This window comes from Atractosteus spatula, chromosome 3, assembly GCF_055471065.1.
Source record: "Atractosteus spatula isolate fAtrSpa1 chromosome 3, fAtrSpa1.hap1, whole genome shotgun sequence".
NCBI classification, from domain to species: Eukaryota; Metazoa; Chordata; class Actinopteri; order Semionotiformes; family Lepisosteidae; genus Atractosteus; species Atractosteus spatula.
Window position 1 is genome coordinate 23062776 of NC_142708.1, and position 141244 is coordinate 23204019.

The 141244-nt window shown below is 35.8% G+C and overlaps 3 protein-coding genes across 4 annotated transcripts; 2 read left to right on the top strand and 1 right to left on the bottom strand.

Annotated features, from left to right (window-relative positions):
• Window positions 1-47864: 47864 nt before the first annotated feature.
• On the top strand, window positions 47865-106217 carry srfbp1 (serum response factor binding protein 1). 2 transcript variants are annotated; one of them, XM_088910920.1, is made up of 8 exons: window positions 47865-48021; window positions 68903-68991; window positions 71425-71497; window positions 91506-91577; window positions 98967-99048; window positions 99601-100375; window positions 101642-101679; window positions 105722-106217. In XM_088910920.1, exons 1-8 carry the CDS (start codon window positions 47992-47994, stop codon window positions 105907-105909), a joined length of 1347 nt encoding a protein of 448 aa, XP_088767046.1. In that variant the 5' UTR covers window positions 47865-47991; the 3' UTR covers window positions 105910-106217. The 2 variants fall into 2 exon arrangements, with proteins under 2 accessions (XP_088767046.1, XP_088767047.1); XM_088910921.1 differs by having other exon boundaries at window positions 105725-106217.
• Window positions 106218-106544: 327 nt separating this feature from the next.
• On the bottom strand, window positions 106545-118625 carry LOC148837571 (protein-lysine 6-oxidase). The gene is made up of 7 exons (XM_088910922.1): window positions 117657-118625; window positions 117373-117481; window positions 116556-116693; window positions 113479-113635; window positions 112751-112846; window positions 112464-112579; window positions 106545-108453 (listed from the first exon to the last, which is right to left on the bottom strand). Exons 1-7 carry the CDS (start codon window positions 118363-118365, stop codon window positions 108447-108449), a joined length of 1332 nt encoding a protein of 443 aa, XP_088767048.1. The 5' UTR covers window positions 118366-118625; the 3' UTR covers window positions 106545-108446.
• An 8199-nt stretch (window positions 118626-126824) lies between these two features.
• On the top strand, window positions 126825-133561 carry LOC148837572 (zinc finger protein 474-like). The gene is made up of 3 exons (XM_088911350.1): window positions 126825-127859; window positions 130611-130791; window positions 131384-133561. Exons 1-3 carry the CDS (start codon window positions 126825-126827, stop codon window positions 131527-131529), a joined length of 1362 nt encoding a protein of 453 aa, XP_088767476.1. The 3' UTR covers window positions 131530-133561.
• The last annotated feature ends 7683 nt before the right edge of the window (window positions 133562-141244 follow it).

Consider the following 141244-nt stretch of genomic DNA (forward strand, 5'->3'; position numbering starts at 1 on the left):
ATATTTGTATATTGACACACAACACGTTCTGCAGTAATTTACAGGACGTTCTTCTCTCATTTGAAGAGAACCACATGCCTCACTCCTGTTACTATAAGATCTCTACGAGTAGAGATGATACATGAGTCTGTTTTCCTGGGACCAGGATAACCATGGCCAACTAATAACAAGTTTTATCGCCAGAGACACTAACACAATTGTGTATGGTCAATTGGATAATAATGGTTATAGCTGGATGGTGACTTGACCCAAGCTCATAGTATTGATTTCTGGATCATCCTGCTCTTGGAAACTTAGCACCTTGAAAAACTGATATAATTTGTGCATGCAAAAAAATCTATTTTAGATTAAGTTAAAGGTATGACCCATACTTTTGTGCCAACAGAAATCGCACTTTGAATTGTTTTATAAACAGACATGCATGTAAGTGACTGAAACACCATGTAATCAACAGTGCAATGCTTAAAAGTAAAAAAAAGAGCTTGTTCATGTGACTGTGATGGGGAACAAAAGGAATGTAAAGGTTATTTATGCCTCTTTACAATCTTTAAGATTCACTTGAAGTCATCCCTTGACGCTAGAAGTTGAACTATGTACTGTATGTTGTGAATGTACTATCATTATTGGGTTCAAATTAACACTGATGAAACCAGTCAGATGTCACTGTGAAGACAGGAAAACAGAACATTTGGCTCATCTTTTATTTTGTATTCAGACCATGAAAAAGTTAAGAAAAAAATTCTAAATATTAATCCTCAGAACTTTCATAGTCTGAGGTAGGAGACTGGAGCAATTTTCAACATCACAAGCAAACATTGGCAAAATAGAACATGTTCCTTTTCTAGTCACATTTAGTTTCCATCACTAGTTTTTCCACCTTCTTTAGGCAGGAACAGTATTCTATTTCCCTGTCATGTTAGACTCAGAGCTTTCTATTTCAAGACTAACAGTATGTCTTATGTCTTATTTTTTACACATTCTATATCCTTGTTAAGAAATCAAATGAAAATCAAAGGTATTGTTATCACCAATCAAGCTGCCTGCGTCTGGATATGCTCTTGCAATTTAAAAAGTAATGTTATTGTATTTTTTTTAATGACAGACCTGAAGTAATTTTATACCTGAAGATTACAGTATGTAACAAATGGTCTGTGATTAATATGGGTAATTTGGATTACTGTGGACTTTCAGTGGGGCCCCTCTCTGTGGTCTCAGCCACATTGTAGCCTATTGTTACTTGTGTGCTAGAATGCAAGAAAAGAAAAGTTATTTGATTAGGAGCATCTCTCAGGAAAGTGACACAACCAAGGACAGTGCTTCCTATGATGGATGCCTACTTCTGGTTTCTAGACGTCTAACAGAGAATCATAGCATCAAGTCGATGGTCTTAAAGTCAGGTCAATCATCCAAAATATAACCAACCAGTCAGGGACCTGTAGGGCACGATGACTCTACCTGGTGACCTCTTGGCCAATCATCAACCATATTTTCCCCAGTTAAAAAGCATTGCACATCTCTCCTAAATTGTTTCTCTTTGCTGAACCATGTTGTCCTGCTGACAACGACACCATGTGACTGCAACTATTGTTTCCTAATGCTGTGGGACTTAGACGTTTTACCTGAAGTGCTGCATTAGGAGAGATAGCCTGCAAGTAACAGAACTCTCACCAAGGTCTAGCCTACAGCAAGTAACTGTGGATGTGTATAACTCGGGATTCAACATGATCAATCTCGAGAATGCTATTAGTAACCCTTACACTTGTACATACTCCTTACACTCATACAGTGCTTTTTTGGAGACTTCACTCAAAGCACTATAAAGGTATACACCCACATGGATGATGTGACGGTGGCCAAAGTCCACTTGCCACACATCAGCTATCAGTGGGAAAGAAAAGAGAGTAATGAAGCCAATTCATAGATAAGGATTAATTAGGAGGCCATGATTGATAAAAGCCAAAGGGAAATTTGCCCAGGACACCCCTACTATTTTTGAGGAATGCCCTTGAATTTTTAATGATGAGTCAGAACCTCATTTTTATATGTTACGACCCCAAGTGTCTAGGGGAAAAGGGGTGTAACATTTAGGATAATTCTTTTGGAAGCAGGGGGGTTTTGGTGAGGGACTAGGAAGCGTGATAAGAAGGGTAAGGAACTAGAGTGGTGCCAAAGGAAAGAAAATAACAAACAAAATGGAGCTGGCTAGGACAGTGAGGGAAAGCTAATCTGACTACAAAAGAAAACCCGAAACACACGGTCTTCGGCGTCTTCAACACGGTCTAGCTAACCTGCACTGACTACCCAAAACCATACAAGACAAATGGCACTCACCCGTACTAAACTAGTGTACTAATACAAAATCAACTTAGTGTGTAAGTGTACCCAACAACCTAAACTAACCTTATATACAAAAGTTCACACAAAAACACAAGTGAACCAGGAAGACAAATAAGGGAAAACAAGAGTAATCAACAGGAGCAGGGTACAAAAGAACACAAAAGTTGAACATGTAACACTGGGGCAAGGTAATGGCAAAACAAGGATGAACACACAAACAAACGAAAGTACAAAGAAACTAACGTAAAACCAACAAAACAACAAAGCCGAAGCTATACGCAAATACACACACACAAAGCAAAAAAACCAACAAACGAAGCTGAAGCAATAACCAGAAGCGAAGCGAAGTGAAGCAATAACCAAACGGGACCGAAGTCAAATGAAAGGCCTCTCCTTGCTGAAAACCTCCAGGTTATATGCTGAATAAGATGTGTTCTGATTGGCTGAGGGCTAATTGATGATGACATCAACTGAAAGTGTGGTGTAATGGTGGGCCAATGGGGAAGGGAGAACAATCAAGGGTCAGCAGTGTGGACATCACAGAAAAAACACACACAGAACACACACTGGGACGTAACATTATATCTCATCCGAAACACAGCAACTTCGTTACAGTATAGGGTCCCCTGGGGCCGACCACAGGATGAGTGCTCCCTGCTGGTCCCACTAGCACCTCTTCCAGCAGCACCATAGTTTTTCCACTCTGATTCTACTTTAGCAGCATGAGAACTGTAATAGGTCTGAAGCACTCATTTCATTTTGTAGAAGGAACAAATCCAGAAAATTTGCACGTGAATGAACCAAAGGTGTCTGTCCATTGTAAAGTTGACACTCTACACCAAGGGTCTCCAACCTTTTTTCCCTGAGGGCCACATTTGCTTCGGAAGAAAGGTCGGAGGGCCAGACAGTGGGAGGGGAGATAGACAAGTAGATTTTATGATGGAGGAATACGTAATAAACAACACAATTTTAACTTACAATAAATTTAATGAAAACCCTTATGTCCCTTATATATTGTAATATTCAAATGAACAAATAGAATTAAAAGAAATATTCACTTACTGTACATGTGTACAAATTTAATGCGATATTTGGATTTGCTTCTGTGACAGAATGTCCTCAAATTCTGGTTCAAACTTTGTCACCCCCAGAATCTAAATCTGCTTAAGGGTGCTCATGTGATGAGTGATGTTAGATATTTAGATTTTACATATTTCATCTTTGAAAATGTTTGTTCACACAAATATGTGGAGGCAAAGACAGAAAACATTCCACGAACAAATTTTCTAATGTTCTTAAAACTCCCTTCAGGCACTGAATTCCAGAAGTTTAACAAATTATTTTCTCTAAACAGATCCCTATACAAGTCATTGACAGCAAGGTCAATTACTTCGAGCTGCAACTCAGGCTGAAGATCTTCAACTTCACTTTTTAAAGGATTTTGAAACAATCTTATGTTCTCTGAGATACTGTCAAAATCTTTAAAACGGTCCTGAAATTGCTGCTTCAAATGTGAAATCACGTTTACAGCGAACGGAATTGGAAAAGGTTTGGTGGATTCATTTCTATACTTTTCACAAGTTGAACATTTTGGTCACAAAATGAACAAAATTGGTAGCTGCCACCTGTTTTTCAAAAATAACAATTTTTTGTCCGAAGGATTTTATACGTGAAAACAAATCTCAAATGATAGAATTTTCACCCTGAAGTTTCACATTCAATTCACTTATATGTGCAGTCAAAGAGGGTGTTAATAACTAACCTGGACCACTGACTCCCCTACCACCCCACCCCCCACACTATCGAAGCTAGATGTGTGGAAATCACTAAGTAGAGTGAACACACAGAAAGCTGCTGGACCTGATGGTATCCCTGGCCTGGTACTCAGAACATGTGCCTGGCAGATAGCTGATGTCTGTACCGACATCTTCAACCTGTCCTTGGCCCAGGCCACTGTACCTAGCTGCTTCAAGACAACCACCATCGTGCCAGTACCGAAAAAATCAGCCCCCACATGCCTAAACGACTACCGCCCTATTGCACTCACCCCCATCATAATGAAGTGCTTTGAAAAACTACTTATTCCGCACATTAAAGCCAGCATTCCAAAAACACTGGATCCTCTACAGTTTGCCTATCGCACAAACCGCTCCACAGAGGATGCAATCTCCATAGCTTTACACACCACACTAACCCACCTGGATAAAAGGAACACCTATACAAGAATGCTGTTCATTGACTTCAGCTCAGCATTTAACACCATCATACCCATAAAACTTTCTACCAAACTCAGGGCTCTAGGTTTAGATACAACCCTCTGCAGCTGGATCCTAGACTTCCTCACCAGCAGACCCCAGACTGTCAGGATTGGCAACCTCATCTCCAACACACTCACCCTTAACACCGGTGCCCCTCAAGGCTGTGTGCACAGCCCACTGCTTTACTCCATGTTCACCCACGACTGTACTGCTAAGTTCAGCACAAACACCATCACCAAGTATGCTGACGATACCACAGTCGTGGGCTTGATCACTGACAACGACGAGACTGCCTGCAGGGAGGAGATAAAACAACTCGCAGACTGGTGCCGAACCAACAACCTATGTCTCAACATCAGCAAAACCAAAGAGCTGATTGTTGACTTCAGAAGACAAGGAAAAGTTCACTCCCCCATCTACATAGAAGGGTCTGCAGTGGAGATGGTGAATAACTTCAAATTCCTAGGCGTTCACATCTCTAAGGACCTTACATGGACACTGAACACCTCCAGTCTCACCAAGAAGGCACAACAGCGGCTGTACTTCCTGAGAAGGCTGAAGAAAATACACCTACACCCACTGATCCTCACCAATTTCTACAGATGTACGGTGGAGAGCACACTGACCAGCTGCATCACAGTCTGGTATGGCAACTGCACTGCATCCGACCGTAAGGCACTACAGCGGGTAGTCAAAACTGCCCAACACATCATCGGCAGTGCCTTACCCTCCATCCAGGAAATCTACAACACCAGGAGTCTGAAAAAAGCCACCAAAATTATGTCTGACCCCACTCACCCTGGTCATAACTTGTTTGTTCCCCTACCATCTGGCAGAAGGTTCCGGTCACTCCAGTCACACACAACTAGACTCCAAAATAGCTTCTTCCCCAGAGCTGTCAAGTTGGTGACGCCCCCACTCCCTTCCACCTTATTATGATCTCTCCTAACATCCTCCTGTACCCACAACCACTGTACTCCTACACCACCACACACACATGTAAGCCAAAATTGTACTGTCCCCTCGATAGCCCAGTAAAATTGTAACAGGCATAATAATATTTAATATTTATTAATTAACCATACTACTTTTAACCATACTATCCTTTTTTTTTTTTTTTGCACTGTTCCAAGAATTACCTTGCACTGTTTTTGTCCTGTTAAATTTTCTCTGTTTGCGGAATTTTGCACAGTTTTCGATTACATGTTATTTATGTTATGTTATTACATGTTGTTACTGTTATTGCTATTGTGTAACTGTCTATTGTCTCATCTTCTGTCCTATTTATATACTGCACCTGAGTGACTAATGAGAAACACTTTTCATTATACTATGCACCTGTGTAAGTTTAATGACAATAAAGTTGAATTGAATTGAATTGAATTAATATTAGGTCATGAAAATATCGATTTCTGTGTATAATTAAAAAAATCTCTTTTGCACTTTAGCTTTGCTGATCCAGCGAACCTCACAGTGGTATGGAACATCCGGATATTCACTCTCAATTAAAGATAGCAAGTTTTTAAACTGACATGATTAAAGGAGGACGATTGTATAAAATTCACAACTACAGATGCAGCCATTCAAAATGCGCGGGCGATACCGCATTATTTTGCGGTGAGCTTTACGCAGTCTACCGCGAGTTACCGGTAAATACCGCTAGTTACCGTAAATTCTCCTATAATACCGCAAGCAAAATTATAGTATCTGGAATTTCCGCAAGGTGGAGCTAATAAAGCTCAACCTCTCATGTTTGAGCTGTCGCCATCAAAGTCTTTAACGAAGATATTAGGAATAGTATTAATAATGAATGACCTTGGACAAGCTGTAAACTCAAAGTATTGCCCTGGTCCACATTATTTTTTTCATTGACCGTCTTTGTAAAAGTAACACCACAGCATTTCACAATCACGCATTTGTTTCCAATCATGCAAAGTACAGTAATTTTTGAGAATCGATTCACCATGCCTTTCACAAGCTCATAAAAGAGATTGATTTAGGAACATAAACATATTACCGTATGCAAACTGTACTGTATACAGTATGTATATGTATATTTAATGTCTTAACTGTGCCCGTTTAAGTATTGAATATTTATATGGAATTTTACCACTGAAGGGAAATATTAGTACCTGAGCATAAAAAGAATAGGAGCATACTGTAACACGTGTGAAGGCCATAAACGATATTAATTTTGGAACTTAAACATACAGTATATGGCTGGTCTCGGTACTTTAAAGAAAAAATACACACCAGTATTCCATTTCTCCCTAAACATTTTAAGCATCAAAGTCTTTAACTAACGTGATACCGGAGTCAACAAGCATACTTTTAGAATTTGATTAAAAGGGAATATAATATGGAATCGCGTATCTAAAGAAATTAATAACGATATAATTATATTCATGTTGCAAAAAAACTGCAACGGACATAAAAACTCCCTTGCTTTTAACAGAGCGTTCCATAATTTCTAACTACGAAAATTATTTAAACTGCGACACTTATCATTCAACCAGAGCTCGAAATATCACAAGGATCCTTTAGAGCACAGCAAAGACTGTATTAAAAGAATCGCGTATCTTAAGAAATTAATAAGATATAATTATATTCGTGTACTGCGACAGGGCTGTGTAGGGCTGTTTCACCTCTCTCTTCATGTGACTCTATTCAAAAGCCATTTAGCAAAGAGGGGATGAGAAGAGTGACAAACTAGTATACTTTAGATCTTTTTTTCTGAACCGGGGAAAATCTGATCATGTTTCTCTATAACAATAATAAAAAACATTGCCACACCCGGACTGTTAAACCAACGCATTAGCACGTCAAAGCCCATCGAGGAGCCGGGCGCAATAATTGTTTTGTCCCTTGATTTACTGATCTGCATTAATTACAGAAATCGAGTTCCTGCTCTTTGCAGACGACCTGGTCCTGCTGTCGCCCACAGAACAGAGGCTGCGGCAGAACCTGGCACTGCTGAAGCAGCACTGTCAAACCTGGGCGCTGACAGTCAATCTGGACAAGACCAGAGTTATGGTTTTCCAGAAAAAAAGCCAGACCTCCCTTAGTCTTCCTAAAATTGTTGGATTATGAGTGAATAAAAGCATCTTATTAAAAACACGTTTGCGTTTGTTTGGGAGCTATATTATGTATTTTTCATATGTAAGATATAATGATGTGTTCCCGCTTACACATCGCACGACTTTAAAAGCTAGAAAAACAGGTTTCGATTCACATTATCTGGCGAGCCTTGTTTTGTCAAAGGACGGCACAAAAAAAACAGACAATACACGGGGGGGGAGGGCAAGCGAGAGAGAGAGTTTTTTACCCTCTGTCAAAAAAACCCAAATCACCCGGGGCAGAGACTCTGGGGGGATCATTGTGTGGTATAGAACGGAGCTCAGTCAATCCAAACAAGTTCAGTAGTAAAGAGAGAAAAGTCAACAATTGATTTAAGGACGATCTGTCAAAGTGCAATGAAATACAATACTGTTGTTGTTGCTGTTATTGTTGTTTTTATCCTGTAAAGCATTTTGAGAAGCCACCTTTAAAGGCGATATATAAAAGCGCTGATTCTTATGAAATGTGTTCCGCCAGGGATTCAAAAAAACTGCAACGGACATAAAAACTCCCTTGCTTTTAACAGAGCGTTTCATAATTTCCAACTACGAAATTTATTTAAACTGCGACACTTATCATTCAACCAGAGCTCGAAATATCACAAGGATTCTCTAGAGCACAGCAAAGACTGTATTAAAAGTATACTAGTGACAAACTAGTATACTTTAGATCTTTTTTTCTGAACCGGGGAAAATCTGATCATGTTTCTCTATAACAATAATAAAAAACATTATTTTACATATCACCTATATGTGATATCACCTTAAGGACAGCACATACAAGGGTTAATTGCACAATGGACCGCGCAAAGAAATTTAAAATAGGCAGGAGTGGATCGCAGAAGGCATAATCAGCAAATTAGGAAAACAAAGAACAGGACAGGTGAGACGTTTATCCAGAGAGCGTGATCAGAAAAAGGAACAGCTGTTACGCCCAGGTTTTACGCTCTCTCTCTGCTGAATGAATAAAAGCATTTTATTAAAAACGCATTTGCGTTTGTCTGCGTATTTACTTTGTAATCTGTGGTTTACATCTACTGTATTGCTTTGAGATGCCACTTTTAAAGGTGATATGTAAAATAAAGTTTTTTATTATTGTTATAGAGAAACATGATCAGATTTTCCCTGGTTCAGAAAAAAGACGATTAAAATCTGTAATCTTTCCACTTGTATGTCATCGGAAAATACAAGAAGTTTCTGCTTTGTGTCAGGATGGTATCAAAAAGTAATCTAAGTGGTGAGAAAGCTGTGCTCCTCAAAGCACTTTACAGGATAAAAACAATAACAACAATAGTGTTAAGCTGGGCAAACGATTTTTTTATAGAAATAGAAAATGAGATATAATGATGTGTTCCGGCTAAGACATTAACGAGTACAACCCCCCTCTCTGCGGGAGTGCTGGCTGTGACGAATTAAACCGGTTTCACAGGTATTTTCAAAGTAGAAGGGGGCGAGATTTCCAGCGAAAGACACCTCCCCCCTCCAAAGCCAAGGAAGTACAGTACTTACTAGTTAAGAAAGCTAGGCTCCTCAATGAAATCGCTTTAACATGCTAATGCGTTGGTGTAACAGTCCAGGCGTGGCAAGCTTCTAATGTCAACTCGACTCGATTGGAAGACAATGAACATATTCTAGCCCTAAATGAATTAATAGCAAACATGGTTTACATAAAAGACATTTTTCCAAGAAAGTTTATAATAATACGATCTATAGTTGAAATCTGAGCCTAAATAAAAAGAAAAAGCATTTTCAGAGAGCAATCACGCTGTGTTTATGTAGAAAAAGTGATTAGGTTTATGAGCAATCTAATTACTTATTCGTTTAAAATGCTATATAAAATAAAGTTTATTATTAATTTGCTGGACAGAGCGGTGAACATTATTATGGATAAGACAAAGATAACGATCCTGATCAGTTTAGAAATCTGTGTACGCTGTAAGGTTTTTACTTCTTAAACTTTTAAAATACACGTTTCGAATAGAAAGAAATCATCTTCCTGGTACAGTATGTATAGCAAACCAGCACGTCTTTTTTCTCCAATCAGAGGGGTTAGACGCTTGGTTAAAAGCAAAGGAGATTGTCTGTTATAGTGGACATAAAAACAAGAGTTCGCTGGCATTATATCCTAGAAGACACAGACCGGCGCCAGACCGGGAGAATGCCCGCAGAGTAAAAGAAAATGCCTGATGAACTAGGGATTGGACAGTTTCCAAGTGCTTGTACAATCGATGGAAATGTTCAAATAAATGTGCAAAAGAAATAAACAAAATAATCATTTATTTCTTTATCATATTGGCTAGCTAATGTCCTCTCTTTGCTAGTTAGTGGCTGTGTTTCTGCGTTGGGTAGCAATGGGTGACTGTTCTCAGGCGGAAGATGTAAACAGCTTAATTTTCGTGTTAAATAATTTTTTTAAATTAAAATTCATTCTATACAGCAATCGCATATTTGGATACCGTTTCATAAAACTTTCATGCTTAAAATGTTTAGGGAGAAATGAAAGACTGATAATGGAATGGAATGGAATGAATGATAAGTGTCGCAGTTTAAATAATTTTCGTAGTTAGAAATGATGAAACACTCTGTTACAAGCAAGGGAGTTTTTATGTCCGTTGCAGTAAAAGAAAATGCCTAACAAAGTAGGGCTTCGACAGATTCCAAGTGCATTTTTGCAATTTACGTTGCATTGTCCATTGTGCTGCTGTAATACAGTTTAAAATAATTCAAAGTCTAAACTGTATCAGCTTTATTTATGGGTTGCAATTTAGAAAAAGTCAAAAACCGCACTCAAAATGCAATTTAGAGCTTTCTGGCAAGAGGAGACACCCAAATTAATAATGTAACATGCCACTGTTTGTACATGAACAAAGTTATACTGCTATTTCCTTAGATACGCAATTAAAAAAAATAAAAAAAATTTTGAATCCCCGGCGGAACACATTCCAAAAGAATCAGCGCTTTTATATATCGCCTTTAAAGGTGGCTTCTCAAAACGCTTTACAGGATAAAAACAACAACAACAATATTGTATTTCATTGCACTTTGAAAACCAAGTAATAACTTAACTATATGTGCAAACGTTTTATGATATGTCGCTGTTGTGAATGTCTGTGGAGTGTATCTTATTTGCCTGTCTGTCCTGGCTCTCTCGCTCGCCCTTCCCCCCTCTCTCCCTCAATTCAATTCAATTCAATTCAAGGTGCTTTATTAGCATGACAGATGGGTACAATCAGTGTTGGGTATTTACTTTGCTTTGAGATTCCACTTTTAAAGGTGATATATAAAATCAAGGCTTTAACTTGCTTTAACTCCGCAAGTCTGAGTTCTCGTGTCTGTCCTATCCGAACCCGAAAGTATACAATATGTATCTTTATAGCAGGTGGTGTACAACTTTTTAGCATAGATTACACTTTTATAAAATGTATTTAAAAAATAAAAACGATTACAATCTAATCTTTCCACGTTTGATACCAAGATCCCAAGAAAAAAAAATCTAAACGGGGAGAAAGTTATGCTGAAAGTTTATTAAGATACTTAGAAGACAAAGATATCAATTTATGTTGCATTTGTCTGATTGTGAATCAAAAAACACATATATTTAAACACGCGTTTATGATTTAAATCAAAACGTGATTTAAATCAATATCATATCATGTTGTGATATTTAGAAATATAAATTTGTTTGGTGCGAGTGAGGTTTTATTTAATCTCTGACCAAGGGAAACATTTCATTTTTTCAAAGAAATGTTTGTTAAAAAAAAGTCATGGTTCCACAGTGGGATTCAATCACAGACCATGTGAGGTGGGAGTCAGGAACCTAATAAATATTCAATACTAAAACGGGCACAGTAAAGACGTTTACTGTAAATCTTTCTACGACAGACCAACGGACCACGAGTGCCCCTGTCGGTCAACCAATCACATACCGCGGTACCGCACGTCATCGTGCGTCACAATGCGCGACGCCGTAGCCAATTACCTCCGGTACGTGTCTGTACCGTGCACTTTGAATGACTGCATCTGTATATCCATTACTTCAGATAATTGTAATTTTTTACCGCACAAAGCCTGCTGATGAATGATACGGTGCAAAATATTGGGTTTTTCTTCTGTGCGACGAGCAACTGAATTAGCTGACAGACTTATTAGCATGAACAAAGTATTTTTTTCTGGACATACAGTAGTTCATCAGCAGCCTTCATAATGTAAGTTTTTTATATACTGCCCATCAGTAAATGGTTTCCCTGCCTTAGCTATGACATGGACAATTTTGAAACTCGGCCTTAGAATGGATTCTGATTGTTGTGATCGCTTTGTGAATATTTCATGCTGATAAATTAAGTTTTTCTTCAGTGTTTCTACTTTATCTGAACACATTTTTCCAGTCAAGTCTGAGTACTTCTGTATTTCGTATTGGAATGCCTTCGGATATTATACTCCTTGAAAACAGTGACGCTTTCTCTGCATATTAAGAACAACGCTTTGTTATTGCTTTCAATCACGAAATATTTTTCAGTCCACTAAAACATGGGGCACTCTTCATCAACTTTCTCCTCTTAGCTCCTGACATTTCGATGTAAAATAAATAATCAAACAATGCAAGAAAACCCAAGAACAACAAACAAGTGAACCTGAGGTAAAGGCTATTTGACTTCTTTAACACTTGCGCGTAAGCTTGCAGTGGTGGTGCTGTCCTCTGTTCTCGGGCCGGATACAAATACTTTATGGGCCGGATGTGGCCCGTGGGCCATAGGTTGGAGACCTTTGCTTTACACCCTCCACACACCAGTTAACCATTAAAGAAGTTTCTCACTTGCATGGTATTTCTCTATATGTGTTCAGAAAAATTATAAAAAACTTTGAACAGAAACAGCCAGACGTATAATATAAATTATATACTTTTTCTCCAAAGTTTTGAGATACTGTATCTCTTGCAGGAAATGCCCAGCTATCTAAGTTGGGGAAACCAGAAGGAAAATAGGAGACCGGTTAAGAGAACGTGTTAGGGCTGTGAAGATTAAAGATTTCTCCAAGCCCATAGTTTCTCATTTCACCTCAGACTGCCAGGATCACAATGATCTTTTCATCTGCGTTCTCAAAAAAGGGTTTCTTAACTCCCATAGCAGAAAGACATCAGAAACAAAAATTATCCTGAAACTTGGTTCATACCTTCCCCCTTCTCTCAGTGACAGACTTGTTTTTGTGTAATCTTCTCTATTCACATGCAGGTTTCGACTACACCCCTCTCTTCACCTCTCTCCACTTCGCACCACCTGAGTGGCCTCTCTGACTCTCACCTGTATCTGCCTCCTCCACTCTTTTGTTCTCCTATGCTATTTAATCTTTGCTGTCTGCCCTGTCTTTCTCACACCCGAAGAAGGCTCCACAGCCGAAACGTGTTTTTTTTCTTCTCTTTTCAGCATGGAATAAACCTATTACTTTTTTCTTTGCAGCCTACGCATGCTGACGCAGCTAACCACCTGAACTGATTATATATTTTACTTTATTTTTTTCATCATAGGTGTATCTAATGTTTCTATCTCACACACTGATGATCAATTTTCTTTGTGAATTGTGCAGATTAATTAAGATGCTAACTTGTTTTTAACATTTTATGCATATATTTCTTATTTGTTAATGGGCTCTTGTTGTGTTCAATGTATTGTGTATTGTGTTATGTCTTTTACCTGCCTGCAAAGCAAATTTCCCCTCTGGTAAATAAAGGAAGTTAAGTAAAGCGAAAGTGTCCATTCCCAATAGACTTCAAAGACGACCACAATGCTGTAGGACATCAGGTGCAGTATATTTTTGCTTGCATGACTTTCCTTTTTTATATGGTTAAGACTCCTACTGTAAATCATCCATGAGAACAAAAAATGTTGTCAAATACCGTACTTGGCATGGCTGTATACATCTGGATTCTCCACTGTATCTCACACTATAATATTTTGTAAAAGCAATCCAAATATGTAAATATGGAACCTGACAAACTTGTTTTTCCAATAAACCTGTTTTTAATGTTATGTTATTGCATTTTTCTTTAATATAAGAATGTGAAAATGATTTGACTTACATGGTGTTTGTATTGTCTTTAGCTACACACGTATACAGGTATATTGGATAAACATTTGGCTTTCACCTATTTTATGTTTTATTAATAGGTGATGTTTAGAGGTCACATAATAGAAATAACAGGTTATAATAGTTTTGATAGGGTGGGTTGCACGGTTGTGGAGTGGATAGCATTGCTGCCTTTCAATATTGGGCCCATAGATTCAATTCCTGGGGTGCTATCTACACAGAGTTTTTATTTATTTATGCATTGACGTGCATTTCCTCCTTGGTTCTCCCCTCAGCATTGAAAGACATGCTGCTAGGTTATTTGCTTCTAGGAAGAGTGTCCTAGAAGTGTCCTGGTGTAAGTGTGTGAGAGCTTGTGTCTTAGAGTGCCCTTAGGGTGCCCTGTGATGGACTGGCATCTCATCCAGGGTGTACTGCACCTTGAGCCCATTGCATGCCAGGATAGATTCTGGCTCCCTACGGCCCCATTTTGAATAAAGTGGTTAGAAAACGGATGGATGGATGTTTTAGCAAATAGTGTTTCACCACAATTCATAGGAGCACTGAGTGCTTCATGCGATATTCAGTGCCTATGAAAACCTTTTATATCCCTCACCTGGCTTGTGTCTGTCCACGACTCTGTTCCTTAGTAGTTGTGGTAACTCCTTTGTCTTCTTATGGCTTTGTATGCAATGTCCAATGATGGGAGATCAAACAGACAGGTGTATTTAACTTTACAAAGACAGGTGTGTTCAATCTGTGCACTTTAATTTCACACAGGTGGATTCCAATAAACGTAAGGTGCAAATTCTGAAGGTAACTGGTTAAGGAAGAGCTTAATAAGGAGTGGTAATGTTAAGGGGTTGAATGATTTTCCAGTGACAATTATAGATTAATAGAACCCTAAAGGGTTTTATTTTTAGCTCCATACGTTTAAACACATTGATATTGTAGAGGATGATGTATGGATCAAAAGGGAAAAATATGCAAGTCTGTTGAGTTTTCCAGTTCCAACACATTGAAATATGCCAAAATAAAAGGGTTAATACTTTCTACACCCATTGAATATATACTATATACAGTGCAGCATGGATATTTCAGAATATGGACAATTCACTTAGTTTTTGAACACAGATATATTCTAAAAATGTAATTGCAGTACTGTCACAGTGTCTTTTTCCTAAGGTAGTCTAAATAATGTCAGTATTGAAACAATGATTGTAAAAGTGTAAAGATTAAAATATTTTTAGGTCGTACTTCAATCATGTATTTTCAGTACATTTTCCAATCAAATTAAAGTACCACATCAGATCATTAAGTCTGTCAGACAGCCTGCATTCACTGTGAACTGAAAAGATAATTGTTTTTTACTCTGACAATGCAAAACCATTTCTTCTGTTCATTATTTGCATATTCATTCTTTTGTTAAACTGTATTGATCACAAGCTATAAAGCCAGAATGCAAATTTTCACTTCAACTTCTAAACTCCTTGAATCAGGTTCCCAATTTAATGTGATATATGTTCTTGTGCAGGAACATGAACAGCAAATTATGCTTGGTTTTTAAAATCAAATGTAGTCATTTTTTGGCTGCAATAATTTTTTCAAAACTTCAAAGCCTAGAAATAACTAGATTTCATCTTATTTATTGGTCCTTATTTCCTTCTGTGCCAAGCTATTATAGTTATGACTAACTATAGGCATAGTGGCTTCAAATTAGTATAATTTGAAAAAAAAATAGTCTGGGATACTCTAAAATCACACCACCAAACTGCATTTGTATTGGCAGAGCTAATAGAGTTTTCAGTTTAGAGATCATTTTTACTCTGCCATTTATAGTCTAAAATTACAAAGACATCTTGCTCAGAGCAAAGGATAAGAGAAGGGTATTGAACTATTACAGTCACAAATGATCATTCTTATGGAATAAAAACTGACAGAAAGCCTTTCTGTGGTTGTCTTCTTCAAAGGTTACCAACATCTTCTGCCACATCAAGACAAGACATGTGGGATTGTTTTGTTGGTTGCTTCCATCTAATCATATGTCAGCATTTAATAGTTTAGAGATTTTTCTTCTTTTCAGTTTTTATTTCCTAAGATATCTTCCACAAAATTGTGATTAATTAAGTGCAGCTGACATTGCTTCTGGAAGGCATAGTGTTACAACATTGCTAACTGTTCTTCTCATGTTCACATGGGTTTCCCATGAACGCTCAAGTTTCATCACACAGTCACAAACACACACTGGTAAGTTAATTCTGTACAATCCGACCCTGGCATGTGTGTCCTGCTTACACCCGTTGCTTTCTGGGATAGGCTTGCCACAACCATGTATTAGATAAATCAGTAGAAAAATGGATGGGTGGTTGGATGGACTTTGGTCCTAACATATCTAGTCAATTCTTCTTTAACATGGTTAAAGTGCAGGCATATGACTGATTTAGATTGTCTGATAGATGCTATTCAGTCTCTGTAAGTTTTTCTTCTAAACCTGAATTACTTGTTTCTGTTGGACCACTGCCCAACTAAATACTTAATATTCAACATGTATATACTGCAATTAGTTGGTTATACTAATGTAGCGGCGAGGCTTATTAATAAGAAAGAATTAAGTGTTTCTGAGCTTTCCCAAATTAGGCCCCATCTCACCCTCCATCTCTGTGGTGCAGCCACAGAGAAAGAATTCATGCAGGCTGATTTAAGATGTTTTCTTTTGATAAGAAGCAAGCTCCCAGACGGGGATGCAATTAGTTAAGCCTGGCTATCATGATCAATGGTCATCCATTGGCGCCTATCAGTCTAGGGAGTGCCGAATGGACATCTGGACTGCATTCCTAAGTGTCAAGAGTAAGTGACTCATATCTCACCTTGATCAACCAATCAGGGACTGGTAGGGCTGAGTAACCCACGTGGGACTCTGATGCCCATGGAACTTTCAGCCAATCAACAAGCTGAAGTTCCTCCAGGTAAAAACAGGCAACACAAAGATTCAGTAAGATTCTGGTGAGGATTCTGTGGACTGTTCTAAAGGGAATTCAAAGGAGAATTTCAGGGCAGGACGGCCCAGGAGCAGAAGGCTCCCAAGGGCAGGACATTCTCGCAGTGCGCCTCCTGACCATCCTGAGACTCAGCCCGGACAACCACGGAACGGCCAGTGTGTCCGAGTGCCAGAACTTTCCTTTGTTCTAAGAGTCTAGAGTGGAGGTTGCCAGAGAATAACCAGAGGATCCACCCGAGGTTAGCACCAGCAGCAGGCCTCGTGAACAGGTCAGAACTGTGGACAGCTGAATCACTATTCAGAACTGGCTCTTCATCAGAAACGAACCGGTCCTCTTCCTGACTTGCTGGGACTCACAGTCATCTTTTCTCCTGTGCACAAACTTTGCTAGTTAAAGCCAACACTAACTAGCCGGTCAGTGAGCATCAGCAGCGCACCGTCGCAAGCCGCACAGCACAGCCTGGCACACAGCCAGAGAGCGCGGATTGGACAGCAACAGCCTGCAACTGTTTCTTTGTGCCCGCAGGAGATCTGAATCCCCAGAGATTGGATGAGTATTCAACTTCAATGCATTACAGCTCGAGAATTCAATTGTTATCCCAACCAGTTGATATCAATTTAATTCCTAAGAGTTATGTACTTGTTTTGAGTATCTAATGTAGAAGTTATAACCAAGTTCATTTACGAAACGGTCTAAATGAATGATATACTGAACGTATGTCCTCTTGATATATGTAACTCTTTGTAACTGAATGAATATATATCTTTTGTATTCTGATAACCCTCTCGATAAGATCTGTTAGGTTTATATGCATATTCTATGTATTAATAAATGTATCCTCGTGTATTAGTACCTGTGTGTGTGCGTTGTTTGAGTTATGTCGCATGGTTGGATTCTAAAGCCATCGCAAGAATCAATTTTGTGATTTACTGCTACAATTAATAATTGTCCCAGTAAATGCCCAAACCCTACAGAACTGGTGCCTTCAGAGAGCCACTACATTATATTTTGGCTATGGCAACGTTACATTTATGGTGTCCCTGAGTGGCTATGATTACATATTTGGCGTCCCTGAACGGCTATGAAACATTACACTAATAAGAATGTAATACTAATTTACATTGTTATGGTGATGATCCTCAGCATTAAAATCTGATTTATAATTTGCATTTCATCATGTAGTTAAATTCCAATAAATCTGAAGTTCTGTTACTGAGATGCAGCAAACAATCTAGTTTCTTTCTTCCCTGCATTTAAACCCCAAGAGACCAAATATATAATATAGGCCTGAACGTACTGTTACGGGAGCCGGATCAGCCTCCTGTAGAGTGTTCAATAAAGACCCTATGCGTGACGGTTTAATCCGGAAAAGGCTGGAGACGGACATCAGGGATAGACACATGAGGGTTTATTTCGTGAGAACATTGAGCGGCGACAGTCTGTGATCCAGTGCACGGGAAATAAATCAAGGCAACCAAGTCCAAGGGACATCCAGGGGGGTAGTTCAGGAACAGTCTGAGAGATCCAGGATCCGAGAGGTCGATCCAGGATGAAGACAATTGAAATCCCCGGGAAGGGGAAACAATAACAGGAACACAAATAGGATAAAACCTTGACGGGACCAGACACTCCGAGCCCCGGCCTCAGAGGTCAGGACGTCAGGGAGAAGGCCTATGCCCACAGACTAGCTCCAGGCCTGGTGGTAGGCGGGCTTTCAGACGTCCGTCTTCCAAAGCTGAGCCAGGAACTGCGGAGACGCTAGGATGTTAAACCAAAATACAAACAAGACACACCGGGAAATAATAGAGCCTAATCGATAACAGAAAACAAAGTAATGATATTCCACAGTCCAACCCTGTGGGTATATTTTGTATTTAAATAAAAAAATAATATTTCATTGTTTGACATCAATCTAATTTCAATGTGTTTTCTTTACAAAATATGCAAAATATAATGAGTTAAACAGGCTATGTTTTGCAATAACAAAAACAATAATACCATCAGACATGACTAGAAGTTCAATAGACATAAATGCAGAAATTCTGCTCTGTAAAAGCCTGTAAGCCATATGCTTCTGAACTCATGGCCATTTTTGACAAGCTGTCATGCACAGATTAGTAAAATCTGGATTGCCTTCAGCAAAGCGCATGTGACTTTTCATGTTAGTTTAAACAACAACGGTTTTCTTTGATGACACTAATTGTATAGTCCTTCAGATAGTAATTTTGCTTAAATTAAATGATATTTTATTTTAAAGTGACACAGTCTTAGAAAACATGTTTTGTTTGTTTACACATTTATTAGCATATCCAGGGATGTTTTTGAATAAGGCTATAGCTGAGGTGCTGATTTTCTAGACAGTCAAATAATAAATATATGGAGTATATTGGAGGTTGTTAGTTAAGTCGGTGCTATTTGCAGCATGTACAGTACATGTTCACAAATTTGGCTTGTGGTACTCATTCAGACAGTATTAACCTTATTAAAAATAAGTGTTTTTTGCTTTGCTTATAATGAGAGGATTTTAAGTTTGTTTCATAAAATATCATATCATGTTAAAAATATTCCAAATCACGAGAGCACAGTATGAAATAAGAGAAGTCAATGTAATATTGACAAACATAACCAATGTAAACATGTCTTAAGGCATTATTTAATAATAGAAAGGGCCTCAGCCATTCTGATCTCAAATTGAATGGTGTTCCATAATTAGGGTGCATACAGAAAAGGCCCCTATCTGTCAGTTGCTACTTGATAGCTTTTAAGATTAGAGAAATGTAGGTCATATAATTTTGCAAATTGAATACTGGTAAATCTATTGATACCTACATCTATGAATATCACACTTATTGTTAATGAGGTACTACCTTGGAAAGACATGTAACTCACAGCAATGATGTTAATGATTGTAGTTTACTTGATATATACTCACAATTATTTGTAAATTAATTCCATACCAGAACACAATATTCTGACAAAGAGGCATTTGATGTTTAATTTTTTATATCAGTAATACAAATGTGAATATTTTTAGCTTGTTAAAAAAGCCACAAAAATAATAATTATAGTGTATATGGAATCACAAGTAATGTACAGTATATATTATATACATGATACTATGTGTTTTTAATTAACTTATTCTTTTAAAGCTATAATGATCAAATGGAACACTGTTAGAGTATACTGTACAATATGTGAAGGAGGTTGAATGCCAGAAAATCTACTGAGAGGAATCAGTAAATTTCACCTTTTAGAAATATTTAGCCCCCGAAGTTAGTTATATTTGGAAGTGCCCTAATAAGCAATTGCTCCTGTTAGTATTTCAGAATATTTGCAAAATTTGCACAATGGAATGGTGTAATTTTGTCCATTCATTGAGGTAAAATTTCTCCAGTTCTGACATATTATTTGGGGATTATTGATGAACTGCAGTCATCAAGCCTCACATTCAATTTTCTATTTTTCTATGGTATTCAGGTCAAGACTGGACCATTTAAGGACATTCATTCTTTGACATTCACTTGACTTTGATATAAACAGCACATTTTCCATTCATACCAAATTATGCTGGCAACAAACCGAAGAACAGGACTAAGTGAGTAGTCTTCTCAAGAATCCTAAAACCAGGCAAAGGTGGACAATTTTAAATATTAATCTGTCAACACATGGATGAGGAAAAAGGGTTGATCTTGCTTGGCCACTGGAAACCCTTCCAAGGCATAAGCCATTTGAACAGACAGGATAAATGACATCTGAACGGAATTGGTGCAAGTTGTCCTGATAAAAAGATTGAGAAAGAATTCTTGCAAGATGCATAATAAATAAAGAAAAAAGGAAAATACCATAGGGAAAAACAACCAGAACAAAGATCTGTTTAATTAAGTGTTCATAACTGAATGCTTTAAGTATTAGAAACAAAATACATGAGATAGAAGCAGCCATATAAGTGGGTTTCATGTGATTAGCATACATGTCTCTGTATGGAAACATGAGTCTCCATGAAAAATCGAGAGGAATTTAAAATTAGTGACTACATATTATCTGCAAAGAGAAATACATGGGGAGGCTGCACTGTATTGCACTATACAAACAGAATGTTACGGTTTAGAATCTTAGTCTAGAACTTAGCATAAACTACAAATAAATTAAAGGTAAGTAGTAAAAAATCATTCTAAAGGAATACAGTCTATGAAATAAAACACCAAATGCAGATAGCATTTGTGGATACTTTATAATGAAATGAAAAATGTTTATACAAAAGAAGAAATAGTATTTATAAGAGTCTTCAACTTTTCCCATATATAAACAGAAAATGTAGGAACGCTAGCAGCTGGAGAAAAAATGGTACAAGCGATTAATGGATATTTTGTTACCCAGTTTTCCTGAACACATACAGTACAGTACTGAGAAACTGTTTTTATTGATCTTGTATTTTCACATGATCAAGATAAACGGAGGTAAACTGAACTGAAAGAGTCATTAGAGAATAAATCATAGTATGTTTTGCTTTCAAAGTATACTTTGAAAATGTACAGTTTGAGTCCAAATTACATTTGCAGTTTCAGGAAAGTACAGTAAGAAGGAATGGGAGAGATCTTAAGAGTAAAAAAAGAGATACAATAGATATGGAATCAGTGGAGAATGGATAAATGCCAACTGTTTAAATAGATTCTACATGACATACAGTACAAAACAATTTATCTCAAGAATGAGTCAATCAAATGCACAACACAGAACTCAGATAGGTCACTAAATCAATAAGAACAAATAAATGGGAAGAGAAAGTACTTTATAAAATGATTACAAATCCAGTACAGGGGAACAATGAATTGTACGCAAAAGTGAAAAAAGATATTAGGAAGACCTAGCAATAAATGAAAATGAATGTTATAATGAAGTACATTTTTGTTCAACACTGCAACAGCAAAACAAAATTATTTTTCACTTAGTTCATAGCTAAATACACTAAGACAGCTCATAGATAGTTTTTAAATTGCAATACAAAAGGTAAAACATAATTAGTAAACATTTTTTTTATGATATGCCAGCAGCCATATCACCCTGCAACTCCCAACTGGCAACCCACTGAAGGATGGGTGACCAGGTGTGAACCTAGTCAGTACCTGGATGGAAGACCTCCTGGGAAAAACTAAAGTTGCTGCTGGAAGAGGTGTTAGTGGGGCCAGCAGGGGGCACTCACCCTACAGTCTCTGTGGGTCCTAATGCCCCAGTATAGTGACGGGGACACTATACTGTAAAAAGGCGCCGTCCTTCGGATGAGATGTAAAACCAAGGTCCTGACTCTCTGTTGTCATTAAAAATCCCAGGGCGTTTCTCAAAAAGTGTAGGGGTGTAACCCCAGTGTCATGGCCAAATTTCCCATTGGCCCTTACCAATCATGACCTCCGAATAATCCCCATCTATGAATTGGCTTCATTACTCTGCTCTCCTCCCCACTAATAGCTGATGTGCAGTGAGCGTTCTGGTGCACTATGGCTGCCATTGCATCATCCAGATGGGGCTGCACATTTGGTGGTTGTGGAGGGGAGTCCCCATTACCAGTAAAGTGCTTTTTTAAGCAATTATTATTCTAAACATTTATTTTTTGGAATTACATCGAGGAATTTATGTTGTACTATGGTTGAGATCTGTTACTACATTATGTGATATGAGTTCCTGCTGAGTGCAATTATGCTAGGTATTCACTTTATATAATAAATAAACAGAGAGTTTATGTACTATATAAAGGTCATATATGTTGTGGGATGTACTGTATGAAACTATTAAAATGCTATTTAGAATTGTAGGAGATACAGCCAGAAGCCATCACACAAGACCTCATATTAATGTTTCCCAATCCTGTTCCTGGAGTTCCCCTCTGTCCTAGTTTTCATTCCTACCAAGCTTTGTTAAGGTTGTAGTAGTTCAGGTGGGTAGCTGCATCAGCATACGTAGGCTGCAAAGGAACAAGTAATAGGTTTGTTAGCTCAGCATGGAATAAACCTATTACTTGTTCCTTTGTTAAGGTTGGCTCATCAAGCTCTTTGTTTATGTGTGTTTTGTAAACAATGTCAGTTCTTTAGTTGTAGAATGAAGATTGAGGTCGGAAATTAATATGAAGCCTGTGCCAGATGCTGGCTTTCAGTTATAGGCATAGTTTTATTATTCTCAGGTTTATTACCTCTCTGGTTTATTATATTAATGACTCTGATGTAATTTAGCACTATAATGGTTGGAACATTCTACACAAAAATATTTATTATGAGATTGTTTGACAGCGTCATACCCACCAGTGTCTGCTCATCATTAATTGACAATATGTTATTTAGAAAGATATAGGAGAGTAACAATTTTAAAACAGGTTCTCACATATCTCTGCTTGTTGTATTTCTGGAAATGACATTCATAATTAGATAATCTGTCAAACAAAGTCCAGACTGCAGAACATAGTTAAAAATCAATCAGTTGTTTCAATTAAGTGTTCAATTGATAGTTAAACAAGCTTAATTGATTAGGATGTCAGTTGGAATAAAAACAGAACAAATATAGGGGTTGATTTTATTTTGATTGTAAAGTTTTTACAGATAATTCTAGTGTTAATCAGTAGGTAAACAGCATTGATCTAGAAATCTTGCCAAAGTGTCAAGGACCCACTGTAGCCAGGAAAAGTATTGTAGCATTCTAAATACACTTAATACTTTTGACTAAAAAAGAACACAATACTATGAAAATAGAGTAGTTTAAACAGTTTTATTTTATTTCTGCCAAGATTTTTAGTCATTTTAAATTTGCTCTAAGTGCTTAAAACATATTTTTAATTTGAGAAGGTACTGTATATATAATCTTTACTAACCCCATAATGTGCACTGGACAGGCACAAAAGCCATTATGCCTACAAGACTCATGTAACTGTCATTCATAAGTGGAAAATGATTAAAAAAATACAAAAGCAACAGATACAAACTTAAATACAAGACAGCCTGTCATGTTTTAATATTGCCAAACATGCAGTTGGATGGGAGTGTAGTTGCTACTTAATCTTCCAGTCCAAATCTGCATGTTATTCAACAGCCTTGAGTGTGTCTTTAGTACTCACAAAGACAAATCTGGTATACTGTTCTGTAGTAAGATAAGACTGTGAAGGCTCAAAATGTATGAATATCCCTCTTCAACCCTTAAATGGTCTAAGATTCTTACTGCTTTTATTATTTACCTGAGATTAATTATAAACAATGTTAGTAACAAAACCCTAATCCTGACCAAAGTTTTAATTATACCTCAGTCTCTAGGGTCTGTAGTATATGTAATATGTTTCTGTTTATAATATCACTAAAACATGCTAATAGATTATTAAGAGATTATATAAGAGATAACTAAACTAAAATATTAGAAAGATAAGAAGTTGAGTTTCAAAATACCTACACAAAACAGTGTTTCCAAAACTGATTGGTTGTATTTCAAATAAATGGAGAAGAATGTTTTCTGTGAAAAGCATTTTTGACTTGAATACAGTTTACATATATAATCAGTAACCATTGTATACAATGGATAAAGAAAGGACCTTGTCATGGAAATATACCTATCAAGGAAGCCACAAGAGAGAGTTCTCACCTGAGTAAGGTCTTTATTTCAATATTGCAATATTGGGAGCCCTGCTGTCACTCTGCAGAGTGCATCAGAGACTCAACTTGCTACTGGCAGTACAGGTTTTTATAAAGATGTTGTATGCAGTGGAAAAATACAGCACTTAGTCCTCAACTAATACTTAAGCTTTCCTTAGGACCAGTAAGATTACAACATAGAAATGAAAGAAGAAGCGCCACTACATATTGTGCAAAGTTTAGCAATTGCACTTGGCTAATTTGGTAATCTAGACAGTTATGTCCTTTCTTGACAAACTGTCTTCTTACAACCTGCACGCAGCACAGCAGTTACATCATTGTCATATATTTCTCTAAAGCTCTTTAACATTTTAAGAATCAATTTACCCATTAGATTTCCATTTCAACCTTAAAATCCGTTAATAAAAATTTGTAATTAAATGGTTCCATAAGTATTTTAAAAAGTTCCCAGCTGATGAACTTTGCAAAAGATGCAGTTTTGAATGCAAATCTACATTTTCAAGCTTCACTCTTTACCTCCGTAGTACTAATGCAAAATTAACTAAATGCCCACAGTATTATAAACTACTCGAAACAATCCAGTAATGAAGGACTCCAGTTTCTCAATAGTGAGGCATATTTCTCCCCTTGATAACTCTTAGTGTAAAAAGTTATATTATGTAATGCAATAGATTTTCCCAGATTAAAAATAGACAATTAGAATTAGAAAATTGTTCTTTAAAAGGACACCAAGATCTCCACTGTAAACCCAAATGCAATCTGGTATACCGGATTCACAATGGAATACTTGCAATCATCAAAAGTTCAGATTTACAGGCAAGATTAAATTAAAAATAACAAAGGGATACAAATTGATCCTAATTATCCAGATATGTGCATACAGCAGGTTAACTGGCATCTCAGAATTGTCCCCAATATGTGTGTATGAATGCATGTATGTGTGTTTGTGGATTTATCCTGCCTTGCATCCTATTGTCTACTGGCTTAGGCTTCTTCTCACCAAGAAGGTGACAAAGCAGGTATTGAAAATGGATGTAAATATACTGTACTGTATATAGATCATACTGTAACGACCGCGGAGTTCGGTATGGAATGGAGCAGATGTAGGATTCAGGAAAAGGGGTTGAACAACACATTTATTATCCAGAACCGGGGAAAGGTACACACACAGGGACAGGGATTACAGCGCTGCACCTACACTAATACAGACACAGGAGGGAAGAGGCCTCCTCACAGCCTCCACCCTCTTATATGAAGTCCGGTGCCCCCAAGTCCCGCCCCACAGGCACTGTTCCCAGCCCACCCTGCGTGCACATGGCCAAAGGGGGCGGAGCAGCCATTAAGCGCACCAGGTAGGCACTGCAATACCATAATCAGGGCCAAGTTACTAGTCTAGTATAGCACTTCAGCCTTGCACAATTGGTTCTCCCTAAATATCCCCCATGATTCAACCGGTGAAGTAATTTCTCAATTCTCTATCTGATGTGCTGTGTAGTGGGCCTGCCGGTGCACAAGAATAGGTGTCACCCAGCTAGGTGCTGCACTTTAGTGGTGAATGAAGGGATTTGTTATGTATTTCAAATTCGGAAAATTACTGACAGTTGTGTGATTGGACAATTGCAGGATCAGCATTAAAACAAAGTCATGGAGACTTAAATGGAAATTAACAAGAAGTGAATTTCAGAATGGAAAATAGGAAGCACCCCTTTACAAAAGTGTAGGGATAAGTTATCCAAAAAGATTAAAAATGGTACATATGAAGTAGTTAAAAATTTCATTGAAAATCACTTAAGATACTTCTTCATTTTATAAAGTAGCTTCCTGACCAAGGTGTTGAACTGTTTACTGACCTTCTACCTGTTACCTTTAGCACAATCTCGCAATCTTTGTTCTCCCCACCTTCTAAAAAGGGGGAGGGGTTCTTTCTGTCTCTCTACCTCACGCATGGTTAACAGATGCTATGGTCTCTCTGCATTCTATCTCCCTCCATGATTATCACATCTATTTGTAGTCCAAAGGGCAATAAACCCTAGGGCCTGCAAGGCTAGTCTCCTGCTTCCTCCTTCTGCACCTGCCTACACTGCTAGAAAAGAGGAAAAATCCCTGCACAACATTATACAGTAGCTGTGATTTGTAAAGTGTTCAGTTATGAAAGAGTTAATTCAAGAGCGATCAGATGCATTATTAGACCAAGCTGGCAGTTCTATTAAAAGGGACTTTTATGCTGACTTTCATTCTTTCTGTAATGGGTGCCTGCATAGAAGTGTGAACACAAGGAATGTCACTTTTTTAGGCACTTTTTGCAGAGTTTTAAACCTCAGAATACTGAAAGATCTTTGTGCTGTCAGATTAACTGATTTACTATCAAGCAAACAGAACAAAACCGGCTTAATGGTCCCTTCTTCTAAGCAAACTTTCTTCTGACAATACCATTAAAATCCCTGTCTACACCTTAATGGTATTTTTAATAATGTAATATATTCATGCAGTTTTTAGCTGATATACAGTATTAGTTTAACACATTGTTCAAATATTCAATCAAATTGATTTTAGAAAGAGATCTCTAATGAGAAATACTAATAAAATATTAAGCAATCAAGATGGAATATTGATAGTATATGTAGATTCTTTTCAATGTGATTTTGTAGCTTTTTGTGCTTTTTTCCTTTTACTATATAACACTATAAAGGAAAAAAAAAGTATTCTTAAGTGATCCCTTAAATTACATAAAATCTAATGGTTCATTAGAAATATAATACTTTGCCCTTATGAAAAGTGCCATGGGATCATGGAACCTGTCACGGTCCAGAGACCAGCTCCCTCTACCACGTTAATAAAGTTTATTGTATAACCCTGGAGGAGGGGTTAGCTCGTGGACTCTCAGAGGTTTCCTGACAGTTAAATGAGGTTTTTCCTCCCCCCTGTGCTGTGCAGCTTATTGTTTATGTGGTAATATCTCGGTCGACATCCTACTCCTAGAGGGCGCTCCACTTCATTCCTGTTCCTAGTTCCATGTGATTATTCATGTTCTTCCGGTGTGTCTTGTTTCCGTTTCCTATTTAGTGCCTGTGTCTCCGGCATTCCTCGCTCAGCATTAGGGTATGGATGTTGCGAGGCCCGCCTAGCACCAGGTCACCCTTCATCCATGTCCTGAGGGCATAGGCCTCATTCCCAACATCGCCTAACCCATGAGCCTGGAGCAAACCTCTGTGTTTGTCCCGTTTTTGCTACACATAGGGTCTCTTATGCTCTTAGTTTATTTTCTCATCCAGAAAGAGACACAGCTTATAGCAGAGCATATCGTGTCATCAGAGTGGGGCTCGGGTTTGAAAACCCTTGTCCACAGGAAAGAGTGGTACCTATTTGTCTACAAACACAAAAACATAATAGCAACCTGACTTTCCTTAGAAGTCTCTGGTCCCATTATAAGCCAGGTCCAATCTTGCTTGTCTTCTGGTACCTGACAAGATCAGACTACAACTAGGTAATGTTGTTGTCATTTAATTCAATGGGTAACAGGGTTGAACATTTATAGATTGTAAAAGAACAATAATATTGTGCTATATTGTAATGTTGTGTTCATCTTAAATGCAGCACACTTACAACCTACTTAAGGAAGAAAAATAACTATTACACAGAAACAATTCTAGTTGGCTGGGTGGCAGAAAATGGCATTGGTGTCTTGGTTCCTATTAATACACTGTGTTTGCCTTTGTTTAAAGATTGCAGACTGCTGTTAAGAAATTATCCTCAATACTACTAAATGAGAGGTGTTATAGTAATTTAGAGAAAAAAATCCCTCTCAAAGGGCTCAAATATTTTTTTCAATGTTCACAGAAGCAAAAACATTAGTATGCATGATACCGATGTATGTATTTTGCCTTGCTCCGCTTAAATAGTGCTACTGCAATGATGTTTTGTCATGTACGTGCAGGCAGAGAACTGCAGGGGACACAGCAGGACCAGTAAATGAATAAACTAGCTTTTTCCTGCACTCTATTTCTAGAATGACATGGGCAAAGCTTTTCATGCCCTGACATTTATTTCTCTGTAGTTAATAATACATGCTGATGAATGGTCTGCTGAAGTTTAGCAATGGGAAAACCTTGTCTTTGACTGAACAGAAACATGACAAGGCCAGTGCTCATTAGAAGTAGCCTCATATCACAGTGGCAGGCCAATGAGGCACACAGTAATTATTTATTTCCCACAACTGCAATAGAACAGTACTGATGTAAACACATACAGAACTTCCTTTAACTATAAGTAGCAATCACAACTCATTACAGTTGGTTGAAAGAGTTTGTAAAAGCGCATTTAAGTAATATCTTATAGCAGATCTGTCAGTTCTATGTTATAATTTAAACTGATACATGTTTTATTCTGCACTAAATTACAGATTTTGTTTGCTTGACATCTGAATATATGATGATCTTCATAACTAAATCATGCTATATCCTTTACTACACTGAAGCTATAATTCACTAAAATAGACACTTATTTATAATAAATATTGTATTATAATACAATATTTATTTATATCATTTATTGTTTATTTTTAAGACATGCTGTCAGGTACAACAATTAATTTGTCTCTGCAGTCAGACAGTCAGGCATTTTCTAACTGCTTTACATAATTACAGGATCACACAGACACAAACACCCTCACACTTACACCAAGGGCATTTTTTTCTGGAACCCAATTAGTCCAGTATGTCTCTGGACTGTGGGAAAATACCAGCGGAAACCCACAAAAATTCAGAAGGACATACAAACTCCACACAGAGAGCACCCCCAGGAATCGAACCCAGGGCCCCAGCGCCACTAGGGCCCAATGTGTCTCCACCATGTAGTGAAAAACGTATATGCTGATGTAACAGTTAACCTATAATTCATACCTATCTGCTAGTATTGGCCATCAGAATTCATAGCAAGAGTCAGACCACAGAGTTTAATTTAATGTTCCTTATTAGGCACACTTTCATGTGAAAAACCAGGAATACATTCACACCACAGGGTACAGCCTACACTCAGGCACAGCATGTACAGGAAGAAAGCACATAACACAGTAAGATCATCACAGTCAGGGTGGCAAAAAAGAAAGACTGGAAGAAAACAGTCACAGGGGGTAACTAGGTACAAACCAGCTTAAATCCAGCACAGCTATTCACAGTATTGTTCATGTTTACATTCTTTTCCCCCATCATTTTTATAGGCCTGTTCTGTAGTGTAGAGTCAAGGATAGAGTTAGCATAACATTAGACTTCAAGATCCCTTAAATTTAAACTTCAATTACAGTATTATCCTGTTTTCCTATTTATTACCTAAATATTACCTGTTTTAACTACAGTAGGATTGATACTCCAGTTTGAGTGGCATTTTGGTCTTCTTTTTTAAATATTTTTGTGAGCTTAGGTTTGGAGAAAATATAGTAATAAACTTATCAATAACCTGAAGTGAAAATCAAGCCCATGTACATACAGTATTTAAAGCTAGGACTAAACTGTACCTAAAGTTCTTAATTGTAAATCTTAATTTAAAATTTATCAAGGGTCATTGATAATATTTAAATATACATAATTGCATAATGTAAATAAAGTTATTGCTTTAACTAGAATGATTAATTATATTATATATGTTGAGGTACTATAAACACCACTCAAATGTTTTAATGTCATTTTAATGGTCTCTTGCAAAACAATGTTGTAAATAATAACATCTAGATGAAAGCAGTTTACACACATGAGTAGTCATTGATCCAGGAATGAAAGTTCTGCCAAAATGAGTCAAATAAGAACATCATTTGTCGGCCCAAGCTACAGTAGTGGTGTTTACTTTGAACAAGCAAACAAAAATCAAGCTATAATACTTTTTTGCTCTTTCTTGTATTTTGTCATCTTCTGTAAACTAGGAACACTCTTAAGAATAACACTCAACAGTGTTATACAAGGACAGGAGGCTAGAGAGGTATAAAATACTTAACCATGTTATCACAAATTCATTGAAAAAACTTCCATGCTCTACTCATTCAGTACATTGCTTTTCTGTCTCTAAGTTGCTGTCACATTCCTGACACTTGCAGCACCTCATTTACAATTTAAGCTGTAATCTGTCATCTTCTTATGTATTGTGGACAAAAGTCTGATTCCCATGCCAAAAGTCTTTCAGGTCCCTGATGTTAGTTCATTCATGTACCTTTTCAATTTCCTTGACCTTTAAGATAACGAGAATACAGTTGTTTATATTGACCCACATAATGTCAATCATTTCTGGTTTTTAGGTACAACATCCATGTGCTGTGTTCTCATGTACACAGAGCTGAGTCTGCATTTTTACAATGTTAATAGTGATTAACCCAAACTACTGAAGCTATGTTTGTAGACTCTTAGTACTTTATGTCTGATGTCAAACCGTGTATCAGGAAGTTGCTACATGGTGGGCAGAAAGGGAGTCCATTGCAAAGGTACATGCATACCCACTGACCCCACAGGGTCAGTTTATAGGCACCAATTAACCAACAGGGTATCCAGACATGCAGTGAAAATCCATGGGAACACAGTGAAAACATGCAAATCCCACACTGATAGTCCTAAAGGAAGTTAAAAATGATTAAATTCAGCAATATTTTGTAACAGCAGATAACTTGAACAGGTAAATGAAGTTCAATCAGGTCAGAAATGAGTAATTAGAGAAAAAAAGGGGCAGCACCTGTCTCTCTTTTCCTCTTTTCTCCCCTCTGTCTTCTCTACCTCTGTGAATAGCACATGCTGCTGTAATAAAAAGGGCAATAAACTTTCCTCATATGCCAGAATGACAGGCTCCTAATCTCCCTTCTTCCAGTGCCTGCTAAAATCAGGAAAACAGGGTCCATGCCTAAGCATGGAACTGGGGACCGAGGAATGGCTGGATTTGCCATGGGAAAGCAACTACAGAATATTAGGAGCAAGCTTACCCTTGTCTGCAAGAGACAGCAGATTTTCTCAGTCAGGTATGGTCAAGCACTCATGGCTAGCAGGGCTAGCAGACTCAGGAGCCTTTTTCTCAAATGTGGAGATCCTAACTGGCTGTCATCCATCCCCAGACCTGGACCAACAGGAAGACTCCACACTGCAAAAGAGAAGTCTACACTTTTACAACACAGATATAATTGGTAAGAAGGATGAGTGGGTACTGCAGTCCTGTCTGAATTGAAAACAGTGACAAGATATTGAAAGTGTGAAACAGCAAAACCAAAATAATAAGATCTGCTACCTCTGCTATTGAAATAATAAAAATAATTAATGATTGACACCTTAACCAACAAATGTGTTAAAAAAAGAATGCAGTTCCTAAGGGGCTCATTTAGCCAAGGTACTTGTTCCAGGCATTGATCTTGTGTCCTCTAGATTGACCACACTTTCTTGCTTCTGTCTCTCATGGCTTCTTTTTCTCTTCTCTAGAGATGCTCCCTAGGATCTAGGGTAGTGGGGTAGAGCTCCATCTCTGGTCACCTTTCAGGGACCTTTCACATCTCATCTTTAGATAAGACACCTGTTATTCCCTTACCCTGTCTATTGCAATCCATACTATATATCAGTGGTTCTCAAACTATGGTACGCGTACCACTTCTGGTATGCGGAGCGCCGCCAGGTGGTACGCCATATGACCCTGGAAATTTATTGTGTGGACTGAAAAATTGGGACGGATTTTCATATTTTCTATTTTAATAAAATTAGTTTGTGTCGAATACACAGCCTACGTACTACGTACTACTGAAACCTGAGAGGACACAACAGCTACTATGTAATTTTATACCATTGTATAGGAGTGCGTGCTACAAACGTAAGTGACCAATTGTATTTAAAAAAAGTTATCTCCAGCAAATAGGAAGGTAGGAGAATGTGCATGATTTTGGAACAATGCCAATGTTGTAAGCACAGGAATGCATAGAAATGTGTGCTACAAACGCTGGCAATCTTGTGAGCACAGGAAAGTGTGATAGATAACAGAAAATATTTAAGGACTGTTCTAGGTTAATTTGAAAAAAATACACGGGGCGTCTCTGTGTTTCCCTCCCATGCGCATGAAATAAAAACTTCTAACTTCTGAAATGGAAACAGGGAAAAATACAAGCTTGCAGATTGCTAAAACAGGTAAGCCCCACACAACTTGTGAAGAACTTTGTTTACCATTGGCAAAAGAGCTGACACGTATTATGTGTAGAGAAAAAGCAGCTAAACAGCTCGACCTGCTGACCCCTCTGAAAGACACAGTCATTCATAGAATTATTGATATGGCAGTTGATGTTAAAAGTACATCGTTAGAGCACGTTAAGATGAGCAGATGCTTTTCACTGCAATTAGATGAGTTTGTAGATCCCGTTGATTTGGCCAGTTTGCTCATTTACATTAGATACGAGTTTGAGGGTACGTCCCATGAGGACTTTCTGTTCTGTAAGCCGCTACCAACAGGAACTACAGGAGAGCACATATTTCAGCTTCTGAATGAATATATCGAAGAGAATGGCATTGACTGGATAGAACGCATCGGAGTTTGTACAGATGGTGCTAGAGCAATGACAAGCCGACACAGCGGTGTAGTTGTACAAATTAGAGAGGTTGCTCCAGATATGAAGTGGACACACTGCAGCATCTGCCGCGAGGTCTTGGCCATCAAGAAAATGCCAGAGGATTTAAAATCTGTTAGACTTTGTTGTGAATTGTATCAAGGCTCGAACAATGAATTCACATCTGCTTTGCTCGACTAAACAGGCTCACCCCTTTCACTGAAATGGCGTTCATGTTGGTCATTGAGATTTTCTGGGGTTCCTATGAGAAGATGATTTTGTAGGTGGTACTTGGATGCTTTGGTTTGATCAGGGGTGGTACTTGGTCCAAAACATTTGAGAAAAACTGCTATATATCATCAGTAGTGATTGATATCTACTACTATGTCTTGTTATCTTTCCTGATTTTGCCTCCAGGCTGTTGGCGGACACCTAAGGGGAGCTCCTGTTGAATCTGTGTAAGCTCCAGGGCCAGAGCGAGCCACAACGCTCTGGAGTAATACCCAATTCTTTCCCTGCAAATGAGTGAAAACCCCAGATAGAAATGTACTGAAGCATGTGGCAATTATTTTTATTTAAAGAAACATCTCGGTCCTCAACTGATACAGTATAAAAGAAAATGCATTTAATGGTGCTAACTTGTTCATGTCCACTTCTATTCACTTCTCACGTTCAACTTCTGCTCAACGAAAACAATACATGGACTAACATTGAACTCGATTTCCCACAATGCTCCATTCTCTTAAAGAAAAAGGCCCCACATTCAACAGTTAACCCTTCAGCACTGATTATGTCTATTGCTTTCCTTTTCATGTGATCAACTTACTGTATTTTGTTATTCAGCTGAGATATTACTCTGGTTACTCCGTGCTGCATTTGTTAAATAATGTTTTAATATTACATTACGTTAGTTAATAACATTTAGTATATCACTCTACAAGTTGTACTATATGACTTAGCTACAGATGACTACAAATATGTTATATCTTATTCTACAATTTGTGCTACTTTTATTCACGTGCCCTTAGGAAACAACTACTAAATAAATACAAAAAATGACTTTTAGACATTTTTGAGAATTAAACAGCTACAGGTAATTTTCAAATAAAGATTTGTCTTTATTTAATGTGGTTCATAAGAGCAATTTAAACATCACTTCTAAATATCTATTTTATTTTAATTTTAGACTATTCTTGATTTCAACATGAAACATGATTTCACTTCACATACCACAGCCATTTGGATGTCTAAATATGAAATGCATTACTGCGCTCAATCCAAGACTCTCTTTTGTTGATGTTGTTGGTCAAGTCTCCGTCTGGCATTTGCCTTTAGAATTTAGTTCAGTTACTGATTTTTTTCTATTTTACTGTAAAATTAGTTTTTTTTACTTACCATTATTCATGATTATAAGCAGAAAATACAGAAAAAAATGAAAACTAAAGGGAAAGAATTTCCTAACTGCATAATGAGTAATGAGAATGAGTAAAAATTCTTATTTAAAAATGAAATTTTCATATAAAGTGGTATTTTGGTGTTTCTTCTGGCCTTTTTATTAAAAATGTAATGACGTCTTCATACACTGCAATATTTTGTTAAATGTCTTTTCTGTTTTGATGTCTAAGATAATTCAAATACGTACAGTAAGTTAAGAATTAAACTTAGAACCTATAATTAACCACACAGATGTTCAGAATTTCAAAATTAAAATATTTTTTTCTAATTGGTAATTATGTATCTTAATTTTAATTAAGTAAATTATAATGTGGAAAAATATTTAATTCCTCTATAAATAGGATTCATAGACGTGGGTAATTTTACTCATTATATTTTTCCTCTGTCTTTGAGGAGAAAACTCTTCTGTTTCTATTTTTGTTCAGACAACAAGCTGGGAGATTTCCCTTTATTTTCTGGAAATATTTCCTCATTAGATGCAACATATGATTCTACAATTCATCACGTGATAAAGACTGTTTTGGACAAGATGGAAAGAGCAGTGTTGATCGCTGTGCTTGGAAGACAAACTGATGTACATCTTCCGAAAGGTCTCATTTGCATATTGCACACTAATATTGCCAGAAAATGGTCTTGAAATGAAAACAACAGAACTCTGATCAACATCAGAGAAAATTAATGGCATTTTCCAATTCAGTCCAAAAGTAACCTTTAATGTACTAGTACTTCTATAGAGACTGAAAAGATCAGTAGATTATAGAACTGAATTGATTAAAAATGTTCTTCTTAATATGGGGCAGTGTTAAAAAATATAAAAGGAAATGTGGCTATACAATATCTTTTTTCTAAAAAGGGGATTACATGCCTGGATCTAACTTCAGTTAATTGTGCCTGGTCCCAAGGAAATTCTCAGAAAACAAGGAATTTCATAAAAATTGTTAATATTGCAATTTGCTGTTAAACTATTGAGGTGTGTACCACTGAAACATTTTATGATCATTCTAATTAAACTAACTTGCAAAAAACTGGTGTAAATGATTGCATCTAGATGGAGGCAGTGTACATGAAAAGTAATACTGTAGTTGATGTACAGTATGGAGATCTATGGATATTGCAATTTTTTTAACCTGTGTGCGATATGTGTTTTCTGGTGTCCAGGTATTTGACTCATGCACCAAATGAAAAACTATAGTTCAATGTGAACTATAGTTCAATATTTGAACTATAGTTCAAATATGTACAATATCAAATATATATTGTACATATTTGTCTTTATCCCCTCATATCAGAGGTAGTACTCAAAATACTGCATACTGTATAATAATGAGATACCAACACAGCCTATTAGCTCCAGAGAGAGACATAATATTGTATTTAAATGCATTAATTATTGCGGGAAATGTATTGTCCCGATATATTAATATATTGCAGTATACATGCAATAATATTGGCCCGTTAAAAAGTACCATTTTCATTAGCAAAACAATAGCCACACTACCCTTTGTGCAAAATAATAAAGGAACACATATAATGTAATCTTTGGTATACATCAAGTATAACACCCTGTCATTGTGCATTCCTGTGAACCTACAGTATGATTTCTCTGCTTTTGAAGAAGCGTTGAAAAGATACTCAGTGTTGTTTGCTGTGTGTGGTATTTGTGAAGAAAACTAATCTTAGCAGAGGTGTCCTCAACAAAGTGTTTCACTTGCAATGGAATTCCATTTAAATGCCCTTAATTAAATGCCTTTACTCTCTATGAGCTTACTGGAGATTGTTGGCCTTATGCATTGCATGCATTAGTCTTTCGCATGCAACACCATTCAGTGTTACTTTTATGATATAACACAGATGTATCTTATATTAAAAAAACATTAATGTATCCTTGATTGTTGCATTATCTCCTCACAGTAGGGGACACTGGGGTCAGTGCTGAAAGGAATTAAAGGCTTATGGAAAGCCATATTATCTGCATACTTTGGAATCCCCTTCAGCTTTAAACAGTTGTCTCCCATTATAGCCAACTTACACATTGGCTTAACATTAGAAAAGACAATGTTTTAGCCACTACATTGCCTTGATTGCAGTCCACAAACTGTAAGTTTTATGGCATACTGTTACACTGGTGCATATTCGGTGGAATTTTTTAGTTTAATGGACCTTGTGCAGAGTTTGAGGAGGTAATGAAGATTTGCAAACAAAACCAGAAAGGGGTATCCAAAAGCCATAAACCAGGAAGCCAAAGCCAGTGTGTATGCAGCAATTACGAGCCAAGAGGCGTAGTCTAGAAAGCCAAGTCAGGAAGTCAGAGCCGGAGTCAAAAAAACAGGAAAACACTTAGAACGCAGGTGGAAGTTGAGCTCACCAGGATAATCCTAATACTGAGCGAACAGTGCTGCGTGGAGCAGGACTAAGTAGCTCTGTGAAGGGAGGTGTGTAAAGGAGAAGGGAATTGGATTGGGCATCTAATTAGATACTAAATAAGCCTTCCCCTCCGAGCTGAGGCAGAGGCTCAAGGGCAGAGTAAGTCCTGATGACGTGAAGCTGATCTCTTAACACATACAGTAACATTAGGAACAGTTTCAGCTGACTATAGTTTCATTTTTTTTTAATGTTGTGCTCTTTTATAATGTATTATTGCTATACATTGCTATACATGCTATACATATTGCCGTGGAGCACCTGAAGAAGGCTCCACGGCCGAAACATTGTGTTTTCTTTCTTCTTTTTTTTTAAGCATGGAATAAACTGATTACTTGTTCCTTGGTTTATCTTAGTTAATTCAATTCTGGGTGAATGATTAAGTGTCAATCAACATGCTAGGAAGACAGATGTAACAGGTAGGTACAACAAAAGAAGACAAAAGACAAAAGAGAGAAAAGGTGAGAGCTCCGTGTTCCAGATTGCCCAGAAAGGTCAGATTGGTGCTAAGTATTTGAACTTCTTAAGAGAGATGGCTATTCAGTTGTTTTTAGGGAACTCTGATTTCCTATGTAAAGAAACCTTCCATTAAACTACCATCTCCTTGTTACTGGGTGCATTTTTAGAATAAGGAGATAGGTTCCCATTCAATTGGTGACATCCGGGTTAACAGAGAGTGTTATTTAACTGCAGCTTGTATTCTAAGTTAAGTTAAGTTAAGTTAGCTTATCTCTTCTTCTGTCTTTGTGGGCATTATATACAGTAATAGTCAAATATTTGGTAGCTGTCTGGGTGATTAGGATGTTAGGCCTCTTGGACGCCTTATTTGCAAGTTTATAAATAGCATAAGTTATGTGTTGTATGTTTAGTTTAGTGTGTGTATTGTAATTGAAATTGTAATTGTAATTGTAAATAAATATTTAACCCAGTGTGTCTGATATCACTCTTTTCACCTAAGCTGTGCCAGAGAACAAAGAGCTCATATGCCTCTTACTACACCAACTGCTCAGGTATAATTTATAAGGAACTGTAAAAACCATTTACAATTTGGAGGTTGTTATTATTGATTTTATTATTGATTTATCCACTCAGTCAATTTCTGATTTTCTCCATTTTTGTAAGCCCCTATTTGTAATGATATATCAACATCCAAGGAGGGTCAGCCCCCACTTTGGATGAAAAAAATAAATGTTGAAGACTGTCACAGACAATGAGGTCTCAGCTGTCAATAACAAGTGTAACAAAGTTCTGAGCTAACACCACCTCATGCAACCATAGACCTGTTAGACAAGAAAATGTGCCTCAGTAAAAGGACACCTTATTTGCAAGCACACTCACAATAAGGAAACACAACAGAGAACATTAATGTCTTTAAAAAAGTGTTGGTGTTTCATCTGATCAGATAAACTTTTCTATTCATTGTACCAACAAGACACTACCCCACACTATGGAAGAGTCTGTAAAGTCATCCAAGGCATGGTATGGTGAGGGGCAGAGCTTCTCATTGAGGAACTATGTTATTAAGGGCCTGCCGCTGTCGACAATCAGTGATTTGACAAGTGGCAGTTGTGGGTGGTCTTACAGCGGTTTTACACATAGGAATCACTTGTCTGCCTCCTGAGAGACTGACAAAAGAGAACAGGTAGGGCAGAGAAAGAAAGCAGGAGAGTGTTTCTCATAGAAATATGCTGCAAGGCTGGTTGTTGTTGTGTGAGTGCTGAGATCTGGCAGATTTGGTACTGTGAGAAGGCTTGTTAAAGCAGCTAGGTATTCAGTAGGGCTTGCCACTGTGTGCGTTGTAAACAGCCACTGATTCAATAAAGCTGACTGCTGCAGGTGTAGTTGTTTGACATGGAAAAATAACAAGCAAATCAGGCTGAAGGTCAGCCCCTGTAAGGGACTGGAGTTAGAGTGACATTACTGGAGGGAACTGGAAGTTTAAGAAAGCTTGTTCTGGAGGTCTGCCTAAAGAACAGAGCTATGCAAGCTGTAATCTGCTGAGCTGTGTGCCATGCCCATATGATTGCAAGCTACACCTTTGTTTTACACTGCTTGTGTTTATTATGTGAGTTTTAGTGTTGTCTCTCATTCCTAGATTGGTGTAAGGAACACTGATAGCTGCTCGTTAATTCAGCCTGGTGGCACAAGGCAAAGGCGTTCACGGGTGCCAGGAGGAGGTACTGACCACAGAGTATGGCTAATATAGAGTATGGTCCAAAACCGACTAAGGTTGATGCAGACAGAATGTCAAAGGGCAGACTGACTGAGCACAGAGTGCGCTGGCAGCCACTACGGCTGATACCCAGTACAGTGCGAGTCTGGTACAATGTTGAGGAGCAGACTGGCTAAGTATCAGGAGTGCCAGTAGCTGCTATATTTGTGTCTGTGAATGCACAGCGGCACTGCAGAGCCAGGGGATGTCTTTGAATATTTTTTAAAAGTGTGATGCAGGCTGATGGTGCAGGATGCTGGCTTCAGGAGGTGCATGCCGACACAAAGTTGGAGGGCAGCCTGGTGTAACCTCATTTAGGCCAGTAGCTGTTTAGGCAGTATTTGAAACAAGAACAACGTCAATCCACCACAGAGCCAAGTGCTCTAAGAGAAAAGTGGCTGCTGAGGTAGGAGAATTCTACTGTGGAGCCGGCAATGTTAATTTCGTCAACAAAATTTATGAGAAAAAATGTTTGTCACTAACTGTAATTAACTGTTAATTGAACTGTAATTAATTTTAGTCGATGATAACAAAACATTCACAAAATCCAGATTTTACCATTTGTATATTAAGTAATTACTAGTTTTATGTCTTGGCGAGGACTTAATGTGCACACTTTATAATAGGACTGCCAGAGTGAAATAAAATGTTTTGTTCCTATATTATTTTTAAAAAAGATTGTAATACAGTTTTTAGTTTTCTGTTTTGTGACTGTTGTAGTATTTGCTCAAAATAACACACTCCATTATATGATACAGTATGTCTACAGTGCGTGCTTTAGGCATAAATGTATTCCTTGAAATTTAACATGGTGCTCATCTAGTTAACACATTCTGAACTCAGCCTACCCGTATAAAGTATGGGGATTTCTATACACCATATACAGTATATTCTATATTATAGAATATATACTATACAATATTCTGTATACTGTTCATTACTAACTTTAGATCTTGATCTTCTCTAGATCTTAGCAATATGCACTACATAGTGAAATCATAGTGAAACCATTAATGAACATTTTATGACATTCATTTTGAGGCTGTCAAAAATAAATAAGCAATTCAACACACTGAAAATATTTTATGCCATTTTGCTTTTCTTACCAATTCAATGTACTGTATGCAGTATCCCATTATCATTTTAAAATATTTTGTCAGCTTGCATGATCTAATTATGCAAGTGTAAATTTATATGGTGGAATATTAATGTAAACTAAATGCAAAACAAAACCAAAGCCTTGTTTTTGCAAAGTAAACATGAATATAGAATAAGAGTTCTTCAAGTGACTTCATAGTGTAAATTGTTACAAATAGACCACCGCTTATTAAAAAGGCAATAATGGAGAGATGATCTAGGGAAAAGCCAAGTCTTCCTGAGCAAGACAACATACAGAAATATGGCTAACAGAGCATTCCAGAGACAGGAAAGACAGAACAGAGGAAGGTACAGCACTAGAAATCAAAAATGGATTCAGGCACAGGAATTTAACCTAGATTAAACCTTAACACACTATATACTTATTGTATGTTAAGCTACAAAAAAATGAAAAGGCACAGTATTAGGTGAGTGCTACAGACCACCACATCAACCCATCCATTTTTTGCCACGTTATCCTTATCCCAGCAAGCAACGGGAACAAAGCAGGATACACCATGGAAGGGACACCAGGCCATCACTGGGCACAGACAGATACAAAAATGCACACACTCACACCAGGGCCACAGACACAAGAGGAGAACCCAGAGGAAACCCATGCAAACAAGGGAGAATATACAAACTCCATGCAGAGAGCACAGTAGGAATTGCATTCAGGGCCTCAGCGTTGCGACAGAAATGCTAATCACTGCGCCACTGTGCCTTCCCCAGACAACCATGTTTAGATATTAATTATAATTCAACTATAACTAGTTGAATCAATTATAATAAAATGAATAATATAAGATTAAAAGGAAAAATGGGTTTCATGACAGACCTCAAATTTCCTTAAGCAGACAGGGACAACCAAAGGGAAAGAAAGGGAATAAATGTTAATAGACACTTGCTTGAACAAATATTTATTTATTGTGACAATGCAAACACTACACTACACACAACATAAACATACAACACACAATTTTCCTATGTACAGAATGTACAAACAAGGCATCTCAGAGGCCTAACGTCCTAACCACCCAGAACAATCCCAGACTCTTACCAAGTATTCAACTCTTAATATCAGCAAAGACCAAAATAAGAGATAAAATGCCTTCTAAATTAAATAGAATACAACCTATTAAATCTCTATTAAAACCCGAATGCCATAAAACAAATTGCAATGTATTTCCCTATTCTAAAATTAAAACTCACAGGAGAGGGATCCTTCACTCAGGAAATCCAAGTTTTGTAAAAACTACAGAATAGCAAGCTCTCTTAGCAAGGTTCAAATATTTAGCTCCAAACAGGTCTTTTTGGGCAATATCGATAGAGTACCTCTAGCCTGGCACACACTTTATGTTCTGTCCTCTTGTCTCCCTCTCTCCCTTACGGTCTGCTTTTTTTCTTTTCTTTGTCTTTATCTGATCTTATATAGTGTCTTTCTGAACTGTTGATTGGCACTTAATTCTTTACCATTAACTTAGGTAAATCAATGTAAACTTTATGATTGCTTTGATGTAAGAATCTGGACCCCCTACATCTCAGCAAACATCACCTTTGGTTCAAAGCTGGAAATGTTTATATTGCTAGGTGTTACACACCTAATCTAAACTTTTAGTGACACTTCCTAGTCAACTATAGCTGTAACAATATAGTCTTTTCAAACAATGAAGGCTGAGGTAAAGGAACCATTGATAGTAATATAGTATTCTTTAAAGTATATGTTGAATCGGTAGAGTCTGAATCAAAGATTTATAATTTTAAGAAATTCATTTTCTGCAAATTTCAAAGTGTAAGAGTCCATTTTTGGGTTACAACATATTTAACTGAATATAAGCTGGATTTTCTTTCCAGATTTAATGGGGGTACAATTGGACTAAGGCTTATATTCAAATACAAGCAAAGAAAATTCAGAAGTTGATCTGGTTGTTGACATATTTACCACCAGAATGCTGAACAGTGTTGGACTGTTTGCATGTACTGCAACAGACTGTGATAACAAAATTTTATAATCATTTTAATCATTTCAATGTGGCGTTCTGGCCAAATTTCCCATTGGCCCTTACCTATCATGGCCTCCGAATAATCCCCATCTATGAATTGGGTTCATTACTCTGCTCTCCTCCCCACTGATAGCTGATGGATGCAGGTGGATGCTGCACATTGGTGGAGGTGGAGGGGAGTCCCCATTGCCTGTAAAGCGCTTTGAGTGGAGTGTCCATACTGCATATAAGTGTAAGCAAGTATTATTATTAATTATTTTTAGGTATCCAAAATGAAAAAGAGATCACAGTACAGTTTTGTGTTTAGCAAGGAGGTGATCCTGTGTGCTGAACAGCATGGGAATTGTCAGGCTGGCAGGCAGTTTGTAGTGGATGAGTGGTGCATAAGAAGATGGAGATGGATGAAGGAAGAACTCTCACTTGAAAAGGGAACCAAGAAGAGTTTAAGAGGAAGACACTATTTGCATTTTTAAACCAAAGTAACTTTTTTTTCTTTTCAATCATTTCTATTCAGAAAGGTAACTTGGTTTTTGTAAAGTTCTTTTTTCAGTTTCCACAGTCTAAATTGTGGAGTTTATATTTGGATAAATACAGTATGCACCATCCATTTGAGGGAATAACTGTGTGAAGACTTCAACCCTTTGAGCTCAACCAATTGGGATGCTTCGCCAAGCCACTTCGAACTGTTGTATATTCTTGTTGCATTCTGACTTAAATCCTTTCTTCAACAAGTTTTCAAAATACAAGAGACAATAGGGCATAAATCTGGAGATTGATGACTCCTTTGTTGCAATGGCTGTGTGTTTTGGGTTTTTGCCACACCAAATAAGTACAGAAGCATATTCTTCTAAATGAGCATACAAAATGTGTCTGTACATGTCAGTATTCATCTGCAGCTGTCATCATTATTTACATAATCAATAAAGACAAGTCTGCCAGTTCCAAAGGCATAATGTTTCATATACAGTATTAGGTAGTTTTCTTTGGAGCTCCTGCAGCTCTTTTCCTTTCCCATACTTTTACATTTTCATCACTATAAAGATTTGTCTCTATCTCATCTGTCTCTAAAACATAAAATTGTGGTTTTTAGTCTGCAGTTCTAGGCAACTTCTGAAGCATATCATGGCTTGGGCATGCATGTCCAACTCTGAGCTGGATTACTTTGTTGAATGATAACATAATAACAGCAGCAGCAGAATCAGTCGAATAGTGCTTTCAAAGGAATACTGTGTTCTGTTTTGGTCAAAAATGATATTGGTGTTGTGCAATCATTTAAGGTAAAAGCAACCAGATACATTGCATGGCTTAAAGGGATGTGCTACACTGGCAGGCTAAAAGAACTAAATATTCTCGTCTTAAACAGAGAAGACTAGTAAGTAGCCTACTTCATATATTCAAAATCCTCAAAGGCATTGGAGCCTTCAGAAACAACACTAAAACACAAACAAGAGGACACCAGTGGAAACCGGGTATTTCATAAATCATTGTTATTGTCATTAGATTTTAATTAATTGTTAATTAATTTGTATTCATTAAAGTACATTATTGACACAAAATGATAGGAAGGTTTCAGATTGCTGTTCCAGAAAAGCCTGAACTACAGTAAGGATTATGTTTTCTACACTGTTGACATTTGTGATGCCTTTTTTGTATCTCAGTTGCATGCTACAAAAAGAAGACTAGGAAAACAAACAGAATCACTGCAAATACATTTACAATACATTTACAAGTTTTTTACTGCTATTTTAAATTATTCTGACTAATTCTGTAGTCATTAATGCACATTTTCAACTAACATAAAGTTTTAGTTGAATGCCCAGACTAGGGTTAGGGTTGGGTTTTCCACATTACATAGACATTTTGTGATGATTTTGCTGTGGTTTAAAATGTATTGGAAATGCAGGAAAAATGTTTTTGGTGTGTTGTCAAAAAAATCTTCGGCCCAAATTTGCCAGTTTTTGTTGATTCTCAGGTCAGCCAAAAATTGAGAAAAATCAAATGTTTTAAAAAAACACATTCTACATGTTAAAATCTGTTATTTTGCATTTAAAAGCAAATACAAACACAAAGTTTAGACAGACTTTAGTGATAATTGTAATCCTAACCTTTACGCAGCACAAAAATTTTTGAACACATTTTTAACATCCTGTTACAAAAAAATAAAATTGCATTGAAGTTAAATTTACTTTATATGTGGTATGTTAAATAATTCTGACTTATTTTGGAGTGTTTAAAGCACATTTCCCACTATGTTTAATGCAAAGTTTCAGATGTTGTACAAACACAATAACTATTTTTTTCACATGATTTTGAAAAGGAATTGTATGTAACTGCAATACCTGCAGCACTTTAAGGGCAAAATGAATACTCCTCTTCATGATTAATACAACTTAAATGAATGCTATGATTATACATGCCCTTTCTATCACCTAGAAAGAGTAACCACAAATTAGTCACTTCAGATACTTACCAAAGCAGTGCTGGAGACAAAAAGAATACTGAAGAACAGATGTATTTTGCAGTTGGAAACTACTGTACACCAATTAGCATCTGCTGTACCATTATATCAGGAACTCCACATAAGAGCACTAATTAATAAATCATTGTTTATGTCTTTCTTTATTTGCTGAGCCGTATGGTTTAATGCATTAAACTAAATTGCAACTGCTGATAATTTGAAATGGAGTAAAACATTAACATGTCAGCTTTATGAACATATTACTGCAATAAAACCAAATATTGTATACAGTACAAAATCATTTGTTTTCACACTCAAAGAGGCTGTTGTTTTTCCTAAACTTTCTGAAATAAAAATCAAAATGTATGCAAGTTCTGATTCAATAAAATGCTTTCACTGACTCATTCAAGTTGCTTTCTCTGATCAAGTGCTTTTATATAAAAAAAACAACTACCAACATTTACAACAGTCACATACAGCTCAGATTAGTAATTAATTGTGTACCACCTTAGATAAGCATAATCATGCAATCATGTACCAGCCCAGAGTAGTCAATAATACACCAGCACAGATCAGTGTGATTGTTTGGCAGCTTCTTAGGGATTCATTTCAAAAAGGATCTTTCCATGGGTACACCTTATTGTGAGATCCTTTTTTTGAATGAAAGCCATAGAATCCGTCTTGGAAAAAAAATGTGCAACACAAATGAATACTGAAATGCCATTTATATAAATAGAAAACTGTAAGGTAGAACTCAATACTTTTCTTCTGAAGCATTTTTTCAAACTCTTTGCATTAAGGGTTTCTTCAGATATTAGTTAAATCCATCTATACATCCATGAAAGCTGCTTTTCCTGGTGAGGGCCATTGCAACTGAAAGCCTACTTCCATGCATTGTGAGTAACGCAATAAGAGCACACCTCTCAAAATGTCAACAAATAAACAGCTTCAGTATTCAGTATTGTATCTCGACTACAGTACATGAGTACAAGCATGATGAACAAGAAACAAATTACTCTTCCACTGAAAAGGGATATAATATTCTAATGGAGATCTTACTAATACATAACAATTTTAACATAACATACCTACTGTTAAGATTCATTTTAGGGATTAATTTACAGAATATTTACTTTTTGTTTAGTAAAGCTGAGTTCCCTGATATATTTGTCTTCGGGCAAGCACATCACTGCAAGCACATATACAGTGCTGTATGTCCAAATAAAGTAAACAACCCAATGGAAGTATGGACAATTACCTTTGGACCTATTGGTCCAATTTGGTCCAATTGTCATTGGAATTTAATAATATAATAAAATATATAGTTCCTTCAGATATTACCAACGTTTTAAATAAGAGTGATACAGAACAAATGTGTAAAAATATCTGTATAATTGGTTGTCCTTTGAATGATAATAAAAACTGAGGGCACTGCTTTAAAAGATGAAATAGTAGCAGCACGTTTAAGCTGTCTTTGTTAGACCTCAGTGCCTCACCAGCAATAGCGCTATACTGTATATATAGACTATCTTTAGTAAGAGTGGAACTATAGAGCTCCCTGGTGGTCAGGCTTGGTAGTTACATTCAGCTATCAAAAGTTAATTCATATTATTCAGTCGTTGTCTTTCATAACTACTGTATTATTTTAATTATTTAGCTGAAGCGTAAGTACAAACAATAAATATGGTACTATAAAATAAATGTAATAATATTACAATTAGGTATTTAATATTGGAAATATTGGAATTGCAACAATAATGCTAAAACAATACACTTGCAGGTACTGCCTACATATTATGGAACATCACTAAAATGAACTTTCTGATTTCTCTTCTTACTCAGCCTCTATGTTTTTGTATATATAGTTTTGTATTTTGGAATTAACATTTTTATATTTTAATATTTGTTGGCTGTAAATGCTTAGATATCTTTACTGTTGTAAATTTGATTGTGTTCTATATATAACACATTGTCTAACTGTAATTTTATCAGCTGGAGTGGAATTTGTTTTAAAACATTCTGAGGTGGTTTTGAAAACAAAAAGGTACAATGAAACAAAAAATTAAAAGCAAAATATAAGGTAAGTGATAGGGTTGGATGTAGACAAAATTATAATAGACAGAGCTTTATTTAAGTCACAGGTTAAGTCACATTAATATAAATATTAATATTTTTATGTAGCACTGTAAATAATGGCCATATTTCCCATCAAATTGTACATATAATAATATATCTGCATATTTAAATATAGCATATATGTACTAATTAGCAGTATTTAATGTTAAAATTGGAACTTCTGGATGCTGAAACGAGTCCTACATTTCTACAGTACTATTGCATTTTTTAAAAAAGCGCGTTAGCCAAATCTTGTGTTGGCGAATAAGCTTCTAGGGCAGTAGAAGTAATTCTGTTACATGAAATGAATCCCAAAACTCATCGTTTCATTCACAATTCCAAAAATAAATGTGTATTATAAAGTACATTGTTAAGATTTAATGTAGGCCAACAAATTACTTTTGGGGCGTTTAAATATCTATTTTTGTATGTAATATGTATCATCAGGGATCAGAAAAGTCTTAAAATTGATTCCTAATAGCAGTGTAAAGATTTTTTTCTCATCATTGAGTTGCTTTCTTAATTTCAATTTCGATGATAATCGCGTTACTCCTGGGAATGGCAGATGTATGTGTTTAGACATCCATCTGTACAATCTGTTATTCCCTTTCCCTTTTCGTGGCGCTGTTGTACTTGAAAATTGTAAATGAACCATGTAATATAATTTAATCAGTTAATCAGATGGTTAATCACGGTAATTGACGTTGACCCAAAATTTCTCTTTGAATATCCTGACACGGTAGTAACAAAGAATAGTAATATTATCAGAAAAGTTCATTCATTTATATTTTTAATAAGTTGGTTGACATCAAGACAATAAGACTAACAATGGCATGTAATGGAATTAGTTACTGACCCTATTTATTCGACTTTGCTACACAAATCGTTGATCGCAAAAGACATAATAATATTTTAGCGTCGTCATGTAAAAAGTGTTTCAACCTATTATTTTAACTAGGGTTTTTAGTGTGTTTTAATTAATCTCTTAGCCGAGATACTAGGAGCAATCTGATTGTATTTGACCAACGTAGGTTTTTGTCACCATTTTAGAATATTTTTATTATTTTGTAAACGCGAAATTCGAAGGTACCTCTTAGGTTTGATTTTCCTAGCTTGCCGTAGGGTGCATGCGTCGTATGGGCTATGTGGTGTTTAGGAGCCACAACGTGTTTGCTTTGGAGAATTTTTTGAAATAGTTAAATATTACTTTTTTTTAATTTGTTTTAGAAAAAAAATAAACAAGTTCGTATAAAATGGCACAAGTTCTTAATCTGAACAATGAGGTAAGAATTACGATTTATGCCTGGCTGCTGGTTTTCACTGTCACTAAAGCTTACTTTGCTGGAAATTTTCTCTAAACTTACATTTACAGAAATGTGAATCTGTTAATCGTGTAACATTTACTTACACTGTCTAAAATATTAAGTTCTTAATTTTAGCTCCTGTAAAAAACACAAAGATTATATTTGAATAATTATGTGTTTTAGAGTGACTGTGTTCAAAATATAATGGAACTATTTTCTATAATTAAACGATTAGTTAAAATTGCAGGTATTGGTACTGCTTAAAGAACAATATCGTGAAATTGCAAATACACTGTGTTCCCTTTTCAGTTTTGCATCTCAATACATTTTCGATTATAGAACATTTAATGGTATGCATTCTTCAGTCTTCTAAAGAATTTAAGCTGTTTTGTATCTTACCCAGATGTTATGGGCCAGCAAGGCCAGAACGTTTTGTGCTGTCGTCTTATGTTTGATATGTAGCTTCAAAATAAGTGTCAGCAATACACTGCATCGTAACTTTAGTATGTCTAAAAAGCATTCTCGGCTTTTAACTATACCGCAAAACATAATTATTTTTGATTAAAGCTTGTTGTTTGCCTTTACGTCATCAGAGTAGGCATTATACTCTGATGTCTGTCTTACTGTACATATCGTTCTTATTATATTTTACTTACCACCAGTTGGTATATAGGTTTGCTAGGGTTTTAGTTCCCACACCGCTAGTACCTCTTTGTATACGTTTTATACTCTTTTCCCTTTTAGTGGCGCTGTTGTACGTGAAAAGTATGTAGAAGTCAGTTTTATCAGCTTCTTGTACATTATTAAACATATAAAAAATGTACCTAATGTATCAATGTCAACAGTTCAGTAATATCCTTGTCCATAACCCACTGTGTTAAACCGTTTGGCTTACTCTAAGCCCCTTAATGTGAAAAGCCTTGGAATATAATACTTAAGGGATCAGCATTTCACTGGTACTCCATCGTTTTAGGAATACATCTTTTTGAACATAATGGAAATACACTTGTTAAAGCCTTATAGTGTATGTTTTAGTTGGCCTTTAATCCAGAATTGCTTTCAATTTTACATTTTTACTTGGTTTTATTTTATTTTCTGTTTACTGTAGGTTTTGATATGTATAATGTAGATAGGTTCCCTGAGAACACCCTGGATTGAAAAGTGCTATGTAAGAATAAAATTGATAGCTTGAAGAAGAGGCTAAGAGGGACTGTATCAGTTTTTTTTAGGAAGTAGGAATTCCCCCTCATTTTCCAGTTTTACATAGGAAAATATTCTTACACTTTCTTAAAATCATTAAAAAAAACATTCTTAAAATCTTAATTCCTGTCATACAGTATAATATATAAATTGTGGGCTGAATTATCCAGTTTAATAGTATTTTTTATTGTTTCTTCATTATTTGAAAATAAACTATGGTCATTTCCTTGAAAAAGTATATACATATTACACATAAGAATACGATTGTGATGTTGGTAACCACAATTGTCACTTAACAACACATTATGGTGACAAAATGCTTTATACAAATTCTCTACTGCTCATTTCAGGGCATTGGAATATTAAATAATTTTGCAGAAATTGGTCAATTTGTTCCGTATAGCATTCTGCTTCATCACTGCAGGGGGCAGCATTAGCTAAAAGATTTCAAGCATAGACTGCATATCTTATTGTCTGGCAATGATACATGCACCACGCTACACAGAATGTATTAATACATCACATCTTTCTTTTAACCTGCAGCTCAAGTTACCAAAGGAGCCTCTGCTCTTCTGCTCATTAACAAATGTTTTATATATTAATGAATGTGTGAGAGTTTTCTGGGGTCCAGAATATAGTAATTTAATACATTAATTAGGATTAAAGCTTGTTGTTTGGCTTTCCAGTTTCACAAACAAACATTTCTTTGGCCACAAACTGGTGGACATTCTGTTACTTTTTGTTCTAGCCTTTAATGTAATTTATTGTTATATTTTATCTGAAGTGTAATTAAATCAGTACATACAAAATTAAGAATAGAAAGAAGTAGAAAAATCATATAATAACTAAAATGATTACAAATATTTTGAGGTATTGATAGAGCTTCCAAAGACACTTGCCATAAACAGTTAGAATTTTTGTAATACACACTTGTTCAGAATAAAGGAGTAGATTGGTTAATCAGAAATTATTTAATTATTCCTCAAAAGTTTTGTTCATTTGTTGGTAATTAACTCATAGACAGAAATGAAACCTTAAAGTTAGTCAGTGTTGTAAAGCCTTTAATTTCAAGTGATGAATTAAGAAATCAAAAAATGATAATATAGTTTGTAAAAAAAGAAAAGATTTCCTAAATAGGCTGAAAGGTAAAAACAATTAATTGAGTACCCAGGTGAATTTTTAGAGGTGTTTACAAGTCACCAGATATCAATATGAGCAGTGAGGCCATTCGTTGTGTACCTGTGCATTCCTGTTCAAATTGCATAGCTTGAATCTTTATCATTTTTAGATTGTAATGCTGTTGTGAGTAATTTTAAGTTATACTTACTGCGTACCCAAAAAAACATATTACTTTATGCATGTCGCGCTTTTTGTCAAATAGAGTAATAAGTATGTGGATTGACTTTTGGAAAATAAACAAAAATGTCAGTTGCCATTCTGAGTATCAGGACCTTACGGCCAAACGCAGTCTGTCAGTAACAGACCATCAGTCATGATACCTTGCTTAGATCATTGGATCTGTCCAAATGTGACCTCTGGCCAGAAGTGTGAGTCTGCTACAGAATTCCATTTGTGGTGAGTAATGGCAACCCCGATTGCATGGCTACTGTGTTGATGAAGTCTCAGGACCTCACTTGCTGACATTCCCATGGGTTGATCTTGTTATGATAACAGACCTGCAGGATTATCCATGTCTTCATGCTGTTTGTGTAACAGTGACGATGAGAATACATGAGTTATGTTGTTGATGTCCTACTTTGAGGACTGTGGAACATTTGTGGGATCAACAGGAATGAATTTTGGCATCTAGGGCTCGGAGACCTTTGAATAGGCTTATCCAGACTCGGAGAGAAGTGAGATGGAATTCCGCAAGACATCGGCAGTCAAGGGCAGAACATCTCTCCTATGTACAGTTTGTATTGCTTCGGATTCTGGCCGTACACACCTGTAATTATCACAGTACAATACACCGAAAGCCTGTAACTTTCATAATAGACCCCCTGTTGGTCAGCCCAATTGATGACAAATATTAATCAGCTACCTAGGTCATGTCTGTTTAATAGAATGACCTATGCTCCTCTATCTAGAAAATATACCAATTTTCCTTATAGGTGTGTGAATTTGTTTTGTTTGAGGCTCGGTAGAAAATTGTATGAATCACATATTGTGTTGTGATACACATGGGAGTGGGGTGCCAAAACAGATCTTTAACAGGATCTTGGTAAACACTCGGTTTTTGTTTAGAGTGGGCGGGTTGGGATTAAAAAAAAAAACATGGCTCTTTCTCTTCCTGAACTCTATTTTCTCTTCTTCTCGGTGTCCCTCTCTATAAGCAGCCTGCCAAGCAGCTTACCATCTTCAAAAAACAAAATCTCATCCAAGGAAATCAAAATGTTCCAAAAAAGTCTTGTGGTTCTGAGCTCCACGACTGGGGGGTTCCACAATTGGCCAGGCATTTAATTTTTTCTTCTGATGACTGCTGAGCAAGTTAGTCTTTCACAGACATCCTGTGTACACCATCTTGGAAGCCTCCACTTCCTGTTTTTTTCATTCTCACCTGACCACTGACCAATTTTTTTACACCAACTGGGCAGGTGACTGAATGCGGCGGGTCCTTTTAATCCCTCTCTGGGGAAGGGAACATAGTGGAGACGAGAGCCTCCATCCTGTTTCCACCTACCGCCCACTTAAAATATTTATAAAAGCTTTTGAAGTTCAGTAAATTCATAAGCTTAAGAGGTAAATCTGGGCTTCTGGGTTTCAGAGGCTTTGAATTTGAAGGCCACTTTTTATATAAAGTGTAAATATATTACTATATAAAACTGCCTCCCATGTCAATGAAAAATAAACATATATGCCCTTTTTAGTGGAAGAGATTAAAGTAGCAAACTAGCCTTGGCATCAGAAAAATGGAATCTCAGAGCTTTGCTCACATGGACTATTGTATGTGTTTTACTGACTCTTGTTGTTTTCTGTTCTTGAAAGCCTAAGGGTTTTTTTGGGGGGATGGTGAGAAATTGCAATTGCATACTGTTTTCTTTTCATACCAGGAAAACACAATAGGATTGGTTGTGTAATTTTGTGATTTTCACAGGCCATTATATTACACCATTTTCACAGTTTTAGTTTACGTTTTAGAGTAGGAAAGAATAACTTTGTATTCTTTAGTATCGTGCTTTAGTTTTTGTCAGTTTGACAAGTTCGTATTTTTGTAAACCCACTCTTTGGTAAGCAGTTTAGGATGAATGTGGAATTTAATACAAACTAGTGAACTTAAACCTAATATTTGCACTATATCCATCTGTTCATTTTCTAAATACTTCATTTAATTCAGGGTACTGGGGAGCCGGCGACTACTATCAGGGCATGGCAGTCTACACCCTGGACAGGACACCAGTTCAGACACAGGGCAGACACAGACACACACTCATACCAGGGCCAGTTTTCCCAGAGGTCAATTAACATACCAGAATGTCTTAGGATAGTGGGGAGGAAACCCAATCGAACACAGAGAGAACATAAAAAATCCACACAGATAGCACACCAGGTCCGGAACCCAGCACTGCAAGGCAGCAATGCAAACTGCTGTGCCACCATGCTGCCCTTTTTGCACTTTAAATAGTGTTAAATATAGGAACAAGAAGATGTTCTTTGCTTGAAAATAAAAGGGAAAGTGTTTTTGACATCTGAATTTCTTTATAGTGCAAAACTGTAAATGATATTGGATCTGCTTTGTTTAAGAATGAAAGATGTCATTGATGTATAATAGCATGGCATTTGACCATCTCCAATGAGCAATGGATGCATTGAAATTTAATGTCTATGATTGTTCAAATGAGATTCTGAGAGAACTTCTCCTGATCATTGATGTACACTTGTTTGAAACCACAGGGGATCCTTCTACCAGAAAAGCCAAAGATTGCATGGATACTTTGCAATCTTTGAACACTACACTGCAGATGTACTGACCCTGCAGAATATGACTGTTGAGCATGCAAATCAAACATTGTTATAAGTGTTACCAAGGAGTGATCGGTGGTCTAACCTGGATCTGTTAGGATTAAAAAGACCAATTCTGGATCTGACCTCAGATCTTGATCATATTTTTGCTGTTATAAATGGATCAGAGCTCTGATCCTGCTCTTGGACATTGTCATAATTACCAAAGAGTGGGTTTACAAAAATATGCATGTCAGCATGTAAGTTAAAATGAACAAGTAATAGGTTTATTCCATGCTTAAAAAAGAAGAAAGAAAGCACAATGTTTTGGCCGTAAAGCCTTCTACAGGTGTTGTGTTTTCTTTCTTCTCTTTTCAGCATGGAATAAACCTATTACTTGTTCCTTTGCATCCTATGCATGCTGACGCAGCTACCCACCTGAGCTGCCTTAAGTTAAAATGATTACTGGCAAAAAAGCATTTTTGTGCTTTATGTGCATGCATACTATTTCATATAAAATAATTGTAATGAGTCTTTAATATTATACTGTATTTTCCTTTTTACAGTTTGAATATTTCCTTTTTCTGTCTCTCTAAACACCACTGCTACAGCTCACTTGTTTTCTACAGTGGATAAGCCAAACAAAGCTTGCCCATCCCTGATTTAGTTGAGACAATAAAAATGAATTAATTGATCAAAACCCCCTTTTAAAGTCTTAAATTAATGACTTCATGGTGACCTGTAAGAAATATGGACCATGGTTCTCCAAGATGAGTGTTCCCCATTTCAGCCATGTAGAATTATAAAAATACTGATAAAGTAGAAAAACCTCAAATTGAACACGTTTTCTTAATTTGTGTTCCTCCTTGATCTTATTCTGGTATTTAAATCAAAAACAATGTTGAGAAATATGACATTACAATTGGGAAATGGTCTTGGCACGTTATTTTACAAAACAGTTAAGCTGTACTCTCTACAAAAAAAAATATATTGTTTACTTATTACAGACTTTTTGTGCCAGTTTAAATGCACATAATTAATGTGTGCACTAGCTGGAATTGAGTCTTAGAGTTCAAACTGCAAATAAATTGCTGATAGGTCTGTGCTGTTAATTTAATCACTGGCAAAAGTGACTGGATTGCAAATGGTTACTTTTTCCAATTTAATATTACAGTTGGAACTACCATCAAATCCTTTTCTATTATCTTTTTGTTTTTAAAACTAGTAGATGAGACTTTTAAAGTTGTGCTCCAATGCATTTTTATAATTTTTCAAGTCCAAGTACTTACCAGCAAATTTTTCTGAATATGTTCAAATTAAAATAAAAATGGCTTTTTTTCCAGAACTATGCTGCTTCTTGGTAGGTTGCCACTGTTAAAGTTCTACATGTGTTTTCAGAGAAAATATTGCTGTAGTGTAAAAACCTTCAAATATCACCCTTTAAATGTGCAGGGTGTCCTGCATCCTGTGTTTATAATCTGTGCAAAATAGCCAATAATTTTTACATTCTTTCCAAGTTGCATGCCTTAAACTCACTTGGCAGCTTTTGTGAGTTGTGCGACCGAAAAGATAAGTAAAAAATTTAGAATTATATTTTTTATATCTGCTCCTTTAAAACACTGCTTCTTATACTGTTCTGAAACTTTGTGAGCACGTGTGGTAGGCCACGTAGCCCTGTTACATGCTGTTATAAAATAAAACATCTGTGGTTCTTTGGTAGGGTAGCATATAATAAAAGGCTGCTGTTTTGCCATATGAGGTCACTAAAATGTAGATGACGAATGCTTTAAATCTATAGTTTAAACTTGGCTTAAAGCCTACTTAAGAGATTTTCTTTCTTGAGAATATTGTAGTATTCAGTGGGTAGCTTAAAAATAAATTGATTAAATTGATGTCTTCAGATGAAGAGTGAGAAGAAATGTGACATTTTAGTCACAAATACCAATACTAATGTTCTTAAGTGGCTATGCTTTCAAGAAGAAAACTGATTTTTTTTTCTTTAAAACATGGGTATATAATAAATGACCAAACTTCACTATATCACTAAAACTGTATCAAAAGAATGTCAAGATTCATTCAATTTTTAAAAGCTAACCTAAAATGTTATTTGTTTAATATGTACTAATAAAACACACATCAGGTTTAGCTCTGTGGCCACAGAAGTAGGCAGGAATATTTTAATTGGATGACAAATCTAGTGTGAAGGTCAAATATGATGCCAAGTTCAGTTTCGAAGTCAAAAGTTCATTGCAAGAGCATGTACAGAAAATCTTTACACACTTTTCAAAGTAACATTCTGGGGCCTTACAGGCTGAAATCAAGATGCATTAAAATCAGCATTTTTTTTTACCTTTGTTTACATATGGCGATATACAACTTCAAGTGTAGAACAAATGCTTAAGCATTCTAAATATTAATTACAAATGAAAACCTTAGTAAAAGCAATTGCAAATGAGCTCTGGAGTAACCAGTTGCCAGCATGCTGAAGAATGGCCGCACTGCCACTGTGCCAGTCACTCATGCCTCCTAGGCTGCAGATTCTACAATACAGCCAACGGGTTGAAAGCTCCAGCCCCTCGGCTGTTTTGCTAATCTCTGGGCTGAAGACTGGCTGTGCTGTCACTGCAACAGCAGCATCTTTACAGTGCAACCTGCTGGCTCACTGAAACAGTCACAGAGATTTAGACTGCAGTTTCAGGGTTACCTACACACCTCTCTGCTGCTCTCTTGGCAGCCTCAGACAAGACTTTGACCATCCCTTTTGCTGTGCCAGACATGATTCTTATTATACCAAGTTCCAGTCAATAAACAGTCATTTGTTAACTTTAAGACTTGTGTGTGAGATATGTCTGTGATTGGGGCCCCACCTAATACCTGTGCCCCTATTGTGAGCTGCCACACGTGGCATCACATTCTGCAGTTTGATCAGCACATTGGTTTTTATTGAGAGGTGTTTACTTGTTTGTTTGGTTTCCACATTACTTGGCAGTGATTGTCCTTGTTAAGCGCTGCAGTTTATGATGCTAGTGATGTGATAGTGCTGTCTTTTGGATTAGTTATTAAATTGAGGATATGGTTGTATCATTAGTTCTACACAGTATGTGAAGCACTTTGGGATAGATGGGAAGGAAAAACCATATATAACTGTAGTAATAAACATGATTAATTTTATTCACTCACTGACTTTTTCTGAGCATTTTGGTTCTTATGCACATTTTGTTCCATAGTTTTTTACTGATGCTTGCCGTAAAAGAATATTACTTTTCAAAAGTATTCATGCCTGTTCCAAAATGTTCCATTTTGTAGAATTACAAAATGATGAATGGTCCTATGCTTTTTTTAACCTTAAAAAGTGGAGGTTTCTAAGGATCAGATAATTTACAGTAACTGTCAGCAAAGTCTAAAGAGAAAACATTGAAATGTGTTAATTGCATAAGTATTTAGACCCTTGAAGCAATTACAGCCTCAGTTCTGTTTTGGGTAAGTCTCTGCCAACTTTGTTCACCAGCTTGGTACACTTTTTGCCCATTCTCCTTAGCTGAGTTGCTCAAGCTTTCTCAGATTGCTTAAGACTCACGTATAGACGATGTTTTTCAAATCTTTCCATAGGTTCACAATATGACTGAACTTTGACTAGGCCACTTAAGGACATTTGCTTTATTATTTTTATTCAACTCTATTTTGTCTTTTGTCTTGTGCTTGAATATTTGCCTTAGTTTTAAGTCTTTAGCAGACTAAAAACAGGTTTCCTCTGTTATCTGCCTATTCTTAAGTCTGTCCATTTTTACTTCTATCCTAACATGCTTTCCTGTCTCTGCTAAGTCATCTCAAATCTCACAACCTGATCAAGGAACTTCACCAAAACAAGTGTTTAGGGTATTCAAGTCCTGTGTGACCCGACAGAGGGCTACAGCTTAGGTGAGCAGAACCTCAAGCAAACGCAGTTGAAATACAGGCAGCCAAAATGTCATCTTTCCTAAACAAGCAAAAGGGTTAATTTAGGAGTAGGACTGACTATGTATTCTAAAAAATACAATCCCACAAACTTTGATTTATTGAGATTATAGGTAAAATTTCTCAATAAAGAACCAATCTTGCAAGTGTTTGCCTTGTCCATACTGTTTTGACAACCAAATGCAATATGTTGCGTAAACTTTGAAAGTACCGAAAAACTTTCCTATGTAATACGGTTTTATTGCTTTTTTATTTTATACATAAACTTTAGTGATTTCAGCCCTTCTTTATTCCTGGCGTGTATGCTCTCTTTATGTTGGCAATTAAAAGATTTAAAGTGTGAGGTTCAGTGGATGACAGCTGGATCTAATTGAATGAAAGCTGTCAGCCTGCGTATATAGTAGGAAATTCCCTCTGAGCAATGAATTTGCTTCACTTTGATCTCAGTATAGTGCATGTTGTTGTAAAAAATGATTTCACTTCTGCATATTCCCACAGTTTTTCCGGCATACAAGCAACAGCAGTGTAATTGAAAAATTAATTGAAGCTGGATTGCATACCTAGGTATGGATTGATAGGATTGGTTTAAGCAATAATCAAAGGGGAAGTGAAGTATCTTTTAACATCCTTAAAATTGCTTATGATATATTATACTTTGCTATTGAAAATGACAATAAAATGAACATGTGCTCAATTCTGAAGTATATACTGTAAGAGTGGAACATTTATTTTCAAAGAATGTCAGAAAGTAGAGCCATTGATACTATAGTTTGAAATGAAAAACATTAATAGACTTTGTACAATCACAGAAAGAGATTAAACTCAATTTAATGATATAATGAATGAATGCGTAACCTTATAATAAGCCACACAATTAAATCGGTAGATCTGATCACTTTACTTCACATCATAAAAGGTAGCTTGTTTTTTACTTAAGTGAAAAAATGCTGCAGCTTACATCCAAAACAATTTTCAAATTTCTTAGTATTACACTATAATTTAATGTAAATCTGTAAAAATATTCAAAAAATATGATCAAGGATACCAGGAAATCGGTAGAAAGTTCTCTGGATACATCTGTTGTAAGTTAATTGTGGTCACAACAGGATTTTACTTAATCCTGGAGGTCAAATTGATTTTCATTGAAATTTCTTTATCTCCAAGACAAAGTTGGGAAGGCTTTTGGATTGTTGCAGTAATAAATTTAACATTTCACATCTTTGGTTGAATACATGCAAATGTAAATTGGTTTCAAATGTGTGGTTATGTATTGCCATAACAGTAGTTAAGTTTGTTTTTGAATGTTTAACAAATACTAGACAATACTATAACTCATTTTTAATAAGACGGCATATTAGTGTAAACATTGTATATACAATAACCTGTATCCTCAGCTCAATAATCTGGTATCTTTAAGACATTTGCACACTAAAAAACATTTTTCTTTTGGAAGATCTGGAGATGGAAACCAAAAACATTTTTAAATACTTAGTCTCTGGTAATTTGGGAATTTTTTTCTTTTCTGAGATGCAGAAGTAGCAACAAGCTTCCTTTGCATTATTCTCAGTTAATGCAGTTGTTTAACTTAACAAATGGGTATATCACTTTTTACTTCAAAAAAAGTTATTGAGCTTTAGAATGTTTGGAATAGTTAACCTCGGTTCTGTACTTGGAAAATAATGGAGGCATGCTAGAAAAAGTCACAATAAAGATTTTAAAAAGTATATTTAAGGGTTGAATAGTAAGCTATTCAAGGTGTTGGGAGTTTTTTTTAGTTCTAATTCTGAGAAAATACACATTTAGTACATTTGGTTACCTATTTCCTGTTACTAAACCTCAAGCCTTGGAAGTAGGGTTCCAAAGATTTTGGTTTAGATGATGTAATGGAAGGAAAGGAAAAAAAACTAGTGGTGTCTAAGATATTTATTCCTTTGGCTTTAGTGGCACAGAAGTAAGTTGCTCTGTTGATTTACTGTAGTCTTGATTTCTCATGTCTGATAATAATTAGAATGTTTTTACAGGTCATCATACACACAAGCAACTGCAGTACTCTACATCGAAGTTCAGAAGGAAAAGTAAATCGCATACCCTCTAGAAAAGCTCTGAGTTACGCTGAGTTAAAAACAGATTGCTCATTCTGCAAAAGCTGAAGGCCACTGGGCATGAAAGTTGTGCATGGTCGTGGCATCGATTTTCTTCGTAAGAAATAAAACATGGTGAAGCACAGTAGCAAGAAGTTAGTACTACTGTCTCACAGCTCTTGGGTCCTGCGTTCCAAGGATTACCTTAGTTTTGATTTGCATGTTTTCCTCTTGCGTGGATTTTCTCTTGGGTCTCTGGTGGCATACCACCTTTCAAAGGCATGCTGGCAGGTTAATTTGTGTGCCTGAATTGCCCCTCTGAATGCGTGCCTGCATCCTAAGATGGACTGGCCTCCCCTCCAGGGTAACATTCTGAGTCAGTCACGTTAGGCCTTAGCTCTCCATAGTCGTCTTTAGGAAGACGTTTTCGTAGATAGTGGAGTTAATTGTGTGGCAACACAAATGGAGAACTGTCAAAGATACTGAACTCTGCACCCCTGCTTAGTTATATGCAGCCCCCTCATGTATAATATGACCTATACAGTATACTGCTTCTCACCTGGTGCACAGGCTTCAATCCAATGAGATGGTGGGTAGCAGATCTGCATTGGAGCTACATTTCAATCTTGTCCTCCTGTATTACCATATGTCTGCTCTTATTGTCATTTTGGCTGTGTGGTGTTGTCTCAGTCCACTGTTAGAAGCTGTAACTGACTGGCCCCCACATCCATCTGGAAAGAACGACCTCTAAGCTGTTGAGAACCTTTATGTACTGTACATTAGCAATACGTATTACACTAGAACTTTGGATATGGGAACATAGGATATAGGAGTCATTAAGTGACTGGAATCCTGAATATTGCATATTCTACATTGCAGGAAACATTAACATGTGAAGCCACTAATTATTTAAGATGGAATATTTTATTTGTATGGTATAGAGTCACCTTGCATAAAGGTGTCAGCGAAATTTATAAATAGAACAATGATAATGAGAAGAATTAAAAATTCAGTCTACATCAGTAGGTATTGAGGATGTGTGCTTATTACTACATTTGTAGGGTATTTAAATTGTAAGCTAATATAGTTATGAGGTGTCTAACAGTGCAGAAATAATGTGGTTAAATCTTTGCTTTAACCATACACTGTTTGATAAGATGTACGTTACATTGTTTCTATGCACAGTTCAAGTCGGTAACACATTGTACATTACGGTTTAGTATGGACCATGAATTCTGAAAGTAAATCGAGTGTTCAAAAGAGCTGGATTGTCAACACTCTGTTCTCTGTCTCTTGCATAGCTACTCTATAAAGTGTCAGTTTGTGGCCCGTCATCTGTGTTCAGCACCTTAAGCTTATTTGGCCAGCCAATATGATAGCTGTGGTCAGAATCCCTGTTAGGATTCTGTTCACACATTTCTGAGCCTGAATTGTCTGTACACAAAGCAAGCTCCCTGTGATTCTCTATACCTGTCCATTTCCATCTCCTCTGATAATGTCACAGCTCTAGTTTGACAGACACATCCTTTTCTACCAAAACTTGTGAAACAAATAGATATTGGAAGACCTCTAAATATCTCCTCCTTCTTCAGCAACTTAACCACCTTTAGATTCACTGAAACTGTATCTAGTGGATTATTTATTCTTATTTCAATTTTCAGTTTACCTTTCATTCAATAGGATATTTTGGCACATTATGATAAAAACCTTGTAATTATGTTACTGAAGAAAACAAAAATAAAGGATGTTGTGTGGTTTGAGACTTTTCATCACAGGTTCTGACTCGTACACTTATACTTTAAAGCAGAGAATACAGATGGTAGTTTTGCTAATTACAGCTTCAATTTAAGTTGTAATTCAGGCCTGAAGTTTAATAATTGAGAATGGAGTGTTCTGCCTCCAGAGGTGGGACACTGGTGTTACTCCCATTCCCATGAACGGTTTGCATAAATATGTATCTAGTAAAAGCACAATGGCTGTTAAAGGATTTTTTAAAGTTATGCCATTGTAAAACAACACCCAAAATACAACAAAACAATTAGACGTCCTAAAACAAAATAAATAGTACTATAATTATTATATTGCAAACTTTGCAAAATGTGTAATTCTGTGATTGTAATGCTGACATTTAGATTTGTGCAGAACAGGTAGCAGTAATGATCTTTCCAGAAGTGAAATTATTACTGTTTTTGTGTGCTAATATCTAGCAAATAATGTTCTGTGTTTTCAGTGTTTTGTCACACAGCCTCCCTTTGAATTTTGTCTCAATTACAAACACAAAACATTGGTAATTACACAAAGTCAACTACATTTGAGACATCACACTGACAGCTGCTAAGACATCAGTATTTCAAGCAAAGATAAAAGGCGATCCCGATCAGTTATCGAAGAGACCTTTTCTAGTGAATATGCAATGGCTGCTGAATTCATTATGTTGGGATTTTTGTAATCCTAGTGTATTTATTGATCAATGTAGTCATATGTTAGTGCTATTTTTTCCTCCACGATCAAACACATTTTTGAATTTCATCATTCATTATGATTGTATTCATTTTCATTATTTTCAGTATTCATTGGTAAATTAGATTATATTTAAAATGCCCATTTGCCTTCTGTTAATTGTAATATACTGTGAAATGCAGCGTCTTCAACATATGCTGTGACTAATGGCAGTTTATAAATAAAAGCATTTTGGTTTAGGTGTTATCATTGTTGGTGTAAAGCGGTGAAAACATTTTACTTTTGGATAGAGTTGGATAGACATGATACCTCATTTGTTGTTGAATTTTTTTTAAAATATGGCAAAAGGAAGCTGGAACACTATTTTTATATTTTGGGGTTAGAAAGAATAAGCATTGAGTACATTTCAAACTACAGTATAAGTAAAAGGTACATAGTAACTTGTAAAACCTTCAATTTACATTAAAAATAATAATAAATTTTATTTTATATAGTGCCTTTAAAGGTGGCTTCTCAAAGCACTTTACAGGATGACAATAACAATAAATAAGAAGAATACAACAATAAATAAGGAGAATACACAAGATAAGACACAATTACAATATATAGAGGAGACCGTGGAAGGTGGTACTAAGAAAAGCAGAGGGGTGAAGAATGGAACCAGTTAAGTAAAGGCTTTTCTGAAGAAGGTTTTGAGTCTGGATTTGAAGGAGTTTAGAGAAGGTGACTCTCTGATATCCTTGGACAAAGAGTTCCAGAGCTTGGGGGCATAACAGGAGAAGGCCCTGTCACCCATACAATGTAGACGGGCTTGGGGGACAGTAAGGAGGGCAGAATTTGAAGAGCAGAGGTTGCGAGGTGGGGAGTAGGGCGATAATAGTTCAGACAGGTACTGAGGTTCCAAACCATGCAGAGCCTTATAGGTGAGCATGGGGATTTTAAAGTCTACACGGAATTTGACCGGAAGCCAGTACAAGGACTCCAGGACAGGAGTAATGTGAACACTTGCACTAGACCTGGTCAGGATTCTGGCTGCTGAATTTTGGACATACTGCAGTTTGTTCAGAAATATAGACATTTCCAGGTACAGTAAGTGCGGCGCCATGTTCTGCGATTCAGAACAAGACAACAAAACGTCTGATAACGTGAAGCGGCCCTATTGCATTGTAAGATGCAGACTTATGAAAACATCTCTTTTAACCCAACAGAAATATTGTTCTCGAATTTGAGACGGTTTTGCCGACAAATACTTCTTACTTGTAAACTCTGCAGATCATGTTGGAACATTTCTGCAATGAAATGTCTGCTGAAAAACCTGTGCTTTTTCACTCATACACTGCATTACATCAGTCATTATGGTGACTTGTGAGCAGGAACGGCTGCTTTACATGGCAATTTGCATGAACTCTCACTTTTGCCCACCCTTGCTAGCAGTTTGCGACAACATGGCGACATACAGTACGTTCACCAAGTTCACCATTTAATGCTAAATTTGAAATTTGTTAAATTTTTCTATACCGTCAATGAATTAATTTTTTTACTGAGATTTAATAACTGAACAGAGAAATTTGGACTGCAGTTCTCCTTTAACTATATAAAGTGGGTTCAATTTTGTTTTCATTGTTAGATTTTTGATGCGATTTGTTTTTGACAGTAGATGGCAATCTTTCCTGTGGAGCAGAATTTGCAAACTAATGCCCCCGTATAGTTACCCAGGATGAGACTTTAAACTGAAATCATGAGTCCTTGGTCATTAATAATCACATAGCACAGTTCTTAAAAATGGGAATTTTGGCATAATTCCATTTTGAGCTAGATCAGTTTGTCTTATCTACTACCAGTTCAATTAGCACAATTATTTTTTCCTTCTCCACATGATCTGTTGAGTAGTGGGGCTTCTTCATGGAATCCACTTTGGGTAACCTTGGAATGAATAACGCTATTCACCTGTAACGAATTATTGCTGATTGTGAGTTGCTATGGATTTCACTTTTATGAGTCTAAGAACGGAACAGTACCAACAAAAAAAAAGTAAGGGTCCATTGAATTCTTTAAATCCCTTCTTAAAACCTTACCACAGAAAGACAAAAAATGGACTCTTCTATGATTCTGGTGAAAGCAACAAACCCTGTTGTTGCCAACTGATTGCAATGATAGAAATGTTTTATAAGCATATTTCTACCCATAGTTATTCTGCAGTAATTTATTGTAAAACATTTTGATTTTCTTAAAGCTTCAACCAGCATTGAGTGAAGAAACATGACCTAAATGTTCTTAAATTAGGACCAAAACCATGTTAAAGTACTATTCATGGTTTACATAGAAGTGCTTGCATATTTCTGAATATTACTCTTCTATAAAATGTTGATTCTAGTATTTAAATTGGCTTTCTGTCATTTTTGTGTGTCTAAATTTAACAGATAACTTTGAGGAAAGGTTTTTGAAAAGATAACTTTTAATGAAATTAATAATTGTGTTGGATTTAAATTTGTTGAGCACACCCCAGAGTTCATTGAACATTGTTGAGAGAGGTTACACTTAAAATGCAACTATAAAAAAGAAAGTGATACACTTCTGCTAATAATTTTAAAAGTAACACAAGTTTCAAGTCTTGACAGTTTAACCTATGTCTTTAACTCATTTGTTAACTGAGGTTACGTGATTTGGAGAAGAGCAGTACTAGTTTTTAAAGTACTAGACTATCCAATTTTAAATGTCACCAACTTAAATTATTTGAATTATTCAATTAACAATTATAAAATAGTATTGCCTGGGAATATCTTAAGTTTATCAAAATGTCTCATGAGAAAGTAAGCTGTAGAGTCTTTGTGGCATGTTTTGTCTGTTAAAGTCTGGACCTAATTTTAAACGCATTCTTCTTTTCAAGCATCCACTAGCATACCACTTTCTATGAACATAAGGACATAAGGAAGGTTACAAACGAGAAGAGGCCCTTTTGGTAGTCAGCAGCTCACTGATCCAAGGATCTCATCCAGATGTTTCTTGAAAGATAGCCAGGGGGATCAGCTTCAACAACATGGCTGGGCAGCCTGTTACGTATTCCCCCAACCCTTTGTGGAAATACAGACATCCTTTTCTCAGTTTTAAATGTACTTCTGTGTAGTTCCTCTTGGTTATGTTTTACTGTTGCTTCTGAAGAAGTTTAGTCAGTTAACTTTTGTCAGTACTTTTGAGAATTTTTGAATATGTGAACCAGGTCTCCTAATAGTCTTCTCTTTTCAAAACTAAAAAGGTTCTGTTCTTTCAGCTTGCAAGTGTGCAACATTCCTTTAGCCCTTGGAAAGCACCTGGTTGTTCTGCTGTAGTCTGTTTCCAGCGTAGTAATATCACCAATAACATTTGGTAACCAGGTGACCAAATCCTACACAGTATTGTAAAGCAGGTCTTACAACATCGTTTTAACATCCCTTGATTTTCTTTCTGTATTTTTAACAGTGTAAGCTAACATTTCACTTGTTATTTTGTTGCTTCCCCACATTTCTTTCAGATGTTATCTAGGATTTTTTTATCTATTTTATGCTACCTACATGTTAACACTGTTTGCTTGTCTACTTTAAATGTCAGGTAGGTATCTGCACCAGCATGCGTAGGCTGCAAAGGAACAGTTTTTATTCAGCTTTTATTCCTGGGTATTTCTGTTCTTATATATGTGACCATTTTAGAATAACTGCACGTTTTTCTGTTCTGTCCCCCCATTTCAGGTGAGCATTAGTATTGGAACAGTTGGCTGCATTGAAGCATTGATTGTGCAGAATTATAAAGGCTACACCACAAGATGCAAACATCTCATCAGCACCAAAAATAGAAAGGCCAGATTACAATTTGCTAAAAAGTACAGAGAAAAGGCAGTCAAGTTCTGTTAATGGACAGATGAGGCAAAGATAAACCTCTACCAAAGTAATGGCAAGATGAAAGTGTGCAGGAAGGAAGAAACTGCAGACAATCCAAAGCACAAAACTTCATCGGTGAAAATAGTAGAAGTAGTGTCATAGCTTGGGCTTGTACGGCCACCTCTGGAATTGGCTCACTTAACTTTATTGATGATGATGATGATGATAATAATAATAATTCCTTAGTGCTTTTCTGGACGCTCCACTCAAAGTGCTTTACAGGTAGTGGGGAGTCCCCTCCACCACCATCAATGTGCAACCAGTGTCAATTGCCAGTGCAACAAAGGAGTTCATCAGGGAGGAAAAAGTGAAAAGTATTTGATGGGCCAAATCAATCTCCTGATTTAAATCCGATCCAGCATGTACTTACTGTATTTGGTGAAAAGGAGACTGAAGACAGAAACGCCCCAAAACAAACAGCAACTAAAAATGGCTGCAGCAAAGGCTTTGCAAAGCATTTCAAAAGAGCAGACCGAGAGTTTGATGTCAGTGGGTCACAGGCTTGATGCTGTTTTTGTGTGCAACAGATTTGTAACCAAATACTTTTATTTATACTACTTTCATTTACTTTAACTTAATTTGTACCAATGTTTGTTTCAAACACTTAACCAATAAGAACCAACTGTCCTGATACTTACGTTAATCTAAAATGGGAGCACGGAACACAAAACTGGTATTATTCTAAAATGATAAAGCTTAAATGCACAGAAATAAAAGGTGACATTCCGTAATTTTGCCTCATATTTCTCTTTTCATTTGAAATCAAAACTGAGTCTAAGGCAAAAATAGCAGTTTTGACTTCACTGTTCCATTACTTATGGAGGACAATGTAGTTGGAATTACAACAATTAATAACATTGAAAGATTTCTTTGTTTTGTGAAGCATGACTAATGTATTTTTTATACATAGATTTTTTTAAGAACTTACCGTAGCTGAAATACTTTTCAGGTGTTATCAGTCATGCACAAGCACACCTTTTGTATTAGAAGTATTCTAACAATGAATTCATGATGGAGCATAAAAAAGTCAAATGCTTATACTGTAACAAGAGTATATGAGTATTTTTATGTTAACTACCGTGGTCTTAATGGAACTGCGTGTAGTGAACAAAAAAATTAAGCATAAGAGTAAATAAGCATCAGCACATATTTTAAAGTCAAAACCTTCCACAAATGTGTGGCTCATTAACTATTAAAATGACTTCCTAGGATTCCTAAGGTCACATAAAAATGGACAGGCCAGATTGTATGGCTGCACACCTCAGTGACTTTGAAAGAGTCACTGGAACACGTTTGGCAGAAGCTTAAGTTATTAAGACGGCTCAACTTGCTGATGTTTCACAACCAGTAGTGTCTAAGGTTGGCATACAGTAGATCACTAAGAGAGTCCATCAGCAAAGGGCAACATCTGGTGGAAGCACATACTGCAGGATCATGATATCCATGCTCAAGGTAAAACAGGTGAACGACTGCAAATTTCTACATGAATCACTAGTAGCTAGTGTCATGAAAAATGGTTCAGTGAAATCTCCACTAACTAGTATACGGTAGTTGGTTTTCAGTGGCATTGGTCAGATGATCTTTCATTATGTTCTTGAAGGATGAGTGTCTGTGTGGCTCCAACCTGAAGAACTCTACAGCACTGAGTGCCTGGTTCCAACAGTGAAGGATTCTTATGGTTCAGTAATGTTGTGGGGCTTGGTTTGGTGTATTTATTCCCTTAGACAGCAAGTTCAAAGCTAAGTGGTACTTAATGGTCCTAAGTGATCATTTTCACCCCAAGTTGCAGCATTTATTTCCTGCTGGGAGGGATGTCTTCCAGGATGATGATGATCACATAAAGAGAGCTTGTGTGATCAGTCATTTGATGAGCTTGAAACTGATGTTATCCATATACCATGTCATTCCCAGTCACCAGATCTGAACCCAATGAAACATTTATGGGATATTCTGAAACGATGACTGGGACAGTGTTTTTCACCTTCATCTACCAGGCACAAGTTAGCTTTCTCATGAAAGAATAGTGCCTCATCACTCCAGCAGATTCCCAAACACTTAAACTTAGTCTCATGGCATATCATCCAGGCAGGCTGTATTGGCTGTACTTGGTCACCCACCACTTCCAGAAGTGATTTTACATTGATCTTTCCATTTTTTGTTAACTTGCTGTAAATAATTGTTTAACCAGAAAAGTAAATTCATGTTAACAGCAGTGACATATCCAAGAGGCATACACAACTGTTGCTCTGAAAACAAACCAAAATAGGAGGATAATGATGTTAAACTCTTTGGCTGGGATTTGACTTGGTTTCCTGAATTATAGACATGAATAAGTGATGTATTTTTTCATTATTTAAAGGAAAAGGGGCGGTGAACATAAGGATTTAATTGGATCATATTTAAATGAGCTGTAGAAAAAATCATGTGTGGTCATTTGGCTTTATATAATTCTGTAAAGGTTTTTTTTTGTCGTCGTGTGCACAGACAGAAGTTTTGATTGTGGATTGTGGATGAATATGCAAAGCCTTTAAACAACAAAAATATGCAAAACATTTGTAATGGGGATAAAGACAGGAAGTCACACATAGGTAGTGATTCCTATTTTTCCCAAACCCAACCATTTAAATATTGAGATTGTTTTTGTCAGACATCTGCAAAGGGAATTGCAGCTTAAATATCAATAAAACATAAAAGATAGTCAGCTTTTCTTTTATCCTGACCTCTCTTGAAGGATATACATTCTTCAGTCCTCTAAATTGTTTTTGTCTGCATAACCTTTGACAGAGATTTAATACTATATAGATTGGGTGAAGGCCAAATCTATAACACCTTAGAAATGTTTTATTTACTTACCGTGCTACTTGCATTCAATTGTATGTTTTCATCAACTAAATTAAGGAACCCTCTTATATCTACATGAATTGAACAAAAGATGATACAAATGGCAGTTTTTCCATCTACCCTAAAGAAATGTACACTTCAGAAGTGCTGAGAACAAAAGGATTGAGCAGCTAAGCTTGATTTTTTTTTGAATGTGGTTGTGTCTTAAATCCAAGAATAATATGCAAACGTGGCTGGCTGGGAATGCCTTGGCTATTCAATCCTTATTTCCGTTCAGGCTTTAGACACATATCAGGGTTTCTTTTTTTTCTGATGTTTTCTTTTAGCTTTGGAAGAGTTCTAAATCTTTTGCTTTTAATAGGGCAGTAAGTATAGCTAGCCAAACTACAATGAGAGGTGGCACTGTGGGCTTTTTAACATTTTTGCTCGGTTAAAAAAATACATTTAAACTGTATTTGTCTTCTTTATCTTCAGGTGGTCAAGATGAGAAGAGATGTGAAGAAGGCAAGGGTATTCATCATTCGAAAGCTAACGAGACACGTTGCTAAGCTGAAAACAAAAAAGTCAGTGACATTACAAAATCTATGTATTTACAAGTTGTTATGTTCTTTTCCATGGGCTTAAAAATAGAAATTTCACTATTTGTCTTTTTTGTTTCTGTGCTTTGTTTTTCTCCTGTTTTTCTGATTAACCAGTTCCTTCCTATGATTATTGTTCAGTATCTGCTTTTATTTTGCAAATAACTTCCCTGTTCAATATAGTTTAGAGATAACACATGTTCCATAACATGTTTTTCATTGCTATGGAAGGATGTCTGCAACCCGGATAGATTTTCATCCAGAATAGTATTAACCTGTCTGATCTGCCTGCCAGATCCTGGTGTGATTTTCCTTTTCCTTTACTCTGTGGCTATGTATTTGGAATGTAATTCAGGCAGAGCTCTCTTTAACTTTTTTGTGGAACACCCACTTAATAACATTAGCTAACAGACTGTAGAGTCATCTTCTGGGTATGTCTGTGAAGAATGAGGAAACATTGAGTTGGCTTCAGTATTTGTAAAAAAAAAAATAAGATATGACTTCAAATGCCCAGTAATTCTGTTTTAATTTACATTCATCCATGTGCACAATTTAAATAGCTCTGTGATTGCCATCAAATGTATTTCTAGAATTTCTGGACATTCCTTCATAAAGCACTTCCACCCGTCCATGTTCTAACACTTCTTCCAGTTCATGGTCATAGGGAAGCCGGAGCCTATCCTGGCAAACAATGGGAACAGGACACCAGTCCATCACACTCACACCTAGGGCCAGTTTTCCCAGAAGCTAGTTAAACTACCAGCATGGTTCTGGGCTGTGGGACGAAACTGCATTACGAGGTGGCAGTGCTAACCACGCCACCCTTATAAACTCCTTGTCTTTATTTTTTTGGCAAGACAGTTCATGTTCTAACAGTGTTCATTTAGAACTCATAACGACACTGCAGAGCAGTCTGCTTATTGAATAGACCAGGAGTGAATATAAATGATATAAAGATACAATAACTTAAAAATGATATGTATGTTTTATTAGAAGAAAGATGAATTATCAAATGGTAGTGCTTTACAATGAAACACTGATACATATGTGTAAAACTGATGAGGATTTAAAGGATTTCCTGAATCTGGATTTAGATTACAGTTAGAAACCTTCTTTCTGTGGGTTTTCTTACTAAGGGATGCACTTTATCGAAGACTGACTGATCTTACATGAAAGTTATTCTTTTTCTTTTTATAATACACCCACTCGTTGGAAATAGACTCGACGTAAGTAAATGTAAGTTTATGTTAAAAGCTCTCATGGTTCACATAATAAAAATTTCAATTTATAGAAAGTTAGATACATGAAGTAGTGTGGTAAATACCTTTTGTGGATAGATAGCAATGAGTAAGGTCATTACAGTTACTACCAGCATCCACCAGAGCGCCATTTTATACTGCGTCTTATTTGTTTTCACAGACATGTGGTGTCCTTTGCATATCGTCTCTCGCTTTTTCACTGAAAATTAAGAGTTACCTGTAACGCAGTCATGTCAAGGAAGCACCCAAGTTATTCTAAGAGTGCTAAGAAGCAGTGTGTGATTGATCTTGACCAGAAAATCAAAGTAAGAGTTACAAAAGTGGGCAATCTCTTAATTCCATCACAAGTGATGTTTGTGTGGCTATCCATCCTATTGCTCCCATTAATCCTTTCCTATTGTAAAGGAACAAGTAATAGGTTTATTCCATGCTGAAAAGAGAAGAAAGAAAACGCAACGTTTCGGCCGTGGAGTAATACAATAGTGAAAGATTATGCATGTGTAACGGAAAAGCTGACCCACTTTATGGATGGAAGATCAGATTAAGAGGCTACTAGGCAATTCTGAAAGTAATTTTGTGAGGACTCAGGGGTGGTTTAATGCTAGTACCAATTTTCTCACAATCATGACATAGTGAGGTGGGACGTTGCTAGTGTAGATATTGTAGCTAATGAGTTCTTACCTCCTCCTCTTATTTAATTAGCCACCAGGATTTATATTAAATGGAATTGATCCACAGTTATTTTGCTATTTAATATATATTTTATTGTTTAATCACTGTTCAGTACAGTGTAGGGTGCTGAAATGTTCAGTATGAATAAATTTAAAGGTCAAACTCTGTCTATTATTTAGTGCAGTGTATCTTTATTTTATACTATGTTTAATTAGTTTGATCTTGGGGCACTAGAATATTTCTTCATCAAGCAAAATGTTTTATTTATTAATATGGTAATCCTCTATACTGCATATAATATATACAAATATATGCAAAACGGACAAGGTCACTACCAACTTTGTAAATTTTGGGTTGGGCAAAGATTTGATGACAAAAATTCCATGTGTGGGGAAAAAATGTTTTAACTTTTTTGTGATGAATTTATAAGTAACTTGGCGTCATTACTTATAATTCTTGCTATGTCCTTTTGTTCTATTTTTTATAGAGGCAAAGCGGAAGATATCGAAAGGAACCTGAGGCGAGTAGCAAGACTAATTGAAGAAATCCATGCAATGAAGGTAATCTCAGCTCTTGGGTTCATTCCCCAAACACTGCATGTTTTATGCAGCAAGAAAAGTAATAGGGGGTATGTGCTGATATGATACTAAAGGTAATTGTCATATTATAACAGTCATATTAAATGTACACATTATAATATTAGACCTTGGCCAATCCAGTCAACTTCTGTAGGTGTAGTAGCCATCACTGTTTTGTGATTATAGTTTTTGTCATGAAAACTCTTTTGAAGGTTTTTGTATAAGAATTCAGAAACTTCTTTCTCAATGATTTGTTGCTTATGTTCTAAATTCCATCTCGGTATGTCTTGCAACACACTGTAAACATACATGTGACACATTTGAGCTAGTCATTATGGCAAATACTGCATATAGAGCTATTAATCCACCATATGGTTCGTGTTCGTTTAAGGATCTGATGAGAAGCCAGTGAGACAGGCTTCTGGTCTGTAGCATAAGTAGTATAGACAAAAATGTATCCAATGTTTAATTATTTTACATTTTTCAAGAAATAATTATTTATTTTATACTTTCATTATTACATGCTTTTCCATATATAGACTAGATTATCACCAGTCAATTGTACTCAAGTTTCACCTTCCTGCAAAAATAAAATGCCGTTGCCTCTTGTGTTTATGAACAAATAACATTCTGAAACACTGTTGACTTTTTCCCTCTGAAAATGTAAATTCTGGCAGCATTAATCATGTGTTGTTTCATGCTTTTCTGCCAGTCCTACTAGCGGTTTGAACTTTGTACGATGTAGGCTCAATGTCAGATATACTTAACGGCAAAATAAGCTTGCCACTCTATTTGTGTATATTTTTAGAAGAATAAATTGATTTGACGTGTTTTTTTTGTTGTAATTTTGAGTAATTGGTAATTTATGACAGACCATGATACACTTTAGTGTATCATGCAGAAGTCACTAAATCACCTCATTAGTGAGAGAGAAGATTGGCCACAGGTAATGAGGTGATTTTACCTATTAAATGATCAGGTTTAAGAACAAGACCTTTTGGTACAAATAATCATTGGTATGACACATTGGCATATATTGAGCAGCACCTAGAACACAATACTTTTTAATACTGTAATACTTTAAAAAAATTCTTTATGAAACATGATTGCTCCGAGGAAAAGTGCAAAGCTTATTAAGCTCTATAGTAGAATGGTCTCTTTTTGCATTTAATTCTAATCCTTATGAACAGTTGAACTTAATTTACTACTATACCCCTGTAGCTGCCACTATACACATCTGCCACCAGTTGTTACATCAAACCAGGTTGGATTCCAAGCTTTGAATGGTTTCCTACCAACAATATTTTGGGGTTTTGCGGGCATTTATATAGTGTCTCATTTTGTATTCCTGACCATTGGCAAGGTCCCTTTCCACTCCAGATCTTGTATGGCCAGTAACAGTAGATGAACAATTTCCATGCTCCTGTTCCTTTTTAATTTCATCACATTAGTCTGGTGTAAGAACAGTGATAGATGTATAAGTCAGCGTAATGGGTTAGTCTACAGGCAAAATCTGATGTATAAACCCCATTACTTCAATGTTTATGCTTTAAAAGTTTCCAAATGGTGACGGATGCATTACAACTTGTAAAACATCTTGAGAGGACAGAATTTTTGTTATCTTGCATATTTCATTTGAGTGATACCTCAGACACAAATGTTTAGCAATACCACAATTGTTTTTTTTTAGGTTTGTCAAATAAACCAGTTATTTTTTTCTTTAAGTTAGTCACAAAATCAAGCTCCGGTGCAGTAATTGCTGCTAACTCTAGATCACATATTAAAAGGCAGGTCGAAAAAAGAAACATGTACCTCCTCTGAGGTGAGTGGCAGTGTGGTGTGGTGTTTGGCATTGCTGCCACACAGGTCCTGGGTTTCATTCTGCACTGAAGCGTCTTGAGTGTAAGGATAGCATCTTCTCATATTTGCATGAGTTCTTGCCAGTTGTCCCAGTTTGCTTCCATTTTCCAAAGATGCTGGTGAATTTAATTGGTATCTAACTTGTCCAGTGCACATGCACGTATCTATACGTGGTGGACTGGCATCCCATCCAGGGTGGATGGATAATAATTGCTAAAATGATGAAAAATAATTTTTATCCAAGTATGTAGACATATTTAGGGCGATACATGAAATCTGCTGAATTGTGGCTTTCTGCAACCAGGTTTGGTCACTTGTAGATATGCTTTGACTAATGTATACCACATGACTCAAAAACAAAAAAAGGACTAAATGAACATAGAAATGATTTTCAGTTTCAATCATGCTGAAAAATCTAGATGGAGCAAAAAAAAAACAGTAGAGTTTTTTCAGGGTCAACAGAAGTGCAGTCCAGTAAAGGACATTTTGTTTACAAGAAAAGTCCTTCCCACATATCACAAAGTTTGTGGTTTGGCACATCTCTGTGTTTTATCCATGTGATTAGTGTGTTTTTGCAGAGCAGTAGTTCTTTAAAATAAGTGACAACCTACAGTCAGTAGGGCATGTAATACTTTGCAGTGCCCTGCCTGCACACCAGAACGTTTGTGCTTTATCTGCAAGATGACAGCAGTTCAAAATTCCAGCGGTGTGGATGGAAGAATTGGGTTAATTGTTTGCAGAAGCTGTTTTCTACTCAAAAGGGCAGTCAGAGCTTGGAATGTTGCAGAGTTCTTTCTGCCAGTGACCTAGAATTTTGTAGTGATTTTATAAAAATAGAGAAAAACACTTCTGACCTTAACAGCTGGTTTTGGTTTTCCAGATATATTGATGAATATCGGGCATAGTTCATTACAGAATAATGAAACTGTCCTTCACATGAAATGCATTGCCCTTTTTTGTAATGATGTCACAGTACAAAAAACTAAATATATTGCTTCTGCTGAAAATCTGTGCATCTGCACATTGCAATTTTGTTCTGTTCATTGTCAGTTATGAAATCTTAGCTCTTTTTTGCACTATATGATAAATGCAAGGTGGCTGAATTAGTGACGCTCTTGGTATACAGCTTTAGCGTATTACGTTCCTAAAAACCCCCGTGATCAGGGGGTTAGCATCATATTAAGTGAATATTTGAGTATATGAGAAATGGGGTGAGGTGCCCTGGGTCCATGTTACACTCATCAAAGGCTAACATATTCTCAAATAAAAATTACAAATACAATAATGAGAGTTATAATTAACCATATGAAATTAATGAAATGTTGTAATTAAATAATAGCACAAATAATAAAAATATCAAAAGGACTGTATAAACATAAGAGGATACTGATTTGCGCACACTATTGTGAAAAATATAAAATTAAATGCTAGCAGGGTGGAGAGATGCGTGAGACAATACAGTAATGAGTAGTTGGAGAAACTGCATGCTTTTTAAAAGTTTCCTCAGGCAGACCCACATATGAGCACAGGTTTTCTCAGCCTTGTGAAGACTGGTACCCAAGTATGCGCGAGTTCTGCAGTTGGCAAGGGAAGTCTGTACTTTGAAAACGGTATACCAGAAAATTCCTAGAATGACTGCACAGGTGAGAAAAATGCTTTTGCAAACTTTAGGTTATTAGTCAAAATTGATGAGCTACACAAGGTGAAGAATATGCATGGAAAAGTGTTGCAGGTCGTATCATAAAGGACATGATTATCAGAGAATATATACAGTGCATTTGAGAAAAACACATCTGTGAAGAACATGTGGCTGATGGTGGATATTAAAAAATAATTGGTAATCATTGTATCTCAGTGTAGTTTTGCTATTAAAGTTAGTAAACGTTTTAAATGAAAATATTAGATGTATTTTTCAGGTTACAGTAAAACCAGACCCTCTGCTGTTTTAGCATATTAGGTTCTGTGCACCTCCTTGGGGATTTGAAATACACTGTTTACTTATGTTAAAGCCTATTTTCATTTTGCCTTGTACAGTGACCATTGTTTATTGCATGCAGTTACTTTGAAATACTTGAAAGCTAACAAAATACTTGAAACTGTCACAATGAAATTGTTTTATTTTAACAAGCAATTAATGCAGTTCTCAAGTTTTCAATGAAAATTCCACAGGAGTTCACCAATGTTCTTAATATTTTTCATTTAACAAATCTAGTAAAAGTAAACGTATAACATATAACTGACAAGTAATTGGGTAATCTGCAGTTTTTTGACAGACCTGCACTGTTTCAATGTTCCAACAGCTCAAATCAAGAAAACTGTAATTCAGTATGAATCCTTTGAATAAGTCCATAAGCAAATTTGAAAGCGATTCCCAAGAAATGTAGCTCTTTGTATTTATTAATATATCTGAGTAATCTCTGAAGGAAGGGTTTTAGAATTGTTTTATAATCTTGGATGATGTTCAGAGACACTTGGAAATATATGCCAAAAAGAGACTAAAACATTGTTTGAGAAAAATGTATTTTAATTAAAAAACTGTTCTAGGGTGGTAAGTTTCTTGGCCATACAACTTAAATATGTACAATTTTTGCTAATGCCATTAAGAATTTGCATTGTTTTGTACAAAACCCAGTTAGCTATCCATAGACATACAGTAAAATAAAGTTTTAATCCTGAAGCGACATATTTTGGTGCCATTGATTATATTTTCTGTTATGTAAAAATAGACAAACATACAAGATTTTAAAGATGTTTGAGCTTAATGAACGTTCAGAATTCCTCCATGTAAAATCCTCTTATACTCAGTTTTCCATAGCATGTGTTTCCCTGTAAAACACATTTGTGGAGCCAAGTGAAAGCCAAAGTTGTCATTTTGCATTTAGTTTTTATGAGGTTCAAGTTGGAAGCTATGTCATTGTGCTAGCAGCAAATCAACTTTGAGATCAATTCCATGATTTAGAGTAGAAAGAAAGTTTTCAGCTGTTGAATCTTCTTCAGGAATGAGGGAGAAAGTAAATAATTGGAATATAAAGTACAGGAGAACAAAGGCCATGTCATGTGACAATGGACACAGCAGATGAGAAAGTTACAAAACAAAGGATAGCTGTTGGAGAAGTGTAGAGAACAAGAGCAGTAAACTGTAATTGGAGAGATTCTTAGAAGAAAATAGTCTCATATTAAAGGGAAGGTGATATCCAAGTTTGAAAGGTAATCTTGGTTTCTGGTGCTTTTCTGGAGTAAGAGTCCAGGAATCCTTGTAAAAGGAAATGGGCAGATAGGTCAATGTAATCGTGGCTAAAGAGTACTATCAGTACTATAGCTATATATCGGCTATAGAGTACTATTTATGATCCTCAATGCTCTGGTGTGTTGTAAAACCCTCTGCTAGTTCTTACAAGTATAACATAAATTCATATAGGTTTACTGGGACGTGCATACCTATTAACCCTTTTATGTTTTTTTACATTTTGATTGTGGTCAGTTTTAGTCCTCCTTCATTCAGGTAGGGCTGAGAGTGAAATATGTTTTTTTTGTAATACATTTTAGAGATCAGCAGACAGAAAATGAACTACATCTGAAAATGGATAGATGAGTGTAGGTGTGTCTACTGCTTTATCTCATGATTCTGTTATCCCCCTAAAATAACAACTGAATGGTTTAATAATGGTTTAATAGTTTAATACTTTTTTATGAACTGAAATGTTATTTGAAATTTGAAATGTTATTTTGGTGTTTGTGTAAATTATTTTGCTCCAATTGCTAAATGTTAAATAGGAAATTATTAAACAAAAACAATACAGCATTTTGGTCTTTGTGTAATTGTCGTAGTTGTCACTTTCCACTTGTTTCTCTATTTTAAGTTTAAATTTTAAAAATGTTAATGTACAATTGTAAAGAAGCTGTTAACATACAAACTGTATAAATCAAAATGATGTCTGTCAATGGATGTCAATTAAAAAAATTATAATCAAAATACTTCTATACATTTTATTTATGTACATTGTGTAATTATCTTGGGTCCATAAAAAAGTTAGCTAATAAAGATTAAATTGATCTATTCGTTTAGTTCAGGTCACTAAGGACTTTGCATGCCAGTAAACACGAGGCAATCGGGGCAATGCAGGGCAGTCAGGAATAGCTTCGGCGTCTTGCTGGCATCCCATACTTGGCATGTGAACAGAGGACGTTGTATTTAGTATTGCAGTTATGGATAAACAAATGGTAAGTCAGTCAGGGTTAAATGCTAGGTCTCCTCAATTTAGTATACTCATGGTATTCAAATTCTAGTTTCCTCCTCACAATGACAAAACTCTGTGAAAGATACTTTATTATTGGTGTATTTCTTGGTTCTGAAGACAACCATGCCATCAGCTAGACTGTCAAAAAAAGGAAATTTCACGTTTCAGTTTTCAGCTACACTATGGGTTAAGTAAGCTTTTGTTAACAAGCCTGAGAAACAAACCACTATTCATAACATTGTTTCTTTGGGAAATGTGTAGACCTACCGTTGAACTTTTATAACATTGATTTGTTTGCAAGTTCCTGTATACGCTATACTTATCCAATTTCTAAAAAGAAACTGTGTTCCTAAATAAGCACAAAACTTTCATAGTGAAATTACCAACATTTTGTAAATGGTTATATTCCTTTATAATATCTTTCGAATTTTGAATCTTGGTTTTAGAAGTAAATTATTTTATAAATATAAATGTGCACATTTTAATAAATTTAAAATCTTTTAGCATACACATAGGACTTACCCCATCTTATGACATAGGACATCTAATGTAAGAATCTTTATACCATTATGGATATAGCACTTGTTTTCAAAATATATCCTTTGATCTAGCAATCATTAGTACTCAGTACTCTGAAAAAAGTCGGATTATTATTACAAATACCATGATACTAAACCTTATAAATGAGTTCACCTAAGCAATGAGGTTGATGTGAATAAAAGAACTTGGAAACTGCTTTGTTTTATTGAAAATTGATGAGGTGATTTCCTGCCAGTCCACTCCCTTGAAGCTTGTCCTGAATGTCATCCATAGTTTTTCTCTAAATGGGCAGTTCTGGTATATCGGTTTTATTTGGTTTGAACAAATTCTTATTTTTTCCTGCCATTTACTGATCATATGATTTATAAGCTAAAATATACCATCTGTGAGATATCTAGTTCCACCTCTAAGAATTTTGTTTGATGTGTATTTACTGCTGTTGAGAAAATGCATTGGATTGATTAAAACGTGTGACTTTTTATGCATGAGCATTTTGAGATTCGTATTTGTATTTCTGAGATGAAGTTTACCTCATTCATTTGATAATTAGACCATGTATTTTTCCTGTTAACTCAGTATTGTACAGTATTCGTTCATGTTCTGTTTAATTGAACTTTTTTTTATTTTGTATTTTTCAATGATGTGGTAATTCAGTACTTAAGGCAGAAGACCCTGTTCCAAAAAAGCTAAGCAGAAGAGATCAACAAGGAGGACTGTGATTGCAAGTTGACATTTCCTTTTTACCCTTTATTTTTTAATTAGGTCCAGATTTGCAGATGAAACAGGCTCTTTCATTCTCTCAAATGCTTGAAATGACATTTTATAAAATAAAATGCAGGCGTTTCTTTAGCTTTACATAAATCAAAGTTGACATACTGAAGTAATTTACTTAATTATTCTTATGTTTGTTCAGCTGTTCTGAACTGTGTAAGAGACTTTGTTCCCAGTCCTGTGAAATCTAAGTGCCTCTGAAAAATAAATGAACGGCATGAGTTACAAATGTTTATATCCAAGATGAAAAAGGTGCTAATATTTTTAAAAGTATAAAAATGAGACCATAATTCAAGATCGGATTCAGTGTAGATGTTCTTTGTAGCTATGTGCAGTATATTTCAGAAACAGTGGAGGCACCTGAGTTTAAATACTGTATCTTTTGTGCAGAACCTTTTTATAATAGTATATATGATTTGTGTATTTATATATAGAATGTTGTATACTTTCATGTTCAGAGCTCTATAGCTAATGCAGAATAGAAATATATCATCAAGCTCCACAAATGGAGCAAGAAAAAATGGTAAGAATAGTATTAAATAGTTTTTTTTTTACTATATGTGTGCTCTATGTTATAGTGCATGGGATGTTTTTTTTATTTGATTCTTTTGGCTCTGAATTAGTGGGTTCCTTATTTTAATGTAGTTTGTAGCTGATCAAACAATACACAAGAAAACAAATCAAAACCATCTTACCTCATATGGACTCAGGTAAGATGATAAGAACGTTCATGGAGACTTAAGTTTCTACATGGACTTTTAATTGAACTTTTCCAGTTCCTCATTACTTAAACATGAAAAGTCAGTTCAAGTCTTACTCATAAAACTGGGTAGAGTGTAGGTGTAGAAAACTTAATGAAGCTAGAATATGCTATTGTTGGCAAGAAAAGTTGAACAAATGTTAAATCTTTTAGCACACTGGAATATAAAAATATGGCAGAGAAATGGGGATGGATTTCTCTTCCTTGCTGAAAAGCAGGACTTGTCTTCAGACCTGATTTCTGTGGTGTGAAGCAGACAAGAGCACAAGTGACTCCTCCCACACACACACGCGCTCTGGGAAGTTCTGCTGGGCCTTCGCAGGGATTACCCCCAGCGATTCTGCTCCCCATTTTGGTTGGACTAGAACAAGTGGGGTAAAGTAACTCACTCAGGTGGCCTGTTGCGGGGACAACCCATCAGGTATGGCCGTTGACCTAGTTGAGAGTAAGTTGATATAGAATTTATAGAGAAACACTTTGTATAACGTAGTATTTAAGAAAGCTTGTTTATACATGAAAGGTTTCATCATAAGGGTTAGCTTAGGGTTGTTGACAAGAGAAAAGCCGTTCACAGTGCCACTGACTTGGAGTCATTTGCATCTTTCTCCGTTAAGATGAACATAACTCTTTCGGTAAAATAACTTTAATTTTCATGCATTTGCAGATCTGGTTGTAACTACTGTATATGAATTTCATTACATCTTTTTAATAATACTAATATTGGTCATTGGTGTCTCTTAATTCCAGCAAAGTCCAATAAATTATTCTTGTTTTCTTATTTTGTACTTCCCTGTGCAAACTCTGTTATTTGTTAAAATCAAAATCTACCATCCGAGTTTTTGTAAGATTTATCTGAAATCTCAACAGTAGGTAAACTGTGTAGTTAATATATTGGTGAGCAGTCCATAATTTCTGTGCCATTCATCCTTTTTTTTATTATGAATTGCCATTCTCGTTGTCTTCACTGTTGACGGCAACAACACAGGGAGAATAAGAAAGTGTAGACAGGCTTCTCCACCCCATAGATTCCTTCATCTTTTTGACATAATTCATGGTCTGCAGTGACATACAGGATGTTTAGTACCAGGTACAGTACCAGTTATAGAGGAGATATGTCCTTCACTGATGTCATTGTGAACCTGCAAGAACCAAAGAGTTATTTTAGTGGGACCACAGAGAGCTTTGGCTGACTGGTCCCAAACTTTTCCACTGGAGGCGCTGAGCCAATTGTGTAATACCTTATCTAGTCACAGTTGCAGTCAGTCAGATAGTGAGCCATCGGATCATAGAAATGAACTTGATTGTACCCTTACTGATTGAGCGACTGAAGAGATTCTTCCTTTGCCATTAATCTTTGGTTATAATTATGCAGTTCACACAATGTTACTATCATGAGTTTCTGTATTTTTATTCTCAGTTGGGTAGATTTTATCTTCTGATGATAACCAGCTGATGTGCAAGATTTGCTTGTGAAAGTTTTCTTATATTTTCAGAACTCATCTGATAGCATGTGCAATTGCTAGTTAGCGAATGGAATAGACCTTGATTTCCATTTAGAATAATTGAAAACCAAATTCCACTTTCACCATAAGTATCCAAAAGAGTTTGAAATACTTGGAAAATATAATGTTAAAATTAATATTCATACTGCAAAATATTGTCACTCTTTGGTTCCAGAAAATCTTTTTCAAATAAATGGGTAGAAATAAAGGTCCAGCCACTAGATTTTTGTTTCGATCTCATGAGTCTTGAGTGGTCAGTGCATCAGTTCACTTTAAAATGTAAGTACCTTTGCTGGATTTTGAGAGAGTAGTTTATTTTCCTTTTCATACAATTGAAAAAGTCCAATTTAGCATGCCTTTTGTGTGATTCTTAAATATTTCATTTACAAACGGTAGAAATGGTTGAGCTTCATATGCATACATTTTTAAATAGGTAAAATATATTACTTGTTGAAAAGAGACACACCTGAAGACGGATCCACAGCTGAAACGCTGTCTCTCTTTTTTTCCTTTCAGCATGGAATAAACCTTTACCTGTTCCTTTGGAGTCTATACTTGCTGACGCAGCTCCCCACTTGAACTTCTTCAGTTTTTTATGTGCATTTTCACATTAATGTTTCTTGTTGTTCTAAAGCCTGATTGTTTTAAATCTAAAGATAAAGCGTGATAATCTTATCATTTTGTTCATTATGAAGCTCCCTTCATACTTAAAGGCAGCTTAATTTCCCAATATTTAAATTGAATAAAATACTGTAATCAGCTCCCAGGATTATGATAGTAATAAACCACATAAGTATGGGAGTTCCAGTCAAATTATGGTGCATTTTCGTTAACTTGATGCCATTGTAACTTTAATTATAGGCACTTTCCATGGTATAAATATCCCATTTTATGAAATTAAAGGTGTAGCATTTTAGGCTGTAGTTATCCAGGGTTAATGTCTTGGAAAGTCTGAAGTGTTGGCTAAGAGATTTGGGTAATTAGGGCCACATGGTATTTTTTATCAGCTCCCTTGTGATGTTTAAGAAATAGTAGCACAGCAGTAGCTCGGGTCTGCATGACCAGACCTTGTACATGGAAGAAGTTTTTTTTTTATGAGGTGCATTTTATTTAATGTTTCCAGTAGTGACCTACTAGTAAGGGAAAGTTAAAGCTGTAGCCTTAACTATATAGCTTGAAAAAATGTAGTAAATCCATTAAACAGTTGAAGTAACTGAAATATTGCAGTATTTTGTGTATTTAAACTGTATAAACACAACTTTCATTTTGTATATTATAAATAAGCATAGTATGTTGTTTGAAGGGGATGAATAATTTTCAACTGTTTTATTTTTAGTCCTTTGGTTGTCTCAGTGTATTAGGTTCCCATTAAAGTTCCATCTATAGAAAGCATATTGACCTGACTTTTAAAATTTATATAATCTTCTGTATTTTTCAAATAATAACCTGCTTTAGAAATACAATGTTGGATGTTTTTAAGTTCATCAACCTTTACAGCTACTTAATCAGTATCGGCATACCAGCAGTTTCAGAATATACAGTGCAGCCATTAGGTATGTGGACAGTGACACAATTTATGTTGTTTTGCTCTCCAGCACATTGGATTTGAAATGAAACAATGACTATGAGGTTAAAGTGCAGAATGTCAGCTTTAATTCGAGGGTATTTAAGTCTATATTGAAATCACAGCCGTTTTTATAGATAACCCCCCCCCCATTTCGTGTGACCAAAAGTAATTGAACACATTAACATAATCTTCAATAAAATTGTCATGTTTAGTACTCAATTGCAAATCCTTTGCAGTCAATGACTGCCTGAAGTCTGGGAACCATAGACATCACCAGACACTGGATATCTTCCCTGGTGATGCTTTGCCAGGCCTGCAATGCAGCCATTTTCAGTCCCTGCTTGTTTCGGGAGCTTTTTGCCTTCAGTCATGTCTTCAGTAAGTGAAATGCATGCTCAGTGGGATTCGGGTCGGGTGATTGACTTGGCCAGTCAAGAACTTTCCACTTTTTGGCCCTGAAAAACTCCATAGTTGCTTTAGCAGCATGTTTGGGGTCATTGTTCTGCTGCAAGGTGAAGCGCCGTCCAATGAGTTTTGAAGCATCTGGTTGGATCTGAGCAGAGAAGATGCTTCTGTACACTTCAGAATTCATCCTGCTGCTGCCGTCGGCAGTCACATCATCAATAAAGACAAGTGAGCCAGTTCCACTGGCAGCCATACATGCCCAAGCCATGACACTACCTCCAGCATGTTTCACAGATGAAGTGGTATGCTTTGGATCATGAACAGTTCCTTTTTTTTTCCACACTTTTCTCTTTCCATCACTCTCGTGCAGGTTAATCTTCATCCCATCTACCCATAAGACTTTGTCCAAGAACTCTACAGGCTTTTTTATGTACTTTTTAGCAAACTAACTTGGCCTTTCTGTTCTTGGGGCTTACCAGTGGTTTGCAACTTGTGGTGAACCCTCTGAGGTTATGCTGGTGTATTCGTCTCTTTATGGTAGTCTTTGACACATCTATGCCTACATCCTGGAGAGTGTTCCTGATCTGTTCAACAGTCGAAAAGGGGTTTTCTTCACGATTGAAAGTATTCTTCGGTCTTCCACTACTGCTGTCTTCCAAGGTCTACAGGTCGTTTGCTATTGCTAGGCTCACCAGTGTGTTCTTGCTTCTTGACAATGTACCAAACAGTTGATTTTGACACACCTTATGTTTTGGCTATGTCACTGATTATATTCTGATTTTTCCTATATGGTTCACCCAATATAAACATAAATACCCCTGAATTAAAGCTGACATTCTGCACTTTAACTTCATAGTCATTGTTTCATTTCAAATTCAATGTGCTGGAGTACAGAGCCAAAACAGCACAAATTGTGTCACTGTCCAAATACTTACGGACTGCACTGTATCTGTATATTTTATGCAGTCATTGCCATTTCATGGAAATGTGACATTTGAAAATAATAACTGGTCTTAGAACAAATATTTACATTGCCCTTTAATGTAGATTTTCACTGTACAGTACCAATTTTGGCGGTGAATCAATGTCCATATGAAGAAAGCAGCCATAACTGGAAAGTTTGTGTTTAATTTGGAAACTCTCAAAGTAATCATGGCATTATAATTAAGTGGTTGTTAACTTATCAGTATTTTCCCATCACCCATCTTGTAAAAATTCAATTGCTGTTCACTGTATTGCAATGATAAATTATTTTATGAAAATACAGTATTAATAAATAAATGTGGGCCTTTTAGCAACTTGGATATAGATTGAAGAAACTGTTGGTACAAGCCTGAGCGTTTCTTATTTTCTATTTTTATTTCTGTATTATATAAGCATAATGGCCTTGGGCATTAGTGCTATTAAAAAGAAAGCTCAACTTGTGAAGACTCCAGCTGAACTATGCAAACTTTGGAAACGTTATTGAAAGTCAGAAGTAGCATTTGCAACTGCGTATATTTCAACTAACATTAAAGTACTTTAATGTTTAAACTATAGCTTAAAATGTTTTCAAATGAGTTAAATGCTTAAGTATAAAACATAATTTAATGTTGTATCACCATGTATGTCCTAATTGGCTTGAGACTGATCTGTTAGGTGGTGGTAGGGAATTCAGTATTCTAAAGGACAAGTAGCTCAAGGCATTTAAGGTTGTATGGGCTAGATTTAAAGCCTAAGTTGTACTTAACTACGTGGCTTGTATGCAAAACTGTTATTAACACAGCAGTTTTATTATTTCAGGTTTAAAGAAAAGTAGAGTTTTCCATGCTGAAATTTGGTTTTAGACATCCAATTCATACTAGTCCTCAGTATAGACCTCTGAGGATTTTTTTTTAAATCTGTCGTTAATCTTAGCCTTAAACTTCCTTTGCTTTTTGCTGTGCAAATCACTCTCCAACTTTCCCCATTCTAGTTTATCTTGTACATTATGCTGCAGCTTACAGATATTTTTTAATTGTTACTTAATCATGATTTTTTTTGTCCCAATATATTACAGTTCCTGTTCTCTGGCAAGCAGTTGTAACTTTTTTTCCTTTGTGTTTTCAGCAGTTTTCAGTTAAACAGGTGTCTGTTGTACTATACCGAGTTATTTAAAATAGTGATCAGCATCCCCAGTCCGTCATTCATATATTTATCCTCATTGGCTAAAGATCACACTTAATTTAGATTAAATGTCAGTTACCAGTTCAGTTAAGTAACTGAGACCAAAACAGCAGTGCAGAAATACACATCTGTAGACCTGTTCAATGACCAGTCCTATTGCAGACTGCTACATCTATACATCTATCAAGCACTGTTTGTGTAACTGACAATTTGCAATGAAAAGATGATTAAGTAACCTCGTGTCCGAATATAACCACACATAACCAGAATTCCTAGTTGTATTTGCACTCTTAACTATGTCAGTCAGTCTTGTTTGTATAAGATTATATATATAATGTTTTTGCAGCACTAAATATACCAGAATAAATTCCTTGTATGTGAAATATACTTGGTGAATAAAGGTGATTCTAATTCTGAGAGCAAAAATTCTTCCCCCAATTAACAAACCTTATCCCAGAATTCCCACACCTCCCAAAATCAGAATAGCTACCAATCCTACTGGGAGAGGGTGGAGTGTACTCAGTTGAACTGGCAGTTCAGTATGTGATCTCCTGTCACAGCCTGAGGTACAGTGAGCCTGTCTCTCAATAATGCTTCATATGTTGTATATAAACTATAATTGTCTTATGATGTGTCTGTTTTGTAAATGTCTGTATACTGTATGTTGTGTTGAATCTATATACTTTGGCAACAGTGAAATTAATCAGTCATGCCAATAAAGCTTCTTGCATTGAATTGAAATTGACTGAAGAGTAAAACAAAGCCCATCATGCCATCTAGGGATCTGTAGGCCTCTCTCACTTCAACTAAGGTCAGTGTTCATGACTCCACCATCACTGGGCAAAATCCATGGCATAGTAGGAAGGCAGGAAACCACTGGTCACTAAGAAGAACATGAGTGCTCATCTCAAGTTTGCCAGCATGCACTTGCATGATTCTACATCCAGTTTTGGAACAATGTTCTATGGACAGATGAGTCAAAAGTGCAATTTTTTGGCTGACAAGGCCACATTATTTCTAGCAAAACCCAAACATTGCATTCCACAGTAAGAACCTCATACCAACAGTCAAGCGTGTTGGTGGTAGTGTGATGGTTTGGGGATGGTTTGCTGCATCAGGACCTGGACGAGTTGCTATCATTGAAGCAAACATGAATTCTACTCTGTATCAGAGAAACCTACAGGAGAATCGCAGCAGCATCATGCAGCAAGACAATGTTCCAAAACAAACAAGCAAGTCTGCATCAGAATTGTTGAAGTACAAGACATTTAGAGTTTGGGAATGGGCTAGTCAAAGTCCAGATATAAAACTATTGAGATGGTGTAGCTGGACCTGAAATGAGCAGTTCATCCTCGAAACCCACAAATGTCACTGTGTTGAAGCAGTTTTTCATGGAGGAATGGGGCAAAATTCCTCCACAGCAATGTGAGAGACTGATCAATAACTACAGGAAATGTTTGGTTGCAGTTTGTTACGACACCAAGTGTCTAGGGGTAAAGGAGTGTAACATTAAGGATAGTTTTTGGATGTAGGTGGGTTCTGATGAGGGACTTAGGAAGCATGATAAGTGTTGGTGCAAAAGTGATTATTTTAAGGTGAATAAGTGCCTGGTACGTGGTAAGACACAATAACACAGGGGTAGGGAACTAGAGCAGTGCCAAAGGAAAGAAAATAACAAACAAAATGGAGCTGGCTAAGAAAGTGAGGGAAAGCTGACCTAACTACAAAACAAAACCCAAAACACACGGTCATCGGCGTGTTCAAACGCCCTAGCTAACCTTCACTGACTACCAAAAACCATACAAGACAAATGGCACTCACCCGTACTAACTAGTGTTACTAATACAAAAATCAATTAAGTGTGTAGAATGTACCCAACAACCTAAACTAACCCTATACACAAAAGTTCATACAAATACACAAGTGAACTACGCATACAAGCGAGTGTAGACACAAGTAAAAGGGTACAAAAGAACACATAGGTTGAACAGATAACGCATTAGGGCAAGGTAATGGCAAAATAAATGAAAAACACAAACAAATGAAAGTACAAAGAGACGAACACAAACCAACAAAGCTATACGAAAACACACACGAATGAAGCAAAGCCAAAGCAAAAACCAAAAGCGAAACGAAACCAAAGCCGAGCAGGACCGAAGACAAACGAAAGGCCCATTCCTTCTGAAAACCACCAAGTTATATACAGAATAAGCTGCACTCTGATTGGCTGAGAAGCTGATTCATGATGACGTCATATGGAAACAACGGTGTAATAATGGTCCAATGGGGGAGGGAGAACAGTCAAGGTCAGGAAGTGTGGAACATTGCAACAAGAACACACATGGACCACACACTGGGACGTAACACAGTTATTGTAGCTAACAGTGGAGTAACCAGTTATTGAGTCCAACAGGGAAATTAGTAGTTCAATGTTTTTTTTCACAAATATAAGTGTCAGAATTATTGGATCCCCTGGATTTTGTTTTAACGTAACAATCTGCAATTTAAATTCTGCTTATTTAAATACAACTCAGTCCTGAGGAATGTTATGTTAAACTTCCTGGTTCACAAGAGTATAAAGAAGAGGTAACACTCAATTGAAAACCTTACGTCATTCATCACCATGGGGAAAGGCAAAGAACTGAGAAATCAAAAATAATAAATCAAATAATGAATACAGTGCAGTTAATAAAAAGTTAAATATACCACTTAGCACAATTAGGGCAATAATCCAGAAGTTCAAAAACCCTAGGACCGTGGTTAACCTACCAGGAAAAGGACACGAGTGCATTGTGTCCCCACACCCAGTGAAGAAAATGGGGAGGGAGGCAAAAAAGAATCCAAGGCTCACAAAGGGAGATTTGCAGTGTCTGGTTGCTTCTGGGGTCACCAAGACTCAAAATCAACAATTAGAAGGTTCATCCATGCCAACAGGCTATTTGGAAAGGTTGCCAAAAGAAATCCCTTACTGACAACAAGAAAAAAATTGAAGCAGCTGGAGTTTTCCCAATACCATTGGGATTGGAACCCAAAATTGAACTATTTGGCCACTCATACCATAAGTACATTTAGTGTCAGAGAGGTATGTGCACAAAGAAAAGAACCTCATACCCATCGTGAAATGTGGCAGTGGATCATTGAAGTTCTGAGTCTGATTTGCTGCCACTGACCCAGGGGCCCTTGTTAAGATCATTGGCATCATGAACTCGACTAAGCACCTAGATATTCTAGCCAAAAACCTGGTTGTCTCTACCAGAAAGCTGTGCCTTAATTGCAGGTGAACCTTCCAGCATGTCAGTGACCCCCAGCTTACCTCAAAATCAACAGAGAAATGGTTGACTAAAAACCAAATCTACATTTTAGAATGGCCATTTCAGTCTCTGCACTTAAATCTGATTAAAAACCTGTGTTCTGAATTAAAGGGGGCAGTCCATGAACATAGACTAAGGATCTGGAAAATATCCACACAGAGGAGTGGTCCATGGTCCTTCCCAATGTGTTTTCCAGCTTTATTAAATGTTATAGGAAAAGGCATTGTAATGTTATCCGGGCTGTGGAGGTTGCAACAAGTACTAGAAATAGGGGATCCAATAAATTTGACACCTTTGTTTTTGAGGAAAAAATAGTATTACTCATTTTAAAACATTTGTTTGGAAGTAATTGTACTAAAATAAAAGCAAGTAGTTTTACTATTTCCGAAGACATAAAATATAGCTTATTTGTGCTGTTTATTTTATATAGCTTTTTTGTTCATCTTTATCAAGGGTGCCAATAATTATTGCGACCACTGTACTTTTACATATGGGGAATTGGATGTTGAATTACTTTCTTTAATAAATAAGTCTCAAACGTTTAGAATTTTTTATCAATTTTATCAAGAATCAGTTTTATCTAGTACTAGATTTTGGTTGAAGATCTGATAACACTTTGAAAATTATGCAATAATTCAGAGCGTCAGAAAAGGGGCAAATACGTTTTCATGACACTTTAGATTTAATGTAGCTTTGACTGTGACAGAAGTCCTTTTTACGGTATTTCAAGTAACTCCTAGTTCTGCCATATTAACAAAAGGTTTCATAAATCTTAACATAACATAAGTGGCATTTACCAGAAACATTAGTCATGCTTCTTGAATGTAAATCAAATCATTGTAGCTAATCATTAAAAAATCTAAAATCCCTCTAAAATCTGTTAACATAAAGTTAATAATCGATTTGATGAGTCTGTAAGAGACTTTTTTGATCAGCAGTCTTTGTCTTTGTTTTCATAACCAATATCCACATTCCTTTGAATGGAGATGCTGAAACAATGTACTTCTGAAAGAAAACGTTCTTGCCAGCAGTTAGAAGAGAGTTTAAATTTCATGTTCACTTGTTTAAATGGAAAGTCTTCTAAAAAGTCATCTGTGGTCAGTAGTGCTAGGACTCATTTCTAAAGTAATTTAAAGACCAGTCCTTTCTAAGTAGTCTTGTTGAAAGTTCAAGTAAACCTTTTCTGTTTGTTAGTTTTTATGTCTGCTCTCATCTCTACCAAGAAACCAGAAATGGTTTTTAAATCTGTACCAAATGCTGGCCAATAGGGTAAACCCATGGAAATTTAAGTAGAGGTATTCAGTTTTAAAAAAAGCCACATTTTGGCTGTAATTAATCTGCCACTGTTTTCCATAGGAAAAATGTTTGTTGTTATTCTGCTGTTTTTACTGCAATAAATTCTATGTTAAGATTTTATTACTGGTGTTAATGGTTTTCTGAAAATGTTTATTTTTGATCATTGCACTATACCATCTTGTTTCTCAAATTACTTGGCTTCTTCACACTAGATGGTGAAATCAATTTCACAGGCCTGGGTGACAGAAATAAATTTAATAATAATCCCAAGCCTCTTACATCTGTGTTTAGACTACCCTGTGAGGAAATAATTGCTGTATGTTTTGTTGAATTTTCCTTTTTGGCAATTTCAGAAGTGTATGTCTCTGGCTCAGAAAAGGTTCATTTAGACTAGTACTTGTTTTTAGTGTGTTGTTTTTATTTAGTTGGAGTCAGTTTTGTAATAAAAGAAAGACCTCAAAATTTTAGAGAACTGTCTGTCAAACCATGACATACCTGAGGTTTTAATCCCTACTCTTACAGGTTATGACATTGACTCTCTTGTCAGTTACTTTTTGCATCTGTCTTTTATGCAGTCACAAAGTTTAAGCCAGCTGGATATATTAATTTTAAATTAGTCTATAAACACAAAAAGGATCATCCCATCAGTATCAAGGCTGTTTTTAATTGAACCTGCACAGGTGCTCCCTTGGGTACTGATTATGTGACTTCATGTACTGCACTGAGAAATGGTTCTCATTCACAGTCCTATTGCTGCTTTCAAACAAAACCTAATCAAACAGACAAGCAAAACAATGAAATCATAAAGAAATTGTCAACAATATTTATTTGATTTTTACTTATCAGTAAGCTCACAGCCTAATGCAGCACGGTTTTGCTACTTTATGTACACATTAAATCTTTGCAGTTTAATGTGCAATGACTGAACCAAAAATATATTATCGTAGGTGTACTGCTGAGAGAACACAGAGAACATTAAGTTGGCTATTTCAGAAATCAATATGATTGTGTATTAAAATATTTGAAATGTGAAATCCCCATTTTCAGAATTTACTAATAAATTTCACCAAAAAAATGGTACAATCCAGAGAAAACAGAGTTCTCTAACACAGTCAATTTCTAAATAATCACAGAATTGGAGTATTAGTTCCCCAATATAGTGCTGAGAAAATTCAAACACAAACATTAAGTGCTTCTCAGAAATGTGTTGGCAGACTATTCATTTTTGTGTTGATGTTGATGATGATTTTATTTGTTCTTATGTTGTTTATATGGTGATGATTTTCATAGTCCTTAAAAGCCATTTCATACAAATCCTTTGGGGTTTGTGGAAAATAAGTTTTGCTCTGAACTTTTTATTTATTTCTGAGAAAATAGAGCATGAAAAATCATAAACAGCTACTGTAAGCAAGAGGAAAAAAGCCTTATCTACATGAGTTTGTTATGAACAACAAGCCTCAATAAATCAAGGACCTAAACTTAAACATGCCATAGAGCATCTGTGATCCTGGCCCCAGTGCCTGTCTGGTTCACAGCATCCTTGTGTTTTAAAAAATTCTTGAAAGTGGATCCATTTCTGGCTGTTTTTTTTCTAGGCTTTAAAACCTGATGAAGTTACAAAAGCTGCCCTGCAAAGGAATCTCATCTTTGAAAAGGTCTGCAAAAATGTAAGTATGTAATTAAATTGATTTTAGGCATTTTGATGCTGACAGTGTTCTGGAGCTCTTATAGAAGACAAGACCCATTTCGTCCACCACTGAAATTCAGCTGTGACCCAAGAGTCAGGGGACAGCCATTATGCTCCAGCTGCCCCAGTACACCACAGCTCATGGAGAGAAGTGAGAATCCCTTTGCCAGTTTAATTAAGGAAGAAATGTAGGTATGCCACATTGCATAAACTCAAAGTAGAATCCAGCCAGGACTTGCAGCATTGACAATTCTGTTGTTTCAGAACAGTGTTATGGCATCTTTAATGACCAAATAATCAGGACCTTGATTTACCATCTCATCCAGCACAGTGTTCCTTGTCACCAAACTAGGTAATTTATATATATTGTAAATACTGCTCCAGTGGGCATAGTGTCATCCATTGGGGAAACTGTTCAGCAATGTCTCCACTCGTAAAACCAGACAAATCCAGACAGAGGTTATTAACAGTATATGACTAATATCATGAAGGACCTACAGGCCAGAACAATTCCATCTTAACTCTCTACAGTATTATATTATTAATGAACTGCTTATCCAAAATATAGATGAATAATGTTAACTTAAGTGCAAAGCATCTCGTTGCATAATTATATATACTCTATTTATAGTAGTTCACTAAAACTGAAAACAGCAGTTAATTTTAAAATAGATTGAGAATTCTGTCTTTAAAAAAACATTTATAAATCTATTACTTTTAAGGAACACACTGTAGATTCAGTTGTTTGTTTTCACTTGTTTGCTATGTGATATATTATTGTTTATTTTTAAATTGGTGATTTTAAGAAAAGGAGTGTTTTTGGTAAAAGTAAATACAGGACATGGGTAATTTGTTTCCAAGTTCTGAACAAGAAAACATCACATGTGGCATTCAAGGCATTTAATTTCGGTATTTCGGTTGATTGTTGGACTTTACCGAGCAGTTTTATATTATATAATATATAATAATATATTTTTATTATTATATCTGTTTAGTATATTCATTTTGGACAATAATGACAGCTGTAATGGGAACTCTTACAAAAGACAATTGTGTATTATTAAATTAGTGACAGAGCACAAAACTTGGGTGCAAGGTTAAAGTGAATTATTATACACAATACCAGGGAAGTTCTGGGCCAACCATTTTTCCATGAACAGTACTTTCTTTTAACTTCCCTCTCTAGCAGACATATAGATATCACATCACAGAAATGTGCCAGATAGATGGCAACAAAATGTCTGAAGATGCCAAGCACTGGCAATGTATTTAAAACAGTTAAGCTTAACTTTTTTGATGAGAATAGACCAATAGTTAGTTCCTGATGGCTTTCCAGAATTATGAAACCTTAGATTGTGGTGGAAAATTTTGTAGCCTGTGAAGACAATGTATATCTTTGTTTTGAACAGAGTAGCAGTTGCTAGTGGAGTCTCTTGCCCTCTGAAACGGTCGAAACCAAAAACAGCATGTAAGGTGGTTAAAGTGAGGCTGGCATACATCGTGTTATTTTCAATGGTGACTTCCAGTAAACGAAGAAGTACACAGGTTTAATTTTCTCAGAAATATGTAGCCTCTAATTAGGAAGTCTGAAGTGGTTATGTGAAAGTTTACATACTTTCAAAAACAGAGTTGCTTTTAAATGTTGGCACAATTGTATTTGTCGCATAAGAAGAAATATCAAATGTTTTCTGAACTGTCTGAATCTGCCCTGTCCATTCCTTAAAGTATTCCATTGAGTGTTGTAGCCAAGACCTAAAGGGGGGCTCTATACAGTAGCATTGGTATACACTTTCCTTTCACTGAATTTAAAGAATTTTAAGGGTGTGGATTTAAAACAGAAAATAACATTTGCTTTTACATAAGTTTTTGACAAGGTACCCAGCCATAGAAAACAGATTATTATATCAATATGCTATCCATCCGTAAGTCATTTGAGTGCTTTTTATACTTCATTGCTGTAGTAGCTTGGAGTTTTCTATTAGTCTGGAGCCTCTGCACAGCCTTTATTCGTTTGTAAACTTTCTTGCTTCTGCCCAAGTTTAATTTAACATGGGAATATTTTTAAAGTATTTTTATTTATTTATTTGTATTATTTACCTACCGGTTTTGAATAGGATTTTACATCCCAGCACATGATACCAGCTCCAGTACACACACAGGGATAATGAGGCAGCACAAACACTCTCCTCTGACCTTTATACCCATTTACAAGTTATGCAGTAATTTGCAGAAGAGTTTCTGCAGTTGGAGGAGTAGCACATCCCTGTAAGCCTGCAGGCACCCATTAAGTTGCAAGAGTCTATTTTTTACAGGGAGCCAAGAGAGGCTTTGGTTTCTAACTCAACCTCTCCCCTGGTGCTGGCTCCGAGCACTAAGCCAGCACTTGAGAGAATAATAATAATTGCTTACACTTACATAGCGCTAATGAGAACTCCCCTCCACCACCACCAATGTGCAGCATCCACCTGGATGATGCGACGGCAGCCATAGTGCGCCAGAACGCTCACCGCACATCAGCTATTAGTGGGGAGGAGAGCAGAGTAATGAAGCCAATTCATAGATGGGGATTATTAGGAGGCCATGATTGGAATACTGGTAACAGTCACCCAGTGACACGACCCAGCCTCGAACCCATGATGTGTGGATTCTGAAGCTCAAGCATTCAAACCAAACTCCCTCAGAAGCTATTTTGTCATTGACTAGTTAACAGTGTAATATAAAGCAACAAAAGTGTTTAAATAAACAATATACAAGAGTCTGGGAAACACGTACTGTTTAGTGTAACATTGATGTTCATGCTTTTCAAAATAAAACTGGTTAAGAGACAGAAACGTCTAGTTTTGCTAACTTAGATCTCCTAGGTGGGACAAATAGTCATCACAAAGCTTTCCTCCTGAAAATTCAATGCAAAACAGAACAGAATGCTGGAATTCACTTTAGTTCCCTGCTTTTATTTTTTCAAACCCCTTATATACCTCACAGTTTTGGACTTTGCACATGGGCCCTTGAGTTTTTCTTGACCACGTGTTGTTTGGGCCTCCTAACTTGTAGTTCCATCCTCCTTGTGTTCTTTTAAGCACTAATCTTTGTAATCATCATAATTATAGATAAGGTCATCAGTAAAGATCAGTAAAGAAACTGTAAAATTAACTTAGAACAGTAAAGGTTACTTATACAATCTGAAATGTGGTTATTTGGTGCAAATCTATAAAGTGATATAATTAAAGAACATTAAAAATGGAAATGCATACTAGATCAAAAGGCATTTAATTGAGTGAAATATCAAGATTATAGCAACTTAATTTGCAAACTCTGTAAATTATCCATTTTATTTTTGAAAATTACTGACCAGCATTTAAAATCAAAGAAATGCATGACAAAAGACAGATTGTTGCTTATGAGATGGGTCCTCTACACAACAATGAAAGTGAGATGTGGACATCCCATTTTATTATTTATGACCTGACTGAGACATTGGTCTGTGTGAATATTCCCCTATACATTTCTTAACAAACGTGCAGCTTATGATGGGGAAGTTTACAGAACAACTTGACAAAAAAAAGGAGTTTTTACTGCAGACTGCTGATTTACACAGAACGGACGTAAAGAACTGATTAACATGTCTGACAGTGTACTTTTATTAATTGACAAATCTACAGATTTAAAAAAAACTTCGATTCACACTTCGTTGTGAATCACATGTTGATCTTGAGTGAGAGTGGGGCTTGATGTGGAGAAACTGCTCATAGAATGGTCAGTGACACTTGTCAGTTTCAGTGCTGCCTTGTCTGCCAACTGGAATCTGCAGTTTAGAAAGGATAAGCCTTTCCTCTGAATACCGTATTATTTTAATCCAAAGACAGTTCTTTCAGTTCTTTCATCATACAGTGTTTGATGAATCCAGGTATGTATTCATGACGTATGATAAGACAGTATTCAGGACAACATGATGAGTGATGTGCACAAGGGTAATAAGTGTTCAGGGGAAAGGGTTGAATTTATTTTAAGAGGACTTAATGTGGGGTTGTGAAAAATTTAAGACACCATTGAGATCCTGAGAAAACCTGTAGTTCACTCACTTAGTTGGCAGATATCATTTGCAAAGGAAAGCAGTCTTCAAGATTCCTGAGGGAGTTTCTCACAGTAGATCATGTGACTTTGTGAATAATATCCAGTTGAGCACAAAATATGTGTACATTGCTAGTACAGCATGCTCCCCCCACACACAAAAAAGATACTGGTTTTACAAAATCTTAAGGTAAGTTGCTTGTGATTGCTCATGTACTACAAAACATTAAAACCTACCCACTACAAAGATGATTGATCAATTTAAAGAAATGTTATACAGAGTTTTATAGGAAATAGGATTGTATTTCGGTTGTTTTTTTCCCCTAAACTGTATCATTTAACGTTAGTCTGTAAAGTGATTTTTATGGTCTGCTGGACAAATTCTTTCATGCCAGACTGAAGTACTATTTTTGGCTTTTAATTTTTTAGCCTTTTCTATGGTAATTTCAGGCCTTAAGCCAGAAAATGAATTCTTGTAATATTTTTCCCCTTGCAGGTTAGGAAATGGACAGTTAGAGAGATGAACGATTTATGTTTATCTTTATTTAAAACTTTGCACACGTGTTTGTTTTTTAAAACATGTCATTAACTAACTTTTCCATCTGGAAGATTTAAGTGCCCAAACACCTGTTATTACATTTAATTTAAAAATATTTTTCAGTATGTTTTCCCTGGAGCTTATAAGCCCTGGTTATTCCAGTTGTAAAGTTGAACTCTTTCACTGCTCAGCTGGAGCTGCTTTTATTTTACCTGTCACAATATTGCATACTTTTGTCCCCTACTGATTATGAGTACTCAAATGGGTAGTGCTTTACACTCATTACAAACATTTTCTAAAAAAATAGATATTTATACTATGCTAAAAAGTAAAATAAAAATGGGCTGTGGAGGCTTCTTCAGATGTTTGGAGGAATAAATAACAGGTGTATTGTTTTATGAAAATTCATAAAATAATATCATTTTTACTTCTTAAAGCTCTTGAAGTTAAAGATTGGTTACACCAACCACTCAATGTTGGTTAAATGTCTCCTTCAAAATGTTAAAACAGGTATCTCTTAAAGCAAACACATACCTATTAAATGTGATAATTGCTAAATGAGATCAATTTTTTTTTCCGATAAAGCTTTCTTTTCCGTGATATTCAGAACCAGAACAACAATAACTGTTATGACAATCTGAATTGCAGACTGTTTGTCTGTCTTTTACACATTTTCTCTGCTTATTGCCTAACAAACGGCATGATATATAGTCCTTACTACTTGTTGATTGAAGATGTAATGGCGCTGTTCATCACTGTTGATGAGTGTCAAGAGTATCATCCCTCTATCAGGACTAAACTTCGCTTTTGCTCCCTAAGCCTGGCCTATCTAAATTTAATTGATGGTTGTAGATTTGTTTCACTTTTTTCCCCAATCTGTTGTAAATTCATTATTGCATTATTATAATGATTGTTAGACTTTGTACATAGCATCATTTATTTTCAGTTTTTGAGCTGTTTGTCTGTCAACCTTAGTCACCTTGAATGTCAGAATGTAGGAGACTTTAGTTGTCATGCATGATGAATGAGTTAAAGCTTAAAGATAAAAATATAGTTTTCAGTGTTTTAGCCATGTTTTTTTCTTGCATTCTCTCAATTTGGAATTTCCAGTCATTAATCTCAACGACTGCTGCTAACCTTGCATCAGCTGGCAATTTGAAACAAGGACCATGCACACTTTATTCCTCCACACCTGTTATGAAGCCAGTCTCTATTTTAAATAGCGATGCATTTACAGGAAAGTTTGCATCAAATTCTGGAGCAGTACAGGAGCAATTTCTTACTGGCAGCACTGCAGACTTCCAAGCCAACTCAAGCCCACCCAGCCCTGGCAGCATCTAGCCAGTTTTTGCCTCTTGCTTGGGAATCCTCTTCCCAGTCGGTTAATGACGTAGCCCAGGCTCAGACTGGTGATGTCTGGACTACAGGGCTCAGCAAACACTCTTGAGCAAGTGCTTTTAATAGTCAAGACACTTGGGAGCCCATAACTTGTAAAAAATAATTCATGTCTGAAAAAATGATTTTGCAGTGATGTAGCAATTGCCTCTTTGAACAAATATTCATTGCTTTTCAGTGTTAGTGTTACTCATAGTTGCTTGGCAAAGCACTTGGAAAAAAAGTCCTTTTACAGAAAGCCACATGCCTCTTTGCGTATGTAATGGCTGGGTTTACAACTAAGTGTAGGTTTAGCTCTCTTTTAACATGTACTGTGGTGGCTTTTTGTTAAAGTTTCTTCACAATACTGGCACAACAGTTCAAAAAATATTTCCCACTTTTAATGTAGTGAAAGATTGCCAAATTAAATCACCTCACTTAAATTTGATGGGTGATCAAAAATAATTTTTGGTGGTAAATATATTTGTTTCACTGTTTCATTTGTAATTGAACCATTTCAAGTTAACATAATATGGTCATTTTTAATATATAATGAAATTTATTGAAAATATATTTGCAGTATAGACACACTTAAACGAATTAGACACCATTACTCAAAATGTGCACAAAAGTACTGTATAATAAAAAATGTGCCAACAGTGTGTACCTACCTTCTTTGTTTAAGCCACAATTTTATATCTATTATCAGTAATGTGCTATTAAAGTTTCTGTTCTTAAAGATGTGTTTTGGAGAAGTACCCCCAATAAGCAGTAAATAGCTGTTTACTGTCAAATATGTAGGTGAAATTAGCACATGATATTGTCAGTAATACATTTTAATCTTAATAATTTTAATTTGTAGTAGCTTGAAGCATAAATCTTGTGACCTTTTTCACTGTTACTGCATATGTAATTTACTTTTTTTGTTCTTGAATAGTTAATAAGATAGCTGCAAGCAATTTTCAAATAATGCTACTATTCTGTAATACTGTCATGAATGGTATTTAGTCAACATTAAGCTCAACACCACAGCTATTGTAACAAACACACTTTCAGTCTGTAGAGTAAAACAAGTAGGCTGTCTTTGTTTTGCCCTTGTCCTGAGTTCACTTCTGTGCCCTTCAGGAAATTCCTGAATTAAGTAGAGCCTTAACCAATAGGATGAGTAGACTCCATCATGAGATCGGCTTGCATACGTGGCATGCCTTTAAAGGGGGAGGGGAATGGGGGGAAAATCAAGGTTCCTGCACACTTATGTGTGTTTTTTTTCATTATTGCAAGTCAGGACTGAAAAATGTAAAATGATTGCATACAATCGTCTCAGCCAATCTGTTTAAAAAAAACAATTAAACATTTAAATCTTTTAACATGTCTTGTCTTGTATTATAGCCAAACTCTACAACAGCAGAGAGAGCAACTGCACGAATTGCATCACATCCACTGATCAGCAAAAAAATTATAGACATTAAAGGTAATAGATCAAGTCTGCAAAATGTTACTGATGCATTATTGTTAATTCTCTGTATTAAAAAATAATTATAACATTTTTATTGAGGTGTCAATTTTTGCTTTGTGTTTTTGTTTAATATTTTATTTCTTTTTTGGATTATTTTATTTGTGTAAGGATTTGTTATTCTTTATCTGGATTGTTTATTGTATTAAAATATATTTGAGTTATACAAACTCGCCACTTAAAGTAGAATCAGATACTGTATCTCATAAACTTGTAAGTAGAGCACACTTGGCAGATAATTGTCCAAGGTTTGGATGTTTTAGATAACTTTTATCAAGAAGCTGTGAAAAATAAGTGCAATTTCTAAGTAAATTGATGAGAACTCTAAATAATCCAAAGAATCTTGAAAAATAGGACTAGGATGCTTTTGCAGTTCTATAGCTTTAATGTTGACAAATGTGGCAAGAGAAATGTCTTGTACTTTGACCATGTAACTCAAACATTAATTATGTCTGTAATTAAGAATTGTTATTGCTAATCACTTCATTCTTTTTCACCTTTATTCCAAAGCTGCAATTAAGGCATTCAAGGAAGAGAGGATTCAAAAATCTTCTGAAAGCAAGAAGGCTCCAGAAAAACCAAATTCTGAAAAAAACACCAAGAAGCCAATTAATAAAACTAGTGATCATAGCACACCTGAAGAAGAAGACAATACAGGTGAATTGGCTGAAATGAACAATGAGGAAAAAAAGAAAGAAAAAGAAGTTCAAAAGTCAGAAAATGATCAAGATAAATTTAAACCCGAGAGAACTTCAGAGCCTCTTGTAGAGCAAACGATTCCCACAAAATCCCTTACACCAGATGTCCTACAGACCACTTCTGCTGTTAAAAAAGGACAACAGACTTCAACCACGAAAGAGCTAATTTCTCAAGTTAATACAGAGGGCAAAATAAGAATACAGGGATCTCAGAGTGTGAGTGAAGAGAGTGAGCTAGATGATTCAGATGCCGAAGAGAAGGAATACTTTGATGACAGCACGGAGGAACGATTTTACAAGCAGTCATCCCACTCCGAAGACAGTGGAAGTGAAGATGGGGATGGCTTTTTCATTGGTAAAGTCAACAAAGTGAAAAAAAAGAGCCATCACCTTGGCCCAAGGCAGGAAAAAAAGAATCTTGATGTCAAGAAAGCTACCGAGGATGTGTTGAAAAAAGCCGGTCCTGCAACACACATGTCTGTAGATGAGAAGAAAGGTCTGCAGAATTCAAAGCAGATGAAACTGAAGTCTGTATTTTGTAGCACCTTATCAGGATCAAAAGCATCTAGACCACAGCACGAGAAGAGGTATGAACTGTAATGAAGTTATTTGAGCGTGAAGTTAAGACCAAAAAAGTCCAATAACAAGCAAATGCAAATGCATCATGGATATATACACGATAAAATCTTTGAAAGAGAAGTAATGTTCCAAATTTATCTACATTTGTTTGCAATGTTGTGGACAGGATTCCTAAATATATATTTGTGTTTTCTGTTTACTGTTCACCTTCAGTAGTACTTAACAGAAATACAGTTTCTTTTTAAAATTCTGTTAAAAGTCGCTAAAATTGTAAGTTGCTAAAACATCAAAATTGTTCATATTTTCTCTTTATACCACTAGCAGCTATATTTTGGCTATTGTTAAGGTGTTTGTATTTTTCTTATGTCGTAATATGTTAAGAGTAATAAATGCTCACTAAGTTAGAGTAATTTCTAAAGTCATAGACTTAATTCAGCAACACTTTTTTATTTATTTTGTTTTTAACTCAGGATGGAAAGTTATTATATAAAATCTGAGCACCAGACCTTAATAGCGACACCTGTCAAAACATAAAATTGCCTGGGGTCCTGACTAGAATTAAATAAAGCCACAGTTCTAGAATATATATATCATTTTATATAATTTTGCAGTTCATTCATGTGTTTTATTTTGACTGTTTAATGTAATGTGATTTGATATGCCAGCAGCCATGTCACCCTGCAACTTACAATTGGCGCAGCCCACTGAAGCTCAGCAGGTGTGAGCCTGGTCAGTACCTGGATGGGAGACCTCCTGGGAAAAACTAAGGCTGCTGCTGGAAGAGGTGTTAGTGAGGCCAGCAGGGGGCGCTCACCCTGCGGTCCATGTGGGTCCTAATGCCCCAGTATAGTGACGGGGACACTATACTGTAAATAAGCGCCGTCTTTTGGATGAGATGTAAAACCGAGGTCCTGACTCTCTGTGGTCATTAAAAATCCCAGGGTGTTTCTCGAAAAGAGTAGGGGTGTAACCCCGGCGTCCTGGCCAAATTTCCTATCCCTCCTAATAATCCCCCTCTATGAATTGGCTACATTACTTTGTTCTCCTCCTCCCCCCCTCCAACCAGCAACGCGCCGGTTGGAGTATTCTTAGTCGCATTTAATGGCAATGTCAGCTCAAAGATTTGGTTCAAACCACCAAATGGAGACAAGTGTGCCAACAAGCGGACCCTGCTGATGTGGGATTAACGCTAGGATGAGAGAATGTAATGTGATATGTTATGCTTGCAAGCTAAAAAGGCTCACCGTTTAAGAAAATGACTTTCTGTTTTCCAGAAACCCACATGAAAATTCTCAAGCATACAAGAGTACAGGTATGATTTAATTGATTTAATTTTGTAAAACATTGTGAATTATCTGCAATCTCCTAATTGCGAAAAAGAACAGGTATAGAAAGTAGTGACCTCCATTTTACCTTGCCACCTTTTGTTGTTTTACAACCACGAAGCTTTTCTCCTTTTTAACCACAAATTTTTTTCCCTTTTGACCTCCTCTGCAATATCAATGTTTAAAATTTTCGAGCTAAAAAATAAATAGGTTAAAAACCCTAAAAATATTCATTGGAAAAGTATTCTCTCCCTTAGGATTAACCCTCCTTAATAAGCTATGCCTCAACCACTAACCTTCAGAATTTGCACTTTGTTTATTGGAATCAACCTGTGTGTAGTTGACTACTCAGATTGAACACACCTTTGTAAGGTTAAATACATCTTTCTGTGTGATTTCCCACCATTGAGCATTGCATAGAAAGGACTATGAAGACAGGAACTCCCACAACTAACGAACAGAGTTATGGACAGACACAAGTCAGTCAAGGGATATTAAAAGACTTCAAAGACAATGAGTATCCCACGGATCACTGTTAAGTCAGTTATCAGAAAGTGGAGGATACATAAAACTACTCAGAATCTTCAACAACCAGGTCATCCTGCAAAACGCAGCAGCCAGGCAAGAAGGACATTAGTCAAATAAGCAGTCAATAGGCAGAAAACAACCTTCAAAGACCTAAAATTGAGATTGGAGAAACCGAAAATAAGTCAGCAATACTTCAGCTCAGGGCTGCATGGTAGAGTGGCGAGAAAGCTCACAGAAGTCCTATCTTGAATATGCAAAAAGGCATGTAGAAGTGTCTGAAATGATGTAAAAATGCCTTCTGATGACTCAAAAAGTTTGTTATTTGGCCAAAGCAGTATGTTTGGTGAAAAAAAGAGCACGCTTATCACTCACAAAACATCATCCCCAATTAATGCATGTCGGTGGCATATATTGTGGGGTTGCTTTTCATCATCAGGGACTGGTATGCTTGTCAATATAGAGGGCAGAATGGATGGAGCTAAATGTAGGCAGACCCTGGAGCAGTCTGCAAAATATCTGAAGCTGGGATGGAGATTCAGATTTCAACATAACAATGACCCCAAACGCAAAGTCAAAGCAACCCTTGAGTGGCTTGAGTGATGGTGATCCAGCAAAGGCTAGACTCTTTTCTAATCCCATAGAAATCCCATAGAAAATCTGTGGCAGGAACTGCCTTCAACAGGTTGAGCAATTCTGAAAGGAAGAGTGGCCGAAAATTAAACCAGCAAAATGTGGTAGAGGTCCATGGTGGGTCAGTACTCTCTACACCCACTGTACATAGCAGCTTCAATAATTTGTTTAAACCAAGTACAGAAGTAATTATTTGGATAAACAAGAAAGTACACTTAGACCATCACCCCTTTTTTGCTGGTGAGTTCCTTTTCAGAAATCACAAATCAGGAGGCACAGTGCAATTGTAATTTCAAATTGAGCTAAAGTAAGTAACTGTTATAAGTCACGCTACAGATGTTATAATATTAAAATAGATCCACTGTCTTGTTAGAACAGTTTTACTCAATGAGTGAGTTGCTTGTGCAGATCACTAGATACATTAAAACCTCAGATTGATAACTGTTCAGGGTTACCAATGCCTTCTCAAGTCAGAAGTTGTCACTTTTGCCTTTGGATCATAATACGTAGCATTAGGAAATACTGTGCTGTAGATAGCTATCCTTAAGATCAGAAGTCAAACTTGGGTCCTGGCTGGGGTTTTAGCCCCCTCCAAAAACATATGATCTGGCCAGCAAAAAAGTTTCAAATTTATATTTGCTAAAGTGCATTTCCTAACAGCTGCCAGCCTTCAGGTCTCTCTAAAAAAACTGAGTCTCAGTCCAAGTAATGTGTTTTATAAAACCACAAAAAGCAGCAGCACTGATTCAGAGATAACAAAAGCTACCACAAAATGCCTAGGCACAAAACGGAGACCACACCAACAAGTAGATTCCTATTATGCACTCTTTGATACAGATGGTCATTTTATTGTGGGCTCTGCAACAAAAAAAAACAGTTATTGCATAGGTGGTGTGAGATAAATGTTGTTGTCTTGACACTCCCTATATGCATAAAGATCTTGTGAAAATCATGGATAAGTTAGAACAATCTAGCCTGCATCTCAGTCCAAAATTTCAAGATGTAATCAAGACAACTGAAACGAATAGGATTTTTATCCTTTTATCAAGTGTATACTTTAAGTAGGATAAAAATTAGTAAATGCTTAATAATTTTAAAAGGAAAAATTGGCATGAAATAAATGCCTGCTGCTTTGAATTTCATGGTTATTATTAGTCAGTATAAGACTTTTAAGTTTAATACATTTTGGTAGGTAATATCACCAATAACCAACAGAACTCTGTGTGAGTGAGGTTTAAAGCCCAAATAGAGCTAAAAAAGAAAATAACTCTGGTCTAGATAAGAGAATAACTGGAGGAGCATTCCCTTAATGAAAAGCAAAATAAAGATTCTTCATTGAATAGTTAAGATAATACACAATATATCAATGTGGAATATAACTGAATCTAATGTCTGCTGATTTATACAAAGAAAGTAAAAACACAGTGTTGTCATATAAAGACTGACACAGCTGAGATTATGCTTGTACACTCCCATCATCAACCTCTCAAAATTGCTGATTTCAGTGTTACTGTTGACAGTGCTCAAATCAAACCTTTAATGGGCACTAGGAAACCTTGGTGTTACTTTTGACTCTGTTATTACTTGAATTGCATGTTAGAAACACAAGGCCATCTTTCTTCAACCTACATCACTCTGATAATAATATCCTTATCATATAGCACCTTCATGGTACATCATCTCAAGGTGCTGTACAATAAACAAATAAGACCAGTATGTACAGATTAAAACAGTTAAAAGCTAGAGTGTAAAAGTGAGTTTTAAGACAGAATATGAAAGTGCTGCCAGCAATGCAAGAACTAATAAACTTGTGGGAGTTGGAGGATCAGTTCACAGGAAAAACAGAATTGAGAAGTGAAAGAAGGCCAGAGTTCCAAGAGCACAAATGACATGTAGGTACACAGGGAGTTTAACAGTTGACTGAGGTAGGAGCCAAACCATCCAAGCCCTTCAAGATGAGCAACAATATTTTAAACCTTATTCTGAAATCTACAGGGAGTCAGGCTAACTAATTTACATATTTGTGGTGTTGATAAGGAAAACCAATCAACATTACTTGGTCTTGTCAGAGTTTCACTGCATCCATTTTTTTTGCTTTGCTTGGTTAAGACCCTTTGTGGTATCTGATACTGAAATATTTATATATGTCTATATTTCATAAAGATTAGACTCCTCTGCTGTATCTGTAACTTCCTGGGTATTTTCAAAGGTGCTACATTTATTTATGTCCAGAATTTCATGTCTCAAAAAGCAAAAAGTACTCTGTATCAAATAATAATTCCTGTCCCCTATGTCCTAGTAAAATTTAGAGAAACACTTTAAGTTCCTCCTTCTTACACATAAGATGCTGAATGGGTATAGCTCCAGGTATAGCTGTCTTATTACAGATCTTAGGTAATAAGTCCAACTCATCATCTGCAATCTTCTGATTAAGGGCTGCAGAAGAACAGGCTCAACAGAATGGGAGATAGAGCCATGTCTGTTGAACTCATTGCCAAGATCCATTAGAGATTCTTTAACTGTCACCATTTCAAAAACTCCCTGAAAGATTGTTTCACTAAAGCTTTAAAATTATACAAGAGGTATATGTGTTGTAACCAGTAGCATTTGTTGCTGTTTTCTCTCAGTATAGAATTTCTTGGATTCACTAAAGTAGGTCTGATGTGTTGAAGTAAATTGAGTTTCTTGAAGCATTCTCAGAAATAGGTATTATAATCATCTTTATAGGTAAAGTAATAGATTATTGAAAGGTGTTTGCTTAAGAATCTTATTGGATTTTCTAATGAATATTTTATTTAATGATTTGCGTACGTAGTGCAAAATTTGGTTTGTTCTCCACTTCACTTCAGTTCATTTCTTTCTCATTACCAGCAGCCACGCTGAAAAACAAACCACAGTTTCAGAAGCATAAGGCTCACCTTTCCACTGGGAGGTTTCCCAGTCCAGCTCAGCAAACACAGCAGTCTCTCCACCCATCCTGGGAGGCCAGCAGGAGACGCAAAGAACAGCAGGCCCAGATAATGGCTTTCCAGGGGAAAAAGATTAAGTTTGACGACTGATTTTCATGACGACTTACTGTAGTTTCACTGCTTCAAGTAAACTGTTTCCTATGACCAGTTTTCAGTACCATGCTTTTTATTTTCTCAGTATTTATTCATGTCTGGTGTTATTTTATTTACAGCTGGGAAAAAAATGCCCATTTGAATTGATCTGTACAAAGATTTAAGATGCAGTACTGCTGATTCATATACCATTTATAAATCATTCCAGTTGTTTCCTGTTCAGTTTGTAAATTGTACCACTACTGTAATATTTTTCAGTGTGAGATTTGAATCAGTTAATCTGTTAAATAAAAAATCTCCTCAAATAATTTATTCAGTTACTTTGTTTTAATTGCTTTTTTCAGTCACAGAAGTTGCCAGCCAGATGTTAGTGTGTAGCTAATGCAGATTAAATGTGAGTTGTGAATTAATTTTTCACATTGATCCCTTTTAGTTTAATAAACCAGAAATTCTACTCAAACGTGTTTTCATTGTGACAGATAATCTACATATACAATGCAAATCTTGTTCATTGAGAGATTAAAATGAGTCTGAATTGCTTTTGATGTCTTTTGACATGATTTCCTGGGTGTTATTGTAAAAAAAGTTAAACTCATGAGACATTTATGTCCATTAGAAATGAGAAAGTCAACTGAAAGTTTAAAACAGTTTATTCAAGTATTTTTATTAGGAGATAAAGGAATGTATTGTAATACTAGTGCAACTAAGTACAAAGCTTACTATTTGTAAAGTTCATACAAGTGTTAAAAGCAATGCGAAAATATTAAAATATTCGATAACTTCACATGCAAATGAGAAATTATTTTAAATGCCATTTAGTGGCATTAAATTATTAGTATGTACAGCATCAGCTCTACACACAATTTACAAGAGCCAAATATTCTTCATTATAATCAGCACCAGTTTCTATTCAATAGTGAGTTTTGAAATTTTATAAGACTCCAAGTAAATCTCTTGTTGGTGTGCACACTACACACTACAAAGCACCCTCTTGGAAGCAAATACTGTATCGAAATTGTTGGTACTCTTATTGTGTGTTACATTTTTTCCTACTAGAACTTCTAATAGTATTTTATGTCTTTTCATACATTATGTACTGGCAGTTCATGTTAACAAGGATTAGAATTGTGCTGAACAAAGCGTTATTACTGCTCGCAGTTTCAGATCAAAAGTAAAGTGGTCATATAGCACTATTTAAGTGGTTTTGTGCCCCACTGAATAGGAAAATAAATCAGTTATAAATAAATATTGACCATGCATGCCAAAATAAGAAAAACAGATTAAGGCTGTTAGACTAGACAGACAGTTTAAGGCAGCTTAACTTGAAAAGGCAAGAAATGCACAAATTGAGAAACGTTCTAGACATTTTTAGCTTTCATTATTTGCATAAAAAACAATTTTATGTTTGGAGATATTTGCATACAGTAATTTTGTCTCCATTTAGTAAATTCAAGATCCTTTAGTACTGTATTTTGATTGTATTTGAGCCACTTCACCTTTTTCTATCCCTGTGAAACATTTAAAGTCACATTAAGCTATTGTAAATATGCATTGATTTATGCACTGAGCTTGATAGTTTGTAAGAAATATGACACTGTAGTTTACTGCATTTGCATGCAAGTAGGATTCCAGTTTGTATTCTGAATAGGTATTCCGTGCCATGTGAATGATATTCCAAATAGGAGTATCACAAACATGATTTTAGATTTTAGATTTGGGTTACTGTTGGAATGCTAGTTGTTGTAGTATTTAAAAATGGAAAGAGGGGTGTCCATGCCAACATGCAATAATATTGTAAAATTAGTATTTCTTCAGCAATTCAGTGCTATCAAGAAGTATTTTTAATTTTTGGTTTTGAATGAGGAATGGTTTTATCATTGCACTCCCCTACATAGTAAGTATTTATTATATCTGAATTAACCATTTTGACATTCTTGTAAACAAAGGTATTGAAAATACCAATTCCCATTTTGAAATACTGTGATATTCAGAATACTCAGCATGTAAACAAGACAATTGACATCTTATATTCCAAAATGTTTGGAATGTGGAATGTGTTTAACAAAACAGATTTTCTGTGTAAGAAACAATTGGGTAGATTATGAAGAATAAACTATGTTTAATGCATATATAATGTCCTTACAAATACTTTTATATTGTTTTACTTTTTCTACTATTTCCTAAATGAGATTGTGTTTGCTTGCTATCCATTTTTAAACTCTGAACAGATAGTAAAAATGTGCTGTTCTGGAATTCAAGAGATCAGGTAGCAAAGGTTAATTACTTGTGGATAATTTTTAAAAGTATAGTTAAATGTTTTTTAAAGAGCGCATACGTTTCTTAAATTGTATTTGCCACACGTTTAACAGCTGTGGTTTTCTTCATTTTCTTACTCTTCAGTATTCATAGCAGTCCTTGTATTACTTAATAACACTTATATCATGGCTTTGGTAAAGGCATTCTTTCAGACTTTCTTCTGACAGATTGCCTTCAGATTTTCCTATTTATTCTTTGGTAGAGAATCAGCCATTTCGTTAGTACCTGAAAAGAAAAAAAAAAGATTAGTTATACAAATTGTACAGATTATCATTGAAGGGGTAATATCAGTATCAACTTTGTCACAAGAGCACTAGGGACATTAAATATTTATTTACACAAACCCATTGTATTACCATTCTTTTCTAAAATGGTAGTACAATACAAAGTCACAAAGTATTTGTATTTCCAAGTTGTTTAAACCTGCATATATTTTATTCTCGACTTTTTCAGTATTTAGGGTAGAAAACCCAACCAAACATGGATCTAAAAAAATGAGGATTGCTGAAGGTTGTATGAATTCATTATCTTCCCAGTGGACCATTAGAAATTGTCTGCTGAATTTTATGTAGAGGCACATCTAATTATCTTACTGGGTTTATACACATTAAGGACATCTACAACTTGGTAACTTTAAACAATCCCAACTGATTTCTTATTATTATGTTTCATTTGACATCTCGAGTTCTTTGTCTCCTGTAGCTGTCCTGGAGGATCAGAAGTCACTATAAGCACTTGGGAGAATAAGATGTCAGCTTGTATTCAATGCAAGGCTGTGTCCTTCAGTCAAGTGAAATGCAAGTTCATTCATCAATAGATTGCAGTGGATCCAAAATTTAAATGGCTTGACTAACTGTAATTTATTAAAAGAAAAATTGCAATCACCTTACAGTTTAAGGAACAATCTTAATATCACATTACTGCATTCTGTTCCCATATTTCAAGTATACTATTTTTAACATTCTTAAGCATTCTTTGGAAATTATATTTAAAACAATACAAATTCAACAGTGCTTCTTCACTCAGTATCGAAAAATACACCAGTATTTTTTTTGTACAATATTTTTTGTAAGTCATACAGTTACTGTACATATTTTAATGGCAAATGTAACTGTTTTTCTTTTTTTGTGGAGGGGCCTCTTTTGTCCTTGATTGCTCCCAGACACTAGCTTGGCAAAGCAAAATGTAATTGAATCTGGAATTTGAACTCAATTCTTGTAGCCACATTTTTGCCATTTTCTTGCCATCTTGCCAAAAGTTTGTTCATTACTCCAAAAAAGAATTATTTTGCAAAAGTAAACTGTTTTATATAGGTTTATAAGCAAAGAGACAGGATTTTGTGGGACTAATTATCTGAATATTTTTAAAGCAAGTTTTACTTTATATTAATTAAATATTTCCCAACTCTAATATGGCAATTCAGGAATTTTCCAATGCTTCAACACATTTCACCTATTCACAAGAAAAGTGAATACTTATGAGGTCATGAATATTATAATGGCAATTGGAAACAATAATTAAAATGTCAGTTATATACAAATTCTCAGAAAAATATTGGAATTACTGTAACCTCCTTGCTAATTTATAATATTAACTTACTTTAAAAAGGATATTACTGAAAAACTCTAAACAGTGATAATGGAAGTGAAATTTGATTTATTTACTTTTGTAAGAATGTGAAAGTCAACTCTGGATGTAGTAAAAATAATTAAAGGCTACGCCCATTGTGATGGAGCAAGCTGAGGCTTAATTAAAGCCTCTTCCTTCACTGCTGTAAATTGAACATACTGCTTTGATTGACTGATTGGACTCCTGTGGAATGGAATTCCACAAGCAGGAAAGGGATCAGCTGATTGGCCCCGTGCTTAATTGGGACTTTCCTCAGGAGCAGCAGCAGTCACAATAACAGCAATCAGGTGCAGAGGGTAGGGGGCTGTGTCAATGCTCCTACAGGTCAGGGAGGAAGAGTGTTAGTTGTATTCTACATTAGAGTTTAAATAGGACAGGAGTGTTTAACTCCTGTGTTTTAATATCAGTAGCCAAACAGCAGTCCTAAGTAAAGTCCACTCCCATCCAGTTTGTGAAAGCCCAATTGAGTGTCCCAGAGTTTCCTGGGAATGAGTGTAATGAATTCTTATTTTGCAAGGAAGAGAAAAGGAGAATTTGGGAGTTCGTCAGGAATTCGTCTGTTCCAGTTCTTTCAGTGGAGTAGAAGACTGAAGAGTTGTTCTACTTGAGTAGCTCAAGATCTTTCTCTGTGAAGGACTGGTTTTTGGGACTGATCAGGATTCCACAAAAAGTGACATCTTAGGAGCCTGGAGGGGTTCCGCAAGCTAACAGTGACAGTTCGTCGAAACGCGTGCTATTAAATCGAACGATATGCTGATTCAAGGCTAAGGTCTGTGGTTCAGGGGTCAGCATTCATCACACCTATGCCTAAAAATTAACTTAAAAAAATTGAAAATAGTGAGTTACTATATTACATTTAAACTCCTAGTGGCATTTAATCATGGGTTAAAACTGTGACAACAAAAAACGTTTGTGAATAATTGAAGCGATATAATGTTTGAGAGGGCAAAGAGAGATTCTATTTTTGTGTCCAGTAGAGGTGCTAATGCTGACTACACTATAGCATGTAGGTTTCCAAACAGTCTAAAAGGTGAACTAAAGGGATAAAAAATAATTTTGTAAAAGCAGATGTTATGATTTGCTTAATATTTCACTGTGTATGATGCATCACATCCACAATATGCAATTCACAGTTCATTTCATAATGAAAATCTAATAACTAGGTATTGTTTAGTTATTTATTTGTTTGTTAAAATCATTATTACATAAGTGAATGCACTGGGTATGGTTCAGATTTTTGGAAATATTTGATAGTAATTCTAAATGATTCTTAACATGAATCGCAGCAAGTTTCTAATAAGAAAATACAGATGATTCAGCTCATTCTGCTCATGAGGATACCAGTAGCTTATTCATCCCTGTGAATTCACTTTGAAGTGGATCTGCACAGAAAACATCTATAGATATGTTAGGCATCTATAGATAGGTGTTATGACATGTATGGACAATTTATTCTAGACACAGCTCTTCATGCAAAAACATGCCGCCCAGTTTTCAGCGCTAAATGCTCATCTTGGCTCCGCAGATGTCCTCAGGACCTTGTTGCATTATTGGTCTTGAAGTTGTTCTCTGGGTTAAGTGTCAAAACCTTCCAAGATTTTAAATACTTCTATCAAGGGTCCTCTGAGGATATTCAGTTTCTTTTACCCATCTGTATGCCTTTAAGGTCAGGAATTTACCTTTTTGCCCTTCTTTGCCATAATTCCAACAGCAATGCTTTTTACTTATCTGTTGACCAGAATTGTACACAATCTGTAAAATTGTACTCTTTGTGGTGTCTTACCATTGTATCTTATACTTTAATAAATCCTCAAATTAGGTAAAAGGTAAAGGTCCATACCAGAGCTGCAGTAGCTAATTGAGCCAGAGCTTATCATTGTCACTGTAACGTTAAGCAAACTAGAAAACGCTTATATGAGTTAAATGTGACCATTTTCACTATACTGTAGATCCTAACAGCCTGTTGACCTCTCTCATTGCTTTTCCACACAGTTTAGATGGCATTTATAGCTTTATGTTTTATGTTTTTTTCAAAAACAGTGAAAAACGTCTAGCAATGAAATTTTAGAAAATAATATTGTTAGCATGTAATATCAAAGTACTCGCATTTTTAAAATGACTGAAGCCAAAGACTGATGCCTCTTCTGTTTTCTCCACCATTCTATATCATATATTTTTTAAATGTGTGCTAGTTTTCTTGTATGTGTGAAGATTTACCACATAGAATAGAAATATTTTTTACTAATAAAATCAGAAGTACAGTAGCTTGCACTTCGGGTGATTATTATCACTCAATTAATCAATTAATCAGAAGAGGCTTGAAAAAACTAAACATGTAAGACAAATACTATGTGCCATATAGTGCAATCTCACAGCCCTTACAACCTCAGCAGTTCATTTCTGAGTACCATGCTAGGAGTATAGCATTGTTAAACTTGGTTTAAAAATGTCCTAAATGCCATATTTATTAACTTATCTCGTGTAGTACAATATTCGACTAGTATTCTCTCTTAAACATTTGACATGGACATTTCTTGTTATTGCTAACAATGAATTCATTAAAAAATAATAAAAGCAATGCACTTGGATGAAATAAAATGACTTACGGTGAAAGTCTGCAGCCCGAAGTATAGACATAATGGCCCGTATAGCGAATGTCACATCTTACAATATTGTTTGTATAATCAGACTCTGGAACCTGATAGCTTGGATTCACGCTGACCTACAATCGATAAAGAAACATTAACCACAGTTACAATTACAGCTGTAAGAATTTATACTGTAGTATCATATTTATAATGTCCTGAAATCCTGCTGTAAGCATTTAAAAATTGCATATATATTTATTTTAATATATTTAGTTATTTGGCATTTTTATGCAAGTGTGACAAACCTTGAGAATGTAATTTCCAGGCTTTACATCAGTAATGTCAATCCATTGACAGTCAATATCAGCATTGTATGTATCATAACATCCTGGACTCAGGCCCTACATGTTAAAAAAAATAAAACAATATATATTAGACCAAAACTATTAAATCAAGCTTCTTTATAATCAAATGTTGTGTATGTTAAATAATACTGTACACAAATGTTAAAATTAGACAGAAGATTTGAGAGATTATTTTTAACCTTTATGTGGTGAATAACCTTTTGTCGTTGTTACTGATGAGGCATTTAATTACACAATAAATTTAGAGTATCTAATTAAAAAATAACTGAAATTATGATGTGGAAATAACAGGCAATCTAAGCATGACTAAACAGGAATCTTAACCTTCAACTAAATTAAATAATGGATGTCAATTACGGTCAGTTATAATAAAGAAGTATTAAGCACAATTTTAAAAATTAAATTAAAAAGTATACTGCAATTTTCCAATATTGATTTCATCTAAATGACTTTATGTGGTTTGGGAATTACTGTATCATATGTGGTGGCCTCAAGGGTCTTAACATTAAGTATTTTTATTTACTGTATGGTTAAACTCATAAAGACACCACTATGAGCATGTATACTATGCATCATGTCAGACTTTAAAAGTTTGATAGTGTAGTGTTAGGGAAATCCAAGCAAAAGGAAAAGAAAGCAATATTATTATAAAGTTATTGGGTTCATACCTGGGTGTGTGATGTACAAGCATAGCGTCTATAATAGCCGTAGTCACAAGAGCTGTCCTCAAGGCAAAAACTAGCTTTGTGACCTTCAGCTACTCTTCGCTGTGAATTGGCCTCCAACAAGTCATAGTGGCTGAATTCATCCATGCTGTGATAATGTCTGTGAAGTGAAAAAAAAAATATTTGTGTGTACTTCAATATATACATTCATATACTTAATGGTGTGTCTAGTGAAAGACATTAAAACTGTGTTGCAGGGCTGTTAAAATATACTGTTATGTTTTAGTACAGGCAGAGAAGCATCTGTGTGGTTGGTGATAAATGCCTGATTTGAATGGAAATCTAAAGAAGGTGGATTCTGAGGAGATGATCCTCATTTAATTAACAAGTTGATAGCTTCCCTTTTATGAGTTTAAAGGAAATCTTGTGATAAAATTGAGTTTACTGGTTAAAATCAAGTAATGTGATGCATACACTTTTTCACCATAGTTAAGGAATCCTAGTTCCACTTTATAACAAAACTTTGAATCCAATTATATTTTGCAATTTCTTATCCAGATACCTTCTATGTGACAGGGGTGTCTTGTTCTGAGGGGTAGTTTGATTTTTTTTTCTGGTTTTCAAGATTCTCACTGCAACTAAAGCTTTACTTTAAAAACGCTTTGTACTATACAAAGAAAGTCCCAAAAAATGGTTTCCTGTTCCTGGATTGGCACTGTGTCTGCTGTTTTCGTTTCAGCTGTGTTATCAGTAATTTAAATGGAACCTTAACTGAACTAACTTCCTCAACAAGTCCTAGTTATTAGTTGTTATTTTCATATTTTAAAATGAAACATAAAGGTTTGCAGATCTGCAGGACCCTGGTTGGAGTCTTCTGTTTTGAAATGACTCAGCTATTCAAACCCTTCAATCCAAGAGGATGTCTCAGGAGATATATCACTTAGTGCTTTCAGGTTAACTTCAGGCTACCTCAGACATTTCACAAGTAGTCTTAAACTTCCAGTATTTTCAGAACTGAAAACTGAACAAAAAGGTCAAATCATGCAAATGGTTAGTTTAGTTAATGGCTCAGTTAAACAACTGAGAGGTCAGAAGGAACATGCCAGCAAGTGCAGGAAAACTCTAGGACAAGGACAGCACTATTCAAATCACAGCCAGCATCATGGTTCATGTCCAGAAGTAAGATCTATAATTTTGGAAGTGTTGCTCTTATCACATACCCTAGCCTGTATGATGATCTCTTTTTTAATATCCACCAGGGTGTCCAAGAAACTAAGTTACTATGAATTATGGGAGACAGGATAGTTATTTGTTATGACTCTTTAACAGTTGTAGACTTTTAAATGCTTCAATTGAATTCTACATTCGGTCAAAGCAAGCAACCACAGACAGATGGACCATTCCCCATTATTATGACCTGAAGTGCATTTCACTAATAAGGGTTAATTGTTTTCTGTGGCTGCTTGACTTGATTACATATATGTGAAACAGAATTAAAAGTCTTTTTAGACTGCTCTGTTTCAGATATTGTGAAATAACCAAATCATTTCTTTTGCACGTCTTCCATATTTCAGTGTGAATCTATCTAAAGTTTAATGAAGTTAAAAAAAACTAGGCTAAGAAAATGTATTTCCTCTTAATGGCTTTATTTCAGTAACTAATGTTAGAATTTGGCCTGGATAGGAAAAAGTTTTGCATCTTGATGACGTAAGATGCTTAACATTAAAGAATTCTCTAAAAGGTCCATTTGCTGGTCTTGAGAATGAATGGCCCAAGAGACCTAAATCACTCATTGCTTCATGATACCTCTTGGCTCATAATTATTTTTTAAAAGGTAAAATTAATTAAAGTTTAATTTTAATCATTATCATTTAGGGGAAAGGGAGGTTTGAAAGACAAAAGAAGCTCAGGGACATGCAAGGCTGTCTTTATATTTTGTTAATTTTTTTAAAGTCCTATTGATTCCTTAAAGGAGGAAAACAGCAGACATAAAACCTATTCCTGCATATTTTTCAATAAATAGGGCATCTCAGACTGGCACTCCAGTCCTCTTTTGTTGTTAGACAGAGCCCTACCATGTATTAAAAATAACTGATTAAGAATATATAGTGCATTATTATACATTTTCCTGGTATCATACATGCACAATACCAACCACACTACCCATCTTAACACTTACCTACTCAGCAGGGGTGAAGTAAAGTTAAGAAGAAGTATAAAAATTAAGAGGTATGAAACAATCACTGTTCTCTTTTTCTCTTTCCTATAGTGGTATTGGTTAATATTGTGTCCTTTCTTAGAGTCAGTTGCCCTTTTCCTCTTCCTGTCAGTTCCTGTTAGTTCTGCAGCCTGACATGTATTTTAATAAATTTTAGAACTAAAGGAAAGTACTCTGGAGCCCAGGTGTTCTCATGTGTGTTTGTCCAAATTGTAACAAGATCTGTTCATCCCTGGCAGGCCTTAACAGCTACCATTGTAGCTGATCCACAAAAACCAGTAATCAACACTTCAGTTCATTTCCTAAGGCAGAACATCATTGGCATGATGAGGGATTGCCATGATTTGGCTCTACACTACCAACCTCAAGGACTCTTTCTGGAAACAAAAATAATTTGAAGTTGGGGCCCTAGACTGAAGAGCATATTCTATGACAGAACATTCAGTTGCTTTCGAGCTGAAATGCTTATTCCTTACTCCTGAAGCTGGGAGTCTAAGGTATGTGGCTTGCTTCATAGCATAGCAATGTTGTTATGCAAGTTCCTGCTAGGGCAATGTATCACATATGTGTCAGATAAACATCTTACTAAACAAATTGTGCTATCCAGTACTGTGGATAAGATATTCAGGCCGGTATGATCATCTTGGTATGGTTCTTGGCTTTTTTGCATGAAATACTGATGTGTCATTAAAAATACAGTTTCACTGGTTGGGACCGCACTTAGCAAGCAAAAAAAAATGGTTAAATCAGCTATTCTAATCTGGTTTTGCATTCCATTTGGCGGGAGAAATTGCCAAAGAAAGTAATGCACTATCTTGAAACTGGTGAAGTCACATCAGAAGCCCAGATATATTAAACTCACTGGTGACAGCTGTGCCATTCCCACGAGTAGCGCGGTCTACTTGGCAGGAAGTCCGATGTTCCTTGGTTCTTCACTCGCTGAGGAAACCTCAGTAGCATCCGCGTATCATAATCTCTCACTTCAGATCGGTAGGCTGAGCTGTTGATATAGTGTACAGAACACTTTCTTAATTGACAATTCAGTGTATTGTGTTATTAGTTTACAAATCGATTTATAAAGGTGAATTGAGAGTCATAGTTTTGTTCCATTGTGTTGTTGGTTTTTCTAGAAAGCATATAAAATTAATACATTGTAAATTTAATTGTAAATTTTGTAAATTGTTAAGATCCATAGCTTACATAAATTAGTTTTAATTTACAAAGATTTCAATTTACATCAACGTGTGTTATTGAATATACTTTATTAATGTATAAAGCAATTATGAAGTTAGGTCAAATGAAGCATTTATAAATGTAAAACTGAAACAAAAATGATAAATAATGCTTTCCCAGTACTTGTGTGTACATTAGAGAAGTAAGATATATGAAATTATACAAATTCACTTCCTTCACTAATTTGGGGAGGTTACTATGATCCCTTATGGCGTGGCAAACATTTGACTTTTTGACATTTACAAAAGACAAATGAAAAAGAAAGTTGCTGCCTTCCACAAATACCAGAATTTTTATTAAAAGTGACAATTTAACAAGAACCCCCTAATACTCAAGGTGTTGGGTATTAAAACAAAGTATTACTAGCTTTCATGATGAGAAAAGGAAAAATGATGCAATCACAGAAAGTCGGTGTTATCCCAAACTGCGCTCCCTGCCGATTGTACCTTGCCAAGCAGTTTTCCTCTGCGGCACATCTTAGGTTGTACATAGCCATTCTCTGTACATATGTGGAAGCTTGTATATAATAGGGATCTGGCACCAAATCGGGAAGACCTGCGGATTAGATACTTAGTTTACGACTGGAATCTAACTAAAATATTAGAATAATTAGAACTTTAAAGTATACACATTAAGTCAATTACTAAATATTCTAAACATTATGTAATACAAAGCGTTATATTTTAAGCATTTGCGGAGTACAATACTTCAGAGTAAGAGCAAAACTTACCGTACTGGAAGTACCTTGTACCGTACCCTGGCCTTTGTCCACCATTTGGTCTTTGTCTTTCGTAGGTGTCGTAGTAATTATAATAAGGATTCTCATCAGTGGATTTATAAGGATTGTAGGGATCATCCCCCACCATCCCATCCTCGGGTCTCAGATTGCTTAGTGGAGGAGGATTTTGTCCGGTTCGATTTTCGTTTCTTGTACCGGACGTGGTCTCTGCTGTGGACTGTCTGGCACCTGCAGAATTAGGACCGGGTCTTGCTTGTCTCTCCTGTGTTGCGGAGGATGCCCCAGTTGGTCTCCCACGCCTGTTAACACCCGCCTGAAACCAATATCCAGAGCGAGGACCCGCACCTGGTCGGCTTTGTGCAGCAGTTGTAGACTGAGAATTTTGCTGAACGTTTGCGGGTCTTGAATTCTGTACCTCCGTCGTCTGGTTGTTACTGATGATTATGATATGTTTCGGTTCTTCTGGCTTAGTATTGTGATCCCTTCGCCTTGGCGGCTGGTATTCGGCTCCATGACTTAGTAAACTGAAAACTCTCCCGTTATTTTCCCATTGAATTCTCTGTCTAAAAAGACCTGCAGGTGGAGGGTTCCCTGGTCTTGTGTTCTGCTGCTGTTGGCATTCAACTATGTGTAAAACGCAACTCAAGTAAAATAAGGGGATGCATAAATAAATTACAGCGTCAAAGCCACGTGTTTTCATTTTGTATGAAAAAAATACTGATAAGTTTCCTGATTAAAATCAAATATATATCCCTGTTGTAAATGAAAACTAAACAATAATCTGCATTATCTGCAACGTTGATGAGCAAAGAAAAACTTCAGTGCTATAGAAGAAACAAAGCTATTAACAGTCCTTACAGGCAACTGCATTGGTAGACAATGCTATGAAGAGGGGGAAAAAGAGGAAAAAAAGACAGTTGTCCAAGCGATCTCCTCTTCTCGCCTGCTGGTGTCTGGAGTGAAGGCAGGAGGAGGGATTGGATTTTTAAAGTTTCTGGCACCGCTGCAAAGTTACACAAGCCTTTCTGGCAGGCTGGGTCTGTTGTTTGTTCACGTAATGGACTGGAAACGTGAGGTCTGACAGATACTCCACTTTGACTATGTAAAGCAATTCGACCCAGGTCAGCTTCTTTTCCGCATCTTAGAAATCATACTGCTTTAGACAGACTCTTTCATCAAGTCATGAAAGTCCCTTAATGCTGGATTTTAACAGTAGGTTTACTTGAGAGGACAATAAAGGGCTTTGTATATAATTGCATGCTATCAAGCTTCTACGTACAGTATTTGTCCATCTTATATTATCATATTATATATATTATCATATACTATGTTTGATGCAGGTGGTGTGATTTCATTTTCAGCACAATATCTGCAAAATGCATTCTGTGTAAAATTTAAATGCAAAATGCAAAATATATTTTATAAGGAATTGGTTCCATTTATTTTGTCATGAGAAATGTTCCATTAAAATTGGTTTACAGTAAATCATTATCTCTTACAATAAAACCAACAAGTGATACAGAGAAACACTGAGATGGGGTTACTGTAGTTCCAATTTCCCCATTTCATGTTACTAAATACTTTGGTCAAATTTTGGTTCTTTTCAAAAGATAGCAAAATCCACTTAGGAAATGTTAAAGACAGTCTGCATATCTTTTCTTCTGTGATATCTTTACCTAGCCCATTTTTAAAGAAGTAACTTACTTTTACTTTAACATTAAATAAGTGGATTGGATGTTCCTTAATCGAAGAGACACCCCTAAAATCTAAAGCTAATATATTCTTATGAAACTCAGATCTGCACATTATTTTCTGTTTTTGTTTTGTTGTAGCATAATTTCCTACAATTTACAAGAGCTGTTTATGTCTAACTGAAATCGGAAACAGTAAAACATCGGTTTAAACTTTTCCTAATTATCCTCTGTGAAAATATGCTTCCGAAATAGTACTTTCTTCCATATGTAGAGGTTGGTTTAAAAAAAAATTAAATATCCTCCTTAGCCTGCCTTCTCTTTCTCTTGACTATATGAGACTATATAGGTAACTTGAAGCAAAATGACAAGGTGTTCTGCAAACATAAAACTAAATTATGGAATAAGAATAAGAATGGTATTTGTTGTCAATTTTTAAACAAAAAACATCTACCCATTTTCTAACTGCTTCCTCCAGTTCAGGGACACAGTGAGCGCAATGCGGGATATTGCAAAGCAAGCACAGACAAACACGTTCACACCCATAGTCATACCAGGGCCAATGTTCCTTGAAGCTAATTAACCTACAGTACCAATATGTTTGATGGATTTAAGACAGAAACCGTAGCACCCATGGCCACACTAGCATGGAGACTAAAAAAAAAATGCACGCCCCAGGAAATGAACTTTTAAAACACTTTTAAAGTGTTGCGAGACAGCAATGCTAACGATTGTTTGAAACTATTTAATATTTTATTAGTAATATTTAAATATGAAAGTTTTTTAATTCAAAATGTCTTCAAAATATACTGACATCAAAAGGAATGTAATGTATCACAGCAGCAAGAACCTCACGGCAGTTATCAGGAAAATGGCTGCAGAAAGTTCGCATACATTTGAACAGATATGACTTAGGTGTTGTAATTAAGCTTATTGTAAGTGGTTAGTAAATGATGAGGATGATGATGGGATCTACGTTGAATTAACTTAGAGTGATTTGCACAACAACCAGTATTATCAGTAATTTAGAATCAGCAAATGAAATTTACTGTAAGAGAATGTAAATCAGGCTGGCGGTCCGTCCAGGATGAATCTCACCTTGCACGGGTTGGTTTTCAGGAGACACTCTGGCTCCCCCATGACCCTGAACTGGATGAAGCAGTTAGAAAATGGATGGATGAATTTAAAATAAAATTGTATATTAGCCAAACACTTGGCAGCTAATGTTTTTTGCAGACGTGTGCTAGGCGTTGCGTGCCAGTAGTAAAAGCATAAACTATGAATACAAAATGGGAAATTAATATGAAAGGCTACTTGTGAAAAATACATGGGTATTTATGTTTGACCCATTGTTTATGTCTTCTAGACAAATGTATGAAAGCTTTAAAAAAGAAAGCAAAATGGCAGCATATACAGTATAATTAAAACATATAATGTAAATCAAGGAACATCATATTAAAATTTGTAGAAGGCACTAGTAAGTTCACCTTAGAATATTGTGTACAATTGTGGTCACCACACTACAAAAAAGATATCACTGTTCTGGAGTTAGTCCATACAAAAGCAACTGAACACATGCCTGAGCTTAAAGCAATGTCCCGGTGAGGGTCAGAGTGGTAACAGGCTGTGCTGAGCGGACCAGACTCCTTCTTAGGAGCTCCCGTCGGTTCCCAGACCAACTGAGAGATATAATCCCTCCAGTGTGTCCTGGGTCTGTAAGAGTCTCTTCCCAGTGGGCCGTACCCAGTACACCTCATCTGGGGAGACACCTAGGGGGCATCCTCACCAGATGCCCAAGCCTCCTCACCCAGCTCCTCTTGATCTGGATCAGCCGTGATTTCTACTCCAAGGTCCTCCCAGACTGCCGAGCTCCTCACCCTGTCATGGAGAATAAGCTCAGCAGCCTCATGGAGAAACCCCATTTTCCCCAATTGTACCCATCATCTCATAAAGTTGACCTATCTTTTCTAAATCAATTTGGAATGGAGAAAATAAAAGATACATTTTAATTCAGGTGGGTAGCTGCATCAGCATGCATAGGAGAAGAAAGAAAACAATGTTTCCGCTGTGGAGCCTTCTTCGGGTGTAAAGAAGCTGACACCCAAAGAAGGCTCCACAGCCAAAATGTTGTGTTTTCTTTCTTCTCACTTCAGCATGGAATAAACCTTTACTTGTTCCAATACATTTTAATTTTTGGAATATGCACACAATATTTAACCCAATTCATGTTAGATATACTGGTGGATAAAATAAATGCAACACCTCCTCCTCCACACTCTGGCCCTCCCGTCTGCATGGAACAGGTTGAAGAGGGACTAATCTGTGAAGAGGACCTGATGCCACTGCTGACGAGTCCATCGCAGCCTCTGTCTGGCCCAAGCCAGTCGGGTGTGAGCAGAGGGCCTCTGACAGGTCACCTTGCTCTAAGGCCAGCAGCATGGAGCTTCCTGTCACTGATGCGGGTATTGTGTCTGCCGGCTGTTTCAGCAGCAGTACGGGTGGCAGATCTGAAATGATCTCTCAGATGGACCAGTCTGATGTGTCGGTCCTGCTCTGGTGTGGTCATTCGAGGGTGACTGGATCTTGGACGGTCATCTGTCCTGCTGGTCTGCTGAAACCTTCTCTGCAGTCAGGACACAGTGGAGCGGCTTACTCCATAGTGTCTGACAATGCTCTCTCTTGCTTCTAGTGACATTCGAGGCATTATGGATTGCACAGAAAACTGACTTAGTGTGCCTTTGAATTAAGGCCTTTTTAAGGTGACCTGATCAGGCAATGTTCCATCTGAACCTCATTGGGTAAAAGTGCACCTAACGAGCTTTCGTGTGATTGAAAAGTTGCAATGTCTCACTGCACAAGCTGTATTGCTGGTCAGAGGGCTTAATACAAATTGAATATTTTTTGTGAAAGTACATAATATGTAACTATAGTAATCTCATTCCAGAAAACGTTGTGTTACTTTTTTCCATCAGTATACATATGTACAGTATAAGGTTTTAAAACATATTTTAAAGCAAACTGAGAAGGTTAAGGTCTTTATACTGTACTAACCATGCATCCATTATCAGATAGCTGCACATTCCTGGTAGACTTGTAGAAATGCAGAACCCATCTATACATCAATATTTCAGTGAAAAAGCAAAAAGAACAAAGTGTTGTAGCGTACTGTTGCTAGACACAACAATGAACACAATAAGTAAGAAAAGGTAAGGGAAAGTGACCTCTATAAACTGTTGGAAAAAATATATTTATTTTAAGGGAGTTTCCTTCCCACTGTCAGAAAAGAAAATTATATGCTGTAAAATCTCTTGAGATGATTTTGGTTTGTTGCGTCTGTTCTTGTCTTGTGGGGAGCTGAAAAAAGCACTAAGGAAAAGTAAATAAATTTGGATGTATATTGGAGGATTGTTTTTCCAAATTTCATCCAAAGGTAACATGGTTTTAATGGTAATGATGAATAAAAAGGGGTATAGGGCCCCTTCTCAAAGAATTAAGGGCATTGGTGAGTTTAGTGTGTAAATATTGACATTTAATCTTTTACTTTTTAGTGGTTCTAAAGGTAGTGTTTCATTTACAGTATAAAGTTTTAACTTTAAAGTCATTTCAGTATTTTTGCAAAATATATTTTAAAGCTTCAAAGGCAATTCTGGCATGTTGTCAGCTTACCCATCAACATTTTTACAAGTTTGAAGAAGTAACCAAAACCTAAAAATACAACTCCAAGAAAAATTCCTACGGTCCATTATAAACTCCGCATTCTTAAGGATGCAGGCTGTTGCTACTAACCTTCTCTAGTGGGAGAGCCTACAGGTAAAAATACCTGTGCCATTGCAATTTTAATGAGACAGAGATGGTTGGAGAATGATCAGTTGTCCTGCAAGGCCAGGTGGTATCATTCCAAATTTTGTTCTGATTGATAGGTAACCTTTTTATCTTAAGGAGTGGTGTAATGGTGGTGGAAGTGTTTTGTAATTTAGGTGACTTGTGTTTTTCTAGGACATGAGGAATCAAGTTTATTGCAAGGCCCAAATGACATCATTGTCTTCAGACATGAATAGAATAGATAGAATGTGCACTATTTCTAAGAGACTAAGAAAGAATGAGAAAAAAGGTTGCCACTCTTTGCTAGAAATTCTAATCCATAACTATTACAGAAAATGAGAAGACAAAAACTATCATTACACTGTCCTTTCAGTTTGTAAAGACTGGATATAAGGGCCAACGATCACATGGATAAGATGTCAAATTAAACCAAAGTATATATCTATAGAGCTGGAATATATTCCAAAAAGAGCAACTGTTTAAATCAAAGAATCTTTTTTTTAACATTTTCCAGTAGGTCTTTGTTTGCAGCTTGTTAACTAAAAAAGTATCTAGCAGTCCTTGTATTCTTTGATGATTAATTAACTGGAGTCTATCAAGCCTTAATCAAATAAGAAACATAAGAATGACATAATAGTTAAGAGTTACAAATAAGAAACATACGTTTACAAAAGAGAGAAGACCTTTCTAGATTCATCCTCTCTAGACCGTTTGGTAGTTAGCAGCCATTTGAATGGAGAATCTAACGAGTTAATCAAGGGAACTGGTTTCATCAGCATGGATGGGGAGCTTGTTCCATGCTCCAGCAATCCCTTCCTAAAAAAGAACTGTTTCCTGTTCTTGGGTTTTAAATACAATTATTTAAAAACCAAAATCCTCTCTCAAGGACACAGGATTACAGTGCTCCAGTCTAAGAAAACGATCTACAAGATGAAGCACTTCAAGTTGATGGACCATTGTCACCATTGCCAGGTGCTTCTAAATTTTGTGAATGCACTATCTTCAGCAGGTTCTGGGAACATACTGTATGTTAACAGTCAGTGGGGCTACCAGCAAATGTTACTGTAAGATAATACATTACAGTTCTAGGAAAGTTCAGCTGCTTCCTAGATTGTTTCTGGGAATTTGTTATTACACAGATCTGAAAGAATGTAAAGATCCTAGATTGCTCCAACCAAGCCAAAAGTGCTGGAAACTGTTATTGAATTAAAAAACAATAAGTAAAATGCATAATAATTAATAATAATAATGTATTGTTTTTAAAAATGTTCCTGGTTTCAGTTTCTTTTATTTTCATAGTTTTAGTTAATGCTTTTAAAATGCAGCATGTAACATTTAACTAAGTGAGCACAAATGTCATTATAGTGATTTCGTTTCCCACAGGCCTTTGTCAGGCCTTTCCAGTAAATTTCCAGCCACTCACACAAATCATTGTCCTATAACCTTCGACAGGATATAATTTTTAAAATAAGCAAAACTACGTAATATTTACTCAGCGTTTAAAGCAAATGCTGCCAATATTTTTGTTTGCCTGCTTCAGGAAGCAGCCAATCAGATTTTTAAAATACTACACTTTTTCGCGTCACTTGTTGACAGTTGCTAAGCGACTATTGACACCTGCTATGACATTAAATGTTGTAGTACTGCTCTGACACTTACTGTAGCTATATTATTAGTAAAGTAGAATCCAGTTTTTTTATTATTCACACTAGTTCTCACGAAAACTAAAAAAAAAGGTAAGCACAGCATTGTATTTTTTCAACTGCTAGAGTATTTTACAATTTGCTTACACTAGTAAGTAGTTACATCGTGTTTGAAAATATAAGGCTTGCTAACCGATAAGTACAGTTTTACATACGAAGCTAATGTTTACGTAAAGCTACAGTCATAAAATATTTATATAGGTTATTTTACTGCAATATGTGAAACAATTGATAGTATTTTAAGTCGCGTTAAGGTGGGCGGATTCCGTTTTGCATTTGTTTGATATTAATGTGACTTGATTTACAGTAGGAGCTTGTTCTCATTACATTGCTCAAAGCAATCAGTATCGCACATCTTAAGTAATGTGATGGGAGTTTTGTTCTTTGTAGGAACTATTTAGTAACATTTTGAAACAGCGATACGTGTAGGATATTTGGGACTCAGGGGGCAGAGTTTATACGGAATCGAGGGTGTCTGGGAAAAAAAATAGCCAGCCAAGTTGTTGGAGCTGACACTATTGTCGGATCCTTCAAAAGTTGGCAGAAAGAGACTTTTGGCATCAGTAACCCACCAGCAAACAACCCAAGTGAAATGAATCGACTTCCTCTTGTTTTCTTTCGTCAGAAAAAAAACTTTCTGGCGTTTTTTTTTTGTTTTATAGACTACAATATACCGTATATATTTTCTTAAGAAATGAAAACAAACTCTTCCAAATCCAAAATTTACCGTTTTTTTTTAATCTAGGGTATATACAGAGCCAGAGAGTCAGGACAGTATGTAGAGAGAGGACAGCATGAAGGGCTGGTGGTACAGGTGGTAAATGTGACGACTTGATACGGTTATGAGTTGATAGCCAGATTGGGTTTTTCATTTCCTGTCTATCTTTGATATCAAACACGTTTTGCCAGTAATCAGTAGACCACAGTAGTTTGAACTGAATATTTGGCATGGATTTTTAGGTAGTCACAGAGGCTTGCTTGCTAGGAGACGTGCTGCATCTCTTATGCCCCCTACTGGTACGTAGCTTATTTACAGCGAATGCCTTTTAATTGTACACAATATAAATTAATTTGTCCTCTGTATTGTTTTCATATATAACTTCGTATAAATAGCAGTTGAAATTTTATTTAAAAAACATTTAAATTAAATATATACATAGAAATAAAATTATGAATTTTATACACATTCTGTGGATTTTGGTTTGAAATTGTTAGAGGTAAGTGTGAATGATTTTATTGCAGAATGAATGACGCTTCTTTTATTGTTAAAAACAAAAAATAATGTTTATCTTTGAAAGGCTGCAACAAATCTTCAAATGTTATCTACAGTACAGAATATGTGTACTAATGGTGTATGAAAACTGTATAAAGTGCACAACTAAGAGTTTGAAAACAACATTAACATACTGTACAAGAGGAAGAACTTCTAGAATGTTCTTCTAGAAAATATAATTGTAAATAGTGGTATTTTCAGTTTTTCCAAATTTTAAAATTAATTTATGTCCACAGATTGATTTTGAATAGTTTACAATTTTTTTAAGTTTATACATTTGTTTTTTGGTGTGAATTGGATCTAATCAACTGTTTATTTTAAAGTAATTCCTGAATTTTTCCTTGAATTCCACACAGAGTTTTCCAGTCTTGGAAACAAACAATTACAGTGGAGCCTTTGGTCCTTCCATTTCTTATTTCTACATTTAATACCAAAGTCAAAACTCAGAACAATCTTTGTAAGAAGAATTCATCAGACAAATGCATATCATTTCCACGACAAATAAGACCATTAACCCAAGAACATTTATTTCTAAATCCACGGTTTAAAGGAATTATTCAAGTTAAGGAAACTTTTAAATTCGCATGATCAGATATGTGAACTTAAAAAACATTTGGAAAAACAATCATCTTTAACAGGGAACATTTTTTCATCTAGTGGAATAAATTGCATGTCTCTGCCAACTAAACACTTACCAAAATTAAGTGAATATAATTTACAGTCTGGTAATTATGAAGAAGGAGAAAAATTTGTGACACAAAAGGGACTTAAAAGACCCACTACTGCTGTGTTATTAAGAAAATCAAGCCATTCTGCTATGTCACAAAATAGTTTTAACCGACCAGTGATACCCCCCAAGAGACCAGGATTTAGAGTCTGTTATTTGTGTGGGAGGGAATTTGGCTCCAAATCAATTGAGATTCATGAACCTAAATGCCTAGAAAAATGGCACATTGAAAATGAAAAATTGCCCAAGAATCACAGGCGACCAGTTCCTCAAAAACCCCAGCCCCAGTCTTCTGATGGTTCTTATGACACCGATAAAATGAATGAAGCAGCATGGCAGAGCTCACAAGCTCAGCTTCTGCCTTGTGAAAACTGTGGACGCAGATTTCTGCCAGACCGGCTCCCTGTTCATCAAAAAAGCTGTAAACCCAAACCTCACAGTAGAGGGCCTTCACATTCCAAAGCTCTTGAGGCTGTGAACAGTTCTCTACAGTCCCTTCACACTGATGCCTCCCAGGACAGTTTGCCCAAAACTATTTCCAACACTTCTGTGAGAACCTCCTCAAAACCTCGCACATTAGTTTGCTACATCTGTGGGAGAGAATTTGGGACAAAATCTCTTCCTATCCATGAGCCCAAATGTCTTGAAAAATGGAAGACTGAAAACAGTGCACTACCCAGAGAACTTCGCCGACCAGTCCCTCAGAAACCTCAAGTGGTTACGATGGGCGGGGCATCGAGGGAAGAGCAAAACAAGGCTGCGTTTGAGACCTTCAAGGCCCAGCTTGTGCCATGCGCTAACTGTGGTCGCACTTTTTCTCCTGACCGGCTCGTTGTCCACCAGAGGAGCTGTAAAATAAAAACTTCCAGCCCCAGCATCAAGACAGTCTCCCTTGGGAATGGTGTCACCAGTCAGAGTAACCTGGACACTATCAAGCAACGGAACAGTGGCACGTCCTGTAATAGTCCGGTTGATAAGGTGTTTTTTTTGTTGTTTGTGTTTCCAAAATCACAGTAAAGAGTACATTTTTAATTCATATTGTCAAGACACACACTGTTGAGAAAAAAACCTCATGCCAGATTTGTTTAATTTTAGAGATGATGATGATGAGGGACAGCGGTGCATTTTACATGTCTTAGCTCTTGGTTAATTTCTGACCCTCTTTGTGGAACTTACATGTTCTCCCCAAAGCTGTGTGGCTTTTTTACCCCAGATTTATCAGTTTACAAAACATTTTTTTCTAGATTAATGTGTCTCTCTAAAATTGTTGAGAGTATTGCTTCCATTGCTTTTTCATTACCAGCAACCACAGACAATTTAAGGTTTCTAAGGTTTTTACACTTGATCTAAATATCTAAACAGACAGGTATTATAATTTGGGGGTTGTTTTGCAGAAAAAAAATATTTTTGAGTAATTTAGTCTGCTGCAAATGTTTGTTTTTTTATCATGGGAGTGGTTAATTTTGGATTTGTTTGTTCTATGACGGCTGTGGTTTATTATCCTGCCTGAATTCCTGAGCTGAGGAGAACCGAGTTGCATAATTTATACTTTACAATTCATAACAATTTCAAAACAGTAGCGCAAAAAACTCCTCTCATACACTGAGTACTAAACAAAACAAAAACAAAATATATATATTGCTCACAATTTTTCTATTACAATCACGTAATCTAAAAAAATGTAATGCTAATTAGGGCTATAAATCAAAAGAGTAGTAAAATTCTATACTGGAGATTAGACTGACAGAGGTTTATACTTGTACTTCTGTGTTTTGTCAGAAAACATACTGTATAGGCTTAAACATTCCCTGCAAGGTTCTGCCTGTGCTGAATTGCCAGTCCTAGTCTGGGAACCATGGTTTGTTAAAAACAGATCATGACTTTCCCAGGCAGAAGGTTTGGAAGGTCAGAGCTATTCTGTTCTTCACCACAGAAACTCTGATTGAACACAAAATGAAGCCACGTTTGTTTTTGAGTGAGTTTTGCCATGTTGGGGCCAGTCTGACGTTGTTCCATAGCTTAAAAGGCAACTTCAAAATTAAGGAAAGTGAAATAGACAGGAGGAAACAGAAGTGAAGGATAATTTGTGTTGGTTTTAGATTTATTAAATTGCAAAATGATAAGGGCCACTAAAGTAATGTGGCTTTAATGCATTTGCCATCATATAAAATGTTACGGTATATTGAAAGCTGTTCCATTTCCTTTTCCTGTTTAGACAAAGTTAATTAATGAACACTAGAGGGAGCTCCCGTTAAACAGTTTCTTTTTCGTTTTTAAACCTCGAATGATACAAAGATAAATGAATAAAGCACGAAAACTGTTCATTCGTGTATCTTCTTGCCAGTTGACCCTAGAAGGCAGCATTACTTCTTCTGCTTTAAACAGTGGTCTCCTACATTGTTTCAGTTTAATTTCTATGCAGAACATATGTACACAGTTTGTGTTACAAACTACAGTTGGTGTTAAGTGGAGTGTTCTTTTTAGAATTCCACACTCTCATTAAGATAAAAAGTGTGATTATACATTGATAAAGATGCTTGATTAGTAACCTACACTTTGTAGGTACTATGGTAATCTTCTAGCCACCTCAATGAAACCATTTTTTTAAACTTTCCCCTTCTTTATCAGACTCTCTACAATCATAAATAGCAATGGCTGCCATCTAGAGGAAGCACAACTCACGTGGTTTGGCAGCAACTTGTTCTTTAATGGCAAATCATTTAAAGACCGGAATGTTCAAATCCAGAGAGAATATCATATTTATCTGTTGCCACATGTGCTGTAACTATTTCAAGCTAGCACTCATCAAATACTGATTAAAAATAACTGTATTTGTATTTTCATTTACTGGCAGTTTAAGAGGATATGGACAGCAGAACAGGCTTTTAAGCAAAAAGTTACTGTAACTACTTTGACTTAAAAGTGCAGCCAATAACGTTCAGTTTGTACATGGACATGAAAACTGTTAAATATATGCCTTAGTCTAAGATGATATCTTATAAAAATTCCGTTTTAAATTTATAGTGTTTGACATAGTACAATATCAGATATTTATTTGGACTATAAGGAAGTATGCCTTTTGTCAGAAAAAAAACTGCATTTAGCTTTCATATAGCAACATTGTGCAATTTACACAAAACATTCATGACATTAGAAACAACACCAATGATTCTTTACAACTTTTCCAACTTTGCATGTGTATATTAAAAATGTCAACTTTGTTATATTGCACATATATCAACTAATTACTTCATGTATTGTACTGTTATATTGTGTATTGTATTCTTACAACAGAGGCTATTTAATCCATGTAGTAAACCATTCATATAATGTGCTACCAAAAACTCACTTGTGTTGAATTAGAGATGTTTATGTAAACCCACCCTTAGTGTTTTTCTGAATCCTAATCACTGATTCCTGATTTAATTTTAATGGAAGGCATTTCAGATAAATACTTACTGCATTATATTTATTTCCGTATAAAAAAGCATGTACAGTATAAATACAGGACTTCTGATAACAAGAGAATAATTTAAGCACTTCTTCAGAAAGCAGGCATAAGAATCACTGATCAGAATATATAATTCCTAAAGGTTTGTTGTAGATAAATTCCCTTTGTATTTGAAAAGCACACTACCCATTTTACTTATTGTTGATAAATTGTTTCAACTCATTATTTAATCTAACTTTACAAATCTTTCATTTTTTGGTCAATGTTTTTTTCTTCAGCCAGCAATAGTGAAGCGCCCAGTGACAGTGGTTTGCTATATTTGTGGGCGAGAATTTGGAACCAAATCAATCAGTATCCATGAACCACAGTGTTTGAAAAAATGGCACATGGAAAATAGCAAGTTGCCAAAACAACTTCAAAGAGCAGAGCCCAGAAAGCCAGAAATAAGGATGGTAGAATGTGAGTATGATGTTTTTTATACATTACTTATACAGATTCAGTATAAACTCTGCAAAACTCAGTGTTAATTTATAGTTGCCTTATCTTTAACTTTTGTTCTTGTTTCCATTATAAGAATATTTTAAAAAGCCTGTGATGAAAAGTCAGACCTCACAATTTCTTAAACAGTTTTAGCTTTAAATACCCCTAAAGCAAATTAATAAAACATCTTTGCAGATGGTAAAAAGGTAATTCTTCTGAGGCCAGCTGAGTTATTTTCAGTCATGAATCATTTGCTAACCTTAAAATTTAGCTTGTGTGATCTAGAAAAAAATCATAATTTACATATTGCTGCAGATTTTGAGTAGGTTAATTTTAATCTAAAGTAAGCCTATATACATACTGTGTACACACTGTTTGCATAAATGTGGACCTGTTTTAGAAATCATAGTTACGGCCTATTTTAGCTCATGTGGCCACAGGCAAAAGTTCAAACCTTGTCACAAAAAAATGTTATTTTAAGTATTTTACCACTGGGTATTTCCTGATATTTTAATAAACCATATCCTTTTCTCCAGATGAAAAATGACACTACTTCATTTAAATTTTGTAGCTACAGGCTCCTATGATCTGGAGGCACTGAATGAGGCAGCATGGCAAAGTGCCAAAGCTCAGCTGGTGCCCTGTGATATCTGCGGGCGTAACTTCCTGCCAGACAGACTGACTGTCCACCAACGATCGTGTAGACCTTCTAAATAAAATGTGAGCATCAGAAAAGTCTGATGTTAAATAATAGCTGCTGAAGCCGTGTCTGGAAAAAATATTCTATTGTGCTTTTGTTTGTTAGTTATTTTATTAGTATGGTGTAAAACTCAAGGTGAACAAAATAATATGGGTTAATTTATTCTTCATTGATGCAATCATTATGAGAAAGTAGAGGAATGTTAATCACACACCGTTTGTAGACAATTTCAGAAACATATTGTAGCACTTACAGTATATGTGCAGTGGGTTCATCAAGAGAAATTGAATTTTTGCTCAGAATAAAAGCACTGTGACTCAGAATGATCACAAGGGGGAGAACTGCACTGTTTATTAGGAACACAAGCTACATGCAGCAACAGGCTGACACACACGGCCACTGCCCCTTTCATAAACCGTAGCTCTCAGTTTCAGGGTCTGACAGCTCCAGTCACACATAGCCATGGTAGAATTACAAACTCCAACCAGGTGGGAGGGAGTACAGTATACAATACTGTGCACAATGTAAGGGTCTTCCCAGGATGGTGAGAATTTTAGAGAGAACCCCTTTTTGTACCAGGGGCCATAGACCAGATGTTCACTTGCAAAATGCTACTGACAATGGTTGCAGATACAAAGCTACAGTATAAAGCTCTAAAAAAGTACAAAAGACTATAAAGTTGTAAATGTTTTTTAAAAATTAAATACATTCGATTTTTAAGATTAATGGCGGAGTGTAAGTAAGATCATTACAAGCTTCATTTTCTATTTCTGTATTTGATCTTATAGAGAGTAGTTTATATGCCACATGTACAAATACTATGGGATACATATTTGCGCTGTTCTCTAGGGACATGTGCAGTACAGTAGGCACCACTTTCACACAATGTGCTCACTACCTTACAAAACAGTAAATAGTCATAATTAATGACAGTAAAACAAAGCACAGTAACATACAACAGTCAGTACAGAACAATAAACACATAGGATAATAAATATGTGATAATCCAGTAAAAAGTGCAGAGTGCAGAGGTGCATTGAATTCTGAGGCATTGCACAGTTAGCTGTTAATGATTCACACTGCTGTGGGGTAGAAGGTATGTTAAGCTATATTAAATGTGTTAATTTGTGCTTATTCTGTATATTATATGGTATTATTTTGCAAGAAGTTCTTTAATAATAAAAAGGTGTGAATTTGAATATACAGTAGTTATTCAAAAGTATTACTTTTGCAGCCTAAACACATGTTTATGCTATCTGGTTATTGTTTTGGTATACCACTGAAAGTAATCACCAAAATAAGAGTTGTTTGAATGTAATGTTTGCCTTGTATTAAACACTTTAAAATCTTAGTCTTTAGCCTATTTTAGTCAAACTAACCAAATTTATTTGGTATAACATTATATAAGAATGATATATGGTCAACATATTAAGGACTGTTTGGTGTTGATGTGAAATGCAAACAGTAAAACGAGTCAGAATATGTTTTTTTTGCTTAAATGGTAGTTCTGATAGGATTCATAGGATTATGATAGGATTAGGAAACTACTTTTCAAATAATATCACAGTCAAGAAAATTAAGAATAATTTTAATATTCTTTCTGTATCAAAAATCAGAACAGAGTGTTGTGAGAAAAAATATGTAAATAACTCATTCATAGTACTCTAAGTATTATGAATGAGTTATTTACATAATGACTAAGTATTAAAACAAAACTGAAATGTTTTAAAACTTTGAAGTTCCCATGATGTACAATCCATAAAAGCATCTTCTTTTACAATTGTGTCCCAGCTTTTCAAGGAAAACAGAAACTTTAGTTATTTTTGACATGATTTCTTTTGGCTTACTAAATAGGTGTCTGTATGTGGAATAATAATTTGTCCAAGATCATGCTTGTTCTAGTCCCTTTCATAATCCTTAATATGCATCATGTCTGGTCCATTAAACCATATTATTCTCTCTCCTAACCCAAAGTACTCATTTTGCTTGGTAATCAGGTCACCTTCAGTCCCTAGTGATCCTGCTTGAAGGTAAACCCTAGTCTCTTATTACAGGAAACTCCACAAGTATCACTTCCCTGGATGATATAATGTCCTTATGAGGTTGTACTCTCCAAAAATCAAATGGATTCTTGCCCACACAACTGCTCACTCAGTATCTAGAGGCCTATTCATTTTCCTAAGAAACAAATAGTCATACCTCACCAGAACCTTCAATCACCCCTTGAGGATTGGACTAGTCAAACCCAGTAAATGTTGAAATTGATCTAAAGCTGAAGTAATGATTACATTCACTTTATGTTCTTACAGAGCACATCACAGTGTACATGTTTTAGGTTTGTGACAGTAAAATATTCTTAGCATTTAATCATTTTGTTTTAGTGTTTATGCAGTTAATGTTTCTTATTTGCATATATAAATTTAGTCATTTACAATATTTCGTAGCATGTATACTGTATGTTGTGTAATCTTGTAAATAAAAAACAATTGAATTGCAGTGTACCCACCTTTAAACAAAATGTGCCTGTATTTAAAATCTGTGTGTGGTGAAGATTAATTAAACTGACATTGATCAATTACTTCTGTTTTTAAATTAAATTTTGACACATTTGAAATTAAATATGAAAATCGTCTGGTAATCTTTTGTTTGTTCTACTGTCTAGGATACTGTTACAGTAAGTGTGACTTGAACACTGGTGTATATTTGCAGGGATCTCTTCTGCCTGTATTCCCAATCATTACGAAACAACAGCTTTCCTGTTTATAGCAAAGTTATGTATCTCTGATAAATAGATTTTTATTTTACATCACTCACAATAATCAGCAATTTGTGCATTAAGAAATATGTAATTACCTTTTACAGTTATGGTAATGATACATTAACTATTTTGCTATATATATTTTTATCACATTTTAATTTGCTTAATAACATGGTATAACACCATAATCATGGGCATGAATACATCTGGAAGCTGCTGAATTTAATTATTTAAATTATTTTTTGCAGAGTTCTTTAAAGATCTTCAGAATTCTTTCAAGAATTCTATGAATTCTTTAAATCTTTTGTGTTTTATATTTGTAACAAATTATAAATAATCAAAATACAGTAATGCTCTTCAGGATGTGTATACTCTACTGAGATTACACTTTTTTGTCAGTAGAGGGCACTAGAGTTCACCTTGGTCCTTTCAACGAACCCAAATACAAATTGCAGTAATTCTTATCACTGAAGTATAAATTTGCAAGAAATGGTGACAAGTGAGAAACGAAGAGAAAATCGTTTAAGTTTAATTAGATTTACTGAAGAAATATTAAAGAACTGCAAACTGAACACAATATATTGTCCTCATATATAGTGAAGTATACAGTTACCATAGAGTAGAAGGATAACTGGTAGAACTAGTGGAGGTAAACATATTTATTTACATATACTGTATGTTTGTTTACTTCTATAGAAACATAAACAATAAATTTACTGTCTGTGTCCTCTGTGCTAATTTAAAAGCAATACCTCATTGAGAAAATCCAATAATGTTTACCAGTATGTTGTCATTTTTAGGCTAGGCATATTAGATATTTGGATAATTAGAGAACAAAAAGCTCAGCTAAAACACTTTTAAGCACCATGTTTGCTATTAGAGAAAGCAAACAAAGTATCAGATATGAAAGGTTGCAAATGAGAGGAGTCAGATCATTTAGTCAGTTTGGTGGTTATCAGTTATCCAAGGCTTCAGACATTTATTGAAGGAAGCCAAAGTACTGGATATTCCTACAACACTTTTGGTAAAGAAGTGCCTCCTATAACTGGTTCTAAATGCACATCAATGTAGTTTTCCCTCATGTCTTGAAATACTGGTTCATTTTTCACAGTTCATATTGAAGAAGTCTCCTCTGTTGTCTTATAGCAGCTCTCCTCATACTCTTCTCTGCTCAAGAAGAAAAAAAATCAGTTATTTCAGCCCATGTAGGACATTTCTTTATATCTCAGAGTGAGTCTGGTTGCTCACCTCAAATTTCAAATTTCAGAGCAGCAATATCTTTTTTGTAACGTGTTGACCAAAACTGTACAAAAGATGTTAAATGAGGCCTAACATGTGCATTGTACAATTTTAATATACTGTAACATCACTTAATTTGAATTCTAAATATTTGACTATATACTGTAGCCTAACATTTTGTTTGCCTTTTGTTTTGCTTCCCCCCATTGTCTGGAAGATGTTAACATAAATACCCATGTCTTTTCAATAAGTAGCCTCTTCTAGCTCAGTGTTTCCCATTTTGTATTTATGCATGTTATATCTAGTAATTTGTTCATACACTTTAGAAAACTATTGACTACACTAACAAATGATTTGCATCACTACACTTAAGCCAGCAAGTTCTGTGAACTTGCATATGCCACCATGCTTGCAGGCAAAACAGACCTTGAAAACGCTTTTAGACTCTGTTTTATGGACATTAAAATAAGATAATAAAATATTCTGTCTCACTTGTTGATTTGTAAAGCTTTAGTAGTCAGCTCGCTATACACAAACTGAAGATAAAAGGCTAAAAGTATATAGTTTTATGTGGTCTGCTTGTCTGGCTTCACCAAAATGAAGCAGCACATGAAGCTACTGACTCCTATGGAAATTAGTTCTGAGCCAGTGATTCACAGATGGCCCCATCAGCTGCGGTTTCTATGACATGATGATGACTGATGACCTCAGTCAGACATCTTTGACTTCCCATGTTTTGCTCCTGTTGGGTTTTCCATATAGTCCTCCTAAAACAATAGAGATCAAAAATATTTTCAAATATTTATTTCGCCATAGAAATAGATGGAGAATCTTCCATGAATTATATAACATATTTGTAGTGTCCAAAAAACTCTTAATGATGCACAGCAAAGATAAATAATCACATCTAGCAAGGCATCTCACTCACATTGAGGAGCTGTTGACATTTAACTCCAACTCGATGCACTCCATCATAGAGCTCAATCTAAAGATACATTCCTTTTAAAAATGCATTCATTGTGGAGTCAGTGTTGGGAGGTATACAGTGAAACACAAAAACCAGTGTAAAGTTTTAATTGATATAAAGCTAGGACATCTCCATTTCATGCCCTTTTAACTTTAAAAACATTTTAAGTATTTAAAAACAAATGCTCCCTTGATCATTAGCAACATTTAGAAAACATATCACTGTAACTCTCTCAGGCTTACTAAGGCATGTCTACGTTATGTCTCTGAATGCATCCATTATAGTATTTATACTGCTTATAGTACAATATACTATTTTATAGTATACTCTTTTACAGTATTCTAGTATAGTATCCACTAAGTATTTTTTATTTATAAACAATTCTTACTTTGTGAACACTACTTGGTGACAGAGGAGTACTCCAGCATGCATTAATAAATAATTTTACTATCTTGTAAAATCCTGAAACAAAAACTTCTAAAATGTAATAGGTTATGTAAGAAGTAAAGTTTGTTTGACTTGTTCTTTCATGAATAACAATTGATCCCATTCCATGTCTGCACTGCTGAGGGAGATTTATGTCTACAACAAATCAACACTTCAAGCAATCTACAAATTACAAAACACAACCATAAAATATGAGCGTGGCTTTTAATTTGCAATGTAACACAATCCAATTGGTGCCACATCTAACAGGCCATTCGTATCACACACACGAGATGTCTGGAATGCATGCAATTAAGCATTCGTTCACTTCTTTACTCTTAATATTAAGAATCGGTGCCCTCATACTGGTGAGCACCCAGAGGAGGTATTGTGTAATAAAACTTGTTGACAGATGGATGGTGAAATCTAACAGCAGAAAAATTATAATAGTAACAATAATTTGCCAGAAGCTTTTTTTTTTACCTGATAGAAAACTACAAACATGTAGTGAGTATGAAATTTGTTATTCACAGGTGAATTGCATAATTAAAATATTTAATCTTTAAAGTCAATAATGGTATATTAGAAATAATAATATTGCACACATATGGACTGGAGCTTCAGTTTCTTTGTCTACAGCTCTGAACATCTCACCTTACAGTAGTGTCAGAAAATGGATACCAAAACTGTAAACTCCTAGTAAATTTAATTTGTTAGCTCATGGACAATTTAGAAGGCAGTGGTGATTTGTTTTTGTCAGATACTCTACAGTGCATCTTCCAGTCTTTGAATCCAATCCATTCTCTGCTCAAGTGACAATCAATGAGTAATGTTACAGCTGACCAACTTTGGGAGACACTTCATCACAACTGATCACCTGTGAAGCAAACAAATTTTCTTTTGACAGTCTTTTCATAGTATGAGGTATGGCCATCTTTTGCAAAATTTTGGACACATTTTGGACAAATTTACAATTTGTGTGCAAGCATTACAAACCAATATTTCGCAACATATGAAACATTACATCTGGGAATAACATATGGAGCATTAATGTTTAAATTAATCTTAACAATAGTGGTGTTATCTTCGAATCAGTAGTTTTAAAGGGAAAATCTCGAAACCCCATTAGGCAGGGGGAGGTTAAAACATGTGTAAAGAAAGTAATAATAAAATGTTCATTATAGCAGTCAGTTAGCTAGCAACATAAATTACATTTTTAATCCAGCCTTCCTAGTATGTATCTCCGAGTATTGTCATAAGTATTCAGGCTGTAATGCTTTCACTAAAATGTGGGAAGCTAAAGCTTGTTACGGCACTGTGCTGCTGACTGATGTCTCATACATTTTGCAAAGATGTTATTTTTTTTGTTCCTTCAAATTCAAATAAAGCCAAATATAATGAAAATTGCTTTTGATGTGTTGTAACACTTTAAATTGAATAATTCTTAGTTTTGTAGTGTTATTTTCAATTTCCTCGAAGGTACTGTAGTAATTGATGCTCTAAAAGTATATTTTGAAAAATGTTTTAAAAATGCCATTATATTTTAGGCAAGTTCCTTACAAACATAAAGTTGATCTCTTGGTATTCCTGCCTTTGTAAAGTACCCACTGGACTTTGACAATGTCTTCATTGCTGCATTGTTGGACAGTTACTTACAAACCTACAGTACATGACATTCTCATTCAGATGACTGCAAACAAAAATAATGATGAACTTAGTTGTATTGTCTTACTATTAATGTTATTGATGTACAAAAATGCAACTGTTACAGTACCTTTAATAAAGGAAATGATCTCTTAGCTTTCCTAATGGTTTAAAAAGAGCTAGTGTTAGTGCTGTCCATGAGATGAATTTCTCTAAGTGCACTTTTTTCTCTTGTTAATGTTATTTTGCCTTTAAACACAAGTCTAAAGATGCATGAGTAGTAGATTCGCATTTAAATGACTTCCCATTGAAATGTAATATTCAGAAAAAAACAGGCATGTCTAATTGAAATATGTTGTGTGTAATAACTTGATTTTATCAAATGTAACTGTTCTTAGTTATCCTTAGCAAACCTACTGAGAATAAAAAGTCTATACTGTACACGTCAGTAAACTAAAATTAATATACATAAATCCCTTGTCATCATAAATAGTGGGCAGCATATAACTATGATTGTGGCCAATGTACTAGCTATGGTTGACATGCTAAAAGGGTTCCTAACATAAATTTGTTTTTCACCTTTCACACATTTGCTACTTGTCTATTCTCTGCACTGTACCAAAATGAATATCTACAGTACCATAATGATTTATAATGTACAGTGATATACAGTAGTATCTCATCCAATGATTTCACATGTGCAGAAATCCAAGTAATATTATAGGGCTCTGTCAAATCAAGACTAATAGAAACAATAAAAATGTTATAGAAAATGGCTCAGCTAAATAATACAGAACCTGTGCTGTCTTTGTCCCTCTTTCACTATTCCTGTACATCCAAACTGACTAGCATGAATAACAAAGGACCTAGTTAACCAGAATTTTGCTGTGTATAGCTAAACTAGTATCATATACTTATCCTACTGAGCATTATTTTATGTGTCATTAGCTGTGGTATTCATCAGCTGGACAGGTCAGAATGGTCAGTACTAAGAATGGTTATTCATGTAAATGTTCTGTTGGTAAACTGATCCCAGATGTACAGCACTTTACCCAATAACACCAGCAGGGTGCCACAAAGTTAATGATAAAATTCATTGCTACAGTACATCTATATGGGGCACTTTCTTCATTAATAACTGAGAGCAAAATGCTGATCCTGGGGACAAGATTAGGTTTTAATAGGGATTTTATATTTTATCGCACTATTAAGCTTTTTTTTTATTTTAGAAAGCTATTAATTTGAAAGTCGTGAAAAGTGAAAGTCCAGAAATTTTTATGGTGTTATGAAACTTGTTTCAGGCCATTTTTTGATGTTGTATGAAGAACCTTCAGTTATTCTTCAGAAATCTTCAATGTAAATGTTTTAATTTCACTCTTAGAGAGCAAATATATGCTGTATATATAACAAATAAGGGAGTACTATTAATTATTTTGTTTTAAAGCAAGTATAAACATTTCTCTACAGTAACAGGCTATTGTTACAAGTATATTGGAACTTTTTTGATAACATACATGTACCTACAATATGTGTTACCTAAGCACATAATTGGAAGGATTTTAAAATGCACACTGTGCAATTTTAGAAAAAGTACCTACTGTTCAAATGATGATGGTCAGAAACCTATATTATCAGGTAACATTTTAAGAAATGGTGAAATGTCCTTCCTGAAGATTTGAGGTATTTTGAATTGTTTTCATTTTTTACAAGGTAGTCAGTGTTACTATGCTAGCCACCAACTTTCCTCCCAAGAGGATGTTGTGCTATGTACCCATTGAGTCTTTCCCTACAATTTTGATGTACATGTGGAACAGGGCAAGATTAATGTACCCCTAGTGTAAAATCAGAATCACGTTTCCTATCTGTTATTTTCATTGACAAAAATGAATTTACTGTGCAATTTCCCAATGGTCTGAAACTGTACACTTTTACTGACAAGTGAAGACCTACCAAATTGGACCTGACATAAACACATTTTAAAATGAGGGGATTGTGAGTTCTACACTCAGTGCTTCAATTGAATTATTGCTCTCCTCTACTGGGACACATGCTTGTTCTAAACTGGTGGCCTTTTTTTGTTCTCTTTAAAGGTTCATAAACTAAAAAAGATAGCATATTCTACTATTCTTAATTTTTCTACTTACAACTTTCAATCAGTTGTAATAATGAGACCCTGTGAACTATAGACGTCAACACTAGAAACAGAAAAATAAATTGTAGCAATGATAGCAGAGTAAAGTCTGAAGTACTTAGACACTTATTTTGCCATATTTATGATATGATTTCAAAGAAAATTCCTGTAAAGCAGCCTTGTTATATTTCTCTACAGTCAGATATGGGCATCATGATAGTGCAGCGGTTAGCTTTGCTGCCTTGTAGGACGTGGCCAATGGATTCAATTCTGGACCAGTGATGCTATCTGTGTTGAGTTTTTATGTTCACTCCATGTTTGCATGGGTTCTCTCTGAGTGCTATGGTTTCCTCTTACAGTCCAAAGACATACTGGTAGATTAAGAGACTTCTGGGAAAATTGTCTCCAGTGTGAGTGTGTATGTACTGTATGTGTTTTTTATGGACTCGCATCCCATCCAGGATGTACTGTATCTCACCGTGTGCCAGGATAGAAAATGGATGGATGGATACACCATAGCCATGGAGAAAGTGTACCATTTGTATTTTCTCTCCTAAAGTCATAGAT

Bases quoted from the DNA above. Each gene is read 5' to 3' on its own strand.
- LOC148837572 (XM_088911350.1), top strand. From the start codon at position 126,825: ATGTCTCTGCCAACTAAACACTTACCAAAATTAAGTGAATATAATTTA. The intron at 127,860-130,610 runs GTGTTTTTTTTG...TTTTTTCTTCAG, and splicing joins GTAATAGTCCGGTTGATAAG to CCAGCAATAGTGAAGCGCCC. The intron at 130,792-131,383 runs GTGAGTATGATG...TAAATTTTGTAG, and splicing joins AGAAATAAGGATGGTAGAAT to CTACAGGCTCCTATGATCTG.
- LOC148837571 (XM_088910922.1), bottom strand. From the start codon at position 118,365: ATGAAAACACGTGGCTTTGACGCTGTAATTTATTTATGCATCCCCTTA. The intron at 112,847-113,478 runs GTATGAACCCAA...TTTAACATGTAG, and splicing joins CTTGTACATCACACACCCAG to GGCCTGAGTCCAGGATGTTA. The intron at 112,580-112,750 runs GTTTGTCACACT...TATCGATTGTAG, and splicing joins CTGGAAATTACATTCTCAAG to GTCAGCGTGAATCCAAGCTA.
- srfbp1 (XM_088910920.1), top strand. From the start codon at position 47,992: ATGGCACAAGTTCTTAATCTGAACAATGAG. The intron at 68,992-71,424 runs GTCAGTGACATT...TATTTTTTATAG, and splicing joins GCTAAGCTGAAAACAAAAAA to AGGCAAAGCGGAAGATATCG. The intron at 99,049-99,600 runs GTAATAGATCAA...TTTATTCCAAAG, and splicing joins AAAAATTATAGACATTAAAG to CTGCAATTAAGGCATTCAAG.